The 119,377-nt window shown below is 66.4% G+C and overlaps 11 protein-coding genes across 18 annotated transcripts; 6 read left to right on the top strand and 5 right to left on the bottom strand.

The window, feature by feature from the left end:
* Positions 1-21,747: 21,747 nt before the first annotated feature.
* Positions 21,748-24,481, bottom strand: ACTG1 (actin gamma 1). The gene is made up of 5 exons (XM_084862048.1): positions 24,326-24,481; positions 23,596-23,964; positions 22,879-23,317; positions 22,618-22,799; positions 21,748-22,538 (listed from the first exon to the last, which is right to left on the bottom strand). The coding sequence occupies exons 2-5, from the start codon at positions 23,956-23,958 to the stop codon at positions 22,395-22,397; spliced, it is 1,128 nt and encodes a 375-aa protein (XP_084718174.1). The 5' UTR covers positions 23,959-23,964; positions 24,326-24,481; the 3' UTR covers positions 21,748-22,394.
* A 7,969-nt stretch (positions 24,482-32,450) lies between these two features.
* FSCN2 (fascin actin-bundling protein 2, retinal) lies at positions 32,451-39,619 on the top strand. The gene is made up of 5 exons (XM_084862009.1): positions 32,451-35,226; positions 37,702-37,858; positions 38,301-38,422; positions 38,715-38,882; positions 38,998-39,619. Exons 1-5 carry the CDS (start codon positions 34,401-34,403, stop codon positions 39,201-39,203), a joined length of 1,479 nt encoding a protein of 492 aa, XP_084718135.1. The 5' UTR covers positions 32,451-34,400; the 3' UTR covers positions 39,204-39,619.
* Positions 39,620-40,764: 1,145 nt separating this feature from the next.
* On the bottom strand, positions 40,765-46,251 carry FAAP100 (FA core complex associated protein 100). Of its 2 annotated transcripts, XM_084861929.1 has the most exons (9): positions 45,944-46,250; positions 45,692-45,810; positions 44,683-45,614; positions 43,808-43,964; positions 42,703-43,463; positions 42,458-42,594; positions 42,079-42,195; positions 41,790-41,876; positions 40,769-41,564 (listed from the first exon to the last, which is right to left on the bottom strand). In XM_084861929.1, exons 1-9 carry the CDS (start codon positions 46,103-46,105, stop codon positions 41,433-41,435), a joined length of 2,604 nt encoding a protein of 867 aa, XP_084718055.1. In that variant the 5' UTR covers positions 46,106-46,250; the 3' UTR covers positions 40,769-41,432. The 2 variants fall into 2 exon arrangements, with proteins under 2 accessions (XP_084718056.1, XP_084718055.1); XM_084861930.1 differs by lacking the exon at positions 41,790-41,876 and having other exon boundaries at positions 40,765-41,564; positions 45,944-46,251.
* Positions 46,252-48,841: 2,590 nt separating this feature from the next.
* On the bottom strand, positions 48,842-74,434 carry NPLOC4 (NPL4 homolog, ubiquitin recognition factor). Its single transcript, XM_084861973.1, has 17 exons — positions 74,223-74,434; positions 71,949-72,029; positions 70,244-70,356; positions 68,349-68,516; positions 66,858-66,906; positions 66,094-66,188; positions 64,064-64,187; positions 63,258-63,437; positions 60,740-60,826; positions 58,807-58,878; positions 58,463-58,589; positions 56,830-56,990; positions 53,332-53,403; positions 52,247-52,342; positions 51,956-52,072; positions 50,738-50,840; positions 48,842-50,526 (listed from the first exon to the last, which is right to left on the bottom strand). Exons 1-17 carry the CDS (start codon positions 74,235-74,237, stop codon positions 50,369-50,371), a joined length of 1,818 nt encoding a protein of 605 aa, XP_084718099.1. The 5' UTR covers positions 74,238-74,434; the 3' UTR covers positions 48,842-50,368.
* Positions 74,435-77,429: 2,995 nt separating this feature from the next.
* On the top strand, positions 77,430-79,344 carry TSPAN10 (tetraspanin 10; the record flags this gene model as incomplete). The annotated part of the gene is made up of 3 exons (XM_084862306.1): positions 77,430-77,465; positions 77,874-78,457; positions 78,923-79,344. The coding sequence occupies 3 exons, from the start codon at positions 77,430-77,432 to the stop codon at positions 79,275-79,277; spliced, it is 975 nt and encodes a 324-aa protein (XP_084718432.1). The 3' UTR covers positions 79,278-79,344.
* A 744-nt stretch (positions 79,345-80,088) lies between these two features.
* On the bottom strand, positions 80,089-85,390 carry LOC311610624 (retinal rod rhodopsin-sensitive cGMP 3',5'-cyclic phosphodiesterase subunit gamma). Of its 3 annotated transcripts, none has more exons than XM_084862106.1 (4): positions 83,914-84,399; positions 81,336-81,541; positions 80,652-80,692; positions 80,089-80,385 (listed from the first exon to the last, which is right to left on the bottom strand). In XM_084862106.1, the coding sequence occupies exons 2-4, from the start codon at positions 81,479-81,481 to the stop codon at positions 80,309-80,311; spliced, it is 264 nt and encodes an 87-aa protein (XP_084718232.1). In that variant the 5' UTR covers positions 81,482-81,541; positions 83,914-84,399; the 3' UTR covers positions 80,089-80,308. The 3 variants fall into 3 exon arrangements, with proteins under 3 accessions (XP_084718232.1, XP_084718233.1, XP_084718231.1); XM_084862107.1 differs by lacking the exon at positions 83,914-84,399 and adding an exon at positions 82,580-82,739; XM_084862105.1 differs by lacking the exons at positions 80,089-80,385; positions 80,652-80,692 and adding an exon at positions 85,268-85,390.
* A 67-nt stretch (positions 85,391-85,457) lies between these two features.
* Positions 85,458-88,831, top strand: CCDC137 (coiled-coil domain containing 137). Of its 3 annotated transcripts, none has more exons than XR_014792979.1 (7): positions 85,458-85,667; positions 86,004-86,137; positions 86,340-86,559; positions 87,265-87,347; positions 87,462-87,541; positions 87,662-88,397; positions 88,485-88,831. XR_014792979.1 is itself a non-coding variant. In XM_084862072.1 (6 exons), exons 1-6 carry the CDS (start codon positions 85,540-85,542, stop codon positions 87,869-87,871), a joined length of 855 nt encoding a protein of 284 aa, XP_084718198.1. In that variant the 5' UTR covers positions 85,458-85,539; the 3' UTR covers positions 87,872-88,831. The 3 variants fall into 3 exon arrangements, 1 of the variants encoding a protein (XP_084718198.1); XR_014792980.1 differs by having other exon boundaries at positions 87,662-88,430; positions 88,474-88,831; XM_084862072.1 differs by having other exon boundaries at positions 87,662-88,831.
* ARL16 (ARF like GTPase 16) lies at positions 88,788-91,854 on the bottom strand (the record flags this gene model as incomplete). The annotated part of the gene is made up of 5 exons (XM_084862123.1): positions 88,788-90,001; positions 90,124-90,239; positions 90,578-90,691; positions 91,195-91,251; positions 91,495-91,854. The coding sequence occupies 5 exons, from the start codon at positions 91,852-91,854 to the stop codon at positions 89,830-89,832; spliced, it is 819 nt and encodes a 272-aa protein (XP_084718249.1). The 3' UTR covers positions 88,788-89,829.
* HGS (hepatocyte growth factor-regulated tyrosine kinase substrate) lies at positions 91,768-102,198 on the top strand. Of its 3 annotated transcripts, none has more exons than XM_084861934.1 (22): positions 91,768-91,889; positions 93,597-93,681; positions 93,900-93,975; positions 94,209-94,301; positions 95,668-95,791; positions 96,126-96,178; positions 96,438-96,506; positions 96,639-96,763; positions 97,529-97,607; positions 97,778-97,876; positions 98,018-98,113; positions 98,587-98,625; positions 98,712-98,849; positions 98,925-98,984; positions 99,317-99,527; positions 99,664-99,836; positions 99,920-100,060; positions 100,138-100,315; positions 100,846-100,979; positions 101,061-101,129; positions 101,262-101,351; positions 101,678-102,198. In XM_084861934.1, the coding sequence occupies exons 1-22, from the start codon at positions 91,853-91,855 to the stop codon at positions 101,786-101,788; spliced, it is 2,280 nt and encodes a 759-aa protein (XP_084718060.1). In that variant the 5' UTR covers positions 91,768-91,852; the 3' UTR covers positions 101,789-102,198. The 3 variants fall into 3 exon arrangements, with proteins under 3 accessions (XP_084718060.1, XP_084718059.1, XP_084718058.1); XM_084861933.1 differs by having other exon boundaries at positions 98,712-98,855; XM_084861932.1 differs by having other exon boundaries at positions 98,712-98,855; positions 100,846-101,129.
* An 891-nt stretch (positions 102,199-103,089) lies between these two features.
* On the top strand, positions 103,090-106,083 carry MRPL12 (mitochondrial ribosomal protein L12). The gene is made up of 5 exons (XM_084862087.1): positions 103,090-103,272; positions 103,871-104,057; positions 104,259-104,342; positions 105,496-105,630; positions 105,707-106,083. The coding sequence occupies exons 1-5, from the start codon at positions 103,199-103,201 to the stop codon at positions 105,821-105,823; spliced, it is 597 nt and encodes a 198-aa protein (XP_084718213.1). The 5' UTR covers positions 103,090-103,198; the 3' UTR covers positions 105,824-106,083.
* A 3,127-nt stretch (positions 106,084-109,210) lies between these two features.
* On the top strand, positions 109,211-116,876 carry SLC25A10 (solute carrier family 25 member 10). The gene is given in 12 exon segments (XM_084862071.1): positions 109,211-109,434; positions 111,266-111,385; positions 111,679-111,793; positions 111,867-111,915; positions 111,998-112,039; positions 112,611-112,654; positions 113,106-113,176; positions 113,400-113,441; positions 113,443-113,493; positions 113,643-113,720; positions 115,322-115,378; positions 116,141-116,876. Coding segments are annotated over 12 exon segments (864 nt in total). The 5' UTR covers positions 109,211-109,341; the 3' UTR covers positions 116,243-116,876.
* The last annotated feature ends 2,501 nt before the right edge of the window (positions 116,877-119,377 follow it).

Raw genomic sequence — 119,377 nt, 5'->3', positions numbered from 1 at the left:
AGAACGGGGGGGGGGGGGGGTCCCCTCCCGAGGGGGAGTACAGCCCAGCCCCCCTCCTCCTCGCGCCCACCCCCCGGGTGGCCATAGACACATGTATCTTACCTCTGTTTCAACGAAACAAAAATGAACAAACGTTTCCGAGTGTTGGATGACGGCGATGTGTGGTTTCAGTTCCTGAATATTCCCGTCACTTCTGATCCCGCCGCGGCCTCTGCCTGGAAGAGGGCACCAGCCTCAGCCCTCGGGGTCCCGGCCTGTCCCCGAGCCGCTGGGCAGGGCCGACGGCGTTGGGGGGCTGGGCGCTCGCTCCAGGCCACACCGGCCACCTGGTCCCCGCTCCTGAGGCCGACCTTGGCCCAGGGCGCGCCCTGGAGGTGCTCTGAGGGCCACACATCCCCACCAAGAGCCCCAGGAAAGCCCCCCAAGTTCGCCCTGGCTCCTCGGGAGGCACCACAGACACAGCCCAGGTTCCCGGGAAACGGGGTGCTGGCGGGTGCCCGGCACCCCAACCCCGGCCCCTCTGTCTTTGACCAGGAAACCCTGCGGCGGCCTGCGGGGCCCTCCTCGCCCTCCCGGCGGCTCTGTGGGAAGCGCAGGGACGGGGGGGGGGGGGGGGGGGTCCCCACGAGTGCAATATTCATTCCCGGTGGCGTCTGCGTGGGTGATGGCAGCCCCGAGTCCGAGCCCGCGGTGCGGCCAGGCACCCTGTCCGTGCTGACCGCCCTCGGGCGCCTGCCCCCCCCCCCCCCCCCCCCGCGCTCTCCCCTCCCCCGTCTGCGTGCGTGTGACGCCCCGCCCGGCGGGGCCGGCTGCTGTAAATGTGTAAACTAGGAGGGTGGGTTTTTCAATGTAAACACTAAAAACAAACAAAAACAGAGGTTTTATGAGCAGCAGACTCTATGTAAATGCATTTTAGTATTAAATTTTTTATGGATAACTTGCTTAAGAATAAATATATGAGCTATTGTTCCGGAATCTTCCGGGACCCGAACTGTGCCTCCGTGTCCCTGTGTGTCCCACAGGGATCGGAGGCCCCGGAGGGCGGGCCGGCACGAAGCCCCTCGGCCGTGTGACCAGACGGACGTGCGGCACCTGGGCCTGCGAGACCCCGGGAGAGGCCCCTCGCCTGGAGGGGACCTGAGTGAGGAGGTGCGGGCAGTGGGCGCCCCGGCGTGGAGGGGGTCAGCCCACGGGGAGGGAGGCCCCGGCGTGCTGCGGCCTCGGGACAGGTCGGGTGCCGTCCCTGCTGCCAGGGCTGGGGCTGAGTCCCCGCCCCCCCTTCAGCCGGCAGGGCAGCCAGGGCCTCTGACAAGGCAGCGCCCCGAGAGGCCGAGGGCCAGGCAAGGACGGCCTCACCGCCGAGACCTGGTGGCTCTGGCGCGGGGCTCCCTGCTGCAGGCAGTACGGCAGCCCCAGGTGGTCCCGGAGGGCTCCCTGGAGGAGGTGGTGCGGGAGGCGCAGGGCCGGCGAGGAACATGGGCTGCCAGGGAGGATGGGCCGACACTGCTGTGGCGCGCGGCAGGGCCCGGTCCGAGCCCCCGGGCGGGGGGGGGGGGTCGTGGGGCCGCCTGCCTGTGGACAGCAGGACGCAGAGGCTCAGGCAGGGGGCAGCAGTCAGGCCCCTCATCCTGCAGCCCTGGGGGAGGAACGGCTCCCAGAGAAAGGCCCTAAGCCGAGCGCAGAGGCGGGGGCACGGCTGGGCTGAGGGTGGGCAGGAAGGAGAGCCGCGGCTGAGGCTCGGGACAGCAGTGGGGCTGGCGCAGGGTTAGGTGCGTCCCCAGGATCCGTTCCCTGCCGGCCTCCTCCTCCCTGCCCCTCCCTCCCCCCACCCCCTCCCAGCTGCCATCTTAACGCGGTGAGCCCTCCCCTCCGGGGTAGGCCTGGGGGGCGGAGGCCGTGAGGCACTTTGACCAAGATGAACCAGCATTCTGGGAAATGCTGAAGCAGGACAAGGGGCCGGAGCGAGACCCATCGATCGAGTGATGTTCCATCAGGGGGAGTGACAGCCCGCCGATCGCAATTCGCGTTTAATGCCACAAACCAATTGGGGCCGTGGGTCTGCGGGGTCCAGGCCCCTGGCTGGGCGAGGAGGCTGGGCAGATGGGGAGTGGGGTCAGGCCCGGTGGGGGGGCCTCTGGTCGAGCCGGCGAGAGGTCACCTGGGCACTCGGTGGCCAAAGGCCAGTGGCCCGACTGTCCCCTGGAGGCCGCCTGAGCCTGAGACCAGGAAGGAGGGACCAGCTCAGAGGCCTGGTGCCAGCTGGGGAAGTGGGCACCGCGGACGGGACACTGGGGGCTCCCTCCCCTCCGGCCAGGAACCTGGGGTCTCACTCCCCACGGCATTGCCTGCTGCCGCCTGCCCGCTCCCGTGCTCTGGAAGCAGCTGGTCCCCCATAAACTGCCCAGCCAGGTGCTCGGAGGCTGAGCGCCCACCTAGGAACCAGGAGGTCACAGTGCGAGTCCCGGTCAGAACACAGGCCCGGGGTGTGGGCTCCAGCCCCAGTGCCGGGCGTGCAGGAGGCAGCTGATCTGTGAGTGATGCTCTCTTGTCATGGATGTTCCTCCCTCTCCCTCTCCTTTCCTCTCTGACATCAATAAACACAGGTTTTTAAAACAGTGACAAAAAGCAGCCTGTGGGCCTGTCCACCCGCCCCCCTCGGCATGGCCCCAGGGCGGCGGGTGCTGAGGCCGAATCAGATGGGGCTGGGGGGGGGGGCACACCCAGAGCCTCCGGGCGGTGGGGAACCAGGCCCCTAAGCCACCCTGTCTGGGTGGAGCTTTCCCCACATCTGAGACCTGCCCCCCCCCCCCCGGCCCCGCCCCGTCAGGAAATCTGTTTTCACTTACGAGACACAGGCTGCCTCGGGCCCGAGTGTCAGGGACGCCGCACTGACAGGCGGTTACTGTCACTGCGGCCGGCCAGCCCCTCTGACCTGGCACCGAGCCGGGGGCTCCGCTCCTGGGAGGCCTGTGGGTGCGGCCACGCCCAGGCACAGGGAGACACAGACACACACACAGACATACAGACACTGCACACCGTCTCCAGGCCTTCTCCTCCCTCAGTGACTGGCTTTGGGGCGTGCACGTGGCCCCAGGAGGCTGAGTGGCACAGCGCCCGCGTAGCCGGGTGAGGCGCCTGGACGGGGGCCGCCTCTGCCGGGCCCCAGCACCGGCCGCCCCGGAGGCGCAGGTAGGAGCGTCGTGTGCTCTGCGGTCGGCGCGGCAGGGACACGCTCCACACCAGCTCGCTGTTCACCAGAAATGCGTATCGAAGCCGACGTCCTGCTCCCTGGGGGACATCCGTCCGCCTGTCCGTTAGCACGCCCGGCAGCCGTCTGTCTATCACGCGGCCGGAGGAGGCACCCCTCGGAGAGGGCGGCAGCCCCCACCCCACCCTGCCCCACACACAGGGACCGGGGTTCGGACGGCTCAGTGCGGCCCCGTCCCAGGGGGCCAGGGCAGCTACGGACAGTGGCCTGGGCGTCTGAGCCCGAGGTCCACGGCGCCCTGGGCAGGGCCAGCCATCCGGCCGGACACGAGGGATTGGAAGGAGCCGGGGACAGGTCGTCGGGCGGGGCCGGAGCAGAGCGGGCCGACGGCGTGGACTGTGCCCAGAGGCTGAGCACCTGCCGGCCCGGGCGATGCCACCAGAGCTCCCCGCACGAAGCTCTTAATCACAAGGGCCCGGGCCCCGCCATCTCCCCTCCCCCCCACCGGCCACGGGCGCAGGCAGGGGGGGCGGGGTGGGAGGGAGAGGCAGGAGGGTGTGCCCAGGACCCAGGGGGAGCCTTCCTGCACGCTGCCCGGCCCGTGCTGAATCCCCGTCGTCAGCAGCAGCCGCGTGTCCCGTCAGCTGGACTCCGTGCCCCTGGGCCCTCCGTGCCAGCCTTTGCCCTCACCGGAGCAGATGCCCTCGGCCCAGAGGAGCCCTAACTGCTCTGGGGACCCCGCGGGCCCCTGCCACCCAAGGGCGCGCGTCTGAGCCCGGACAGCGGGAGCCACGTGACGCCTTCCTGCACAGCCCAGGGCCTCACAGCCTGGGGGGGGCACGGACCCCATTGGCTCTCCCGCCGCCCAGGCCCGGAGCCAGTAGCCTCTCGGGTGCCGCCAGGACCGGCACCAAAGGTGGGGGTTCCATTCCTGGTCAGGAGGCGTGCGGGCCATGATCGCTGTTTCTGTCTCGTTAACGTGTCGATGTTTCTCTCTCCCCCACTCCCCCTCCCCTCTCTCTAAAAATCAACCTGAGAAAACGTGTCCTGGACCCAGTGTTCTTTGAGGCCCGTTCTTCTCGGTCCCAAGGTCACGGCCAAGTCGGGGCAGGCTCACACAGCCCGGAGCCCGGAGCCCTCATCACAGCCGACACCGCATTTATTGTGGAATCCTGTGTGCTTCCCAGGACACCCAGCCTTCTGCTCCCACAGCCCCTGCCCCCCTTCCCCTCCCACTGTCCTGCCCCCCCACCTTCCCAGCTCCCCGAGTCCCCCCCAGCCCCGCTGCTGCCGTCCTCACTCTGCAGCTCTGGGCCAGGGCCCTCCCAGCTCTCGCACCCGCCACCTCTCAGCTGTGAGCTCTGGCTCAGTCCCAGGAGTCGGGGCTGGAGCCCCGCGGCTGCCCCGGCGCCGGCGCCCAGTGGCCTGGCTCCCAGGATGACACCCACAGGTGAGCATTCCACCCACAGGCCTCCGGGGTGGCGCAGGGCCCCAACCCCAAACGGCTGGCAGGAGGGACAGGAGGCTTAGGCTGTGCCTCCCGGCAGCCCCTGCAGCCCCGACCGCCAGGAGCTACAGGGCCCCACGTGCTCCTCAGCGGAGGCGCCGAGGGCCCTGTGTCCCCGCCGCCTGCTCGGCTCGGCAGACAGCCGGCCGCCGCGACGGCGGGGCTTACGTTCTATGTTTTTAATAATTCCTTTTCAGAGAGGGAGAGAGAAGGGTGGAGAGAGACATCCATGACGAGAGGGAGAGAGACGAGAGAGAACCATGGGTCGGCTGCCTCCCACACGCCTGCACTGGGGACGGAGCCCGAAGCCCAGGCCTGTGCCCTGACTGGGAGTTGAACTCTGACCCCCTGGTTCACAGGGCGATGCTCAGCCCCCGGACTGCCTCCGCCTCCGGGACGGCCCACCCGCTGGCTCCCCTGGCCTTGGGTGCTGGCTGCTCCCACAGTGAGGGGACCGCCAAGCCATCCCCTCGCCCTCCCCCTCGTAAACACCAGCCCCTCGCCCTCCCCCCTCCTAAGCACCACCCCCTCCGCCTTCCCGAGGGAAACGGGGCCGGGCCGGTGTGGGGTCTGGGCTCAGAGAGGCGGGTCTGGAGCTGGCACTTCGATTCCAGGCTGTCAGGATCCAGCTCCTGAGCCGGCCGAGTCGGGGTGGCACCTGGGGTGCGTGTGCCAGCTGTGGGGGAGCAGGCGCCCGGCAGGTGTGGAGGACTGAGGCCGCCTCGGCCCTGCAGGAAAAGGGACTAGTGGACGGAGGAGGAGGGGCAGCCTTGCTGTCCCTGAGAGCCCCCTCGCTCGCCCCCTTCCCCCACCAGGCTCCTCGAACCCCGCACTACCCCCCTGAATGTTATAACCACAGCTCCCTGTATGACTGAGCCCCGATTACCTGGTGCGACACCAGGCCAAGCAGGTCACGCCACCCTCTTACATACATACATACACACACACACACACACACACACACACACACACACCCTCCCCCGCAGGACAGGAGGGGCGGGGTGCCGGACGACGCCCCAAGGCCGCCGCCGGGGATCCGGATCTTGCCTTTCTTCGCCGTTTCCATGGCTCCAGCTCCTCCCGCCCTCCAAAGCCACCACGTGCCCCTTCCCGGCCCCTCTGCCACGTGCTCCCTCCCGAAGCCCCGCCGCTGAGCTGCTGACCGGGAGCCCCACCTTTGGGGCACATCCCTTCCTCTTCGGGCCGTGGGCTGAGCCCGCCAGGGAGGAAGCCCCGGCACAGCCTGCCCCCGCCCCCCGGAGAACTGCCGCCGCCCCGCGGGCGCCCCGCCCCTGGCCCTCCAGGGGGCCTGTGTGCCAGGCTGTGCCCGTGCCTTGTGCCCGGGGACAAGGCTGGTGAAATGGAGCATTCCAGAGGACCTCCTGGAGGCGGCGGCGCCTGAACTTGGTCAGCGAGGTGCAGACAGGCAGGCGGTTGACCCCCTGCTCTGCCTCGTGTGGACCCTTCATCAGCAGGGCATCTGTGGTCCCGGGGTGGGGGCTCTGCAGGAGTGAGGGCCCAGCCAAGGCCCCTCTCCCCCTGCAGGCAGCCTCTGCATGGGATGCACATTGTATGTCACCGCCCGCCAAACAGCAAGGTCTCCACATGCTTTGTTCACACTCAGGGCAGGTGCTGGGCCGCCGCCCTGCCCCCCGGGCTGACCCCTCCGCACAGGACCAACCCCCAGCCAACCAGGAGCCGGCAGAGGAGATGAGCAGGCGAGGAAGGCGAGGTCACCCAATCAATCACCGCCGGCCCTGCCAGGTCGCCGTGTCCCTCCCCAAGGTCACAGCTCCTGCTCGCCAGGCCTCTCCTGCAGCTGCCCTCCCTCCAGGCGGGGGGCGGTCACAGCTCGCCTGGCTGCTGGCCCTGCATCCTGCCCCCTCCCTCCTTAATGCATTCACCTTCCCCTTCCCCAGCTCTCCTCAGACACCGGTCCGAGGGCGCCATGACCGTGGAAGGCCATGTCCGTCACCCACACCCAAGAACATGCTGTACGTCTCCCTTGGAGCGGCCTGGGGAGGCTCCTGGAAACGGGGGGCAGGCTCCCCCGTGGCCCGCTGTGCGGACCCCAGGGCACTCAAGAGGAAAAGTCAATAATCCAATCAATGACTGGATCCAGCCCCCTAGAGTGAAGCCCGGCACCCAGACCCGGGGAGGCGGCACCCCGGCCCCGGCCCCGGCGGCCTCCACCCGCACAGGCTGGGCTTCGGGCTGTCATTTCCCTCCGCGTGGGCCGTGGAGGCGGCCACGACTCGGGCCCCAACACAGCCAGGACCCCGGCTTCGCAGCAGAGACCTTGGGGCGCAGAGGGGCCCGCAGGCCGGCGGGGTCCCCGCGGGGCAATGGAGCGGCTGGGAACGAGCGGCCCTCTGTCCCCGGGAGGAGGGCGCCCCGCCCGCCGCCGCCAGCGAGCGCCCCACGTGGGACCGCACAGGCTCGCGGCCCTGGCGCCCGATTGGCCTCCGCTCAGCCAATCAGAGGGCGCCGCGGGCGGCGGCGGCACGGATTGGCCGCAGCCGGCCTAGGGAGGGGGCGGGGCTCCCTTTTGTTCTTTGCTCCTCGAGGCCGCGGGCGCCCCGCCCCGGCCCTGCGCCCCGCACCCGGGTCCTGGCCTCCGGGGCGGCGGGGGCCGCGGGCTCCTTCCGGGCCGCTCCGGGCCGGCCCCCGCGGCCCACCCCGCTCCCACTCGGGGAAGACCGACCGGCCGGAGGGCGGCCCTGTGCCCGGCCCCTGACCCTGTCTCCCGCCGGAGGGTTGTGCGGGGAAGGCCGTGAAAACCGCTCTGTCCACAGCAGCCAGTCAGCCTCAGGGAGGCTGTTCTTCCGGAGAGGGCACGTGGGGGGTCGCCGGGAGGGGCTGGGGCCCGGATTCTGCTAACCAGAGGGAATCGATGCATAATGACAGCTTTTCTAATCACGGCTGGGGGCTGGGGGCTGTGCCCCAGACGGGGCGGTGGAGGGTGCTGAGCCCCTCCCTCCTCAGCCCCTCCTCTGGGGCCCCCTCTGGGTGGAAAGTGGTGGCCACAGGAACCAGGGGCCCTCAGGAAGGCAAGGGCCAGGGCTGGACTAGCGGCTCAGGTTGGTCTCCCCCCAGCCCCCCCCTTTCCCCTCCCCACCCCCCTCTCCTCCTGGAGGCATTGCCCAGTGAGCTGTGGCGCCCACACCCTCTGAAGGCGGAGGGGCTGCAGTGCTGCCCAGATGGTGACAGGCTGGGGCCTGAGGTCCCTTGGTGGCCACCAAGGAGACACTCAAACAAAGCCACCCAGATGGGGCATCAGACCCCAGGGAACCTGGGGCCCCCCCCAGACCCCAGGGACCTAGAACCCCAGCCAGTGCTGATGGAGAGGGTGTGGAGAGGGTGTGGAGGGGGAAGGTGAGCCTGGACACTGGCTGTAGGAGTCACCTCAGCCCAGACCTGGAGCGGGTCGAGAGGAAGTTCCGAGTCTAGATGGTCAGCATTCCGGGTGCCTCTCCGCGTGGAGTCCGGAGCGGACCCTCAGCCAGGGGTGGCGCCGGGGCCCCTGCACACGGCCGGCCGCCCATCCTGCTCCCACCCAGCACGGGGTCAGTCTGCCGCAGCCTGCGTGGTCCCGGGAAGGGCTCCCAGCGCCATCCTTGGCAGGTGTCTGCGGCTCCCTGGGGCGGGGAGCCGGAGGCTGACATCTGCGGAGTGTTTTTACTGTCCGACAAATTGAATCAATTAAACAGGCCCCATGGGGTGGCTGGGAGCCCAGTGAACAGGGAGGAGGAGGGGAGCAGAGACAAGGGGGGGTGTCTCCCCACGAGGGTCCAGGGTGAAGAGGCACAGGAGGGGGCAGGGACCCTCTGCTGACCGCCCGCGGGCCAGGTCCTGGGGTGGACGAGGAGGAAATGGGGGGGGCTGGTGCCCGCACCCCCTTGGCCACCGAAACTCTTCCGAGACGCAGCCAGGCTGCTCAGCCGCCCTGAGCTCCGGGCCGGAGCCCTGACACGGAGCCTGCTTTCACAGGCACTGGTGGCTCACACAGGAGGCTGACAGGAGCCGGGGGCTCCCAGGAGAGGACACTGCCCAGGCTGCGGGGAGGAACGCGGAAACAGGCCGAGGTGATGGCCAGGGCACCGGTCACCACCTGGGCAGAAGCCTCGCCTGGGCCAACCGTTGTGACTTAGGGGCCGGCTGCTCTGGGACCCAGGGACCCGGGGCGGCCACTTCTCAGGGGCCCAGCAGCCGCAGGAGCACCCTCTGCCCAAGATGCGGCCCGTCCCCAGCTCCGGCAAGGAAGCCCCTGCCCTGGGGACCTGGGGCTGCTGCAGGGTTTCGGGGAGTCAAGGCCAGCTCCCCGCCCAGCCACCTCCCTGGCCAGGAGCTCCCCAAGGGGCCCTTGCTCTTCACAGGCCACGCAGGAACAGTGCTGCCCTGTCCCTGGGCATCAGCTGTCCCTGGGCCACCCGGGGCAGACAGGTCTCCTCAGCAAGGCCCGGGGACACAGTGGTCAGCGGGGCCTCCATCTCAGGACCATGGGGCAGAGGCTGGGAAAGGCACTGGGGCCGGAGGGTGGAGGGTCACGGAGGCCCGTTGGGGCGGGGGGCAGGGAGTGACCCGCCCTCCCCTCGCTCTGGTTCCCATGTCACCTGCTGAGCCTGCCTGCCCTTGGGTCGCTCTGAGGCTCTTGGTGCTGGTGGACCGGATGCACTCAGGTCTCGGGTCTCCTCGTGCTGTGTCTTAGGGACCTGTGTGGCCAGGCCGGTCGCCAGCCTTCAGGAGGTAGGTGAGTCCGGGTGTGCTGAGCTCCAAGCCGGCAGCAGGAGGCCCAGGGCCCTGGGAGGAAGGAAGGGCAGCTGCTCCACCTGCTGAGCTCTGGCTGATGTTCGCCTGACGTCCTCAGCTGCGGTGCACGCAGCCTTGGGGCGGGAAGTCGCCCCCGATTGGCTTGGGGGACCAGCTAAAGCCGGCGCTGCAGCCTCCCGCGCCCATCCTGGGTCCACTGGGAGGCATGAACCAGGAGATCAACCTTTGGCTCCAGCACTGGCCCTCGGCATGGAGCCGGTGGCAGAGACGGTGCAGGGGCGCCCTCCAGCGGCCGTGGCTGGGAGGGCGGCCGAGTTGCAGGAGCCCGAAGCACGGGCGGTGCAGAGCGCGCACCAGCTGGGGGAGGGCTGGCCGCGCCCTTCCCCGGCCCGGAGTTCCTGATTGGATCGCTGGGAACTTGGAGCCAAAAAGGAGCTGCCCTTTGAGAATAAAAAGCAAGATGCCGCCCTGGCTGGTGTGGTTCAGGGGATAGAGCGTCGGCCTGCGGACTAAGGGGTCCCAGGTTCAATTCCAGTCAAGGGCACACGCCCAGGTTGAGGGCTCAATCCCCAGTGCGGGGCGTGCAGGAGACAGCCGATCAATAATTCTCTCTCATCATTGATGTTTCTCTCTTCCTCTCTGAAATCAATAAAAACATTTTTTTAAAAAGCAAGATGCCTCTTAGAGAGACCCTGCTGGGCACGGCCTCCAGCCTGGGACGCCTCCCCGCCTCCCAGCGCCGCCCCCAGGCGGAGGGAGGCGGGATGTCCTCAGGAGTAAGCCACGCCTCCCTCTACCGGAGCACCTGGGGTGCCCGCCAGCAGGGCCACGGGGACACACACACACACACACACACACACACACACAAGACAACACAGCTGGGGCCAGGGGGACGCTGGTCTGGTGGAGACAGCGCCGCGGCCTGCACGCCCAGTCTTTGTTTCATAGTCAGAGTGCACGAGGCACAGGAAGGGCCCGTCAGGATGTTCACAACGTTCCCAAGGGTTCCGAATTCACTCAGCTACAGGCACCTGGTCCAGCTTTGTTTCCTCGCTGCACCGCCCGCAGCCCGCATCACTCGGCCACACGGGCCCACAGGTTCGGACCACAAGGTCACGCTGGGCCGTGCACGTGGCTTTGCCACGAGAGGATCGGGCCCTCTCATTAGTCCCAGGCTTGAGCCTGTCCGAACGCTGTGGCCGCCCTCCACACCTGGGGAGCAGAGAGCACAGGCAGGTGCCATTGTCAGCCTTTTGGCTTTCAATGCGTTACCAGCTTTGCTGAGACATATTTCACATACCGTACAAGTATCCCAGTTAAAGTGCACAATTCCATGGCAATTTTTTTTTTGTGGCAAAATATATACAACAAACTTTGCCAATTTTTCCTAATCCTCCTAATCCCCAGGAGGACATTTTCATTATTTATTTATTTATTGAGAGAGAAGGGGTGGGGGGGAGAGAGAGAAACATCCATGTGAGAAACTGCAGGTTTGGTATCAGGAATCCAACCTGCAACCTAGGTGTGTGCCCTCACCCGGAACCGAACCTGCGACCTTCTGGTGTACGGATGATGCTCCCACCAACTGAGCCACACGCTGGGGCAAACCTGCCCCTTTAAAACCTTCCTCTGTGCAGGTCAGTGGCACCGAGAACAGTCACAAGGTTCTTCCAGCATCACCATCGTTTCCAGAACTTTTCACCCCAAAAGAAACCTCGTATCATCCAGCAACAATGTTGCACTCCTCTACCCCTCCACCCCCAGCCCGGCTCTTAGGAATCTCTGGTCCACGTCCTGTCTCTATTCCAGATACGTCTATCTATAGATATAAAAAGCCAGCGACCGGAACACGTAACACCAGAAGGACCAGAGGCCCGGACACCAGGCCTCTCGCCCAGGCGGCCCCGGCCCCAGGGTGCGAGCTGGACGGGGAAAGTCGAAGAAAGGGGGGAAGGTCTGAAGGGTCTGCGGGACCGGGGGGTCGGCCGGAGTGGGTTGGAGTGAGTGGGGAGGAGGAGGAAGACCCGGATGGAAACGGCTCGCACCTACCTTCCTCACGGCGGACCGGGCGTGGGCTGGGCGGGCGGCGGGCTCACGAGGGCGCCTGGACCGCCCTATTCACGGCAGATGCTCTGAAACCTCGCCGACTCCAGGCAGCAAACAGCCATCGACGCCAAAGAACAGAAAGTCCGCTCCAACCACAGGCCCTGGAGGCCCAAGGCCGCTGGCGGAAACGCGCGGACAGAGACGCTGGCGGAACCGGAAGTAGCGGCCAGAGGATTGTGGGACTGCGGAGGCCGCCTGGGCGCCCAGCTACTACTGCGCGTGCGCACAGCCAGCCCCATAGCCCCCGGTCTCGCGTGACTTCTGGCGGGAAATTGTTTCCGTTGAGGGTTGCGGGTCCCTGCAGCGAGGAAGATCGGAATGAAAGGTTTTGTTTGTTTCCTTGGTTTGAAACGAGGAAAATGGGATCGTGCCCTGGCCGGTTCAGCTCAGTGGATAGAGCGTCAGCCTGCGGACCGAGGGGTCCCAGGTTCGATTCTGGTCCCGGGCACAGGCCTGGGTTGTGAGCTCAATACCCAGTGGGGGGGCATGCAGAAGGCAGCCAATCCATGATTCTCTCATTATTGATATTTCGATCTCTTCCTCTCTGATTAAAAAAATAATATCAATAATTTGCCGAAGCCGGTTTGGCTCAGTGGTAGAGTGTCGGTCTGCGGACTGAAAGGTCCCAGGTTTGATTCCAGTCAAGGGCATGTACCTTGGTTACGAGCACATCCCCGGTAGGGGGTGTGCAAGAGGCAGCTGGTCAATGTTTCTCTCTCATCGACGTTTCTAGCTCTCTATCTCTCTCCCTTTCTCTCTGTTAAAAATCAATAAAATAGCCGAAGCTGGTTTGGCTCAGTGGTAGAGCGTCGGTCTGTGTTCTGAAGGTTCCCAGGTTCAATTCCGGTCAAGGGCATGTACACTGGTTGCGGGCACATCCCCGGTGGGGGATGTGCAGGAGGCAGCTGGTTGATGTTTCTCTCTCATCGATATTTCTAGCTCTCTATCCCTCTCTCTTCCTCTCTGTATAAAATCAATAAAATATATTTTTTTAAAAATAATAAATTTTTGGGGAAAAAGAAAAGAAAATAGGATCGTGATGAATAAAAAACTTTGGGGAAAATGAGGGCGGTTTGTCCAGACTGTTGAGAGCTCAGAGTCAGAGTTCAATTGGGATAGAAATCCTGCTAACAGCACTGGGTGCCTTACATCTGAGCACACTCTGCTTTTATGTGTTCCAGTTCCAGTTTCTGGAGACTGCCTATGAAAACAGGCCTGGCTGGAAAGTGCTTGTATATAAGCCGTAAGTATGAAGTATTTGCTGTGTTTGCCATGCTTAGCTCTCTACGGAATAGGGCATACTGTTAAACACCTCACCCTACCTGGTTTGGCTCAGTGGGTAGAGTGTCGGCCTAAGGACTGAAGGGTCCCAGGTTCAACTCCAGCCTGGGCACTTGCCTGGGTTTACAGGCTCCATCCCCAGTAGGGGGCAAGCAGGGGCAGCCAGTCAATGATTCCCTCTTATCATGGATATTTCTTTCTTTTTTAAAATATATATTTTATTGATATTTTACAGAGAGGAAGAGAGAGGGACAGAGAGCTAGAAACATCGATGAGAGAGAATCATCGATCAACTGCCTCCTGCACCACCCCCACTGGGATGTGACCACAACCAAGGTAAACGCCCTTGACCGGAATCAAACCCGGGACCCTTCAGTCTGCAGGCTGACGCTCTATCCACTGAGCCAAACCAGTCTCGGCATCATGGATATTTCTATCTCTCTTTCCCTCTCCCTTCCTCTCTGAAATCAATAAAAATATATATTTTTAAAAGCCTAATGTTCTTAAGAAGCTCGAATCTAAGATAAAAAATAAAGAATTATAAATATTAAAAATTAAAAAAAGAAGAAGCTCAAGTTTCAGGGGCCATCAGGCAGGCAGGTGAGAGGTTAGGAGCCAGCAGTCCCGGATTGCAAGAGGGATGTCCAACTGTTGATTTAGGCCTGACCCCTCAGTCAGACATCCCACAAAAGGTCTCGGATTGTAAGAGGATGCAGGCTGGACTGAGGGACCCCTCTGCACGAATTTTGTGCACTGAGCCTCTAGTTTCACGTAAGTGGAATCATACCATATGGGTCCTTTCGTGTCTGTCTGTGTCACTCAGCATGCAGTCTTCTGGGGCCCTACCCTGTCCCATGTGTCACGACCATCCCTTTTCGTGGCGAATTTTCCACTATCTGGACAGACCCCTGTGATCATCCAGCATCTGCTGTGGCCATGTGGGCTGTCTGCACCTTTGCCCTGTGCACAGTGTTAGATGAACACTGGCTTTGGAGCCAGCCCCTGCCCTCGACTCCTCTGGTGTATTCCTAGGAGGGAAGTCTTTCTATCCTTGGCTCTTTGAGAGGGGAGTGGACAAACTTTTCCACAATGGCGGCCCTGGCATTGCATGAGGGGTCCAAGTTCTCTACATCCTACCCAACACGTGTTACTTTCATTACAGTTATTTCACAGAACATTAATTTTTAAAAAGTCATATTTCCGTTACAAGCTATATAGTCGTTGGAAATGGTGTACCAACTACAGAGGAGAAAAACAGTTTCCCCGCAATCCCACCACCTGCAGGGCGGCGCTCTTCCCTGGCTTGGGTGATGCTGCGGGTTTCCACGGACGTCGGTTTGTTTGCTTCCCGAGCCTAAGTCTTGGAAAGGACACCAGCGGGGGACGGGGGGGGGGGGGGGGGGGGGGGGAGCAGGCGCGGACGCCAGGGAAACCTGCGAGGGTCGCCAGGGCAGCTCCCAGCCGCAAAGGGCGGGCACCACGTCGGGGCCTGCGGATCCGTGCGGGCGGCTCCCTCCCTCCCTCCCTGCAGGCTAACGGGGACCAGGCGGCGTCGGCGCAGGCGCCACCCTCGGAGCCGCGGCGCGGCGGCCAGGCGGGTCCCCCCGCGGCCAGGCCCTGAGCGCGGCCGCCGGGCCAATCACGGAGGGCGGAGGCCCAGCCACCAATGGGAGCGAGGCAGGCGCGCGTGCGCAATGGCCCGGAGCCGGCCCTGCGGGCAGCTGCGGGAGATGCGGGCGGGGGAGGGGGTCCCGGGGCCGGGCCTGCGGGGCGGCGCCCGCTCTGGCTCTGCGGTGGCTCCGGCCTCTGCGGGGAGTCAGGCCGCGGCCCCGGCCCCGGGCCCCTCCCTTCGCCCCCAGGGCGGGACGCCAGGCCTCGCGGGGACGGTCCTTTTGTAGGACAAATGCTCAGGACGAAGCAGGACGCGGTGTGCGCGGCGGCCCCGGGCCGGCGGCGCCTGGCGAGCGGGTCCCTTTAGCCCGAGACAAAGGCGCCGGCCCACGAGGCCCGCGAGGAGCAGCGGCGGGTCCCGGGGCCCCGGGGCGCTCGCTCCCCTGCCGCGCCCCCGCCCGCAGCCCTGCTGCCAGGTTAAGAGAAAAGGCCTTAAGCCCAGGCCGGTGTGGCTGAGTGGGTAGACCCTCAGCCTGCGGCCCCTTCCTGGTCTCTCCCAATGCAGCTCAATGTGATGCTTCCTGGCGGGCGGGTGCCCAGTTGCGTGTGGCTCCACTCGGGGCTCAGGGGCACGGGGCAGCGGGTGGGGGCAGCAGACGCAGCCCTACAAATGCCTATGGAAGAACCAGTGAGTCACAGCTCGCCCCTCCCCCCTCCACACTGCCTGATGCGTTAAATGGGCAGGACCGTGTGTGTATGTATGTGTGTGTGGTATATCGTGTGTATGTGTGTGGTGTGTGTAGGGGTGTGTGGTGTGGGTGTGGGTGTGTGTGTGGTATATCGTGTGTATGTGTGTGGGGGGGTGGGGGGGGTGGGTGTGTATATGTGTGTGGTGTGTCTATGGGGTAGTGTGTGTGTGTGTGTGTGTGCGCGCGCGCGCACGTGTGTGTGTGTGTGTGTGTGGTGTGGGTGTGAATGTGTGGGTGTGTGCCTGTATGTGTGTGTGGTGTGTCTGTGGGGTTATGTGTGTGTGTGTGGTGTGTCTGTGGGGTGATGTGTGTGGTGTGTATAGGGTGTGTGTGTGGGGGTTGGTGTGTGTGTATGGGTATGTGGTGTGGGTGTGTGAGTGGGTGTGGGTGTGAGTGTGAGTGTGGGGTGGTGTGTGTGGTATATCTGTGGGGGGGGTGTCTGTGTGGGGTGTGTTTGTGTGTGGTGTGGGTGTGGGTGTGGATGTACGTGTGTGCAGAGCGCGGAGGAAGTGTGCCTGGAGGGCTGGTGTGAACCCCACCCCCGCTGCAGGCCCCGTCCTGCCGCGCAGACGCCGGGCTGGGCTCGGGGCCACGCCGTGCGATGACATCAGAGCTGAGCTGTCCTTGGCGCTGGCTCCCTGGCCGGCGGCGGGACACCAGCAGTCCAGGCGCCGCAGTGACAGGCCTGGCCCCGGGCCCTTCTCGTGCCTCCGGACAGGAGGGCTGGGCAGGGCGGGTGGCGCCCAGCTCTCCTGGGCCCGGGCTGTGGACCAGCGAGGTTCCTTGGCTGCACTGCCCGTAGGGGCGAGCTCTGAGCCTGGTGCGGAGGCTTCTGTGCAGGGAAGGAGTCCAGCAAAAACACGGGAGCCCCGGCGGCGCCCCTCAGTGGGTAGAGCGTCGGCCTGCGGACCGAAGGGTCCCGGGTTTGATTCTGGTCGAGGGCATGTACCTTGGTTTCGGGCACATCCCCAGTGGGGAGGGTGCAGGAGGCAGCTGATCGATCTTTCTCTCTCATGGATGTTTCCCTCTCTCCCTCTCCCTCTCTATAAAACAAAACAAAACAAAACAATAAAATGTATTAAAATAAAGGACTCGAGGCGGCTTTTTCTGGCATAGAATTCTCTCTGCAGGGCCAGATCCTGGGAAGCGCTGGAGGCGAGAGAGAATGTCTTCTCCATGGAATGTGGTCAGAGCGGAAAGAGTGTCCTTGTGAAGGGGCGGGGCACCCAACCCAGCTGGGCCGGGCCCGGAGCTGGGGTTCCGGGAGCCCCAGCACATCAGCCCCTCCCTCCCCCCGTGTGGCCCCACCGGCTCCGGGTGGACCCGGGCCCTCAGTGACACATGGCCATCAGCTGGTAGGAGGAGCACAGCTGGGCAGACACACCACCATGCTGGGCGCCTCCGAGGGGCCCGGTCCCGTGCCCTGGGGTCCCCTCCCCCCACGTAGGGGCAGAGCTGGGCTCTCACTTCCTCACCCGCCCCGGGACCGGGGCCTCCAGAGCCCCCACGGGAGACACAGGCCCAGCCCACAAAGACCACGGCGCCTGGGAGACCCTGAGCCAGGCCCCCCAGCAGGCCGTGCGCGCAAGCAGGCGCCCCGAGAGGAAGCCGCAGGGCCCCTACGGAGAAAGGCGTCACTGCTGAGGTCACTGTGCCCAAGGCCGCGGAGGAACGCGCCTCAAGGCCGCCCCGAGCCCGCGGGGGGGGGGGGGGGGGGGCGTTCCCTCCACCCTTCAAGGTTCCGGGCGGAGGCGCTGAAATGAAGGGCAGAGCAACAGGGGAAAACAGCCGGGGCCGCTCAGTGGTTTTGAGTGTTGGCACATGGACCCAAAGGTCACGGGTTCAATTCCCTCGGTTGCAGGCTTGATCCCTGGGCCTGGGTCAGGGCACGTGCGGGAGGCAACCCATCGATGTGTGTCTCTCCCATCAGCGTTTCTCTCTCCCTCCTCTCTTCCACTCTCTCTCTAAAAAAAAATTAAGAATTAATGGAGCCCTAGTTGGTCTGGCTCAGTGGACAGAACATCAGTCTGCGGATGGAAGGATCCGGGTTTGATTCCCGGTCAGGGCACATGCCCGGGTTGTGGGCTCTATCCCCAATAGGGGGCGTACAGGAGGCAGCCAACCCATGATTCTCATCACTAATGTTTCTATCTCTCCCTCTCCCTCTCCCTTCCTCTCTGAAGTCAATAAAAAAAAAATTATTTAAATATATTTTATTGATTTTTTTACAGAGAGGGAGAGAGAGGGAGAGTTAGAAACATCGATGAGAGAGAATCATCCACCAGCTGCCTCCTGTACGCCCTCTACCGGGGATGTGCCCGCAACCAAAGTACATGCCCTTGCCCGGAATCGAACCTGGGATCTTCCAGTCAGGCCTACGCTCTATCCACTGAGCCACACCGGTTTCGGCTAAAAAAAAATATTTAAAAAAAAAATCAATGGAAACATATCCTCAGAGGAGGATTTTTTAAAAAGGAGAAAGAACAAAAGCTAAGTCACGCGTCCTCCTGAGGAGCTGGGAACAGCAAACAAACGGCCCGGACGGGGCTGGAGTCCCATCTCCCCCCCACCCCGCCCAGCCCCTTGGCAGACAGAGGGGGAGGGGAGCCAGGAGAAGCCCGTCCAGGCGGCCACCCTGCAGGTTCCGCTCCCCCTCAGCCTCCCTTCGGCCCCGAAGAGCCGGGTGAGCGTCCCTCCTCCTGCCCGGGCGGGCACCGCAGCCGGGCGTCCCCCACACGGACGGCCGCCCGGCGAGGAAGCCGTGCCCGGTGCTCGGAGCCGCTGCCCAGCATGGACCCTCGGCCGACCTTGGTGCCGAGGGGCGCGTCCTGGGCGTCCCCTCCGCTCCCGGGCGGCCCGGCAGCCCGTGCGGAGCCGGGAACCGCAGGCCCCGCCGGACGCGTCTCCCACGTGCACGCATCACTGCGTTACACGTCACGTGGCTCACGCGCACACGTCACTGCGTTACTGCGTCACGTGTTGTGACGTCACAGGCGGAAGGCGTGCTCCAGCTTCGTTACCGTCGGATGGCCCATCGCGTTGTGGGTGCCGTTTGTCATGGACCCAAATAGCACCCCGTGGCACGGGACTGACTGCATTCACGTGGAAATGTGTCACGAACGTGTTGGTTAAAACAATACCCACATCCCTCAGATCCTTTACGTGTAAACGCATGTCACCGCAGACACTGCACAGCGCGGAGGGACACGGAATGCCCGCCGCCATCGCAACCGGAAACGGAGGAAACGCCCGAAGCCGCTGTGCTCAGACTGCGGCCCCGAGGGGGAGCCCGGGACACGAGCCCCGCGGGCGCCCCGCTTTCTGTGGGGAGGCCCTTCCCGGGGGAGGCCCCGAGCGGAGCCGAGCGTCCACAGAGGGGCTCTGGCGGCTTCTGGCGACATTTATTTATTTTTATTCTTTCAATCCTCACCCGGGGATATTTTCCTTTGATCCTTTTCTAGAGAGAGTGGACGAGAGAGGGAAAGACAGAGAAACATCAGCGTGAGAGAAACACGTCGATGGGTCGCCTCCTGCACACGCCCGGGCCGGGGAGGAGCCTGCAACCGAGGTCCATGCCCTTGAACAGACTCGAACCTGGGACCCATCGGTCCACAAGCTGACGATCCATCCACTGAGCCACCCTCTCCCTTCCTCTCTATCTAAAAAAAAAAAAAAAAAAAAATCAATACAAACACATTTAGTAAAAATCAATTTAAAAAAAAGAAAAACACATGATCTCAATGACGCGGAGAAAAGACGTGACAAAATTTAACGCCCATTTATGATTTTTAAAAAACTCTTAGCAAAACAGAAACAGAAGGACACTCCCTGCGCTGATGCTGATAAGGAGTCGGGAACCCATCGCCCGCCAGCTGCAGGGCCGCCGCCCGGAGATTCCGGCCAGGCCAGCCGAGGCGGACACAGAAAGGAAGGTGAGCGTTCCCAGCTCGCAGGCATGACCCTGCGTGCGGGACACCTGCTTCTGGGAACTCTGCAGGAGGGGCACGGGGAGACACGCCTGAGCCCCGTGACACAGGGCGCGGCGCCTGAGTCACTTAGACACGACCCTTGGCCTGACTGCTGAGAAGGCCCTTTGCCTTCGTGGTTTCCCTCCATCAAGCCCAGGAGGGCAGATAACAGCTGGGAAGGTCACCGAACCCCAGCAGAGGGCGGCCCGCGCTCTGCCCAGCCCTCAGCCGGCAAGGCCACCCCACCAGGCAAGGCCACCCCACCAAGCAAGGCCGCCCCACCAGGCAAGGTCACCCCACCAGGCAAGGCCACCCCACCAGGCAAGGCCACCCCACCAGGCAAGGTCACCCCACCAGGCAAGGCCACCCCACCAGGCAAGGTCACCCCACCAGGCAAGGCCACCCCACCAGGCAAGGCCGCCCCACCAGGCGTTGGAGAGGCAGCCAGCTGAGGGGCCTGCGGAGCCAGAGGCTGAAGGCCCGGTGAGGTTCCGGGCAGAAGAGGAACCACAGGTTAAACACCGAGGAAATGGAGTTCGGGGCGCGGTGACCGCTCTGCGCCCCGATTGTCCCGGGAGCCGGAGCTGTGGTGCCCGCGCTGTGGGCGGCCGGGAGGCCCTGGAGCCGGCTCTGTGGGCTGAGTGCACCACCTGCAGCTTTCCCGGAACCCGTTCTGAAAGATTGAGAAGAGAAAGGATGCCGGCAGATGTGATGGGCATTGTGTGCTTTTTGTTTTTAATTATTTTTTATTTGAGAGAGAGAGAGAGAGAGAGACATCAGTGATGAGAGAATCATGGATCGGCTGCCTCCTGCACGCCCCCTACTGGGGAGCCCACAACCCAGGCCTGTGCCCCCACCGGAATCGAACCCTGACCTCCAGGTTCGTAGGTCAATGCTCAATCCGAGCCAGAGCCAGCGGCCAGACAGGACGTCCTTCTTGCTCAGGCCTGTCGCCCTGCTGCCCCGATGGCCCTCCTGAGCACTGGCCCCTGCGAGGAGGGAAGGCGTGGTCCCCTCCTACTTCGCGGTCTAAATCACATCCCGGGCCAACCTGCCGTGCCCCCTGGTGTCTCCCGGGAGGCCCAGAGGGTCCCAGCAGGAGCTGGAAGGGAGGGAAGCCCCAGGGAAGGAAGGGCAGCACTGAACACAATCCCCCCCACCGCCTGGGGCTCCAGCTGCTTTGGCGGGTGGAGCTGTTCTCACTCATCTCCACCTTTGGGGTGGCTGGTAGCCGTGGGGGAGGTAGAGACCCCAGTCCCCAGAGGCACGGCTTCCGGAAGCTTCCGTGGGCTAAGCTAAGTGATATTTGCCACCCTAGCAGCCTTTGAGGTCCCCTCTGTGTACGCTGTCCGTCTGCCTTCCTGTCACTTAGCCACAGAGTTTCCTACTTCTTGACCTTTGGTTTTGAGTCTGGGGCCCAAACGGCAGGAGGCCTGTGCCCCATCCTGTGGGCTGTGGGGCCGTGTGCCCGGGCCGAGGAGCGGCCACACGAGCCAGGCCTTGAGCAAGTTCACTTTCCAAGTCATGGTGGCTGCAGCTGGTCGTTTGCTTTTTTTTATGTTTTTATTGATTTCAGAGAGGAAGAGAAACATCCGTGATGAGAAAATTATGGTCACCTGCCTCCCGCACGCCCCACCCCAGCTCCTGGGTCCAGTCAGCATTTCTGAATGGGCTGAGCGGCTGGGAAGGGTGCGGTTCCCGCAGGCTGGGCTCAGGGGTCACTGCAGGGCTTCCCTCTGGCAGCAGAGCCTTTGGCAGCCACAGACCAGGGGCAAGGTGCCGCCCGTCCGGAGCAGCCCTGGCACAGCGCCCACAGGACTTCCGCCACCAAGGCTGCAGTGATTGGCTGTGGCATCCGCTTCCTGTCTCAGCAGCCACAGGAAGGGACAGTGTCTTCTAGCTCCCACCAAAGTGGGGGGAGGCGGAAACCGGTTTGGCTCTGTGGTAGAGCGTCGGTCTGCGGACTGAAGGGTCCCGGGTTCGATTCCAGTCAGGGGCATGTACCTGGGTTGTGGGTGCATCCCCAGTGGGGGTGTGTGCAGGAGGCAGCTGATCGATGCTTCTCTCTCATTGATGTTTCTAACTCTCTATTCCTCTCTCTTCCTCTCTAAAAAAAGCAATAAAACATATATTTAAAAAAAAAAAAAAGTGGGGGGAGGCTGTGACCCCCACACGTGCCGGCAGCACACAGGGGCCTGAGTCCAAGGTCCGTGTGGACACTCACCAGCCCCAATGCTGGATGGGTGGACAGGGCCCCAGACACCTGCATACACTCTGGCTCAGTCCACGTGGAGGCCAGGGATGGGCAGGGTCCACTTTTCCCGCTCCACACCCTCCTGTGCTCCTGACGCACCCTCATGGGGGAGGGGGGTGTGTGCGGCAGAAACCAGCCCAGCTGGGTGTTCCCCAACCACAGCCAGCTTTACCAGCCGCTAGCCACACCCACCCCCTGGGTGTTAAGGCAGAGCTGCACCTCTCCCACCGCTCCAGGGGGCCCACCCAGTGCACCCAGGACCCCAGGACTTGGGAGAAAGAAGGACCACTGTGGGCGGTTTTACTGCAGCACTTTTATTTCCTCACAATGATGTGTTGCTGGGGCCTAATGTTCTCACATGACAGTAGAAAACCAAAATTTGTCATTTCTTCAAGAATCGCGTACAAAAACCTTACATAAATTAAAAGGACTAAGATTTACAGGTGGAAATGCAAACCGTTTTCCAACTCAAGGCAAGTAACAGCCCAGGTGTCCTGGCAGGAACATCAACTAAGAAAGGAAAGTGGGCCCCAAGCTCGGACCCTCCCAGCCCCGCCCGTCGGAAGGCAGGGTGGAATGGTGGGGTAGAGGGGGCGTGCCCCACTCAGAGCCCCTGGGAGGGGCAGCTCCCCCGGCCAGCGCCCTGGGCTTCTCCTGCAGAAACATGTTCTGTCTCGGCCACCAAGTGACCGACCGACAGCGTGGACAGGGGCTAAACGAAAGGTATGTACAGGGCATTAAACGTGTACCAAGGGAACAGGTAACTCGAATACAGGTCAACGTCAGCAACCAGGCCTACAGTCCAGTGCTGAGCTCAGAGACAGGCTTCAAGGACGTTTCTTTTCGAAGGCGTTCCAGTTTCGGGCCGGCATGAGGTGTGCCTGTGCGGGCAAACGGAGACTCCGCTCATGCAGCAGGCGTACCGCTGCCCGCAGTCCGCTTAGAAGCACTTGCGGTGCACGATGGAGGGGCCCGACTCGTCGTACTCCTGCTTGCTGATCCACATCTGCTGGAAGGTGGACAGCGAGGCCAGGATGGAGCCGCCGATCCACACCGAGTACTTGCGCTCCGGCGGGGCGATGATCTGGAAGAGAAAGCGGCCTCAGCTCCTGCCATCTGCCCGAGGCCCGCCCAGGCCCAGCCGAGCCGGCCACCGGACTCACCTTGATCTTCATCGTGCTGGGGGCCAGGGCCGTGATCTCCTTCTGCATCCTGTCGGCGATGCCGGGGTACATGGTGGTCCCGCCAGACAGCACCGTGTTGGCGTAGAGGTCCTTCCGGATGTCCACGTCACACTTCATGATGGAGTTGAAGGTGGTCTCGTGGATGCCGCAGGACTCCATGCCTGTGGGACAAAGCTCTCTCAGCCCGGGCCTCCGGGTGGGGGTTCCGGGCCCCACCTCCGCCCGGCTGCGGCCACCTACCCAGGAAGGAGGGCTGGAAGAGGGCCTCGGGGCAGCGGAACCGCTCGTTGCCGATGGTGATGACCTGCCCGTCAGGCAGCTCGTAGCTCTTCTCCAGGGAGGAGCTGGAGGCCGCGGTGGCCATCTCCTGCTCGAAGTCCAGGGCGACGTAGCACAGCTTCTCCTTGATGTCGCGCACGATCTCCCGCTCGGCCGTGGTGGTGAAGCTGTAGCCACGCTCGGTGAGGATCTTCATGAGGTAGTCGGTCAGGTCCCGGCCCGCCAGGTCCAGACGCAGGATGGCGTGGGGGAGGGCGTAGCCCTCGTAGATGGGCACCGTGTGGGTGACCCCGTCCCCGGAGTCCATGACGATGCCCGTGGTGCGGCCGGAAGCGTACAGGGACAGCACGGCCTGGATGGCCACGTACATGGCGGGGGTGTTGAAGGTCTCGAACATGATCTGGACAAGAGTCAAGGGCTCCCCTCAGAAGCGGGCGGGGGACCCAGGGCCCCCCCATGCTCACACCCCGCATGCCGGCATGCCACAAATGTGATGTGTGGAGAAAGAAAAGAAAGCAGGCAAAAACACAACGAGAAACCTTGAGACTTCAGGGAGGAAATGCCAGGAGAGGAACAGAACCCTGGAAATACCGAAAGAAATACTTGAATTTCAGGAAACAAAGCTGAACAGAAAATGACTTGTGCAAGGTGGGGAGGGCGGAGGCGCCGGGCACTGACCTGGGTCATCTTCTCACGGTTGGCCTTGGGGTTCAGGGGCGCCTCGGTCAGCAGCACCGGGTGCTCCTCCGGGGCCACGCGCAGCTCGTTGTAGAAGGTGTGGTGCCAGATCTTCTCCATGTCGTCCCAGTTGGTGACGATGCCGTGCTCGATGGGGTACTTGAGGGTCAGGATGCCGCGCTTGCTCTGGGCCTCGTCGCCCACGTAGCTGTCCTTCTGCCCCATGCCCACCATGACGCCCTGGTGCCGGGGGCGCCCGACGATGGACGGGAACACGGCGCGGGGGGCGTCGTCCCCCGCGAAGCCGGCCTTGCACATGCCGGAGCCATTGTCGATGACCAGTGCGGCGATCTCCTCTTCCATGGCGATCTGCGTGCAGAGGCGACCGGCTCAGGCGGGCCCGGGGCCCCGACCGGCCTCAGCGTCCAGTCCCGCCCTCCCCGACCCCAGCCCGCCGCCGGCCGGAGCAACCGCCTGGAACCCCGCCGGGCTGGGCAGTAACGACCCCAGGCTCCCCCGCGGCGGCGCGTCCGGGCTCCCCGCACTGCGGCCGGCCCCGCCCTGCTCCCCTCCCCCACCTCGGCGCCGGCCCGGCCTCCGCCCGCCGCCCGCCCCGCAGCCCTTTGTTCCGGGGACGCCGCCCCGGGCTTCCCGCGCCGGGAGGGAGCGCTGGGCCTGCGGGAGGCGCGGGGCCTCGGAGCGGGGCCGGGCGCGCAGGGCGGCCGCTTACCTGGGAGGCGGCGGGGCGCAGAGAGCGAGAGCGAGCGGAGCGGAGCGGAAAGCCGGCGGCTGCAGCGACTGAGACCGAGTGCGGCCTCCCCCGCCGCTATTTAAGCCGCGCGGGGCGCGCGCGTGGGGCGGCAGCGCGCGCGGCCCCAGAACATGTCCATATATGGCGATCTTTCCGAACGCCGGGCGCCCATTGGCCGGCGCGGCAGGGGCACGTGGGGCTCCCGGCCGGGCCCCGCCCCCAGCCGCACCGCCCCCAACGGCCCCGCCCGCGCCCGCTCGGCTCCCGGGACCCCCGCGCCCGAGACCCCCGCGCCGCGCGCTGGGGTGGGGGCGGCGGGAGCCCCGGGGCTGCCGGGGGTGGGGGGTGGGGGGCGGAGGATCCCGAGGGGCCCACCGGCCGGCCCCGCCCCGGGACTGCCGCGCGCTGTGGGGGAGGGCCCGGCTGCACCCCGAAACTGCCTGGCCCGGGGCTGGGTCGCGCCCCAAGTCGCGGTGTGTCACCCCGGCCTGGCCCCGCGCGCCCCCGCGAGCCCCCGGTAGGCTGGGCCGCAATGGCGGCTCCGGAGCAGGTGCGGGCGGGGAGGTGGGTCCCCAGGGCGGCCGGGCACCTCGGGAGCCGGGGGCTCGCCCTGTCACAGGCCCTCCGCCGGGGAGGGCGCCTGCGGGCCCGGGGTGCAGGGCGGACAGCCCGGCTCCCCACAGACACATCCGCCTCTGACCGCAGCCCTGATTGTCCCCAATCGCGGCTCCGCTCCGGTCCGCCCCTCGCCGCTAGGGGGTGCGGGCTTTGTCCGTGGGCTTTACCGGGGCGCAGCGGGGAGGGCCTGACCGCCCCGGTGACCGCCCGGACCCGGCACCCTGCGCTCGGAGGCCGCGCTGGGGGGCCCGGGTTCGCCCCGGCCGGTGTCGGCGCGGGAGCCAGCGTGGGCCTGGCCGCACCCGCCGGAGCCGGGGCTCGGGAGCGGCCGGGGCCCCCTGCAGGCTGCTGTGTAACAGGGAGCCGCCGTTAGAACCGGGGGGCGGGGGGCCATTGTCCCCATATCAGCGGACAGGGGCAGGTGCCAGGGCGGGGGGACGCCCCGGGAACCCTGTGGGGCAGCTGGCGGCCACGGCTGCCTGCGGGGCGGCTCCCAGATGCCAGGCCTGGCCCCCCGCAGCCCCGCTAGGTCACCCCCCCAGACTTCCGAGGGGCAGGCAGGGCCGCTGTCCGCCAGGGCCGCCCCCTCACCCGTGGGGGCCCGGGGGAGGCCCCCACCCTGCGCCCAGGCCCTGCCTTGGGGCGGCCTGCCATACACTGCAGCCCCTCGGCCCTCCTTTGTCTGGCGGCCTCGGCCGGTGCTGGGGGCGCAGACGGAGGGGCCGCGGCGCCGCCCCCCGCCCCCCGCCGCCGGGAGCGCAGCCGGGCGCTGGGAGGGGGCCGGGGCCGGGGTCCCCTCCCGCCCGCAGGGCCGGGGTGCGGGGGGCAGTGCCCCGGGCGGGGCGGGCCCAGGTGCGGCCCAGGTGAGCGGCGGGCGGGGCCCTGGGGCCGCGGCTCGGCCATATTTGGCGATTTCGGCGCCGCCGGGAAGCCGCGTCCCGGCCCCGGCCCCCGCCGCCCGCCGCGGCCTGAGTCACCGGCGGGGGGGACGGAGGGACGGAAGGAACGGCCGGGCGCTCCTCGCCTTATTTAGTCACGGAGGCCGCCCATTGGCCGGCGGAGGGGGCGGCCGGCGGGGCGGGACCCGGGCTCCGGGCGGCCGAGGGCAGGAGCCGCTGACCCCCGGGCCCGGGGAGCACCGCGCGGGCCGGGAGGGGGCCGCGGGGCCGGGCCGGGGGAGGAGGCCTCGGAGGGGCGGGAGCGCCGCCCTCGGCACCGGGATTGCTCCGCCGGGCGGCGGGCGGCGGGCGGCGGCCTCGCCGGGACCGCGGAGGCTGGGGCCGGGCCGGGGTCCTGCGGGCGCGGGGCGGCCGCCCTCCGGAGCTGGAGGGGGCGGGGGCGGGGGGCTCGCGGCTCCCCCTGCCCGAGGCGGGTGTCCCTCCGCCCGGAGCACGGCCGCCCAGGCCGCCCGGTGGGCGGGTGGTGATCCCGGGCGTCTCCTCCGTCTCCATCCATTTAGAGGCGCAGGGAATTGGCGCCCCTGCCGGGAAGTCTGGGAGCTGGGCGCCGCCCCGCTACCCAACTCAGGTCCTGCCCTTCTTCCCCCCTCGGACACCCCGTCAGCACCCCGCTCCAGCCTCAGGGTGCTCCGGGTCTGGGTCACCTCTGCGCGGACACCCCTCCCTGGGGCGGAGACCCCCCTGGACTTTGCTTCTCTGATTCCACCTGCAGGAGTGCCCCCTGCCCGGTGGGTCCTGGGACAGAAAGCAGGCGGAGGACGAACAGGCCCCGTGTGGAGTCCATGGACACTGAGCACTGGGGTCCCCCAGTGGCCACTGCCGCCCCATGAGGTTGCGGGGCGGGGGGGGGCGGGGGGGGATGGGGAGCTGCAGGAATGCCACTGAGGTTGCACGCTGCAAGTCTAGAGTCATCTCATCATTGCCTGGCCGGTTCGTTCAGTGGATAGAGCATTGGCCTGCAGGCTGAAAAGTCCCGGGTTCGATTCCAGTCAAGGGCACATCCCTGGGTTTCGGGCACATCCCCCATAGAAGGCGTGCAGGAGGCAGCTGATCGATATTGCTCTCTCATCGATGTTTCTAACTCTCCCTCTCCCTTCCTCTCTGTAAAAAATCAATAAAATATATTTCAAAAAATAAAGTCACCTCACCATCAAGGCTTTACCTCAGAGAGGCCCCTGCCCTCAGCAAGCCGCCCTGTCTCCCGGATTTGGCAGGTCAGATGCCCCCTAAGCCCCTCCCGGGTGTGGGGTGGGCTCCGGGGGAGGGCAGCCCCTGGCTGGCTGGCTGCGGTGGTGACCCTGAGGGCCACCCCGGAGTCAAGGCCAGGCACCCCCCCCAGCACGGCCTGCTGCCTCAGGGTCAGGCCAGAGGCCAGGCCAGGCCACAGCCTCTGCCCCTGGCCTGGGGCCCAGGGGGACTTGTTCTCCAGCTCGGCTCAGCCTGGGCACAGGAGCCCACTGTCGGGCTGGCGCCGTGCGGAGGGAGGCGGTGCCTGTGTCCTGGGCCAGCGTGAAGGGGGCGGAATCTCGTGTTGTCCAGTCTCACTGCCCGGGAAGCCCCGGACCACACCACCTCACAGCAGGAACCAGAGGCTCGCTGTGCACCCCACGCAGAGTTTGGGGGTCAGGTGCACAGAGACACCAGACCCAGGGTCCCTGAGCCCCTCCCCTCCTGCCTTCCGCCCGGGCCACAGGGGCTCAGGCCTCTGTGAGGTTCCCACGACCGGACCGTGGGAAGCAGGACCAGGGAGGCCCTGGAAGAGCGCTGGCAGGGCGTCCGCCCCGCACCCCACCCCCATGCACAGCCCGCGTCCGCCCCGCACCCCACCCCCATGCACAGCCCGCGTCCGCCCCGCACCCCACCCCCATGCACAGCCCGCGTCCGCCCCCACCCCACCCCCATGCACAGCCCGCGTCCGCCCCGCACCCCACCCCCATGCACAGCCCGCGTCCGCCCCGCACCCCACCCCCATGCACAGCCCGCGTCCGCCCCCACCCCACCCCCATGCACAGCCCGCGTCCGCCCCGCACCCCACCCCCATGCACAGCCCGCGTCCGCCCCCACCCCACCCCCATGCACAGCCCGCGTCCGCCCCGCACCCCACCCCCATGCACAGCCCGCGTCCGCCCCCACCCCACCCCCGTGCACAGCCCGGTGAGGGCCCGGCCAGCAGAGGCTCTGAGGCTGGTGGCCCCGCACTGGACAGGAGGCCATGGCGGCCCAGCGACCTTTCCGCCCGCCTCGCCGAGCGGTCCGGCCTCTGGCCTCACTGCCCCAACTGCCCGGTGCTGGTGATGATTCGGAAGCACTGACCCAGCCCAGCCCGAGGGTCAGCCTCCTGGGAGGACTTCCGGGCCACGCCCCCTGGCAGCGTGACCTTCTGTCCCCGCCCCTCAGAGGTTCTGACTGGCCGGGAGCCTCGTCCACAGTCCTGGGCCTCCACCCGTGGCCAAAGTCAGAGCCAGGGTGCCCACCAGGCTTCAGCCCGCCCGGCGCACCCCTGCCTGCTGTGGGGTCCCCCCTCATCCACCCACCTCCTGCTTCCCCACAATTAACGTCACAAACCAGGCCACCGCTCCTGGTGCCACCCGGGGCCCCTTGCCTGGGCGGTGGGTCTGGCCTGACCCCCCTCTGCAGCCCCCGGCCTGTGGCCCTGCCTCCCCCCGCGGCCAGCACCCGGCGGCCCTCTGCCTGCAAAGCTGCCTCCTCCAGGAGGGGTTCCAAGCCCCCTCTTCCCCCCGACACTGTGGTCCCCGACCCTCAGGGCCGGTTCCCCAGCGAGACAGGGAGGCACGGAGCCTGGGCACGTCTGGGACCAGCACCCAGAGGGGGGGGGGGGGGGGGGCGCAGAGGGAGGAGCCTGCGCTGAGAGGCAGGAGGGCCGCTGCCACCCGGCCCTGACCCAGCCCCGTCACCCAGGCCCGTCACCCAGCCCCGTCACCCAGCCCCGTCACCCAGGCCCCGAGGGAGGGGCCCGTTGCCCAGGAACCTCACCGCCCGGCTGGAGGCTCCAGGACCTGAAAGGGAGGAGCTCGAGGGGCACCTGGAGGTGCCCGGTACCCGCCTGCGCCCCCCGGACTGTGGGGACCAGGTCTGCGGCTTGTGACCGTGACCGAGGCCCAGGTGAGGGCCAGAAGGCGGAGCTGAGAGGGATGCGGGTCCGAGAGGGAGAAGGCAGAGGCTGCTTCTGGGCGCTCAGTCCCGCCACTGCCCCCCCCGGGGGGTCCTGACCCGTCACCCGGCCTCAGCCGCCCGCCCTTCCCGGGGCGCAGACCCCGCGGGAAGGTCCCCGGGGCCTATGGGCGGGGCCTGTGTGTCTGTGGGCGGGGCTTGGGAACATATGGGCGTGGTCTCCATCGGCCCCGCCCCCAGCCGGTCCGGGAGGGGTGTGTGTGTGTGTGTGTGTGTGTGTGTGTGTGTGTGTGTGTGTGTCACCGGCCGGAGCACCTGACCGCGGGGCGCGGGGTGAAGCCGCGGGGCACCCGCTTCCCGGCCCCGGCAGCGCCCCCTCATTCGGTCCACACCCCGCGGCGCCCCTGCCCCGCCGGGCACGACCCCCGCCGCCCCACCTCTGCCCGCCGGGCGCGGCCAGGCGCCGGGACGGGACCGAGGCCAGGTGTCCGCCGGGCGGCACCGCTCCGCCCCCGGGCGGCGACCGCGGAGGCCGGGCCGGGAGGGGGCGCCCTGCGCCCGGCCAGGCCGTGTGGTGCCCGGCGGCCCCCAGGGGTGCCCTGTCCCGGCCCGGCGGGGAGGCCGCCGCACCTGCGGGCCCCTCGCCCCGAGCTCCGGGCGGGGGGGGGGGGGGGCCCTGGGGCCGCCGGTGAGTCACCCCCCCACCCCCCGTGACGCGGAGTCGCAGGGCGGGCCGTGACCTCGGGGCGCTGACGCAGGAGGGAGGGTGGGGCCCAGCGCACCGCCCGCAGGGCACCCCACGGTGTGGCCCCCAGGGTGTGGGCCCCCAGGGTGTGGGCCCCCTCCGTGCGGGGCGGACGGCCCCCAGGCCGGGCTGCCCCGGCGGCTGTGTGCTGGCCGGTACCCGCAGTGCCCAGTCACTCAGAGCAGGAGGGGTGAGAGGGGGCAGGCTCAGGTCACCGCAGGAAGGCGCAGCCAGCGGTGGGTGGACTGTGCAGACACCCCACCCCCGTGGGCACCCCCTGCTGCGGGGCGCAGTGGGGGACAGGGGGGCACCAGCAGGGTAGCTCAGGGTCCTCGGTGCTGGGCCAGGGGCGGGGCTCGGGAGGCCCTGGGGAGGTGGGGGAATGGGAGGAGCAGAGGCTGGAGCCACCAGGGTGGAGGGAGCCCGGGGTCGGGGCTGAGGGAGGACCGCAGACGCCCACGGGCAGGCGGCCAGGCTGGACTCCACCCGCCGGGTGACAGGTGAGGCGGCTCCACCCGTGTCCGCCGGGGACTGGGTGTGAGTCAGCACAGGGAGCACCCAGGAGCAGCCCCACCCACACCCACGGGAGGGGCGGACCCCCTTCCCCGGCCCCCAGCACCTCCCCGGGGCACCCAGCGGGGAAAGACAGGCCTGGACTGCCCGCAGGATTTTTAAATATACACACACTGCGTTCAGAGATCATATAATCTGGCCACTCCGTGTATAGATTATTGATCTCAGGGAGGAAGGGAGAGGGAGAGAGAGACTGAAACATCAGTGATGGGAGAGATTCACGGACCGGCTGCCTCCTGTACGCACCCACTGGGGATGTGCCCCAAGCCGGCCTGTGCGGAGGCGTTCTGTGTCCTCCGCACGTGCACAGGTCCTGGGGTTTGGTGCCCGCAGGGCCTCTGTGGCTCAGCTGCCTCAGGCCTGTCCTCGTGTCTTTCGGGCCTCTGGCCTCTGTCACCTGCCAGGTCCCCTCCCCCACCAGGCACAGCCCCCTGATGGCTCTACAGACAAAGCCTGGAGCCGGCCCAGCCCTCCCCCTGGCGGCCGGGCTGCCTCCCGGTCTAAGGCAGGAGCCAGCGTTTCAAGGGGCTGCCCTGCCCGAGGGGAGGGGGTGGGCCATGGGGTCCTGGGGAGGGGGCGGGTGGCCAGGCATAGGGTGGGGGAGGGGTCTCGGGGAGCAGGCGGGAGGGGCAGGCTGGCACGCCCGCCCGGGGTTTGGGCCCTCCCCACATGGCTCATCTCAGCACTGCCCCCCCCCCCCCAGGGAGCGTTACCCGAAACCGCCGCAGGCTCCCTCCGTAAACCACCCGCAGGCTGGAGTAGGAGCAGGCGCCCCGCCCGCCGCCCGCCACGGGTAAGCGGACCTGGGCGGCGAGCGCCATGAAAAAGTCATGAGGTAACCCAGCAGCCACAGGAACAATGCAGGGGCGGGGCCGGGCGCCCGCCAGGGGGGACCCGGAGCAGGGCCTGGCCCGGGACCCAGGACACCAGGGCGGAGGGGGGGCGGGGGCAGAGGCACTGGGGCTGTGGGCCAGGAAGCCTGGGGCACAGTGCCGGGCAGGGCGGCACAGGTGTCCGGAGGTGCCGGGCCAGGAATGGGCGAGGGGCTGGGGCACCCGGACCGGCCCCGAAGCTGTGGCCTGCGGGCCCCTCAGCCTGTGGTCCTGAGCTCCGTCCTGGGCCCCTTCCCAGCTTCCAGGGCCCCGGGCCAGCCGAGGCGGGGGCCCCCCACGCCCAGCCTGTGCCAGCTCACACCACCGCATCGGCGTTGCCCGGGCACCCAGCCCAGCGCACGCGCCGGTCGCCATGGCAGCAAGCGGCATGCTGGCAGGAGCCCAGGCTGGCGCTGGCGTCCAGGGCGGGTGGTCTAGACCGGCCCGGCAGGGGTCCTTTCTCTGGCGGCCGGAGGGGCCTGCCTGGGGGAGTGGAGGGGGGCCCTTTGGGGGCCAGGCCTGCCCACCCCCAGCCCCCGGGAAGGTAGCTGTTTCCCCAGAGCCCAGGATGCGGCCTGGGGCCGGGCACCCTCTGCTCCCGCCCGCTGGGTGCTCCCCGGGGGCCGGGGCCATGGCCAGCCCGGCCTTGTCCACTGAGAGCCCGCCTCCGGGGCCGTGTGGCCATGTGGGCCCGGCCGTGTCCATCCACCGGGGCCACTCCCGGGCAGGGGCCAGGGGGCTGCTCCCTCAGACGGCCTCGGGCCTCGGGGCCCAGCAGCTGAGGGTGGAGCGGGCAGTGGGCACTCGCGGGTCCACGTCTGGCCCCAGGAGGGGACTGTCCACTCAGAGGTCAGCGGGGCTGGTGAATGGGCTCCGGACGCGGGCGGCATGGGTGTGGCCGAGGGAGCGGCTATGTGGGCTCCTGGGTCAGAGCCAGGGGTTCGAGGGGTCCCACAGCAGATGCCCCACGTGGCCTCAGGGAGATGCCGAGGGGCAGGGCGCGGCCCCCGGCCTGGGAAGCTGTGTGCATCGGGGGCCCCGCAGCAGACCCCCCACTGCGGTGCACGGCCTGTCCGTGTGTGTTCACACACACACACACACACACGCACAGAGGGCCATCCTCGGGGACCTCACACAGAGCCCCCACCTCAGTCACAGGGACTCGCTGAGCACCTGCTGTGGCCAGAGCCTTGGCGTCCCCAGTGAGGGGTCCCAGGCCTCCGGGCCAGGGCCCGGGGTCCCGAGGGAGAGGCCCACCCCCCAGAGTCCCGGGCCCGAAAGGCCACCCGGGAGCCGCCCGCCTCGGCCGACGGGGGCCCAGGATGGAGAGCCCCAGCCTTGGCTCTGCCCCGGAGCGGCTGCCGGAGCCAGGCCGCTTAGCGCCTGGCGGCCCTCCCTCCCCGAGCACCTGCTGCCTCCGCACCTGCCAGTGCCCGTCACTGCCAGCGCCGGCACCCTAACGAGGCCCTCCCCCGTCAGGCGCCCCTCCCGGCCTGGCCCGGGTCCGGGTGCGAGGGCGGGCCGCGGGCCCGCGCACAGACAGACTGGGGTTCAGACAGCACCCCGGCTCGCACCCACGGCCAGGGGCCTTTCTCTGCGCGAGGCCTGGCTGGTCCCTGGCCTGCTCCTCAGTCTGCACGTGCCAGGCTTCATGGCTGCCAAGAGCTGGGGAAGGAGGGCTCCTGAGCCTGGTCCTCTCCTGTCTGTGCCCCCTGTGCCCCCTGCCCGCCCCCCGGGCTCACACATGCTCAGCCCAAGTCCATTCCAATCCGCTGGGCCTGTCGGGGGCCCTCGTGGCCGTGGAGGGTGCAGGCCTGCGCCCTGCGATGGAGGAGGTCGGAGGCTGTGGCTCGGGTGCCCGTGTTCCCGGGGGTCCTCGGGGAGCCCCAGGGTCCCGCACGGGGACGGGGAGAGGACGCGGGCTGGCCCCGGCCCAGGCTGGGCAGCTCCGGTTTCCCTCCTTGGCTCCCGGCCCCCAAGGCAGGTGCAGGAGACAGACAGGCAGGCCCTGCCGGTCCCCAAGGAGCCCGGGCTCCGCAGGGAGGGGGGTAGGGGAGGCCCGGCCGCTGGGCCTGGGAGGGGCCGTGTGGGGTGCCCTCCTGCAGCTGGCTCATCCCTGCCTGGCCCTCTCACCTGGGCCCATGAAGACCCCGCAGTCAGGCCTGTTTCTCTGGCCACGTGGACGGCAGCTCGGGGTCCCCCGGGCCGTCCAGCAAGGCTGACCTGACCAGAGCTCACCCACGGAGGAGGGACCAGGGGGAAGCCGGGGGCCGCTGCAGCACTCAGGGTGCAGAGTCAGCGGGGAGCTGAGCCCCTGACCCGGGTCCCGCCGGCCGCCTGTGCCACCCTCCCCCGCACAGCCTGTTAGCAGGAGTCACTGTCTCCTCACAGCCGCATCCCCGGGGCCCCACACAGCCAGCTGCCGGCCTCGGGGACAGTGAGCCGCCGCCTGGGCTCCGGTGCCTCAGGTGCTGGGACGGTGGGGGTGGGGGCGGGGGAGCTCATGGCACCAGCACCCCCCCTGCCACTCCCCAGCCCGGCCGCTCGGGCGGCACCAGGCTGCAGACCCCGCTGAGGGGCGGCTGGGGCACCTGACGGACGCCGCTGCGGGGCCCGGGCTGCCCAGTGGGAATCAGAGACGCGGTAACTGGATCTGCGGGCGCGGGCGTGTGATCGGGTTCCGTTTCCACCGTTTCCACGGCGGCCTGTGCGGCCGGAGCCAGCGTGCTGGGCGAGGCCGCCGGGGGTCGGGGCCTGAGGGGGCCGGCGGGGAGAGGCCACAGGCAGGACAGGCCGGAGCCTGGGCCCAGCAGTCTGGGGGGGCGCGGAGGTGGCCAGGCTTTGCCGGGGGCACCCCCAGCCCGGGGCCTCTCCGGCCCGTGCCGCCGCGAGTGGCTGAAATCCAAGCTGGGGAGCGACAGGCGGCCGCTGTCCCCGAGCCGGCCAGCGCTGATCCGCCTCCGCCCGCCCTCCGCCGCCCGCGGGCCATGTAAGAGCCGCCGGCCGCGGCCACCGGTCAGAGGCGGCGGGTCCATGACGCTGGCAGGGCCGCAGGGCCGCGGGCCAGCCCAGCCGTGCCGGGCGCCGGGGGGCCGTCCGGGGCCGTGAACACAGCGCGCTGCCCGGCCGTCCGTCCGGCCGTCCGCCCGTCCACGATGCCCACCAACGGGCTCCACCAGGTGCTCAAGATCCAGTTCGGCCTCCTCAACGACACCGACCGCTACCTGACGGCCGAGAGCTTCGGCTTCAAGGTCAACGCCTCGGCGCCCAGCCTCAAGCGCAAGCAGACGTGGGTGCTGGAGCCGGACCCGGGCCAGGGCGCGGCCGTGCTGTTCCGCAGCAGCCACCTGGGCCGCTACCTGTCGGCCGAGGAGGACGGGCGCGTGGCCTGCGAGGCGGAGCGGCCGGGCCGCGACTGCCGCTTCCTGGTGCTGCCGCAGCCGGACGGGCGCTGGGCACTGCAGTCTGAGCCGCACGGCCGCTTCTTCGGCGGCACCGAGGACCGGCTGTCCTGCTTCGCCACCGCGGTGTCGCCGGCCGAGCTGTGGACCGTGCACCTGGCCATCCACCCGCAGGCCCACCTGCTGAGCGTGAGCCGGCGGCGCTACGTGCACCTGTGCCCGCAGGAGGACGAGATGGCGGCCGACAGCAACGCGCCCTGGGGCGTGGACGCGCTGGTCACCCTGGTCTTCCAGGGCCGGCGCTACTGCCTCCGCTCCTGCGACAGCCGCTACCTGCGCAGCGACGGCCGGCTGGTGCGGGAGCCCGAGGCCCGCGCCCGCTACACGCTCGAGTTCAAGGCCGGCAAGCTGGCCTTCAAGGACTGCGACGGCCGCTACCTGGCGCCCGTGGGGCCGACGGGCACGCTCCGGGCGGGGCGCAGCACGCGGCCCGGCAAGGACGAGCTGTTCGACCTGGAGGAGAGCCACCCGCAGGTGGTGCTGCTGGCCGCCAACCGGCGCTACGTGTCCGTGCGGCAAGGTGGGTGAGGGCCGCCGAGGGGGTCGTGGCTGGTGGGGACACGTGTGCTGCTGCGGGGGCTGCGGGCCATGGGTGGGGTCCCCGTGGAGGGCTGCCGGCTGTGGGGTCAGAAGGAAGGGGCTCTGGCCCGGCTGGTGGGGCTCAGGGGTTGAGTGTCCACCTAGGAGCCAGGAGGTCAGGGTTCGATTCCTGGTCAGGGTGCAGGTCCGGGTTGTGAGCTCCATCCCCAGTGGGGGGCGTGCAGGAGGCAGCCGACCCATGATTCTCTCTCATCATGGATGTTTCTCTCCCTTTCTCTCTGAAATCAATAAAAATATGTAAAATATATATTTAAAAAAGCAGGAGGCTCTGTATCAGGATAGCTGGGCAGCTGCTGAGAGCCACGTGGGCAGTGCCCAGCGGGTGTCCACTCACCACTTTTCCTGAACTGTAGAGGAGGTCGGAGGGGCTGGGGCCGGGCAGGGGCCAGCAGGTCAGAGTGAAGCAGAGTAGTGTTCCCACGCCCGCGTGGCTGACGGCGGTCCTCGTCCTGCCCCAGGAGAGGGGAGAGCCGGGGGCCGGGGGCCTTCCAGTCTGGGGGACGCAGGGAGCAGCCTGAGCTCCTGGGGGGGAGGCCTGTCTTTGCCTGGTCGGTGTGGCTGGGCTCCCCGCCCTCAGGGTCATGTGACCAGTGGGCCCTTTCTCAGGCAGCACCAGCCTGTGGGTGACACGGCGGTGGAGGCCGAGGTCCCGCGGTCTCTGCTGCCTCCCAGTGGGTGGGGCTCTGGCTCTCTGCACCCTGAGTGCCGACACACCCTGACCTGGCATGAAGCCACCCTGTGTGGAGGGCAGAGGCCTGGCATGGGCGTCTGGGAGGGTGCCCTCCCCAGCTATCGGGCCCTGCCTGTAGTCAGGGTTCTCAGCCCACCCAGCGGGGTGGGGGGAGGGGGATCCCAACACCCTGAGCGTGGTCCTGGCGGGTCCGGCTCTGACGGAGGTGCCCAGCCCGCCCCTCCCACCTCAGGCCTGAGGTCCAGCTGCCCGGCATCCGGCCCGGGCCAGGCCCAGGGCCTTGCTTTGCCAGCGGAACGCAGGTTAGGATGCGAAAAAGCTGCCTCCGGCACAGCACCTGCTCGTGTCCAGCTGTGAGCCAGCTCCTGGGACGTGGGAGGTGAGGCGGCTGCTGGCGGTGAGGGTGGCCGCGGTGACAGAGATGGTGCTGGGCTCCTACCAGCAATGCCGGCGGTGATGATGGTGTTGGTAGTGTTGGTGTTGAAGATGGCGTTGGTGGTGTTAGTAGTGATGTTTGATGGTGTTGTTGGTGGTGGTGATGGTGGCATTGGCGGTGCTGGCAGTGATGGTGATGATGGCGTTGGTGGTGGTGGTGATGGTGGCAGTGATGGTGGTGTTGGTAGTGATGGTGATGATGGCGGTGGTGTTGGTGGTGATGTTTGATGGTGGTGGTGATGTTGGTAGTGACGGTAATGATGGCGTTGGTGGTGGTGGTGATGGTGGCAGTGGTGGTGGTGATGAGGTTGACAGTGGTGGTGGCTTGGAGATGGTGAAGACGATGGTGGTGAGGCAGGGGCCATTTTTCATTCCCTGGCCACCCTTGACCTGAACCCCAGGCTCTGCTTCAGGTAGCCTTGCCCCCCCCCCCCCAGGACTCCTTGGAGACCCCACATGGGAATGGGAGGCTGGGAGGTGAGGTGGGTTCAGCCCCAGCCCAGTGCCCAGTAGTAAAGCTCAGACCTTGGCTGTGGCACTGGGAAGGACGGGGACCCCACATAGCAGCTTAGGGCCGAGCTATAAATAGAGGCCAGTGTCAGTGCTGGCCGAGGGGAGCAGATTATCTGCTGATTAGCAAGGCTGGGATGTGCCAGCACGGAAGGGCCTAGCTACGGGCTGTGGTCGGTGTGGGGGTTCCACAGCCCCTGGGCTAGGGGTGTCGAACTCAATCAGAGAAGGGGCCAAAATCTAAAATCCAGCCTAAATCGCGGGCCGAATGGTTTACTGAACAGTCATAAACTGACAATGTCATAAACTGACAGTGGAGTACAGTGATGACAGCGCGATGCAGGCCACATTGCAAGGCCTGGCGGGCTGGATTTGGCCCGCGGGCCTTGTGTTTGACATATGTGCCCTGGGCAGAGCTCCTGGACCCTGGAGAGGTGCCTTAAACCCTCTCGGGTTCTTTTTAAAAAATATATTTTTTATTGATTTTTCACAGAGAGGAAGAGAGAGGGATAGAGTTAGAAACATCGATGAGAGAGAATCATTGATCAGCTGCCTCTTGAACACCCCCTAATGGGGATGTGCCCACAACCAAGGTACATGCCCTTGACCGGAATCGAACCCAGGACCTCTCAGTCCGCAGGCCGATGCTCTATCTACTGAGCCACACCGGTTTGGCCCCTCTCGGGTTCTCGAGGAGCCGCTCTGGCCTCCCACCCGCCCAGGGAGAGGCGTGAGGGGCTTCCTGTCTCCTCCCTCCAGGGGTCAACGTCTCAGCCAACCAAGACGAAGAGCTGGACCACGAGACCTTCCTAATGCAAATCGACCGGGAGACAAAGAAGTGCACCTTCTACGCCTGCATCGGGGGCTACTGGGCCCTGGTCACCCACGGGGGCATCCAGGCCACCGCCACCCAAGTGTGAGGGCACCATCCCCACCCCCACGTCCACCAGCACCTTCACTTCCACCTCCTCCACCTTATCACCACAACCACCACCACCCCCATCACCTCCACCTCCATCACCACCTCCTCCACCTCCACCACCACCTCCACCTCCACCCCCACCTCCACCTCCACCCCCATCACCTCCACTACCACCTCCAACTTCACCACCACCTTCATCTCCACCTCCTCCTCTACCTCCACCACCACCTCCATCACCACCTCCTCCACCTCCACCACAGGATATTGTTAGCAGCCCAGCCAGGGAGAATGCCCACTGGGGTGAGGGACAGCTTAGTGGAATGGGGTGGGCATATTAGTGGAAGGCAAGTGCCAGTCCCTCCCCTGGGGGTGGTAGTGACTTAAGGGGTGGGGAGCCCCAGCCCTGAGCTCTGAAGGGCCCTTGTCCTGCCCTCAGCTCGGCCAGCACCATGTTTGAGGTGGAGTGGCGTGGCCGGCGGGTGGCCCTCAAGGCCCACAACGGGCGCTACGTGTGCATGAAGAAGAACGGCCAGCTGGCGGCCACCAGCGACTTCGTGGGTGAGGCTCCGGCCCCCTCCCGCGGCGGAGCTGCCCTGGCACTGCCCCGGGCCCACATCCTGGCGGGCGGGCGGCACCTCGCAGGGGCACCGGGAGGCAGATCTGGGCGGGGGATGGAATCGCCAAGCGGCCCCCTCCCGCGGCAGAGCTGCCAGGCACTGCCCCGGGCCCACACCCTAGCGGGCGGGCGGGCGGGCGGGCGGCACCTCGCAGGGTCACCGGGGTGGGGGCAGATCCGGGCGGCAGATGGAATCGCCGAGCGGCCGGGCCGACGCGGCTCTCACGCCCGCAGGCCCGGACGAGGAGTTCGTGCTCAAGCTCATCAACCGGCCGCTGCTGGTGCTGCGCGGCCTGGACGGCTTCGTGTGCCAGCGGCGCGGCTCCAGCCAGCTGGACGCCAACCGCTCCGCCTACGACGTCTTCCACCTGAGCTTCAGCGACGGCGCCTACCACATCCGAGGTGCGGCCGGGCCGGGCCGGGGCCGGGCGGGCGGGGGCGCGGGAGGCCGGGGCCGGGAGCCGGGAGGGGAGAGGGGGCGCCGGCCTGAGTGCCTGCCCACTTGCCCTCCCCGCAGGCCGCGGCGGCGGGTTCTGGCACACGGGCAGCCACGGCAGCGTGTGCAGCGACGGTGAGCGACCAGAGGACTTCCTCTTCGAGTTCCGTGAGCGCGGCCGCCTGGCCATCCGCGCCCGGAGCGGCAAGTACCTGCGCGGCGGCGCCTCGGGGCTGCTGCGCGCCGACGGGGACGTGCCCGCGGGGTTCGCACTCTGGGAGTACTGAGCTCGAGGGGTGCTGAGCTCAGGGGTACTGAGCTCTGGGAGAACTAAGCTTGGGGGGTGCTGAGCTCTGGGAGTACTGAGCTCAGGGAGTACTGAGTTTGGGGTGCTGAGCTCTGGGAGAACTGAGCTGAGAGTACTAAGCTCGGGGAGTACTGAATCGGGGTGCTGAGCACACCCGTGTCCCCATTAAACCATCTGTCCAGCAGCTGGTGGCTCGAGGCAGCGGCTGGGATGGGGGAGGGTCTGCCCGGCCGGCCCTCCTGGTCGCTGTGCGCGGGCCGTACCGTCGCTCCGGAAACAGTGTCACCCACCACCCTGCACAACCGCGCCCTGGGCCTCTGCTGGTCCCGCTCCCCCCCCAACTTCCTCCCAAAACCCGGGAGAAGGCGCCCTCGGGGCTGAGTAGCTGGGGGCCTCAACAGGCAGCGGTGAGGGGTCCGGGGTGAGGTGTCCCCAGAGCATCCCTGCTCCCAGGCCGGGTGGGGTTAGGGACCCGGAAACTTGGACAAGTGACACCCACCCACCCTCCCCAACGTGCTGTGGATGGAGGGCCCCTCGGTTCCAGAGGCTCCCTCATCGCCACCCAGTCACCCCCAGTCCAGGAAAGAGGCTCCCAGCCAAGCCCATCCCAGCCTGCAGAACCCCCACCTGCCTTACCCTGCAGCCACCCATGTGCCCCCACAGCAGCTGTCACCCAGAGCCCCAGCTCACACGGACCCCCCCCCCCGCGCATCGGCTGGGTGACCTGGGACTGCAAGGTGGGAGGCTTGCCTCCGGGGTTGGTCAGGACCTTGAGGACGGGCGATAGGGGGCTGGGGGGGGAGACAGCCTGAGGCAGGCCCAGAGCCCAGAGGGAGGACCAATGGACCCAGAAGGGGGTGCAGAGTGGGTGCCAGGGCGAGGGGAAGGGCAGGGCAGGCTGGGAAGAGTCCGGGGACAGAGGACTTGCTAGGTCACCCCCAGACCCCCTATCCCAGGACCCTCTGGGCCTACTTCCCTCTTGTTAGGGACAAAGCAGGGCCATTAACTGAGGGAGGGACAGACTGCCCAGCGGACAAGGACGGAGCTGCCCAGCCACAGCCTTTGCTGCCCCCTGGTGGCCTGGAAGATGGCGCTAGGCCCGGATCCCAGAGTGCTGCCCGCCTTGGCCCTCGGCCAGTGTGCTTGGCCCCGCGGCCTGGGGCAGCTGCCGGGGGGGGGGGGGGGAGGCAGAAAGAGGGGGCTGAGGGGGGCAGTGAGGAAGGCCCTGCTTCTCTGGGATGAGGCTGGGAGTGGGCAGAAGGATGCTGGGGCTGGGGTGAGAGCTGGGCAGGGACATCACTGTGTGGCCATCCAGGGCCTCACAGCCACTCCGTCTGGAGGCCCCAGTGGCCCAGGGAGCTGAGGGCACAGACGGGGGGGGGGGGGGGGGCACACCTCGGTCCGGTGGCTCCTGAGTGTCACCTCTGGCTGTGCGGCCGCACCCACCCTGCGCCTGCCCCGGCCTGTGCCTTCTGGTGTCCGACCGGCAGGTCTTATGCTCACGCTCCTGTGTCACGGCCGGCTGAGCCCCCCGCCCGTGTGTCCCGCCTCCTCCGACGTTTGTCTCTCCCCTTTATCCCACGTGCAGCTTGACCTCAGCCCACACAAAGAGCCCCACCCGAGGTCGGGGGCGGCACAAAGGGGCGGAGTCGAGGTGGCTCACAGGAAGGCCTGTTGTGGCAGCACGGGCTCAGCCAGAGAAGCACCAAGTGACCCCGGGGTCCCTCCCCCGACACCGGGGCAGAGCGGGCGCTGGGCGGCCCAGCACGGCACAGGTGCCAGGTGTCCAGGCCCTGGCAGCACCCAAGTCTTTGTGCTTTGGTCACAGGGAGCCCCCCCCCCCCGGGGACTCCAATGGTGCAGGGCAGGGCCAAGGCCCCGGGCAGGCGACGAGGCAGGTGGACGGGCAGTGGAGGGGGAGGAGGGACGGCCAAGGCCCTGAACCAGGACAGGGGAGAGGGCGGCCAGCGTCCACTCGGCTGCCCGGAGAAGTCGCTCTACGTCCCGGCCCCGAGCACGTCCAGAGGCCAGGTGGCCGTCGGGCCAGGGGTCTGTGGCCTGCGGTGGGCAGCCAGCTCACCCTGACCTCCCACCGCCATGCGCAGGCGGCCCTGCCCCACTCCGGGGCTGGAAGTAGCCCTTGGAGTGCTGATCCTTCGTGAGAGCAGCACGGCGGCCGGGGGGCGGGGCGGGGCCGGGGGCCGGCCCCTCACAGCAGCAGGAGGCGGGGGCTGCGGAGCTGCTGGTACACCTGCAGGAGGCGCTCGGCCGTGGCCTGGGAGCTGGCCTCGTCCTCCGTGCACAGCCGGTCCCGCAGGGCCTGCACCTCCCGCAGCAGCGCCTGGGGGGGGGGGACAACAGCTAGGTCCCCACCCTCCCCCTGCACGCCCCAAGTCACTCACAAACCCCACTGACGGACGTGAGGGGCAGCCCAGGAAGATCTTTCCTCTGGCCTCTCAGTGGGACAGCGGCCTCAGGACAGGCGGGCCGGGGCAGGGGAAGGGCCGGGTGTGAGCTGCAGGGCCCCTGGGGCGAGGCGCGGGGAGACGGGGCTGGGCGGGCTCACCTCGTGGTTGGCCTGGATCTGGTGGAGGTACTGCACACGGAGGTCGGGGGGGCTGGAGCCCCGGGCGGCCTGCTCCACCACCAGCCTCTGGGGGACACGAGGGTAAGGAACCAGCTGCCCCGGCGGGATCAGCAGGGTCGCCTCCCCTTAACTCTCGGCCAGGTGGGTCCTGCGGCCCGAGGGTCAGCAGCAAGCCCGGCCCCCCCTCCCACTCCCACGCAGAGAGGAGGTGGGACTGGCCCGCACCCCATAGGGAGCCCCAGGCCCAGGGCGCACCCAGCGGCCGTACCTGCATGCGCCCGACGACGGCGTGGTGGGCCCGGCACAGGTTGGCCAGCGAGCAGCTCTCCACCTGGACCTCCATGGCCTGGACGGGCCCCGCCGGGCACAGGCCGGCCACCGCCACCTGCAGCCCAGGAGAGCCTCGTGCCAGCCCGGGCCCGGCTGCCCCTCTCCCTCCCCTTCCCTCCCGGACAAAGCTGGGTCTCTGCCCACCGGCAACTCCCCCCAAGACCGGCACCGGCCACCGTGTGTGCTCCCGTGGGGAAAGAGCCCGCTCCGGGCCCTCGCTCTAGAACGAGGGGCGGCCGCGGCCCACACGGCTGGGACAACCCAGGACCAGGCCCGCCGCGAGGGGCTCAGGGAGACAGGAGAGCCGCTCTGCTTGCCTCCTGGACGATGAGGCGGACCTCGCCGCCGTCCGGGGCCAGGGCCTGCACAGAGGTCAGGGCTCGGGCCCGCACGGCGTCCACGGCGGCGTTCTGGGCCAGCAGCCACTGCAGGGTGGCGCAGCAGAGGGACACGCCTGAGGGACGAGGCGCCGGCCGTGAGCGTGGGCGGGCCCCGGGCCCCCAGCGCCCACCGCCTTGGGGAGTCCACAAGGCCCCGAGGCCGGGCAATGCCCTCCACCAACCTGAGTCACCGCCCCCCAGGGCAGCTCTGAGCAGCTCTGCCGACACGCGGATGGCGGCCACGGACGGCGGCAGGTACTTGGCGCGCAGGGACTCGGGCCCGGCCGGCTCGCCGCCCGGCCGCCCGCAGGCTCCCAGGAAGGTGCTGACGGGGTCGCCGGGAGGGGGGCAGAGCGCGGGGGGCGCGGCCAGGCCCGGGAAGCGCAGGCCCTGCAGCATGTCCACCGTGTGCTCGCCCAGGGGCAGGCAGATGCCCTCCTGCTCTGGCAGGACGCCGGGGAGGCACCCGCCCAAGGAGGGGCCCCGGAGCGGGTCCGAGGGGGCCAGGGCCCCGCCCACCACCTCCCGCAGGCTGAGGAAGAGCGCGCAGGACACGGTCAGGGGCAGGTCCAGAGCGCCGTCCGCGCCGGGGCCCAGCAGCAGCGTCACCTCCCGCCGCTCGCCCGGGCCCAGCTGGTCCACGGGGACTGTGTAGGTCGCGGCCGGGCCGCCGGGGTCGGGGTCCGCGGCCTGGGAGCCGGGCAGCACCTGGACGCACAGGGCCCAGCCGCGGTCCAGGCGGAAGCCGCTGCTGTTCTCCAGCAGGCAGGTGGCCGTCAGCACGTCCCGCGGCTCCCGGCGGCTCCAGGCCGTGGTGGTGGTGCAGGAGACGGGCCGGGCGCCCTCCCGGCTGGCCAGCAGCGCACAGCTCACGTTCATGGCCTCGTGCAGACACGTCAGGGCCCTGTTGCGCTGGTCCACGGCCTTCTTCAGGGAGGACACTCTGGGCGGCGGGCGGCACCGGGGGGAGCGGGGAGCGGGGTCAGGAGGGACCGGACTCTGTTCCCACAACAACCGCGGAGCCGCTCTGCCCGTCCCGCAACGCAGCCCCGTGGTCCGGCCTCGCCCACCAGGCCAGGGAGCCCGGCGCTCCAGAGAGGCCGCAGCCTGGGGACGCTCCGGGGGCACGGCGGGCAGCGAGGGGGCCAGAGGAGGGGGCTGCGGCGTCCCTGAGCAGAGCAGAGGAGCCTCTGAGGAGTCTCCCCCATCCCCTCCGGGGGGGGGGGGGCAGCCTGGGCTCCGCTGGGGACCCGGCGCGCCCGGCCGCCTCCGGACACAGCCTCTCACCTCTCCGAGGCCGTGCCGATCCCGCAGAGCAGGTCCTTGATCTTCCGGCCCGAGTCCGCCGTGGCGCCCCTGGCGCGCAGAGGGGGCGCGGGGCTCGGGTCCAGGCGGCAGGTCAGCAGGCGGCCCTTGGCGGACAGGGCCAGGAGCTCGGTGCCCCCTGCAGACGGACACGGCCGGGCCCAGTGGGCGGGAGGAGGGCGGCGGCGGGGCGGCTCCCCCAGACTCCAGGCCAGCGCGGGCAGGAAGCCGGCACCGGAGGAGGACCGGGACGGCTGGAGAGCCGGGCACGCGCCAGGGGCTGCCGGAGGTGCCCGTGTTCGAGCCCACACGTCCCCCAGGGCCCTCCCTGGGAGGGAATGGGGCCTGGACTGGAAGGGGCCAGACCAGGACCCCCGTGGGCCACCGCGTCTGTCGGGCTCCTGCGTGCTACCCCACGGGCCCTGCCCCCACCGTGGCCCTCTTTCCCGGCGGAGACAGGGAGACAGTGGCCTTTCCCCGTCACAGCGCCTCTTTCACGCTGGAACACTGCGTGGCCTAGGCCGCCGCGTGGGCCACCAAACAGGAGCATGCCCCGGGCAGACTGCTGACCCCAGCACGGGACAGACACACAGACACAGGTTCAGAGCTCAGGAAGTTGCCGCCTCCCCTGAAGCCAAGGCCAACTCTCCCCACTGCCCTCGAGGCAGGACCTGCCCACCGAGCGCAGACCCCCGCCCCCACCCCTAACCCCACCCGGACACCCAGAAAGGCCCGTCCACCAGGAGGCTGCCCGCGGGCCGCTGCCCTGCAGGGCTACAGCAGCCGGGGACAGGCCGGAGGAGGCCAGCTCACAGGGAGAAGCCTGCCGAGGGGGTCCGCCACCCCCAGGCTCATACCTTCAGGCGACCTGGTCTCGGCCGTGAGGGTGACGACGCTGCAGACGCCCAGGCTGGCGGGACACAGCAGAGCGGGCAGGCCTCCCGGGCCGTCGGGTGGCACGGGGTCCCCGGGGGTGCCTCCTGGCGCCAGGTCCACCGCGCAGAGGCCGGCCGGGGTGCTGTGGTAGAGGCGGCTGTCCCCGCCGCCGGCCGCGCAGAGCACCGGCCCCGGCAGGCAGTACTCCCGCAGCTCTGGCACCAGACTCCCCGCCTCGTCCCAGCCGGCCCTGATGGCCAGGGTCCGGCCGTGGCGGCCGAGCGCCACCAGGCAGTCCAAGTCTGCGCCCTCGGGGCCCGCGGCCGAGGGCTCCGTCTTCAAGGCCCCGATGAAGGCGATGGGCTCCTCCAGGTGGTGGAGGATCCTGACCAGGGCCTTGGGGTCGCCAGGGGCCAAGCCGGAGGTGACCAGGGTCTGCAGCACCACAGAGCAGAGCTGGCCGTCCGGGAGGCCACAGAGGATCACGGGCGACTGCAGGAGGGCGGCGTCGGCTCCGAAGAGGAGCCCGAAGAGGGACCCCTCCAGCGTGAGGGCCCTGGGGCCCTGCGGGGGGCCGAGCGGGGCCCCGGGGCTGGGCAGGGACACGCAGCACAGCACCGGGAGGAGGTGGGGGGCCTGGGCTTCCCCCGGGCTCTCCGCTGGGGGCGTGTGGGTGGACAGCTCCACCTCCCCGATCTGGCCTCTGGGCCCGCCGTCCTCCCCGGGACACGGACACTCAAACAGCCGCACCTTCCACTGGGCGGGGCCCTGCGCCAGCGCCACCAGCAGGTCGCCCAGCACCGTGAAGGCGCACAGCGAGGCGTCGGGGAGCACGCAGGTGTCCGGGTCCACAGGGGTCACGGGGAACGGGCACTCGCCGTCCTCGTCGGCCCCATCGCTCTGGCTCACAGACCTTCGGGAACAGGGGAGGTGTCACTGCCGGGAGGCACCTGCTGTCTCCATGGCAACCTGCCCGGCGACCCTCCTTACCTGCGGGCCTGGTCCAAAGACAGGCAGTAGATGCCCCTGCGGGCGCACAGGGCGAGCAGCGCCCGGCGGGGGGCCAGGACCTCCAGGTGCCACACCTGCGCGGGAAACCTGTACGCCGCCTGGCGGCCGCGGGTGGGGGGGGGCGGCGGAGGCTCGGGTCCGAACACGCTCCTCGGACGCAACCCCGCCCCCGCTGACCCGGGCCCCGGGCCCGCCCCCGGGCCGCGCCCCTCGCCCGGACCCCGCGCTCACTGTCAGCTGCCGCGCCTCCCGGTCGTAGACGTAGACCAGCTCCCGCCCGGCGGCCAGGAGGACCTCGGCGCCCAGCGGCAGCACGCGGGGCCCCGCCGCCAGGCCCCCGACCGGGCAGCTGAAGCCCGCCAGGTAGTGCACGCGCGGCGCCGGCGCGGCCATGGTGCGGGCGGCCGCCGGGAAGCGCGGGGCGCGGGGCAGGCCGCTCGGCGGGGAGCCGCTGAGGAGGCGGCTGAGGAGGCGGCGGGGGCGCCGTACGGCCGCCCACGCTGCGGCGCGGCCTCCGCCGTAAAACCGCGCGGCGGGGCGGGGCCAACACAGGAACCGGGCGTGGCCAATGCAAGAAAGGGGCGTGGCCAACGCAGGAACGAGGCGGGGGCAGTGCAGGAACGGGGCGTGGCCTGGATGAGCAGGGGCGGGGCAGGGGCCTGAAGTCTGGGCTGCAGGCCTGCTCAGGGGCGCGGCGGGGACGGGGCTGCAGTAAAGATGGGGGACGCCGAGCAGTTTAGCAAACGCGGGAAACCCGGTTGTCTGTCCTCGCCCACCCCGTCCGTCCTCTGCGCGGCCCGAGGCGCTTCTTAGGGTCCGCAGCATCTCCCTCGCCCGCGCAGGCCCATAAGGCCCCGCACCAAGTCCCGCTCCCCTCGTGCGCCCTGGAGCCAGGCCAGCACCCTCCGGGGCTCCCCTCGAGCAGGCGGGCGCTCCCACGGCGATTGCTATGGTTCAGGAGCTCCTGGATGCTGCGGGTCCAGGGCGGGCTGGCTGTGTCACAGCCAGAGACTCTGGGCCTAGTGATGGGTTCCCTCCCTCTGACCCGCTGAGCCAAGTGGACAGCCAGCACCCTCCGTGCCTGGACACGAACCAGTGTGGGTGTGTTGGTTTGCATGGACAGTGGGGTAAGCCAGAGGAATTCTGGGTTGGGGGCAGGGCCGGGAAGAAAATGAGGGGGATCACCAGCAATCATCCTGGGGGTGAGTGGACAGGGCTGCCCTCATCCCTCCAGGGCTGGAGAAGTGCTGACCAGAGAGGGGCCCCTCTGGGTGCAGAGCACCCTGAAAGGTGTCTGCAGACATCAACTACACCCCTCTCCTTTAAGCAAATGGGCCCAGCCAGCATGGCTCAGTGCTTGAGCACCGACCTATGAACCAGGTCAGGGCTTGATTCCCGGTCAGGGCACAGGCCCAGGTTGTGGGCTCGATCCCCAGTGTGGGATGTGCAGGAGGCAGCCAATCAATGACTCCCTCTCATCATTGATGTTTCTCCCCCTCTCTCCCTTTCTCTCTGAAATAAAACTTTTTTTTTTTTAAAGCGAGTGGGACTATCTCCAAGGCCACCCATGAGAGGCAGATGGGGGGCACTGCAGGCATGGCACGCTGACGGGGCCCAGCTGCCACGTGTTCTTTGGCTTGGAAGTTAAGCTGGCACCAGGGAGACTGGTGATCCTGCCAAAACAGAGCCAGCACCGAAAGTTCTCCCTGCCCTTGAGGTGTGGGCGGGCACGCAGCCCCGGCAGCAGCCAGCCAGTCCTCCTGTCGGTGTTGGTGGACGGTGGGAGCTGGTGTTTACAATGCTGGCCCCCCTCTGCTCCCTGCTGTCCTGGACGCTGGGAGGGCAGCCACAGGGCACGAGACCAGCTCTCCTCGGCCTTCTAATTGTGCCATGCTCCTTTCTAGCACCCACACACACCCCCACACATGAGTGCTCGGAGCTGCTCTGCTCAGCCAGCCTGTGAGTTTTCCAACCCTTACATGGGCGGCCCCTCCTGCCCACAACCTTCTGCTTGGCTAGCAGGCTCCTGGCCCCAAGCCCAGGCCGGCCCACACCGGTGACTCGAGGATTCACGAGCCTCACCTGCCCATCCAGACGCCAACGGGGCTGGAGCGCTGACCGTGGGGGTCAAGCACGGGCAGAGCGCTCTAGCCGGCTCAGACCGAGGGGCACGCTGAGGGCCTTCCGTGCTCCGGGCCGGAAGCCTGGAGCAGCCAGTGGTCTCTACGCCACACCTGCAGGCAGCGTCACCTTCACCTTCCGAAGGACGGATCACAGCCCCAGACTCGGGGCGGGGTGTGGGGGGTTCCGGTTCAGGCCGTGCCAGGCGCTGCTCACAGGCAGCACAGCCAGATGGGGCACATGTGCCAGGGTAGGAGGGCGGCCAAGATGGCGAGGCCACAAACCCTCTCACTTCCAGAACCAAGTTCAGCGGCCTCAGGCGCCTACACTGCGGCCACACCTGGACGTGGGAGCGGTCAGCTGTGCGAGCCACTGCCGGTGATAGCTTGTCTGGGGGGCCTGGCGGCCTGAGGCCTGCCCACCAGCCGTGGGTCTCACGTGCCTGTTCTGGGAGCAGTCACGGGAGGAGCGTGCTGAACGGTGCATGAAGGCTGGCACCGCACCAGAGGGGCGGTCCCTCTAGCCCACCCCCTGCAGCCGAGGGGCTCCTGACCCCCTCCTCCACCTGCTGCCGGCGCATGCACCTGTCCCAGCACGCAGGCCCAGGAGTGGCACCTGGTGGCGGTCAGGAAGGGCACCCTGGGAGGCCAGGCTCCCCTCTCAGCTCCCCCACCTCCCCCACGCTGGGAGCAGAGCCCAGGAGCCCGGGCAGGGGTCCCTCGGCTCCTGTGGTCCCCACCTGACCGGGGCCGTGTGAACTGGCCCTGCGGGAGAGCGCGCTGCGGGCCGGCAGAGTTCACGCAGTCACCCCTGCGCTGGGGCCTGTAGCAGACGCTGTGCTCACACGAGGGCAGGTGGGACGCAGGGCAGGGGCCCTCCCTGTGCAGGAGGTGGCTGAGCTGCCTGGATCAAGCCCACCACGGCGCCTCGCACCCTGACATTGAGCTCTGACTCTCTTTGGACAATAAAATGAAGTGCATTACTGAACAAAGAGCGACTCAAAACCAGTAGCAGAGAATCACAATGCTTTTTCTTTAGCTAAAAGACACAGGAACATGGGAATTCCGTGATGCCGACGGGAGTGAGAATGCTGGTGAGAAGCTAGCGGGGCAGATCGAGAGCCTGGGGCCGCGAGGTCTGAGCAGGTCTGAGTGAGGTCCGGCGTGGGCTCCCCTGCAGCCCCCATCTGGCCGCAGGGACCAGAGGCCAGGGCCCCGGCAGGACTGCTGGGAGGGCGACCGCGGTCCATGCCGGTGGCTGTGCTCTGCCCTCCTGCCCCAGACCAGCCCTCCATCCCCATCCGCCGACAAGCAGACAACGTGCTGCGCACTGGAGGTGCCAGACGGGGCCGTGCCCACTGCAGCCAACACCAAGCGCCTCCTTGCACTGGGCAGGTGGGGAGGAGCCCACAGGCCGGCCCCCCAGGGCAGATGTGGGGCTCCTAAGCAGGTGCAGAGCAGCTCAGTGGCTCTCATTAAGGCAAAGAGGCATCAGAGTGCCCGCAGTTTCCTGGGGCAGGGTGCCACCGAGGACGTGCGGGGACCCAGAGCACACGTGGGGTGGCCCAGACTTGCACCATCAGCACAGCAGCAACCTTCCAACGCCCTGGCAGACCCACGTGGTTCACACTGGCCAGGCCCCCTCTCCCTGCAGGCCAGTCTCAACGGCCACGTCACTGTCAGAGGCCAGAGCTGGGCGAGGCACCCACAACTGTATGGGGGCTAAGGGGGCCAGAGCTTCCAGTCCTGGGCAACCTCGTTCACCCCAGCAGCCTGGCCAGCTGCCTCGGCGGCTGGAGGGCCTGCCTGGAGGGAGCCAGGCTGTGCCCTGCTCAGACGGCCTGGGCTTCGGCGGCCGAAGCCGTGCACCCGGCAGAAGTCTCAGGCACTGAGGTTACTTCCAAGGAGAAGGGACTGTGGCTCCCCGTCTGCTCGCACCGCCCTGCACTCCCCCAGGGACTCCCTGGAGGGAAGGAAGCGGAAGCTAGTCCCTCTCACTCCCCTTTTCTGCAGTTTTTATCTTTAGAAAAATAAATAAGTCTTTGGGGCAGGAATTACTGATAACTGTTATTACAACCAATGCCAACTTTAAAATCCCACCTGGAGGCCTGTGAGAGCGGGAGAAGGGCGGGCAGCAAAGTGACCTGCAGGCCAAGCAGATGGAGGCCGCGAGCCCATGGCCACTTGGTTCCCACCAGACCATGGCCACTGGGCGGGGAAGCGGCCCCACAGCAGGGTCTGCCCAGAGAACAGGCTACAGAGGCCAGCAAGAGCGAACAGCGTCCAGAGGACGGAGGAGGCTGGGGCAGCAGCAAGCACCCCCTGCAGGCGGAGATGTCGAGGCGCCAGTCCTCCCCCCGAGAGGCGTCCGCGGCCACCTGCCCTCCGCTGGGACGGCTCCATCCTCCAGGGGAGCCTGGTGTGAGAGGCTTCGGGGCCGGAGACCACAGGGCAGCCCCGGCTCCACAACGAGCGGCCGGCTCCACGTCGCTGGCTTCAGAGCGGGCGGGCCCAGTCCTGCCAGCGGGCCGAAGCCCTAGGTCCTGGGGAGGCTGCACATCTCGCAGTGGCCAGTGCCCGGCTGGTTCATGAAGGTGCAGTGCTCACAGGCCCACATGGCGGCCGTGGTGGCATGCGAGGAGCCCCCGACGGCTCCGTACTCCTGGAGGCCTGGAAGCTGCACCCCAACTGTGCCTGCGGAGGGGAGAGAGGACGCCGCGGCTGAGCTCGGCATCACCGCCATCGGCGTCCAAGTGCACCCCGAGCACCTGCTCCCGGCCGAGCAGCCGAGCCGGTCCTCAGCGTGCCTGCAGCCTGAGCCCGGGTCCTGGCAGAGGCGCCTGCGCCGGGCGGCCGCTGGGCCTGAGGAGCCCGGGGTGTCCTGGTGTGAGGAGGGAGCACTTACTGCAGAGCTGCTCGATGGTGGCCCACTGCTCCGACTTCTTCCAGGTCTGCGCGAGCCCCTCGTTCCGGGTCCGCACGGCCTCCAGCAGCAGGCTGATGCTGTCCTGCGGGCAGACGGGGGTCCGTGCGCGCCTGCGGTGACGGCTCCTGCCTGACACCTCTCCCTCCGCGCACGCACCCAGAGGGGACGCGGGAACGCACACTGCCACAGCTCCCGTGCAGACACAGAACACCGAGCCAGCACTCACTCCTCCCCGCCCATAACTGCCACGGAGCCATCTGCCGGCACCCGCGTGACAGGCTCCCGGGCTGAGATGGACGGGCAGGAGTCATGGTCCTGCGTCCCCCACTCCCCCGGGTTCCGGACCTTCTCAGTCCCACCCTCCAATACGCACTCTACGGCCCAGGCCCGGGGCACACACAGCCCCACAGGGGTGAGGTCCGGCCGTGACTACAGATGGTCCCTGCTGCCCAGAAGGAGCCCTGACGGGGAGGGCCGCCCCGCACCACCCCTCCCCCCGACGGCGGCAGCGGCACCTGGGCCCGGAGCTGCACCTCTGGGCGTGGCGGTGCTGGTGTGGGATGGCAGGCAGAGCCAGTGAAATGCAAGAGCAGCCACGGGCCAGCTGACAGGAAAGCCTGGGCTCCCTGGGGCCCCTCTGCTCCATCCACCGTTTCCGGGGACACGCTGAGCCAGCATCAGAGGCCCCGGAGAAACCGCCCCTTCCTCTCATGCTTCCTGGGGTCCTGGACAGAAAGGCCACCCACACCTGGTGCCTGCGGGGCCTATGGCTGGGCGCTGCCCACACCCAGGCCCGCACGGCTCAGAAAGCAACTGCCGCCGTGCACCTGCCCTCTGCCCCCTCCGTGTGCCTCTGCAGCTGCGTGGGGCTTGGGCACCCGCCCGCCGACGGCCACAGCAGCTGGCTCAGGGGGAAAGACAGGGAAAGAGCAGCTGTGGTTCTGGAGCTGCTGGGACAGGGCTCAGCCGGGGACCGAGCTAACTGCCCTGCGTCCCTCGTGGTTCACTCAACAAAGCAGACCAGCCCAGCACAGGGCCCCCCGTCACTGTCTGTATGCAGACGCTGAGGGTGAAAGAGTGAGCTCTCCATCAACAAGCCCGCAGGACACGGGACGGCCCGTCTCTCCAGAGGAAGAGGAGAGGACACCCCGCGCCCAGCCCCCGGCACCCCGCTGGCTCGAGGCACACGCTCCCCACCTGCAGAGGCATGACTTCGTTGGTGACCAGGAAGAGCAGGAGGTGGAAATCCGAGATGATGTCCAAGAACATGGCGGAGGTATTCTGCGACAGGTAGGTGGCCAAACTATGGAAGTCCTGGGCCAGCGTCGGAAGGAAGACAAACGGATGGTTCCAGGCCCCAGGAGCCTCCTCCTGAGGGCTTCGCGGCCGACAGGCATCCCTCCCCCCGCCTGCCCCCGACGGGACGGACCTGGCCCGGACAGACCGGCAGCAGGGACCGCGGGTTCGGTCGCTAAAGGAAGAGCTTACCTGCGTCTCCCCTAACACGTCGCGGTTCTCGATAGGAAACGGGTTTTGTGAGATAGAAAAGGTGTAAACTGGATCCTTGGGGAACGTGGTTGTGATCTAAGGACAAAGAGACAAATCGTCAACCACAGAATGAGCGGGTTGGGCGGCCCTCAAGGGCAGAGCAGCCGAGCCTCGAGCACGCAGAGCCAGAGGCCTCGCTGCCCAAGGGGCTGGCACCACCGGGCACCTGAGCGAAATGCCACACGTGACCCGGGGAAGCGTGCTGAGAACCGCTTCCTGTCGCTTCCGAGACAGCCCCGCCCCCAGGCAGCTGCTGTCTGCCGTCTCTAGGATACAACTCAGCCCCACTGGTCAGCCGAGGGGGGGCTTCCATCTGATGAGCCCCCAGCTGCTCTCTGTGGCCTGGATGACCTCCAGGGTGACCCCCGGGCACAGCAGAGGCCAAGGAGGCACTTCAGGAGCGGACTCTGTCCCACCGCTGGGCCTGAGGGCCCTGCAGAGCAGCCGAGGGTCGGAGAGCCGCAGTGAGTCCTTCAGTCCAGGGGCCTGCTCCAGATCAGGGAGTCGGGCGGGAAGGGAGGTGCATCCCCGCAATCGGCCTGCCTCTCCAGCACACCCCGTGTTCTCGGGAGTTGTCCCCTGGAGGCAGCAGCGAGGGCTCGATCCTGGGCCCGCCCCTCCAATGCAGGCCGGCCTCACATGCCGTCCCGAGCCCAGCGCAGCCCCCAGGTCCCGGCCGGCAGAGCACGGCCTGCTGCCCACTGTCGGGCTGTCATCAGCTAACAGTCACCGCCTTGGCCTGTGGCCTCATCTGTGACCGGAGCCTGAGGCCAGAGCAGAGCTGAGACCCTGGGCAGAGGCAGGGGAGCAGGTGCCCTCTCGGCTCCTGGAGCTCCACCCAGCAAACCCCACTGCCCCCCACTCAAGGCCATGAAGCTGGGTCCCCGAGGACCGACCGTGGCAGCACCTGCACTCGCCACACGTGGACCGGCTGGCGGTCCTCTGCCGCACTTTGGTTCGGGAGACGCTAACACCTAATTGTTTCTAAGGGAAGCGCTCCCCGGGGACGCCAGGCGCACACTCACGTCTATGATCAGATACTCCACGGGCAGCGGGCGGGCCAGCTGGGTGATCTCGTTGCCAAACTTGTCTATGTCCTGAAAGGGAAACACGGTGAGTGGAGGGAGGTCTGCTGACCAGCGGCCGTTCTCCCTGCATGCCGCCTCCCGGGAAATGGTGACGGCTCCTCCTGAGGCGTGAAGCAGGAGGGAAGCGAGCCTTTTCCGGCAGGACCCCGCCTTCCGCCTCCCACCTTCCTCCAGGAGCTCGGCGCCACCTCAGCAGGGAAACAGCCTCCGCTGGAGCCCCGCCCCCGGCTGCCCCGCCGGCTGAGTCCTCCATCCCCACGCTCACACCGCAGAGCCCCACCTGACGGGCCTGAGCACCCACACGCTCCGAAGAAAACGCACAGCAGAACCACCGCTCATCGGCCCCGTCACACTGCTGGCTTTGTCAGCACAGTACGTGAAGTTTGATTATGGGGAAGATGGCCAGCACACGGCCATCCATCATCAAGTGACAATTAAACCCCATTCATGTCCAACACGCCGCGTTCCACCAGAGCCTGACACATGAGCTCATGAGAACGGAGGGACTCCTCTTTCCTGTGGAAATCCCCACTGAACACGGCAGACGTCACCCACAGACTCACGGACCACACGTAAGTTATACGTCCGTACGTTCCAGCTGCGGGCTCTTACACAGAAGCTTCCGTTTATTAAGCTCGTACACTGGCCTGGGTGGAGCATGGCACCCGGTACACCCACCCTCCCAGGATGCAGAGCCCATCAAACCCAGCCCCTGCCCTCTGCCCTCTGGCCTCTGGCCTTGCTCCTGGTTTAGAAATGGAAGTTCGTGGCTGCAACACATGGCACCTGCATCCACCCCGTCCTCCCCTCCTCTGTCCACACCTGCCAACAGCACGTGTCCTGGTTCCACCCAACAGCTCCCACATGCAGCCACCTACACCGCATCGGTGTCAGAGGACACCTGCTGGAGAGCCACACAGTCTGCCTGTCTGACTGCACCATGAAGCCAACGCCTCTCCCCTCGGCCTGGAGGGACAGAGTGTCCTGCGCGGGGTTCCCTGGTGGCCAGGTGGGCCAGCTCCCCGGCTTCCGCAGGCAGCCAGAGGTGGGGCCTGCGGAGGGGCCCGGGCCCCCGAAGCGGCAGTTTCTCGATGGAGGAGACTAGGAGGCAGGAGTCCAATCCAATCCAGCTGAAGCACCATTTCCAAAAGGCGCTCGCCCCTCAGACCTAACCTGCAGCCGCTCCGCTCACGGGCGCCTGGAACTCATCCACATCTCACTGGGCGCCGGCCCAGCAGCACTGCTCGCTGCACCCTCCGGGGCTCTTGTTAACGCCACGCTGAGTCTTGCTATTCTCTCTCAAACTTAGCCGCCCACCCACACCTGTGCTCCCCCAGCGGACAAAGTGCCGCACCCCTGCCCCTGCCGCACGCCTTCCCTCATTGTTCTGCCGGGGCCGAGCCACCACCATCTCCACGGCGTCAGCACCTTCGGTGCAGCAGCCGGAGGAGAGCCTTCCCTCAAAGTCAGGCAGCTGCCCAAGAGCCGGCCGTTCTGTCTCCTCCTTGGCAAGACAGGGAGTCAAAGATCGTGTCCCTACTGCCTCCCTCCCTGCCACGGCCACCTCTGGACGCAGGGCACCAGCTCGGAGACAGCGGAGAAGCCCAGGGCCTCTGCCTGCGTGAGCGTCGGGGCACCGGCCTGGTGCTGGGACAGCAGCACCCCCCAACCCCAATCGGTGGCACCCCCTGCTCTGGAAAAGGCAGGCGAACCCTGAATGAACAGACAAGCAGCAGCAAATGGCAGGAGCAGCTCCACCTGCGACTTCCCAGGCTGCAGCAGGACGTCTCTCAGGGCCCTCAGACCAACGCTGCCACGTCCGCCCACGAGCAGGCGCTAACCTGACCCGCCCTGACAGTGGCTGCCTCCTCGGCCTCCGCCCTCCGGGCTGCTCCGCTCCCAGGCCTAACAGCCACGGGAACCAACCGGGCGGGACACAGAGGGCGCACAGCCGGCCGGGAAAGCACTTCGCCCGCGCCCGTCCCCTGGCCGGCACCGGTGTGGCTCAGTAGATAGAGCATGGGCCTGGGAACTGAAAGGTCCCGGGTTCGATTCCAGTCAAGGGCATGTACCTTGGTTGCGGGCACATCCCCAGTAGAGGGTATGCAAGAGGCAGCTGGTCGATGATTCTCTCTCATCGATGTTTCTAACTCTCTATCCCTCTCTTCCTCTCTGTGAAAAATCAATAAAATATATTTAAAAAGAAAAAGTTAGCAACACTGCAGCCGGCTCACAGTTCACAGGGAGATCCTGACCCCCGTCCTTTACGGTGGAACAGGACAAGGGAGTGAGCACGGGTGCTGCCCCTGGAAACCCGACAGGACCCTCACGGGATTACAGGGCAGGAACAGCAAAGGGGCTCGATACGGAAGCGTACCCGCCTCCAACAGCCGGTCTGGAACCTGCCTTCGCAGGTGTCCTTTGTAACGCGGAGAAGCTGTGACACGGACATGCAGACCCCACAAGTGAAGGTTACTGCCCCGCTGCCCTCACCATCAGGAGGTGACCTGTGGTCACCCGGACGCCCAGTGGACGACAGGAGCCCCTCAAGGCCGCGCTGGCCTCTGAGGCAGAGGCTCCTGCGGGCCAGGCTGGGAGCCGCCCGCGGGCACCGGGAGCCATGCTGCCACCTCAGGTGAGGCAGACGAGACCCACACCGGGGACAGGGCGCGGCTTGGCACAGAGCCTCGCCCGCAGCATCAGGGAGTCACAGGTGCCGTGCGTTACACCACCAGCTGTGGTGTGTGAGGGCAGCAACAGAAATCAACACAAGGGCCCAAACACCACATTAACCCACAGACCAGCAGCTCAACACACCCAGCCGGGACCCTCGTGCCAGGGCCCAGGCACATCCCGATCAGACCGCCAAGACCCTGACCCGGGCGGACGCTCAGCGCGGGAGGAGCCTCACTCTGGACAGAGGGACACGGGAGGGTGGCAGCGCCTCAGCCTCCAGTCCACCCAGGGGAACAGCCTGAAAGGTGAAGGCCGAGCGCCGTCAGACAGAGGCGCCCAATGCCAGGTGAGCCCTCGGCGGCCCGGAGGGGGGAGGGCAGGGCCTGGGCGTCAGGGGTCTGCCCCGCTCCTCACGGGCGACACCTCTCAATGCCAAGGGTTACGGCTCCCGGGAAGCCCAGGCCTGGAGGGACCGCTGTTCGCCTCAAGAGAGCCCGCACTGAGCACGCTCCAGGGCCATCGGGGAGGCCCCGACGCGCGTCTTGTTTTCAGAGACCGAGCTGTTCGCGTTGCCTGGTTTGATTTGGTGCCTAAAGGCCAGACCCAGGGAAGCCACGCCCACTTCGTTACAGGCCCACCTCGCCCGGAATCGCCGGGACGCCTTCATCCACAGCCGAGACTAAGCCAGGCCGCTGACCAATGGCCACGTTGGAAGGAAGCACCAGAACAGCGGGGCCGCCGGCCAGGGCCCCCGTTTACCTTGTAGAACACGTCGGGCGCGTACTGCTCGCTGCTGGACTCCTTGGCGTAGCCGAGCTCGGGCGCGTCCTTGCAGGGCAGCAGGCACTCGTCCCGCACCAGCGCCATGCACTGGTTGGACACCTGGTAGCCTTCGAAGTGCACCTGGTTGTCCGGGCCGCCTGCGAGAGAGACGCCGTGAGTGCCAGGCACAGGCAGCAGCCATCCGCTCCGCCAGACCCCAGAGCCGGCAGCCGGCAGGCCCTGCTGTACCGGACTTCCCAGCGGCCCGAGCACCTGAACGCAGGGCACGGAGCCGCCGCCGCAGCGCCTCCAGCAGCCCAACCCAGGGCTCTCGCTCTCAGAGCCAGAGCCTGGGCTATCGGTATAGCTTTCATTCCGGGGTGTGTGTGTGTGGGGGGGGGGGGTGGGTGTTCAGCTGGAGGCGGGAGGTGCAAAGTGGGAGAGAGAAGAGCAGGCCAGAGCGTCGCAGCCAGAGCATCGGCCGCACTTGCATCACCCGCCGCAGTCTGCCTTCAGGAAGCCTGCACGGCCCAGGGCACCACCTCCTGCACCTGCTCCCCCACACACAGCGCTCTCCGCCCCCCAATCCCACAAGCCTCCAGGGAGAGCCCGTGAAGGCTGAGGCCGAGGGCAAACAGCTGCTGAGCGGGAGTGAGGGGGCCAGTGCGGCCACGAGGAGCCGCGTTCTAAATGTGCCTTTGGCCCCCGAGTACCGGTAAGTCCCTGTAGAAACAGGCGTTAATGGGCAGGCGGCCTCGAAGCCCAGGGGAGCCTAAAAGAGCACGGGGGGTGGGTGTGTGTGTGTGTGTGTGTGTGTGTGTGTGTGCTCTGAACACCAGGAAGGCGCTGGCGGCTCAGCAGCGGGAAGGGCTGGAGGCTCGGCAGCGGGAAGGGCTGGCGGCTCGGCAGCGGGAAGGCGCTGGCGGCTCGGCAGCGGGAAGGGCTGGAGGCTCGGCAGCGGGAAGGGCTGGCGGCTCGGCAGCGGGAAGGGCTGGCGGCTCGGCAGCGGGAAGGGCTGGAGGCTCGGCAGCGGGAAGGGCTGGAGGCTCGGCAGCGGGAAGGGCTGGCGGCTCGGCAGTGGGGAAGGGCTGGGGCTGTAGGCAGATGCAGTGAAAGACGCAGACATTGCTGGTTCAGGAGAGGCCGCCCCCCAGCTATGCACAGCCAGCACACTCGGGCACACAAAGCCCAAGGATACTGTTCCATTGGTTTTTAGAGAAAGTGGAAGGGAGGGAGAAGGAGGGAGAGAGAGGGAGGAGAGGGGGAGTAGAAAGGGAGAGGGAGGGAGGGAGGAGAGGGAGAGGATGGGGAGAAGAGGGAGTGGGGGTAGAAAGAGGCACATCAATTAGTTGCCTCCCCCACAGGCCCTGACCAGGACCCAGGGATTGATGCTCCAACAGAGGCACGTGCCCTTGACAGAATCAAACCCGGGACCCTTCAGTCCGCGGTCGACACTCTGTCCACTGAGCCACACCAGCCAGGGTGACAACCCCGTTCTGATGATGAGATTCGGGTGGAGCCGAGGGAGGGTCCCCTCAGCTCAGAGCTTCACGCAGCCTCTTCGCCTCAGGAAACTGTCCGTGAGGGTGACGGGGAACAAGCGGGTGCACAGCGTCATGGTCCTGACTACCTGTGGCCACAGCAGTGACGAACTTGGAGCCGAAGTGCCGGTCCGGAGAGAGCCGGCACAGGTTGGGGTGCTTGTTCTGGAAGTCCCCGGCGGTGATGCACTCCTCCGCACTCAGGAAGTAGGTGTCCTGGGGAGACAGCAGGTCAGCTGGGCCCCACGCCCTGAGACCCGAGGCCTGGGCGGCAGCACGCCAGGAGCTGGGGCGGGACCCATGCTCACAGCGCCTGGCCTCAGGACCCTCCTGAGACCAGCGGCCCCAGCTGCCTCCGAAGGCTGGTCTGGGGGGGGAGGGGTGCTCTATGAGAGACTGAGTGGACCCCGCTGCGGTCAGCGAGCCGCCTCACCTTGTTCCGACTGTACCGGACGGTGCCCTTGCGGGTGTCTTCCGAGACGAGGTCTGTGAATATCCAGCCGACCTGCCAACAAGGACAGGGCCTGAGCCTCTCCCCGAGCAGCCAGGCCACACCTGGGCTCCCAGCCGGCTCCACTCCAGGTGGCCACCCTCCTGGTGAACAAGCCAAACACACTGACCCGCCAGCCAAAGGCAGGCCCAGCACTGTGCCAGGCGCGGGGACCCACGGTCAGCAAAAGGGACAGACCGTCCCTGGACACAAGCACATGGCGTGTCGCGGTGCTGGCAGGAACCCGGGCCTGGAGCAGCACCCCTGGAACTGAGACTGAAGGGAGCACCAGAGGGTGCAGGGTGAGACCCTCCCAGCACCTAGGCGCCCCCACCGAGTCCCCGGGTCCTCGCCGGGGTGGCCCCGAGGTGTGTCCTGCTACCGTGATGGTCTGTGCCCGCCCCTGCCCGCGAGCCTCCAGCCTTCATGAAGCCGATTGGCTGGGAGTCCACGGGCTGGGTCCGGGCTCACACCCACTCCCGGGCCTGGAGGAGCGAGCTGGTGCCCAGGCCGCTCGCCTGCACAGCCTGACCCAGAGCTCTTCACACCGCTGCGGCACACACGACCAGGCAGACTTGGAAACTGCTTCCCTTTAAAATGCCCGAACGCACGAAGAACCGGGGTGGCCATGAGGAGAAGGAGCCTGCAGGGGCAGCTGTGAGGAGGCAGCAAAGGGGCAGACCCACCAGCCCGAGGTGAGGAGGCTGGGGAGGCAGTGTCTGCAAAAAGGCATTTAGGTAACTCCAGGTCCTCCCTGTAGTCACGGTTACCATGAACTACATGCGTGTAACCAACACCGGTCAAAAAGTCATCACGAGAAAAACTCCCAGGACTAGAACAGAAACGTGGCCCTACACGGAGCTGCTGAGCCGTCAGAAACCCAGGGACATCTTTCCTACAACACATTCGCCTGCCACAGCCGGGTGAGAGCATGGAGGAAGTGTTTTCACTGTCCACACGGATCTGCCAGGAAAGGGACTAACAGTGAGCCTCTAAGCTGTGTTCAGACTCAGCTCAACATGGAGCTGTCGATCCCATCTGCAAGTTTCTGGCCACCTCACAAGAAGTGATGAGACAAGTTAGGTCCGTGGTCGGCAAACTGCGGCTCTTTTGCCCCTTGAGTGTGGCTCTTCCACAAAATACCACGGCCTGGGCGAGTCTATTTCGAAGAAGTGGCGTTAGAAGAAGTTTAAAAGATTTGGCTCTCCATGCCAAGACCTGTTTGGCTCAGTGGATAGAGCATCAGCCTGCGGACTGAAAGGTCCCAGGTTCGATTCCGGTCAAGGGTATGTACCTTGGTTGTGGTCACATCCCCAGTAGGGGGTGTGCAAGAGGCAGCTGATTGATGACTCTCATCGATGTTTCTAACTCTCTATCCCTCTCTCTTCCTCTCTAAAAAAATCAAAAAAATATATTAAAAAAAAAGAAAAAGATTTGGCTCTCCAAAGATGTCAATCGTTGTACTGTTGATATTTGGCTCTGTTGACCAATGAGTTTGCCGACCACTGAGCTAGGTCAACAGGCTCAGCGAGCAGCTCCGTGTCCTAAGGGCCTCCTGCCCCCCGTGATCAGGGCTCAGTGACAGAGGTCACACCTGCTCCAGCCGAGTGGAGCGTGAGCACGTGGTGGGCCTTGGCCAGAGGCGCCACCTGAGGTGTGGCAGCTAAAGGTCACGGCCCTGCGCTGGGTCGTTCCTTCTATGCTCGGGACATGTCCGCATCGCGCTGAGTCAGAAAAACACAAAGCGATCGGCACCCAGTAACACAGCGAGGCATCAGACCGCGGGCCGCCGGCGGTGAGCAGCCGAGGGTTCAGTCCGGCCCGGGGCTGGCACGCTCCCTCCTGGAGGACCCCCCGAGCCCAGCTCCACCAGTACCTTCCTCAGGCCCAGCTTGGCAGCGATTTCGTCCACCACCTCGGCTTTGGGGTCTTCGAGAAGCTCCAGGCTGTTCTGTGTGCCAATCTGTGGGCATTGAAGGGAGGGATTAGAGGAGTGGCTCAGAGGAGCACGGGCCCCACTCCCCCGGCGTCACTGACACACAGGAGTGCCGGGCGCCCTGGCCTGGAGGAGGGCAACAGCAGTGGAGAGCACTCCATGCCGCCAGAGAACACACAGCCCACGCCGTTCCACGTGTCCCTCGCTGCGTGTGCTTCCAGTCCAGACGCGGACACGGAGAGCCGATGTCGCAGCGGCACCGCCAGCGTGGCTGCCGAGTACAGAAGGCTCTCCGCGGCTCAGGGTCCTTTGTGGGGACGAGGCTGGTTGCACAGTGCCCTCGATCAACAGTTTCACTCTGGCTGGCTCACGCCCAGCAGTAGGTGATGCTCGTGTGGCCTTGAACCCGCACTGGCAGGCAGCTGCAGTCAGCAGGGAGAAGTGTGCTGAGCAGAAGCACGGCTGCAGAGCCAGGACAGCCAGCAAGCCCAGCTCCCTGCCTGCACCTGCCCACCAGCCACCCTGGGGAGCCACAGAGCTGCCTGTTGTGGTGTCCCCGTCTGGGACCACTAATCCTTCAGAGCAGAAGCCAAGTCACACTCGGGACAGACTCTGGGACCCTGTTCGCGATACATGCAGCCTGAGCTTCAGCCCCCAATGAGCGGAAGGTGCACCTCCAGGCCCCGGTGGGGCTGAGGGGGCCATGGGCAGTCTGGGCGCCAGAGGTTCCTGCCCCGATCTCTTGCTCAGCCTCACACTGAACTGAGCCCAGTGCCTGGGGAAGCGGGGAAACACCAGGCTTTTAGAGGGCTCTCTGCTGCCACCTAGTGTCCCCTCGTCAGGGCACCACAAAAAGGAACCTCGTGGTAGCTCAGTAAACACTGCAAATGCCCACAGGAGGGAGAAGACTGCACTCCAACCTACTACTCAGACACAGAGGGAGGCCCTGGCCCTGGCAGGCAGCCCAGGCCCGCACACAGCCTCGGCCACGCGCCTCCTCAGACGGGTTTGTTATAAAGCAGGTGGTCGTGGCGCGCTCCCCTGGGCAGGTAGACCCACGGGACCGAGGCCGGGAACAGTGAGGGCCCGTGGTGTCTGCGTAACTAACACAGTCAGCCTTTGGCACCTAGACTGGGAACCGCTGCGGGTGGCACTGCCTGCAGGGTGGGCACAGAGGAGGAAACGCCTTGAGTCTGACTTTAGAAATGGGCCATTTCCCCCAAACACGGAGCAAAGTCACCGGAAGGTCCACAGAACCCCGTGGGCAGCGCCTCACTCAGCTGCCAGCGTGCTGTGCTCTTCCACCCCGCGCCTAGCCCCCCACCCATCCCATGATCAAGTGCCGACACGAGCACACCTCCCGTGGCGGCGGGCACTGCTCCCTGGAACTCACATCCACGATGTGTACAAGCAACCCTTCAGCTCAACATAAAACCACCAATGAGCATGAGCTGTAACTGACTGGTCGCCTCGTCATAAGGAAGGATGCTCCCAGTAGCTTTACTTTTCCTTTTTAATTTTATTATTTACTTCTTAAACCTCACCCAAAGACAGCTCACTGATGTTAGAGGGGAAGGGAGAGAACACCCACCAGTTTCCTTCCCACAGGCACCCGGACCGGGGATCACACCACAGCCTCGGTATGTGGTCCGACAGGGACCAAGCCTTTCGGTGTATGGGTCAGCACCCCGAGGAACTCGGTCACACCGCGAGGGCCCACGTGACTTTACAGCAGTGACAGCCCTGGCCAGTGTGGCTGTTAGCTGAGCATCATCCCTACTCCAAAAGATGGCTAGTTCGATTCCTGGTCAGGGCACGTGCTTGGTTTGGGGGCTCCATCCCCAACAGGGGGCGTGCAGGAGGCACCAACTGAGGTCTCTCTCATATCGATATTTTTGCTCTCTAAAAATCAACATCGTAAAAAGCAAACACACACAGTAACAGAGGTACCCTGAGGACCCTCACCCCCACCAAAGCCTTCTACTGTTTTCAGTCCAACACCAGCGGCAATGCCGGCCGTGCTCTGAGCTGGGTGGGGGGCGGGGGGTGAAGACCGCGTGACCCTGCTTCCGCTATGCCTGAGAGCGGAGCCAGGGGAGAGGGAAGGACTGCGGACACTGGGCGCAGCTGAGGCAAGTGGACGGCCGATGGCAGGAGAGAGAGAAGAACACTGCCGGCGTCCAGTTTACTGACGTTGACAAATGTACCTGTCCCGTGAGAGGACATCCTGGTGCTCTCATGTCCTTCAGGGAAACACACACTGAAGTACTCAGGAGCCATGACCTTCCTCTCCGATAATCCAGGAAATAGGCATCGTGTGTGTGTGTGTGTGTGTGTGTGTGAGAGAGAGAGAGAGAGAGAGAGAGAGAGAGAGAGAGAGAGAGCAGACACAGGGCAAAGGACGAAACAAAAGCAGCCACAACCTGAAGCCGCTCAGCCTCGGGAAACGCAGACCCACCTGCGGAGGCTCGTAGATGGCGGCCACCTCGGCCCGGATGCCCAGCGGGATGTCCTTGTGCTCCGTGTACCGCCCGTACAGGTACCCGAAATGCTGGTTCCCCGTCTTCCTCCAGAAGTCGAGGAAGCGGTCAGCGACCGTGTGGTTCTCGAACATGATGTTGTCCACGTGTCTGTATTTCTGTAGAATTAACAACATTGGGCTAAGTAAAAAAAATCCATAAAAATAAGTAGCCTTTTTAAAATTAAATAACAATTAAAAATAAATAGCTTTGATCTGGCTCTCCTCTCTCTCTCTCTCTCTCTCTCTCTCTCTCTCTCTCTCTCTCACACACACACACACACACACACACACACACGCTTTAGAACAGCGGCCGCCAACCTTCCAGACCTCTCGGACCACCGGTGGCGAACACCTCTTTACAATGTGCCACTTCAGAGCGTGCCTCAGGACCACCTCTGGGTAAGTGGGTACACGGGGAGAGGGGTTCCTCGATAAGTTAATTCAAATGAACCAAACTGGGATTTCAACTAAAATGGAGGTGTTCAGAGTCTCTAGAGGAAAGGATAGTTCTCGGAAAGAAAGAACGAGGGGAGAGCGGGAAGGGGAAGGGGGGGAGGGGGAGGAGGAGGAGGAGGAGGGGGGGGAAGGGATACGCCTCACAGGCATATCTTCGGGTGCTGGTGCCCACGGGTCCTCCTCGGCCAGCACGCTGGGATCTGCCTCGCGGGACGCTCTGCGAGCGGCAGCTCCCCTCCAGGCCATGTGCACCCTCAGCCACGAAACCCGCTCCCGCCGTCACTCACCTGTCTGTTCAGCGTGATGGCGCTGGGCTGGCACTTGGTGCAGATCCCATTGGGCCACGGGAGGTGTCCCTCACACCCCGACTTAATCTTGCAACTGATGTTCTCCAGGGCAACAAACTTCCCCCTGACAAGAGCCAATGTATTAGCCGTGACAGTAAGGGAACCGGCAGGAGACTGGCAACAATATTCAAACACTGTCCGCTCTGAACAGAGCTCTGCGCGCCCCGGAGGAGCAGCAGGGAGTGGCCCGGCCTCCCACACACTGGACGCCAGGACCGCCCCGCTGTTCCCACAGAAACCATTCGACTGCCCGTCAGCCCCAATGGCCGTGGAGGCTTCCAGAAGACTGCGGGCCCTGGCTGGTGCGGCCCGGCTGGCTGAGCGTCATCCGTGCACAGGAAGGTGCAGGCTCGGTCCCCAGTGGGGGCATGCAGGAGGCAGTCAATCAATGACTCTCTTATCCCTGAAGTTTTTATTTCTCTTTCCCTCTCCCTTCCTCTCTGAAATCAATTAAAATATGTATTTTTAAAAAGGGTACTAGTAGCCGAAACCGGTTTGGCTCAGTGGATAGAGCATCAGTCTGCAAACTGAAGGGTCCCAGGTTCAATTCCGGTCAAGGACATGTACATTGGTTGCGGGCACATCCCTGGTAGGGGTGTGCAAGAGGCAGCTGGTCGATGTTTCTCTCTCAACGACGCTTCTAACTCTCTCTCCCTTCCTCCCTGTAAAAAAATCAATAAAATATATTTTAAAAAAAGGGGGGGGGGTACTAGTGAGAATCTGTTGATCTAACCTGTGCCCCTGAAGGGAAATGCAGTGCTTTTTAAATTTCATTAATTCACAGCGACACTCACACCGTGAGACGCAAATCTTGAGGTTTATAAAAATTGCTTTTTCTCAGGAAAAAACTGATTAGGATGTACAACAATGGCAGCTTCACTCTGCTTTTGACCAAAAGCAAAAACTGGCTAGCAGCCTGCCAGCGAGGAAGCACTGGCCCTGCTCTGGACTGGGGCGAGCCTCTGCCTGTGTCCTCCCCACAAAGCGGCCCAAACACTCGGCCTCGTCTCCCAGGCCACGGGCCTCTGCTCGGAGGGTGTGGGGAGTGGCTGCCGCCACGGCGGTCACAGGTTGGTGACAGCGATAAATGTGTCCCCAGGCCCCAAGGGCCTTGACTCAGACGGAAGAAAGGCTGACACAGTCATGCCCCTGGTCCAGAAAGTTCCATAGCTCATCCCACTGGCAGGCAAAAATGGGTTTCTGGTGGGATTTTTTCTCCTGGCCAAACATTTTTAAAAGTCATTTTAGGATGTCAGCGGGCTGTCAGCGAAAAACGACCGTCAGGCCACAGGCTGCTGCTGACGCAGGTTCACCATCTCTTGCTGAAGGGCAGGAATGAGGCATCACAGCAGGAAGTCTATCCCTCTCTGGCAAGTGACTGGTCAACAGAAGGCTCACAGGCAAGGACTTGACATGGTTTGAAAGACATCAAAATGGTCGGTCTCTGGCCACCATCTCGGCCTGCACTCCAAGGAAGAGCCGCCTGCTGCCGCCGCCCATGCCCGCCGGGCTGAGCCTGCAGACACGGCAGCCGTGCCAGCGCCGCTGCTCCAGACCCACCGGGCTGCTGCACACCAGGCTCTGGGCAGGGGCTGACGGAGGCGGTCCGACATGACCATGGGGTGGTTCTGTTTTTCCAGAAAGCAGGGCAAAATCTCAGACACCGCCGCAACTGGCCCCGATCACCTTATCTCACCCACCTGCACAGACCATGGTTTGAAGTGGCCAGGGCACTGCACACCCAGGATAGCCTGGGAAGTCCCTGGGGCCTCCACAGTGGCATCGCCAGCCTGGCACCTGCCCAACACCCCAGGCATCAGCATCCCCGTTTCTTTTCCACAATCGGGAAAATGGAGTCCAAGTGGTAGGGGCTCCGATGCCCGTCTTTGCTTCTTATTTACCTGCCCAGTGGCTTCAAGCCGCACCTACCCACACTCACAGCACACCTTCCGACCCACGCAGGCACTCACTTGTCAGCGCCCCCGGTCAGCTTGCGGATGTAGGCGTGGAAGGACATGTGCTTCACGGGCGGCTCCAGGTGGTTTAGGTAGTCCTCGTCGAACGGCTGCCGAGACACAGTCAGCATCACCACCTGCTGCTCCCGCCGGCCGGGCCGCAGGCTGGCGCGGGAGGACGGGTGCGGCAGGAGGGCCAGGCCACGGGCAAGGGGGGCTGGGATTGGCGCTCTCTACCGCTCTGGGTCAGGACCCACCTTTTCTCTGGGTCCCTATCTTTTCAAGATGAAAATGGAAATGGAACCCTATTAAATATAAATCGCCCCAAATCAAATAAGTATTGGGAACATTTTCCCCCCAAAAAGTCACAAGATGAAGAAAGAGAAGCCTCGTGGCGAGGGGCTGCCTCTGCCGTAACTCAGCCCGGCCAGTCGCCGTCAGCACGCCCACGGTGGCTCTCCATCTCACCAGACGGAGCAGCAGACGTGGGACTGGGGGCGAAGCAGATCTAAAAGACGAGGAGCACAAAGTCCTGGCGCAGCTGTGTGTCAGGCTAACGGATGGGCTGGGAGCCCGTGAGCATGGCCCTTCATCACAGAAACACATGCTGAGCCGGCCACAACCCGCCCCAAGGTCACCGCCATAAATAAGGGCTGCCTCCGCGCAGCCTGCATGGAGGGAGGACAAGGCCAGGGCAGTAAAGAGACACGTCCTCTAACCCAGCGCAGGCAGGGCCCAGGGAGAGCTGAGACGGCCGGGAAGCAGGAGTCTGCACTCACCTCCAGCGGAACGCAGTGCACGCACTTGCCCAGCGGCCCGTGGCGGCACCTGAGGAGAGCAGAGCACACACACACCGGTTACGTGCCTGTTCTACTGCTGCCACCAACAAAGTGAACGTGAAGGGACTTAGTTATTTAAACAAATAAAAATCTTAAGCAAGTACTAGCAAAGGCTCCCTGATACAGCAGAACCCCACAGAGGGAGGTAAACAACTGAGTTTGGAAAAAGCCTGGCTCAGGTCCGTCACTTCGGGCAGAGAAACCTTGGGAGCTCTGTGCACAAGCCACGTGGACACACACAAGCCACGGGGATACACACAAGCCACGTGGACACACACAAGCCATGTGGACACACAAGCCACGTGGACACACACAAGCTACGAGGATACACACAAGCCACGTGGGCACGATGGGGGTTAGGCTGGTGGGAAAGCCGAGCAGTCCCTCAGGCTCAAACAGAATCCTTTTTTGTTGTTGTTAATCCTTACCTGAGGACACTGCGCACTGCTTTTTCAGAGACAATGGGAGGGAGGGAGGGAGAGGGAGACATCCATGAGAGACACATGGATTACTTGGCTCCTGTGCGCCAGGCAGGGTGCCCATGAAAGCTAACCACGAGGTTTCCCCTTTAAAAGAGAGAGAACCCTTCTCCAGCCTCGCCCGCTGCCAGTGCAGAGAGGTCGGCGGCACTGTCTCTGCAGCGGCGCTGTCTGCCGCCTGAGACTGGCGTGCTGGTGACGCTCTGAGCGCTGAGCCGTGCATGGCCAGAGCACCGTCAGAGCCCGTTCTAAACGGCCCTCGCTTAGGTGCCCGAGTCCTCCGTTCCTGAGAGAGGCTGCTCTCCAACAGGCAGGCTCCACGGCCAGACGAGGGGTCAGCTTGCACACGCACACGCACACGCTGCGCAGGAAGCTCAGGGCACTGCCGGGAGCAGGCAGTGGAGCCAGGAGGAGAGGTGCCAGGGCGCTCTGTGCTGACGGCTCTTGGACCCGAGACCGACAAGCCGCAAAAGCAGCATCTGGAGCCCCGAGTCTGGGTGTTGGCACCTCCACCCCAGAGAGGACGCCGTTAGCAAGACTCCGCCGCAGGCAGGACCTTCACCCAGACAGCTCTGCTCCCGGGCGCAGATCAGGTGTCGTAACTGCTGTCCTTAAAGGACTGACGTCCACACGGACACACACACCCAGGCGTCTGTGTGACCCAGAAAGCCAGCGCTCCAAGGGCAGCGTCTCCACAACGCGGTGCTCACTGAGGAGCAGGAGCAGGAGCGAGTGCGTGCGCGACGCCGAAGCCGCTCCCCCTGCACACACGAGGCGGCAGGGACCAGCACCCTGCACACGCCGGCACCCAGCTGTCACCCTCCTCCCGCCCTCCTCCCGCCGTCACACTGCCTCACCCCCGGCCACAGAGCACCCAGGTCTCTGGGCAGTCAGGGACAGCCAGGTCCCTCCTCGGTCCGCCTTCGCTACAAGCAGACGCTTGTGGACTCACAGCTGCGGGTCGCGGCTCCGGTAGATCTTCCCGTCCTGCCGGCTCAGGTACTGGTCGATCTCGTCTTCCACCACGTTGGGAGCCTTCAAGTTCATCGAGGTCGAAGTCTCCATTTCCGACGAGGGTCCCGGCAGGCTCGAGGGAAACAGGAACAAGAGGTCGCCATGCCTGTTCAACGGCAAACATCAGTCCAGGCCATCTTCCTGCAGCTCTCGGCTGCGCGCGCGCACACACACACACACACACACACACACACACACACACCCCAGCGTGAGGACCAGGCCGGCCGGGCTGAGCTCAGCCCGAGGCTTCTGCTCCGCACAGAGGCCCGGGCGCTCCGCCGCCTCCCCTGCCGCCTCCCCTGCCGTCTCCGCTCCCGTCTCCCCTCCGGGTCCCCTCCCGGTCCCCTCCCGGCACCCTCCGCTCCAGCTCCGAGGCCAGCAGCAGGCTCTCTGCACGGTGCCTTCCCTGCCACGGCACGTGAGCACCGGGCCTCTCGCCCACACGCCTATCCAGCCCGCACAGAGGACACCCAGCAGACGCGGGAACGGGGCACTAGGACCGCCTCCTTAGGATGTTCTGATCACAGACGACCCTCCACCCCCTCGACTTCCGGCTGACGGCTAAGAAACTGCTTTCATCTGCGGTTGGGGAGCCACGTGTTTACTGGGGAATGCCTGCCTGTGAGTGGACCTGCGCAGCAGACCCTCCTCGGTCAGGGTCAGTGTAGTCACAACACAGAGCGGGGCCGGCAGCTTCTCTCTCCCTCTCCTGCTCGGCCCGGCCCCCACTTTCCTTCATTCGCTCCTAAGCCCCCTGTCCAGCTCCCCATCCCATCGCTTTGGACACATCCTTCCGTTCCTTCCTCCTTGTTCCTCACACGCACGGGTGCGCACACACGTCACTGCTAGGCAAACACGAATCTCAAAGACATACTGTCTGTATTTGTTTTTTTTAATCCTCACCTGAGGATATTTTTCCATTGCTTTTTAGAGAGAGTGGAAGAGGAAAAAACAGAAATATCTGTGAGAGAAACACATTGGCTGGTTGCCTCCTGCGTGAGCCTGCAACCTAGGCACGTGCCCTTGACTAGAATCGAACCCGGGACCCTTTGTTCACAAGCCGAAACTCTATCCACTGAGCCAAATGGGCCAGGGCATGCTTTTTTTTTTTTTTTTGGGGGGGGGGGGGTGTCAGGAATTTCTGCCCAGGTCCCAGGTTTTCTTTTTTTCAATATATTTTTATTGATTTCAGAGAGAGAAAAGGAAAGGGAGAAAGACATCAACGATGAGAAAGAATCATTGATCAGCTACCTCCTGCACAACCCCGACTAAGAATCAACCTGAGCCAAAACTGGTTTGGCTCAGCGGTAAAGTGCCGGTCTGCGGACTGAAAGGTCCCGGGTTCAATTCCAGTCAGGGGCATGTACATTGGTTGCGGGCACATCCCCGGTTGGGGGTGTGCAAGAGGCAGCTGGTCGATGTATCTCTCTCATCGACGTTTCTATTGTAGCTCTCTATCTCTCTCCCTTCCTCTCTGTAAAAAAATCAATAAAATATTTTTTTTTTAAATTAATAAAATATATTAAATAAAAAATTTAAAAAAAGAATCAACCTGAGGTCTGGTCCACCGGTGGCGCTCAGCCCCTCAGCCACACGCGGGCTGCATGTGCTGTTCTCACGGGACAACACGGCACAAACCGCCCCACAGTCTCTCTGACGGCACCTCTGGTGGCTGCACGCGCTCCTTGGGGAAGCCGCCTCAGAACACATCTGTGGCGCCCACACTGACAGCGTGCCCATGGCCCTGCCACCAAGAACATTTCCAGAGGAAAATGCTCACACAAGCAGACACGTGCGCGCGCGCACACACCCCCGCCCCCTCAGGGTGCTCACTTGATCTTCAGCAGGTTGAGGGACTTGTTGGAGGACGCTGTGATCTCTCCGGTCTTGTTTCTGTTGACGTACACCGAGAAGCCGTTATTCTGGAAGCCGAACTCCTTGGCGACCTGAAAGGACCCAGACAGAGATTTACTGATGCGGCTCCGCAGTCCTCCGGCTTCTCTCTCATCGATGTTTCTAACTCTCTATCCCTCTTCCTTCCTCTCTGTAAAAAATCAATAAAATATAATACATAAATAAAATACCAACAAGGGAGACAAAGTCAGCAAAGATGGAGACCCCAGAGCGGGAAGGAAGAGGAGCCCCGAGCACAGGCTGGGCAGAGCCGCACAGGCAGAGCGGGAAGAGCGGCAGCAGGCCTCCTCCACCATGCTCTGTACAGGAGCCGGCAGCGGGGAGCCACTGGAGGGCGTCACCAGGAGGGGCCGGTTAACATGGAAGCAGGCTAACAGAAGCTACACAGGGGCGTGAACAGCCGAGGAACCCTCAGGAAGAGAGAACAGAACTGAGACACATCCTGAAGGAAATGGCTGGAAACCTCCACTTTGGTGAAAACCACGGAATGACGAGCCGGGAGCCCAGCAGCCCTACAGAGCGGCGGGAAGGAAGCTGTCCCGGCACAGGCGGGCCTGCGCTGAACGGGGCCCGAGAACCGAGGACACTGCAAGCACAGCCGAAGGCAACGAGAGAGGACGCAGCATGACTCCGCCAATAAACTCAGGCCAGGGAGGCACGCTGAGGAGGTGGCACACAAAAGGGTCAGGAGAGGGGTGCCGGGGTGAGGAGCTTCCTGAATGCTGGCACCACCCCCACTGTGACCTGGGCCTTTGGGTCACCATTTTCCAAGCATTTCTCAGTCTGTATTTCATGGTTTTAATAAGCTTCCAAGTGTTAAAAGAAGGGACTGCGTTACATGCTGCTGAGCGGCCAATTATGACCGGACCAGGAACCGCCCCCGAGGAAGAACAGGTCGGACCTGGGTGACTCGATAGGAGCCGTCTCAGGAGGCAGCAAAAGGCAGAGAGCGCGCGGGCCTGGCGGGAGGTGGCCTGAGAAACTGCCCTGCCGGCCGAGACGCAGAGGGACTGGGAGGAGCTGAGGGAGGGGCAGCAAGAACCAGCACTGAGTTCTGTGAGGCATTTGCAACAACAGGATGTCAGCACGCCTGCCCACCTCCGCTCCCTCACAGGGTGTGAGGCCACGTGTCAACAGGGCCAAGGCCACTGGCTGCGGGCAGCAGCTGGAGCAGCCGGCCGTGCCAGAGGAGGACACGCCCTCCCCAGGCGATGTGCCCATAGGGCACACGTGTACAGCCAATTACCCGGTAAAAACGGATACAGCCTCTGCCTGGCCAGTGGCTCAGTGGTTGGAGCACTGGCCCATGTGCCACACGGTCTCAGGTTCAACTTCTGGTCGAGGCCAAAGACCTGGACTGTAGGTTCAATCCCAGCCCTGGCTGGGACGTGTCTCTGGGAGCAACCAATCAATGTGTCTCTCTCACGTCAATGTTCCCCCCTCTGTCTCTAAATCCTTGGGACTTTGGTCCTACAACTGTACGCTGTGCCACAACCTGATCCTCTATCAACCCAGCAATCACAACAGGAAAAAAGCAGAGGAGATGGCGGGGGGAGGGGTGGGGGTGGGGGGAGCGGCAGGGAGTCCGCGGGGAGCAGCGCCGCGGCGGGAAGCGCGCAGGCACCTTTTTCAGGAACGCCGCGGCCGTCTCCCTCTTCGTCGCCGTGATGCGCTTCACCCCGTCCGGGGACTGAACACGGATGATCTGTTGTAAACGAAACAGGACCGTCACTACAGGAAGTGGGAAGGCCTGGCTCGATCCCCAGAAGCAGGTGCAGCCTCTCGGAGCCCCTCCCCCTGGCAGTGCCCACCATGGGCCCAGGTGACGCAGAGGGCTGACGCACAGCTTACTGCTCCACTCAGAAGCACACCACCTCAGCTCTCAGCCGTCACTCAGAGAGGATCTGAACACTGACATGTTCATCTTCAGGTTCCAAAAAGAGGGAAGGAAAAAAGCCCATGAATCATGAAGGACTGGGCTCCTCAAAAATGACCAAACTTTGTTCCAGGATCAGACACACTCATTAGACTGATTTAAAAGCACCAGTCCTGGCTGGTTTGGCTCAGTGGATAGAGCATCGGCCTGCGGGCTTGATGTTTCTCTCTCTCTCTCTCTCTCCCCCTCTCCATTCCTCTAAAATCACTGGCTTGTGGTGAAGATTAAAAGAAATGTGTGTGACGTGGTGTGACACTTAGCAGGATTGTAAGAAAGTGTAAAAAATAAGACATCCCCTGAAAATAAGACCTAGCGCATCTTTGGGAGCAAAAATTAATATAAGACACTGTCTTATTTTCTGGGAAACAAGGTAGCTTTCACTTCACTGAAGAGGCTTTGCTCCATATTCTCCTCAATTTTTACGATGTTTTCAATACTCTCTACCTTTCTGCTGGCTTTCTGTGCAGCTCCTCCCCTGTCTGTGTGGAGTACACACAGAGGCTCTGGCTTTGGCTTCGAGCTGCCGCCACCGATTCCACACCTGGGAACGCGCTGGGGGCTGAGGCCGCGCCTGCCTTTGACCCTCCACAGCGCTGAGCCCAGCATTTAACTTGCCCCCAACTTCTAACATGGCCCCCAATAAAACAGCACACCCAAAACACACACACACACACACACACACACACACACACAGGCAGAGGCAAACCTGCCACAGGGACGCAGCCCTGCTCGCTCAGCTTTCCCTATTTCTAAGTGAATGAGTTCAGAAAGCTTCTTGGGGAAGGCTAGGAATGGACAAGATGAAGGTCAGTTATACCTACAGAAGTTCTTAGAAGACCTCTCCCCCAACTTTAAAAACCTGGCCGGCTGGCACAGCTCAGGGGCTGACCATCGACCCAGGAACCAGGAGGCCACCGTTCGATTCCCGGTCAGGGCACAGGCCCAGGCTGCGGGCTCCATCTCCAGCGTGGGGCGTGCGGGAGGCAGCCAGTCCGTGATTCTCTCTCATCATGGATGTTTTTCCCTCTCCCTTCCGCTCTGAAATCAATAAAAGTATTAAAAAACAAAACAAAAAACCTGTGGATCGATTCCGGAAGGAGGAAGACACCTGTGGTCCCCCACAATCTGGGGGACGGAACGGGCCGGGACTGCCCCTCGGGTGAGGGTGCTGAGGGTGCGGCTGTCAGGAGGCAGCTGGGAAGCGGGTCTGAGCTCTCAGCCTGTGTCTAGAAGAAGCCACCACCCATGGGTGAGCTCTATTTCCCCAGGGGGGGCCTTTCCCTGGGTCCCCTCCGGGCTGGGCCCCTGCCGGGCGCAGGGAGGCCCTGGCCTGGCCCGGAGCCTGCGGACCAGGCCGCTCCCCGCCCCGCCCCCGCGCCGCCCGGCCGGCCGCCGGGGGATGCCCAGTCCCTGCCGGCCCCCGGCCCCCGGGCCTCGGTCCACCGGGTCTGGTGACTTTGCTCCCGCCCTGTTGACTTTGGAGGGAAAACTTTCCACGAGTTAACGCGGCCGGTTTTCTATTTTCGGGCACTTTTTTTTTTTGTCCCGTAAGGGGCACAGCGAGGAGGGTGGCGAGTCCTAACTTCAGGAAAGAACTTCCGCGGGGCCCCTGCCGGACAGGAGCTGTCACCCTCCCCGGCCCCGGGGCCGCCGCCCGGGGAGGGGCCTCCAGGGCCCGCGGGAGGCCGCGCCGGCCCCGGGGCCGTGACACCGCTCCGTCTGGGGCGGGGGCGGCCGGAGGGCGGCGGGGCGAGCCCAGCACGGCGCCCGCCCGGCGCCCCGGCAGCCGCCGCGGAGGCCCGCGGTGAGGGCGAGGGCGGCCCCGGAGGGCCCGGGGGGAGGCCGGGCCCCGCAGCCGGCCCGGGGCGGAGGGCGGCGGGCCGCGGGGGCCGCCACAGGCCGCGCCGGCAAATCTGCTGCCTCATCCCGGCGCCGCGCCCGCCCGCCGGGCGCCCCACTCACCATGCTCTCGGCCATGGCGGCCGCTCCCGCCTCCGGGCTCGCCGCCCGGGCCGCCGCCTGCCGCCCCGCGGGCCTCGCGGTCCCTGCCCCGGCCTCAGCCCCGGCCCCGGCCTCCCGCCGCCGCCGCCACCGCCGCTCCAGCTTCGCCGCCGCCGGACAGCCTCAGCCGCGACGTCCGGTGCCTCGCGCAACGCGCTCCGCCGGCCGCGCAGCCCCGAACCCGGGTTCCGGCCGCACCAACGGCCGCGCATGCGCGCGGCGGCCCGCGCGCGCCCCGCCCCGCCCCTTAGGGGACCCGGCCCCGCCCCTTAGGGCCCGGCGCGGCCCTGAGCCAGGACCCAGCCCCGCGGGAAACCCAGGGGGTGGTGGGTGGGGGTGCACCTGGAGCTAGCGGAAAGGACTAGTGAGCTGCAATTCAAAAATTTATATATTTGCCGATACCGGTGTGTCTCAGTGGGTAGAGCGTCGGCCAGCGGACTGAAGGGTCCCAGGTTCATTCAGGTCAAGGGCATGTATCTTGGTTGCAGGCGCATCCCCAGTAGGGGGCGTGCAGGAGGCAGCTGATCAGTGTTTCTCACTGTTGTTTCTAACTCTCCCTTCCTCTGTAAAAAAAATCAGTAAAATATATCTTACATAATATAAAATGTATATATTTTTCTTGATTTCAGAGGAGAAGGGAGAGGAAAACATCGATGACGAGAGCGCTTCAGGATGGGCTGCGCCCTGCCCTGGGGATGAGCCGAGGGCGTGTGCCCTGACCAGGCGGCGAAGCGGGCCCTTCAGTCCCAGGCTGACGCTCGGTCCCCTGAGCGCGCCGGCTGGGCTCAGCTGCATTTATTTTTGTTTTGTTTTCTTTCTTTTTTTTCCTTCGGCTGCAGTTCAGTGAATGTCTCTCTGCCTACACGTCCGGAATTCCGCGTGCCTGGGCGCCGCCTCCCCACCTTGGACTGTCAAGGCCCCAAGCTCCGCCCAACGCTCTGTCTTAAAATTGTTAATTTTGAACAAGGAGCCTCAGGTTTGCATGTTGCACTGGGCCCTGCAAATGTAGCTGACCTGGCCCTTGACTGTAAAAGAAATTATGAAAACATCCAAGAGTTCGCCTATGTGTGGTTGTTGTTTTTTTTTTTTTACAGAAGGGAAAGAAGAGAGAGTTGGAAACATCAATGAGAGGGACACATCAATCAGCTGCCTCCTGCACACTCCCGACTGGGGATGTGCCCATGACCAAGGCACATGCCCTTGACCGGAATCAAACCCAAGACTTTTCAGTCCGTAGGCCGATGCTCTATCCACTGAGCCAAACTGGTCGGGGCGAAAATCTATGTTTTTTAAAGCCTGCAGTTCACTTTCAAATTGTATTTATTTAACTGCTGCGCTGGAAAGAGTCAGGAACTTGCTCCTGCCCCTCCATCTGATTTTGTTGTTACTGTTACAATGTCAGTGGTTGGGACACATTCTGTGCCATTGACTTATTTCATTACCAATTTTTTTTTTAAGGATTGGTTCCATCTCTCATGTTTTTATTGATTTCAGAGAGAAAGGGGGAGGGAGAGACAGAGAGAAACATCGATGTGAGGAAAATATTGATTTGCTGCCTCCGTAAGTGCCCCAACCAGGATCAAACCCACAACCGCACCGGCCAGGGCTACACTGGTATTTCTTTTTTTTCTTTTTCTTTTAAATGTGTTTTACTGTTGTTGTTTTTTTACAGAGAGGAAGGGAGAGAGAGTTAGAAACAACGATGAGAGAGAAACATCCATCAGCTGCCTCCTGCACACCCCCCACTGGGGATGTGCCTGCAACCAAGGTACATGCCCTTGATGGGAATCGAACCTGGGAACCTTGAGTCCGCAGGCCGATGCTCTATCCACTGAGCCAAACCACCCAAGGCACACTGGTTTTTCTTTCTTTCTTTCTTTCTTCCTTTCTTTCTTTCTTTCTTTTTAATGTATTTTATTGATTTTTTTACAGAGAGGAAGAGAGAGGGATAGAAAGTTAGAAACATCATTGAGAGAGAATCATTGACCAGCTGCCTCCTGCACACCCCCCACTAGGGATGTGCCTGCAAGCAAGGTACATGCCCTTGACCGGAATCGAACCTGGGATCTATCCACTGAGCCAAACTGGTTTCAGCAACACTGGTCTTTCTTAAGGTATATTAGGCACTAGGCACAATGGTGACCATGACAAAGTCCTACCCCTTTGAGTTTTTGTGTGTGTTCTTTTTTAATAAACACTAGATGTACCGGTTAATAATGCCGATTTTTTTCAATAGATGGAGTTACACATATGTTGATATATACACGATGTGATATGTGTGCTATTTCGTGATGTTGTTTCTTCAGATGACCACTTGTTCCGATCGAGGGCACACGTACTTTCTGAGCAGCACTTAAAAACGTACAAAGTGGAAAATTGGGTCTCTGAACGGTCTGCCTCAAAACAAGAAAAGTTCTATTGGGCACACTGGTTTTCCACAAATTACCTGGAAGATGGGGGAAATGTGTAGCTAGCGATGGACATTACTTTGACTAAAGCACTTTTGATATTTCTCTTGAAATTACCCTGTTTTCTTTGGATTACAAAATCCGTATTATTAACCGGTTAATAGTCAATCCACACTATTAACCGGTTAATAATCAGCCTGAAACATTAACCGGTTAATAGTTAATCTGACCATTCAGAGACCCAATTTTCCACTTTATACGTTTTGAATGGTGCGGTGAAAGGGGTTTCCACACTCGTAACCAGGAAGGACGTGGCCTGTCTCATTTTTTCAGGGAGTAGATGAGGGTAAACAGGCATTCAGCCGTGGGCGAGTGGCCTGAGACTGTCACTGTGACCAGTTCTCAGGGCTCCCTGTCCCTGGGGGGGCAGGCGGAGCTGCCGTGGACACTGCCAGGCCGAGGCCCACACGGGGCCCCACCGCGATGGCCGTGGGCCGCCCACCAGTGCGGTGCCACAGAGGGAGGCTGGGAACCGGCACAGGAAGAAGGCGGCTGCAACAAGCAGAGGCTGCCCTGAGCCCTAAAATGTGACTCCTCACATGATCCCATCGTGACTGGGGCATCCCGGTGGGGCTCCGGCTCACCGGCCCAGACAGAGCTCCCGGCTTCCAGAGTGGCGGCACACGGCAGCCCAGCCCCCGTGTCCGTGTCCCCGCCAGAGAGGCCGCAGGGACCAGCACTCCTGTCCTGGAGCAGGGGGATGGAGGAGGGGGAGAAGAGCCCCCTGCTGCCCCAGGTAAGTCAGTGCCCTGGAGCTGTGCCCCCCTCCCCCCCAGGCCCCAGAGGAGCTGCTAGGATTGGGGTGGGCTGATCCCAGTCGGGCATCAGGCACTTCCCCGCACCACACACCCGTTTGGCCTCTGGAGTGCGGGGCAGCCTTGCCCTTGCATTTGACCCGACACGGGGTGCATTCAGGCCCCCAGGCAGGCCCAGGCCCAGGAGACGGTGCCCACGGGGCCTCAGGCCCCCCTCAGGGCCTCCCCACCCCCCTCCACCACCCGACTCCTAGCCCCCTCACCTCCCCAGCGCCCCGTGTCCAGGCTCATGTCCCTTTCTGTCTATGGTCTCTGAACTGCCCCCTCCATCCGCCGGCTCCCTCGCCCTGCCCTGCAGGCTCTGACCCCTGTCCCTCCTCCCTCTGCAGGATGCTGGGGGCCAGGAGCCGCCCGGCCCTGCCAGCTGCCTGGGTTCCAAGAGCCAGGAAGGATGGGCCTGGGGGGCAGGCCTGGGGGGAAGTGGGGCCCCCTCCCGGCTCTCTCTCCCACTGGGGAGCCGCTGCCTCCAGTGCCTGATCTTTCTGTGCAACTTCCTCTCCTCTCTGCTGGGCCTGCTGGCCCTGGCCGCCGGGCTCTGGGGCCTGGCTGTCAGGAGCTCCCTGGGGAGCAGCTGGGGGGGCCCCCTGCCCGCAGACCCCATGCTGGGGCTGGTGCTGGGCGGGCTGGCGGTCAGCGCGGTCAGCCTGGCGGGCTGCCTGGGCGCCCTCTGTGAGAGCGCCTGCCTGCTGCGCTGCTTCTCGGGGGGCCTCCTGGCCTTCCTGGTGCTGGAGGCCCTGGTGGGGGCCCTGGTGGCGGCCCTCTGGGGCCCCCTGCAGGACGGCCTGGAGCGCGCCCTTCGGGTGGCCATCACCCGCTACCAGGAGGACCCTGACCTGCGCTTCCTCATGGACCAAGTCCAGCTCGGCCTGCAGTGCTGTGGGGCAGCCTCCTACCAGAACTGGCAGCAAAACCTGTGAGTCCTGATGCACACACTTGTACACACCCAGGTGCACACACTCCCACCCACCCAGGTGCACACACTCATCCACACACCCAGGTGCACACTCACTTCCTCACAGGCCCACACGAACTCACTCCCACCCACCCAGGTGCACACACTCGTACGCACGCCCACGTGCAGTCAGGTGGCCATGCAGAGCTCAGCCAGCAGACTTGGGAGGTCGCTTGTGGGAGTTTTTCAGAGAGGGCGGCACACGGAACAGCTCAGGGTCAAATGAAAATGGCTTTTAGGTTAATTCCGGCTGCTCTCCCGCCGCCACTGCGTGCGTGTCTGTGTCTGTGTGGACTCACCCCAGTGCCTCCTGCGTGTGCATTCGGGCCTGAGTGTGGCCTGGGACGGTGTGGAGGTGAGGGGGGGGCGGTCCGTGCAGGGAGGGGGTTCCCCTCGCACCCTGACCATCTCCCCCCCCCCCCGCAGGTACTTTAACTGCAGCGCCCCCGGCATCCAGGCCTGCAGCCTGCCCGCCTCCTGCTGCCTGGACCCCCGCGAGGGCGGGGCCTCCGTCAACCAGCAGTGCGGCCTCGGGGCGCTGCGCCTGGCGGAGGCGGCGGCCCGGGCGCGGGTGCACGTGCAGGGTTGCGCCGTGCCGCTCGGCCGGTGGCTGCGCGGGGCGGTGCGGGCGGCGGGCGGCGTGGCCATCGCCGCGGCGCTGGCGCAGGGCGCGGAGCTGCTGGCGGCCGCGCACCTGCTGCGGGCCCTGGGCGGCCGCAAGGGGGCGCCGGGGAGCTGCGGGCCGCGCGCCTGGGACCTGTCCGCGACGGGCTCCCGCTGACCCGGGCTGCAGCCTGGACACCGCCTCCTCCACCTGCTGCGCCTCCGCCCGGGCTCCCCGCCCTCCGTGCTCGCCTGGAACTGCTGGCACCCGAAGGTGAAGCCCGACCGCAGCCTGATTTCTTCCTTAGAGGCTTTTGCCCCTGGGATCCCCCCCCAGGACCCCCCCCCCCCCCCACACCGTAGCGCCCCCTCCCTATAGCCTGCTCTGATCAGAGGCCAGTCTGGCCCCAAGGTCATCACCCCGAGGGGCAGGGGCTGAATGAGATCCTGCTGCCCACCTCTGACACAGACCTTCTGTCTGACACCCCGAGGGCATCCTCAGACCCTCACCCCAGCACCCCGACCCCAGCCTCTTCCTCCGGAGGGCTTGTTTGGGGAGGGTCCATTCTCACACAGTAAACGGCTCCGATCTCAAATGGGCAGTGTGAGGAGTTCTTATCCCCGGACACGCCCTCAGGCCCAGCTCCAGCCCCCAGGCTCCCGACCGCCTGCGGCCACCCCTGCATGGCTCACCCCCCCCCCCTGGGGTGGTCTTTTCTGTGGGCCCCAGCGGGCCGTTCGCAGAGTCGTGGTCTGGCCACGTGGACGTGCACTATCCGTTGGCACATGTCCCCGTGGGCACCTGCGTCTCCCGGGGGTGGAGTCAGGGGCGGCACCACTGGGTCCCAGGCGCCAGCCCACCACCTCCGCGGGGAGAGGAGTTCCCTCCTACGGGGCGTCTGGGCCGCCACCAGCCCTGGCCAGGCCGCTGCTGCCCCACCGCCCTGTGCCTTCACCCATTCGCTCCTGTGGAGGCGACCTACACCCTCCAACACCCCAGACGAGCCAGCGATGAGGATGGTTTATTTTGAAACAGTGCTGACGTCAGCACCAGCCCTGGCTTCCAGCTGAGGGAGGGGGTGTGGGCCCGGCTCCGGAGGTCAGGCAGGGGGCTGCCCTCGCTGCCCTCTGAAGGTCTTCAGCCGCGATCTCGCAGTCCTGACGCCTGGCTGCGGTGGGGGTGGGAGCCGCGGGCCGGACACGGAGCGGCTAGATGATGCCGTACTGAGCCAGCTCGTGCAGCTCCAGGTGGTTGAAGGCCTCCCACGGGCAGATGACGGTGATGTCTGCGGAGAAGGGGCCCGCAGTCCCCTCAGCGCCCGCCGTCCACACCGCCAACGGGGACGACGGTGGGTGCTGCAGGCACAGGGAGGGGCAGCAAGGGTTCCTCCTCCCCCAGCCCCTCCAGGGGCCTCACCTGTGATGTTGGGGAAAAGGAAGGACAGGCTGGGCGTCCCTAAGGGAGTCCTGGCCTGGGGAAGCCAGAGGCCGGGACGTGCCTGCTGAGGGCAGGTGAGGGGGGAGAACTCGGGGGGGACCCACATGGTCATACCTGTCCCCAGGCCTTCCATTCCAGGGATGTCGTCCCCAAACCTGCAAGCACACAGCCGTCAGGACGGCGGCTATGATGAATGGAAGGGGGTGGGGGTGTCTGCCCTCGAATGCAGGTGTGTGTGCAGAGTGTGAGTGTGTGCAGGTGTGTGTGCGCAGAGTGTGAGTGTGAGCAGGTGTGTGTGCAGAGTGTGAGTGTGAGCAGGTGTGTGTGCAGAGTGTGTGAGCAAGTGTGAGTGCAGAGTGTGAGGGTGAGCAGGTGTGTGTGCAGTGTGAGGGTGAGCAGGTGTGTGTGCAGAGTGTGAGTGTGTGCAGGTGTGAGTGCGGAGTGTGAGGGTGAGCAGGTGTGTGTGCAGAATGTGTGTGCAGGTGTGAGTGCGGAGTATGAGTGTGAGCAGGTGTGAGTGCGGAGTGTGAGGGTGAGCAGGTGTGTGTGCAGTGTGTGAGAGTGAGCAGGTGTGAGTGCAGAGTGTGAGGGTGAGCAGGTGTGAGTGTGGAGTGTCTGAATGTGCGCAGGTGCCCGAGTGTGGAGCAGGATGTGCCTTGCGTGTGCACCTGTGGGCTGTGCGTGTGCGTGTGCGTGCAGGGCCCCATGCCGGTGGCCGTGATGGAGTCTGGAGGACAGTGAGCCTCCCTGCTGGGCCCTCCATCCCCTTGAAGAGGCACCCTCCCCAGCTCTGCTTACCCTTGGACACCTTTCTTGGGGGGCTTGCTTTTGAACTGCCTGGTTTGCCGCTGCTTAAATTTGGGGGGCCCTTTCCTGGGCGTGACGGGGCCCCCCGTCACCCTGGTGGCTGAGCGGACCTCGGCCTTGGGTGGCTCCAGGTTCATGGCCAGGCTGGCAGAGCCCCTGTGGCGACCTTGGGCTTCTCGACTCCCTCAGGCTGGGCGCTGGGGGCAGACCAGGTGTGGATCGTCAGCCTCCTGCCCCCCCCCCCCAGGGAACCCCGGAGAGACCCGGGGCCTCGGCATGGCCCAGCCGGCAGCCAGACCCCTCCACTGGGGCCCCCCGGGCGCCCCTCCTCCGAGGCTGGGACACAGTCTCATCCACCCAGCAGTGCCGATGGGGGGCCCATGGTGGGGGCGGGGCGCCGGCAGGAAGGGCGTCTCACAGGAGTCTCCCCTCTGCTCACTCACTGCACTTGGAGTCCCCTCTGGGCCTAGTGTCTGCTGCTGTCCCCACAACACTGACCAGGTGACCTCCTCCCCGCCCCTCCCCCATGGCCACTCCCCAGATGCCCTAAGCCGTGACCTTGGCCATGAACAAGGGCAGCTCGGCTTCCTCTAAGCCTATTGGCAGCGGAGGAGCCTAATCCCCGGGCACCGGGGCCGAGGGTTCTGGGGTCAGCATGACAGACAGGAGTGCTGTGCCCACATCACAGGCCCAGGCGCCCCTCCGCTTTGTCCCCGTCTGGTGGGCTGCAATGCAAGGACAGGTGGTCCCACTGGCTAGGAAGGCTCAGTGGAGTGCTGGGTGCCTGGGATTGGGGTGGCCCCGCCCTGGACCTTCCTCCCTAAGATTCAGCCTCTGTGCTGGGATCAGAACCACCCAGGAGGATCCAAGGTGGACGGCAGCAGGCCTGGCGGGTCCTTTCCTGTCCTGGGCCCCGGGCCTGGCGTGGACAGCTGTGCCCCGAGGGAGCTCCAGCGGCAGGTGCCGTCCCCGTGGAAACCGCTGCCTGAGCCGCCCCAGCCCCAGCCAGGCTCTGGCTGGGGAGCGCCGAGGGGTGACTGGGCGTGGGACTCCCGGGGCCTTGCTGGCCTGGGGACGGCCTGCACTGTCTGCCTCGGGGAGCAGAGGATCAGCTGTGCGTCCTCAGACCAGGCCTCTGCTGGAGGTGAAACGCCGCCCGCTCCCCACCCTGCGTGGACGCCCGAACACCCTTGGTGAGTGGCTGCCAGAAAGACAGCGGGGCGGTCACTACTCACCGGCACCGGGCAGCCTCAGGGCATCGGTGACTGCGGCCTCCCTCACCAGGGGTCGGCCAGCATTTATCCTGCCCAGGTAAGCGGATTAGCACGGCCCCGACGCCACACTAATGGGCTTGACGGGGCCGCTGGGCGGGCACCACCCAGGATTCCAGGGGACGGGAAGGGGCTCGGGTGCGGTCAGGGCTGGGAGGGAGGGAGGGTGAGCTCAGGAGCTCGGGACTGGCCAGGACTTGGGGGGGGGGAGGTGAGCGTGGTCAGGCACAGCGAGCCGGGCAGGGCTCCCCTGAAGCTGCTCTTCTGAGACAGAGACGAGACTCTGCTGTCTGGGCCTCCCCACCTCAGTCCGGTTCTGACCGACTTCCAGAAAACCCTGCATGCCCGGACACACTGCGGCCTGCAGGCAGCCCACACAGCAGTCAGACTGGGGTCCCTGTGGGCTGTGCCCAGGCGGCCCTGGCCCTGGGGCCTGTCTGGCCTTGGTGTGCGTCCGGAGTTCCCTGCTGGTGCCCACAGCACCTCACAGGTCCCACCGGTCCCGGGCGGGCCTGCACCCCGCACCTCACAGGTCCCGCCGGTCCCAGCAGGAACTAGCATTCCCTGTTTTTAGCTTGACATCAAAGGGGAGGCCGGTTTGTCAGCTCAAACATGAAGTCGTGTTACCACCTCAGCTTTTCCCTCAAACGAGGAAATAAACCGGCACAGGTTATTTCACTCCCGCCAGCCCAGGCCACTGGCATCGGAGCTGGGATTGCCGGGGTGGGGGGCCAGGTGGGGAATTTCCACGGACGAGGATGAGGAAAGACAGGGAGGGGCAGCGAGGGCCTGAGATAAAGTCCCACTTGGGCCCATGGTCCCGTGGCCAGGTCTGCAGCCAAGGACGAGGCCGGAGTGGGACGCTGGTTCTAGGGTAAATGCCTGAGGCCTCCCAGGCCCCCTGGCCAGCACCCACGCGGGCTGGAAGGACGGGTGGCTCCCAGGGCTCAGGCCCCTGCAGGCTGACGGGCAGCGGCTCCTTGGCCGGCAGATGGGAGTCTCCTCAGGGACAAACGGGGAACGTCCCAGGCTGCCAAGGGCTTTGCCAAGGGCAACTTCCTGGGACAGACAGGCCTCCCTCTGCCCCACTGCGGAGTGACCACAGCTGACCTCCCGCAGGACTCCGGGGTGCTGGGATGTGGAGGGGGGCCCTGGGGTCAGTGCCGTTTGAATGTTTAAGGAAAGGAGCCTATTTCACCCCCCGGCTGGTGCAGTGCAGGGGCTCGGTGACCGTCTGAGACACCTGCTCTCTGACCACAGCACGGAGGCTCTGTCTCCCCAGCAGAGAGTTTATTTACTTTCAGGTGAAGTCGATTCCCAGCCTCACGCAGCGCCCCGGCCGAGGGGGCTCCCGGGCCGGGCGCTCAGCCTCGGCTCCGCATGCGCAGCTGGATCTCCATCCGCAGGAAGGCCTTGATGTTCTCGTCGGTCACGTGCTCCTCCAGGGCGGCCAGCGCCCGCTCCCCGCCATCCTGGTAGTGCTGCAGCAGCGCGTCCGCGTAGTCCACCCACACGCAGTTGGGGCAGCCGCTCATGCAGCAGTTTGTGGGGGGCTGCAGCTCAGGTGGCGGCGGGTACGGGGCCTCAGAGGTGCTCCCGCCAGGCGGGGAGGACTTCGGGTGCCGGGTGCCGTCTGCACCTGCTGGCGAGCTGCCCTCCTCTCCATGGTGCTTCCCCAGCTCTCTGCGGCCTTCCCAGACCGGGATCCAGGCGCGGCATCTGTGCAGAGCGCCGCCTCCAGGAAGCCCGAGGCACCACTCCCAGCTGGCGAGGCGGCCTGGCCCCTAAGAACAAAACAGGCCTCTGAGTCTCCAGGAAGCTGGTCAGGCCCGGCCCCGCCCGCCCCCAGCTCCACGGGAATCTCAGCCTCGGGGCAATGGCAGAGGCTCCGCAGCCCCCCACCTTCCTCACTCCCATGGGACCTTAGACAAGTCTAGACTCGGTTTCCCTCTGTAACCGGATGTGATGGTTGGTCTGAGGATGACATGATGCAACTGAAGACAAGTGCCAGTGCCAGGGCCTGTCACTGGGGACGCATTCCAGCAGGTGGAGGGTGGCGGGAAGCTTGGCACCCCCAGCCACGCCACCTCGCCCTCTAGCCCGTACAGAGGGCCCGTCCCCTCTGCCCATCTCACTGACCGCTTCATCCCTTCCTCCTGTTTCAGTCCAGGAGAAGCCCAGGCGGCCCGGGTCCCCGCATAGCCCGCGGGCAGCCTCTCTGCCTCCTCCTCCACCCCCGGCCTAGCCCTGGGGCCCCTTCCCAGCTCCAGGTGTCTCCAGGGCGCGGAAAACCGACTCACGCAGCCCCAACTCATGTCTCCAGCTCCGGGGAGCACCGGCGCCCTGTTCACTGCGGCCTCCCCAAAGGGCGCCATGCAGCAGGCGCTGCTGGTTATGGCCGGACGGGTGGAGGAGCCAGAACCCGCCGGCCCAACTCCGGGGCTCGGCCCAGAAGCAAAGCAGCCCTCCCCGCAGACCGGGAGCGGGCCTAGCGGGGGCAGCACGGACAAGCGGCGACCAAGGCTGCCCTGCCCGCCGGCGGCGCGGGCTGCAGCCGCGGCCCCCGGGAAACGGGGAGGCCGGGACTTTCCCGGTGCAAGCCGCCCAAGCCCCCCGGCCAACCCCACCGCGCCGTCCCCGCCAGGGACTCACCGAGCACCCGGAGGCTGAGGCCGCCGCCCGTCCGCCCGCGGCTACGCTCCGCAGCAGCATCGCCCGCGGCCCGACCCATTGCGCAAGCGGGCTCCAGTCTCCGCCCCTTCCGGGGCGTGAGCGGCGGCCACCTTAGCCAATCGTGATACAGTTGGGAGTTGCACCGCCCCAATGAGCGTGGGGCTCGGTGCAGAAAGCGGAAGTGGCGGTCGTAGGGGCGGGACCGCCCATGAGAGAGGAAGTGGCTTCACCCCGAGACCCGGCGCGTGCAAATGCCGGGAGCCAGGCTCGGAGCAGCGGGCCCCCCGCAGACAGGGGGGCCTACGGGCCCGGAGCGGCCGCAGGGGCGGCGGCAGCAGCTGCTGGGGAAGCAGCCGGCGCCGAGGCCCAGGCTGCGCAGGTGGGTCTCACCCCCTGACGCCTCTGCCCCGCCCGGCCTCTCCCTTTGCCGGGCCCCTCGCGTTCTGCCCTGTCCGTGCCGCGCTTGGAGCGCGAAGGAGGGACACTTGCCGCCTCCAGGGGGCGTCTTGGCCATCCTGGGGGAGGTCAGGGAGCGGCGGCCCCTGGGGCGCTCGGAGCGTTCAGCGAGCACCCGGGTGAGGGACAGCCTCCGGGAGAGGATGCTGCCTCGACCCGCATGCCCCACCGCAGCTAGGGCGGCCTGCAAAACTTGGTTTTCTCCGACCCTGCTCTGCTGGAGGTAGGACACAGCTCACCCCCGTGTTCTCCTTCTCAGCCAAGAAAAGAAGAAAGTGAATTGCAAGCCCAAGAACCAGGATGAACAGGAAATCCCTTTCCGCCTCCGGGAGATCATGAGGAGCCGCCAGGAGATGAAAAACGCCGTCAGTAACAAGAAGAGGAAGAAAGAGGGTAACGTGCGTGCCGTGTGGGTGGCAGTAGAGCGAAGTGTCCAAATACCCAAGGGTGTGCCGGTGCTCCTAGGGGGCGGGGCGAGGACTGACCCAGGGCCGGGTCTGCAGGGACACAGCCGCCTCTGGTTTCGGAAGAGGCTCCAGGGGAGCCCGGGGCCGCCACCCCTCCCGGCCCCTCGTCCTCATGTGTTTACCCGCAGCCCAGGCGGCCTTCAGAAGGACGCTGGAGAAGGAGGCCAGGGGAGTGGGGCCAGACATCCCGGTCCCCAAGTTCAAGCGGAGGAAGTGGGAGTCTGACGGGGCCTACATCCAGCGCATGGAGCAGGAGGCCCAGCACGTGCTGTTCCTCAGCAAAAACCAGGCCGACCAGCAGCCCGAGGCGGAGGTGGCTCCCAAGAAGAAGTCGGAGGGGAAGAAAGCGTGAGTGGGGGCTGGCGGGGCTTGGGGTCCCATGATGGTCTTCTCTTGCCAGGGGCAACCCCACCCCACCCCGTGATTCAGGAAAGAGGTTGAAAACCCTGGTCACCTGGTGGGAGGGGGGAGGGAGGGGGTCAGGGAGGCTCTGACCCAGGAACTCTGGGGGCCTAGCTCTCTCTCTGTTTCTGTGGAAAGTCGTCACGGGGCCAAGAGCCAGCGCAGGTTGGGGCCAGTGGTCCAGCCAGGCTGGTAGCTGTCGGGAGGTGGAGAAAGGATGAGGCTCAGTGTCCTCCCCTCCCCCCAGGAGGCTAGCTGACTGCCAGGGACCATGCCCACCCTGTGGGAGTCAGGACTGTGGGTGGGGGTCTGGGTGAGGCTGACAGGCAGCCCTGGGTTCCCCCTCTGGTGAGCGGGTGCCCGTCTCTCCCTGGACCAGGACTGGGGGTGTTCCCAGCGTCACCTTTCCTTCCAGAGGGGCGTGCGAGCCCTGAGCAGTGACCCCGTCAGCCTCCTTGTGAAGAGGGGCCGCAGGTGTCCCCCTCTTACAGCGGTTGGCTGGCGGGGTTCAGACGCTCTGGTGGAGAGCTGTGGGGTGGTGAGGGGTGGGGGCTGGAGGCAGCCGCCGGGCGCCCCTGAGGGCAGGGTGACCCTCGGGCCTCGGAGCCCGGGGGAATGAGAGCCGGGACCACAGAGCTGGCTCCTCCTCAGGTTCCAGAAGCGGCGGCGGGACCGAGTCCGGAGGAAGAGGGAGGAAAAGGCCGCGGAGAGGCTGGAGCGGGAGCTGCTCCGAGGTGGGTCGCCCTGCGGGGACTGTCGGCCCGGGTGGGGGTGGGGCCGGCGGCCCGGATGTGCCCCGGGTCGGTGGTGGGCACCCAGCGGCTCAGGCGTGCTCCTCTGCCCTCCAGACACGGTGAAGTTTGGTGAGGTCGCCCTGCAGCCCCCCGAGCTGACCGCCCAGCCCAGGAAGAGCGGGAGCGCGGGCCAGGTGAGGGGCGGGCTGCCCTGCGCCCCGGGAGGGCGGTTCTCACGGGGCCTAGCAGCTGTGGGGCCAGGCTTTGTCACCTCCCCCCTGCTGACCCCGGGCCCCCTTCTGTCTGGCCCTCAGCCTGGCAAGAAGTCGCTGATGCTGGCGAGGCTTCTGGGCCCCGGCGGTGTGGCCCGGCCCCCGCCTGCCTCCATGGCCCGGCAGCGCATCGTGGCGGAGGAGAGAGCGCGGGCAGTGCAGGCCTACCGGGCGGTGAAGGCGCAGCGGCAGGCGCAGGGGCCCCCGTCAGCCCACCTCCCGCCCAGGAAGAAGCCAGAGACCCGCCTTTGAGAGACGAGGGTTCCTGCACCGGGTGGGGCGAAGGGCAGGGGTCCCCAGATCTGAGCCCTTTCCCTGGCACACCCCCGACACAGCCTGGAGCAACGGCTCAAGTTCAGGAAAAGGCTCCAGTCTCTCAAGCAAGACCATCCGCCAGGCCCGGGCCAGGACATCACCTGTGCCCAGCCCCCAGGGCAGGGCCAGCGCCTGGCTGTCAGCCCCTCACACCTGTCCCGAGCCCAGCATCGCCCTCAGCTGTTCTCACACACAGGCCCATCCCGATCCCATCCCTCTGTAGAAGCTGTGACTCGGGTGAACCGAATCCCTCACAGGCTCCAGATTCACGGGAGCAGCATGACTGGGCTGGAGGCGGGCCAGCAGTGCGGGGAGGGTGGGGGCAGGACCCACGGGGTGGTCGGCACCTACAACACCGGCTCCCAGTGCCAGTTAAGTCCCCACAGAGGCAGCTGGAGTCGGTGCACGCCTTAGTCCTGGTGTGGAGAGCGATGACCGCACCAGTGAGGGGCGGGCACAGGAAGCATTTCTCACGGGGCGGTCCTTGGGGAGAGCTGTGGCACAGGAAGCATTTCTCACGGGGCGGTCCTTGGGGAGAGCTGTGGCACAGGAAGCATTTCTCACGGGGCGGTCCTTGGAGGGCTGCCTGGCAGTTGTCAGTCCTCCAAACAAGACCTGGTGCTTGACACTGAGCCGTCGGGGTTCCCAGCCCTCTGTGCAGGTGCCCCCTCCCTGCCTGCCACACGGAGTCACTTCTGTCCGGGACCAGGTCCCCCACGGGGCTGTGGCGGAGACCATCTGGGTTCTAGGAATGCTCACTGATGCTGAGATGTCATTGTTTCTAGACCGTTTTTTGCAGACAGGCCTTAGGAGCATAATTTCTAAAACATGTTTATGTAACTACAGTTCTCAATTTGTATTGAGATTAGCTATTAAATTTTAATATTTTACACTTTCTATCTTTGTGTCTTACACTGAGAATGTTTCACAAATATGCTTTATCCTCCAACAAACATAAAATGGCTCTAATTCGAACAGTATTAACATAAACGTACAGGACGAGGGTTAAGATTTCGGCTTTCTCGGCAGTGGTGTTGGGCTGTCACCTCAGGTTCTTCTCTCTGGCTGTGGTACCGATTGGATGTACAGTTGAGATCTTTTGTGTTTTCAGGCTTTAAGTTGCTGTTTTAATTCATTTTTGAACGGAGAACATAGTTTACCTAACTCAGGTTCCCAGAGAAAAGGGGCTGCCCGCCTGCTGTGCCCGGAGCTCACGTGCTGCCCGGCCGGTGGGAGGCGCACTCTTGGCTGAAGGAGGGATGACGTAGAGCCCAGAGTTCTAACCTTTCTCGCCTTTACTCGGGCTTTGCCGGAGTGCTCTGAAACTGGGGGGTGTCTGAACGCCCTCCGGGTCTCACACTGTCTGTGAAATCAACGGGGACCCCACGGAGTGGAGACGGCCCGTGTCCAGGGCTGCTCGGTGGCGCCCAGCAGTGCCACGGGCCGTGCACAGCAAAGAGCTGGAAGCACCGCGTGCCTGAGGGGTCACACACTCTGCGGACGGCTCCTTACCTATCACAGGAGGTGGAATAGTGGTCCAAAGAGATACGTTCAAGCGTAGCCTCGGGACGTGCCAATGTGAACGGGCTTCACCGATGTCGTCATGAGCTCAGCGGCACCGAGCTCCACCAGGCCCTCCCGCCTGCCCTGCCTGCCTGCTGCCCGGGTGCTCAGGGCCAGCCGGCGCCGCTCCCCAGCCCGGGACCGTCTTCGTTCCATCAGCCGTCAGGGCTTGCACCTGGGTGCCTCGGCTTACCGACCACTGCACCCAGCACACAGCCCCCTTCAAGGTTCACGCCGGGTCCTCCTCTTCCTAAGCACAGACCTCCGGGGCCCGAGCAGGGCCGCCCGCTGCCTCCTCCCCATAGGGCGGTCCAGCCACGCCCCCCACGGTGTCACCGGCCGGCTCCGTGCGTGTCCTGGAGCCATTGCAGCACCGTGGCCAAGCCCGTGCCCGTCCGGGCACTGACGTCTGCCACGGTGATGGTCTGCGTGGCACACGCAATGATGTCTGGGAGCCTGATTAACGACTTCATCTCCTCCACGGTCATGTAACAGGACAGGTCACTGGAGCGAAAGGGGTGCTTTGTTAAAGTGGCCCCGCAAGCCCACCCGACGCCCACTGCACCCCTCCCTTAGAGGCCACCCTTCCCCGGGCCTCTGTGCTCCCGAGGCCCACGGACCCGTACGTTTTATTGAAGAGGATCAGGACCTGTGCGTCCGCCAGCGGCTCTGCGGAGAGGAGGCCCAGGAGCTGCGTGCAGGACGCGGAGAGCTGGGTGGGGTTGGAGGCATCCACCATGAACTGGGGAGAAGGACAAACTTCAGGGCCGCTCTGATGGAGGCAGCCCCTGCCAAACACACACACACACACACACCCGGCACCACAGCCCTGGCCGAGACAAGCCAAGCAAGATGACTTTGCAGCCAAGGGCTGTGCAGAGCAGGCACACCCCTCAGCAGGCCTTCTGGGCCTTTCCGAGAGCTGCCAGGGGGACCGCCAGGGCAGACCGAGTTCCCAGAGGGAAACAGCACAGTCGCTCAGGAACCCAAACTCCATCCCACACACAGGCAGGTCCGGGACCAGACAATACCCATTCGGGGGCAAACTTCCCCTAAAGGAGTTCCCGGCCTGGGACCCACCAGGAGGGCACGGCAGTCTCCATAGTAACTGGACCAGATGGGGCCCATGCACCCGCCCAGCTCCCGGATGGTGATCTTCCTGTGGGCCACGATGTCCGTGAGGTTGGTGCCCACCTGCGGGGAGAAGCAGGGTGCAGAGACCAGCACGGCTCCTTCCCACGGGGACCCCGCAGAGCACCGTGCGGGGCCCTTTACACCGTGACCCAAATTCAAAAGCAGAACCGTAGGGAAGGGGGGATTCCCGTCTGGGCCCGCCCCCTCCCGCTGCCTGTGGCCAGAGTCAGCGTCCACCGGGGGTCTTGCTTCCCCCGGCGTGTACTGAGCTCATCGACCGGCTGGATTCCAGGTCCCCTCCCTGTAAGAAGCCAAAGCACTTGGCAAAACACAAGAATGCCCTTAACCGGTGTGGCTCAGTGAACAGAGCATCGGACTGCAGACTGAAGGATCCCGGGTTCGATTCCGGTCAAGGGCATGTACCTTGGTTGCAGGCACATCCTCAGGAGGGGGTGTGCAAGAGGCAGCTGATCGATGTTTCTGACTCTCTGTCCCTCTCCCTTCCTATTTGTAAAAAGTCAACAAAATATATATACTTAAACGTGCGGGAGCGCGCTGCCTACCGTGGGTCGCGTCGAAGGAGGATCGCCCAGGTCGCCCTTCCCATCCTGAGAGCTCAGCTGTGCGAGGCGGTCAAGGACCACAGCGGGCAGCGGGGCAGCGGGCAGAGGAGGCGGACTCCGCCCAGGCCGCCCCCGACCCCCGGGCTCCCTCTCCAGCCCCCAGGGCGACCCTGACCCCGACCTAGACCCGACCCCGACCGCCTCCGGAGAGTCCCGCGTCGCCCACCCCGGGTGCCCCCCAAACCGCGCCCACCCCCAGGCGCCCCCGCCGCCCCGGGGCCCTCGCCCGGCCGGAAGGATAGTCTGCAGCCTCTTCACCAGCAGCGACTTGCCCACGCCGGCGGCCCCGAGCAGCAGACACATCCCCACCACTCGCGCCGGCTCGGCCCCCGTAGCTCCGCCCCGCGGGGACGCAAGGCCCGCCCCCGGCCCCGCTGCCATTGGACGAGCCTCGCCTCCTGGGCTGCTCATTGGTCTTCCCGCAGCCGCGGCCAATCGGCGCGCAGAGTCTGGAGCGAGGGGAAAGGCCGCCCCCTCGCGGACGGAGGAGGGCGACGTGTGCGTGCGCGCGCCCGCGAGGGGAAGGCGGAAGCGGAAGTCGGGGACGCGCTGGCTCGCGGCAAAGGAGGCCTCGGCGTCGGGTCGGGTCCGGGTCGCCATGGGGCGCGGCAGCGGCACCTTCGAGCGTCTCCTAGGTAACGCGGCCCCTGCCCCTCCCCGCCGGCCCGCGGCCCCGAGCGGATCCGAGCGGAGCGGCCGCCGCGCGGCCCGGGCCTGGGTGGGCGCGCCGCGAGCGGGGGTTGGCAGTGCCAGGCGCGGGCGCTGGCCGGGCGGTGAGGGTCCGCGGAGGAGCCGGGCCCGGAGCCGGCGGGTCTCCCGGCGCGGACCGCGGGCGCCGGACCGAGCGAGCTCGAGACTCTGAGTCATCAAGATGGGTGACTCGACCGAATAGCAAACCTCAGCGGACGTCCTCCCGCAAAGAGCCCAGGGTCCGTGCGGTTAGGGCTCTTGACCCAAACATTGGCACCCCAAAAGAGGACCCCTTTCTGGGACTGCCAGGCTCCCCTAGGCCTGCTTCCCTGCGGACCAGGCCGGCCCCCGGCCCCCACTGGCTTGGTGGCTGGGGAAGGCGTTTCCCCGTCCGTCGGGGGCTATGGCCCATCCTTTCCGAGCCTCCTGGAGGTCACACGTTTTAGGAAGGAAAAGGAATTCTCCTGGGCAATCACACACACACACACACACCCCGCCATGAAACGGCCTGTGCGGGCTGGGGACAGGTGCCCTGGGTCGCCCACCCCCAGGCCAGGCATCGTTCTTGGTCTTGGGAGGTGCAGGCGAGGGACCCAGCCACCTGGGGCGGCTCAGCCTTGCGAGGATAATCCAGAAGTTACCAGCGGACCCGGGTGGAGGTGGCCAGGCCTTGCCAGGTTATTTGCAGCCTCCAGGGAAGAGGGTGCCGGCAGGGCTGGAGCCTCGCACGTGATGGGGAGAGGGAGGGATTCATTGGAGAATCCTCGGAGGTCAGGTCAGTCCCTTGAAGCAGAGGACAGGCGTCCAGGGGCCTCTCCGAAGCCTGGCCCCAGTGCAAATCCCTCCCAGAGGTCAAACTTCCAAACACCCAGGGCTCAGGGACGCTCAGGAGTCCTGGCTGTGTCCCCAGCAAGCTGTGTGACCCCGCAGTGAGCTCCCTCTCTGCGGCGGTTTGTCTGCGGGTGTGTGTGTATGTGTGTGAAGGTAGGACCTCACTCGTGAGGCTGTGCTAGAAGCTGCTTCATGGAGAGTGTTGGGAAGAGGCTGTTACCCAGCACACTGCAGGGTTTCTCTGTTCTTATGTTGTTGTTGTTTTTAACATTTTTATTGTTCTCAGAGAGGAAGGAAAAGGGGGAGAGAGAAACATCAATGAGAGAAAAATCATTTCCCTGCTGCCCAGGTTGTGGGATTGAGCCCTGACCTCCTAGTTTGTGGTCGGCAAACGGCTGCTCACGAGCCACATGCGGCTCTTTGGCCCCTTGAGTGTGGCTCTTCCACAAAATACCACGGCCTGGGCGAGTCTATTTTGAAGAAGTGGTGTCAGAAGAAGTTTAAATTTTAAAAATGTGGCTCTCCAAAGAAACTTCAATCGTTATCCTGTTGGTATTTGGCTCTGTGGACCGAAGAGTTTGCCGACCACGGGCCTCGTTCATAGGTCAGCGTTGAACCACTGAGCCAGGCTGGCCGGGCCCGCTGTTCTTTTCCGGGCCGTTTGCCTCGTTGGGTCAGGCCGGCACTCCCACGGCCACAGCTGGGGTTTCCGTGGCGGCGAGTGTTTAGAACGGGATGGAGCAGCTCCTCCCCGGTGCTGAGCTGGGGGTCCCCTGGCACCCCGGCAGGAGGAGCCCCATAACGGTACGCTTCTGCCTTAGACAAAGCGACCAGCCAGCTGCTGCTGGAGACCGACTGGGAGTCCATCCTGCAGATCTGCGACCTGATCCGCCAGGGGGACACGCAGTGAGTGAGGGGACGCCCGTGCCCACTGCCCGCGGGCGCGGCCTTGGCGGAGCCGCGGGGTCTGGCGCTGGGGGTTTGGATCTGGGCGCAGCCAGAGGACTCTCCGTCCAGCTGGGGACCTCGGGGGCCAGCCGGCAGCTGGGCTTCTCGTCTTAGTTGCTGAGACGGTTTTCTTTCTCCTGTCTCTTTGCACTTCTACGTACATCCTTTCTTTTCAGGGCAAAATATGCTGTGAGTTCCATCAAGAAGAAAGTCAGTGACAAGAACCCGCACGTGGCCCTGTACGCCCTAGAGGTGACTGGACGCCCGCACCCCCCCCCTCAGGGCCCGTCCCGAGCTGTCAGGGTGGCAGAGTGGCCTGTGGCCTGTGGCCTTCCCACCGCCTGGGGCAGCGCCAGCACAGTGCGGGCATCGGCGGGAGGCGGGTGTGAGCAGCCCTGTGGAGAGCGGCCTTCTGCGGGAGGTGGGCCATCCAGGAGGGGTCTCTGCGCTGACCAGCAGCTGTCCCTCCCCTCCTCGGTCTGCAGGTCATGGAGTCCGTGGTGAAGAACTGTGGCCAGACCGTCCACGACGAGGTGGCCAACAAGCAGACCATGGAGGAGCTGAAGGAGCTGCTGAAGGTGAGCGCTTCTCGGCAGCCGGGGCCCGGGGGGCAGGAGGGGTCGCCCGCCGCCAGGCCTTTGCTGTCCGGGTGCTGCTGGCACCTTGGCAGGAGCAGCTTCCGGTGTGGCAGAGGCCACGGTGCCTGTGGGCGGTCCCTGCGCCAGACCAGTCTCAGCGGTGGTGTCTGGGCGCAGGGGGCCTCGCCTGCCCCACCTGACACTGACACACGGGCTGCTGGGGAGCCCGAGGGCAGCTGGGCGCCCGGCGCTCTGAGCGGGGTGCGCGTGGGCTACTGTGTTTTGGAGGTGGGGGGGCGGTGCCTCCTTTGGCAGAGGAGGGTAAGTCCCTCTAAGCCGGAAACGGGGTCCGGGCCGGCCCGCAGCCCCCGGCCTGCGCTGCCCCTGCAGGGATTGTGACGTGGGCAGTGACCCCGAGGCTGTGACGCAGAGCTGGGTGGGGCAGACATTCTTTGGGTGCAAGGGCACCCCTCGGAGTGAGGCTGCCTGGGTGCTCCGAGGGGCACAGCCCCAGGCCCCGACGGTGTCCTGGGCCTGCTGGTGCCTTGGGCCTGTGGGCCGAGAGCCCATGGGAAGAGGGGGGAGTCCGACAGATCATGCCTAAAGCCGTCAGGCCCCATGGAGATAAGAGGGCCTCCACCGCAGCAGTTGTTTGGCTCAGTGGATAGAGCGTCCGTCTGCGGACTGAAGGGTCCCAGGTTCAGGTCAGGGGCATGTACATTGGTTGCGGGCACATCCCCAGTAGGGGGTGTGCAGGAGGCAGCTGTTTGATGTTTCTCTCATCATCGATGTTTCTAGCTCTCTATCTCTCTCCCTTCCTCTCTGTAAAAAATCAATAAAAAATACTAAAAAAAAAAAAAAAAAAAAAAAAAAGAGGGCCTCCACCGAGCGCTCACAGACACCGGAAAGGCCCAGAAGCCAGCGCCGAGCGTGGCTGCCCCGCTGAGGCCGCCTGCTCTGCCCGCACCGTCCTGGGCGGCCTGGGTGGGTGGCGCCCGAGGTGCCAGAAGTGTAGTGGGTGCTCCAGGCTGGGGGAGAGGGTGCTCTGTGGGCCTGGCTGTGACAAGGCGGGCCCGGCGTCAGGCAGGTTACAGGCTGAGGGGGTCCCGGGCCGGTCTTGTTACGGGACCTGGGGTTACTGTGGGGCCCTGTGGGCAGACAGATGCAGGGCTTCTCCTCGGGGGTTCTCCATGGAGGGCAGCTGCCCTGAGGCGGGGGTGGCTCCTGCGCTTCACCGGGGACCTGCCCGCCCCTGCCCGAGCGGCGGGTCCTCCCGCCCCTTGGCCACGCTGACACCCCTTGCGCCCGCGTGTGCGTGTGCGTGCGCCCGCGTGTGCGTCCCTCCTCACGCCTCCCTCCTCTGCAGAGGCAGGTGGAAGTCAACGTGCGGAACAAGATCCTGTACCTGATCCAGGCCTGGGCGCACGCCTTCCGCAACGAGCCCAAGTACAAGGTGGTCCAGGACACCTACCAGATCATGAAGGTGGAGGGTGAGTGGGGCCTGAGGGCTCATTCTGGGCTGAGGGACAGCACCGCCAGGACCAGCAGCGGCACACGAGCGGCTGTCCCCAGGGTGGTGCGTGGGTCAGCCCAGCGCCGGGCACGCGAGCCCCGCCTTTCCAGCCTTCACCCCATTGGGGCCGGGGCGGGGCCCACAGCTCACACGGGCACGGAAACGGGGGGCGGCCCGGTGGTGCCCCCGGAGGCCGTGGAGACGGTGCTGAGCCTCGGTCGGGTCCTGAGGGGCAGGGCAGGCTGGGGCACAGGTGAGCCTGGGGCCTCGCGCACCGGCGGCCGGTGGTGACCGCAGCCTTCCTCCTCCAGGACACGTCTTCCCGGAGTTCAAGGAGAGCGATGCCATGTTCGCTGCGGAGAGGGTGAGTCTCTGGTGCCGGGCGAGGGGTGGGCTGCTCTGGGGCGGGGGAGGGGGGGAAGAGGGGGGAGGAGGGGGAGGAGGGGGGAGACAGGCCTGCTGGAGCCTGGGCGCCGGGAGCTGCGGTCTGCGGTGGAAGTGAGGCGCCCCGCGTTGCCCATGGAGTGAGCGGCTGTGGCTGTCCCCGAGGCCCTGGGCCTGGTGTCGGCCTCTGCGGGCGGGAGCAGACGGAGGGCTGGCCGTCCTGACTCTGCCGCCCACAGGCCCCCGACTGGGTGGACGCCGAGGAGTGCCACCGCTGCAGGGTGCAGTTTGGGGTGGTGACCCGCAAGGTGAGTGAGTGCGCTTCCCCCGCCCTGGCCCCCCCACCCCCCGGAGGCCAGCCTGGCAGCTCCCGGCGGTGCTGCTGGTGGAGTGGCCGGCGGGTCAGTGGCCGTCCTCAGCCGCCTCGCCCTGTGTCACAGCACCACTGCCGGGCCTGCGGCCAGATCTTCTGCGGCAAGTGCTCCTCCCGGTACTCCACCATCCCCAAGTTCGGCATCGAGAAGGAGGTGCGCGTGTGCGAGCCCTGCTACGAGCAGCTCAACAAGTGAGTCCCGGCCGGCGCTCCCCGCTCCTCGGCCGCCTCTGTCCCGCGCGAGGCCGGCAGAGGCGGCCCTGCCCCTTCCCGCCTCCGCGCCCAGACCCGGCGGGGCCAGGCGGCACCAGGGCCTGCGGCTGCCTCTTAACTGCCTAGTTTGGAAGCAAAACTTCCAGGGAGAACACGGTGTGACGAGGTGAGGGGTGCCCTCTGCCTGGTCCCTGGTGTTGACCTTGACGGGGGCTCCCCCTGCACGTGTGTTCACACACGTGTTTGGTCCTGGGCCTTCGTGTGCGTGCCCAGAAAAGGAGTGCTCTGCGGAGCCCACACGTGGCGCTGGCATGTCCTCCGCACCATGTTGGCCCCGCGCGCCCCAGTGAGGTCAGGGCCTGTTCGTCCGTCTCATCCCTGGGGTCCCCGCTCTTTCCCGACGTGCCCAGGCCCTTGTCGCGTGGCCTCAGGTTGGACTTGAGGTCCCTCGTGGTCGGGTCGGGGCCTGTGCTCCTGGTGGGACCAGGCGGAGGCCGTGTCCACAGTGTGTGGGTGCAGAGGCCCTGCTGTCCGTCTGTCTGGCCCGGGCGGTGTCCGAGCCTCACTTCCTGGACACAGGCTCTCCTCGGGCCGGAGACTCACCAGGGTCCCCCCGGAAGCGCCTGCACATCTGAGGCTGTTTTCTCTGGGGTGCGGCTGTGGCCACGTGATTGCTGTGGTGACGCTGGGGGTGCTTGGGGGCCAGGTGGGGTGCTGGGTCCCCCACAGCATCCTGTCGTCTAGGAAAGCGGATGGCAAGGCCCCCCCCACGACGGAGCTGCCCCCGGAGTACCTGACCAGCCCCCTGTCGCAGCAGTCCCAGGTACGCCCGCTCCGGCCCCCTCCCCGGCCCCTCTCCCCCACCCCCTCCCCCCGGCCCCCTTCCCCGGCCCCTCCCCCACTCCCTCCCCCCGACCCCCTTCCCCGGCCCCCTTTCCCGGCCCCTCTCCCCCACCCCCTCCCCTGCCCGCTCACCAGCCCGTCTGCCCCCAGCTGCCCCCCAAGCGGGACGAGACGGCCCTGCAGGAGGAGGAGGAGCTGCAGCTGGCCCTGGCGCTGTCCCAGTCGGAGGCAGAGGAGAAGGAGAGGATGGTGAGTGGGGAGGGGGAACCCAGGCTGCTCCGAGCTGGGGTGCTGGGGAGCACCCCTAGATGTTGGGGGAGGGCTGAGTGTGGAGGCTGGGCCCACTATGCCCGCGCTCCCTGCGGGACCCTCTTCCTGGTTCTCCCGCAGAGACAGAAGTCGGGGTACACAGCGTACCCCAAGGCGGAGCCCACGCCCGTGACCTCGTCCGCACCCCCCGCCAGCAGCCTGTACGCGTCACCCGTGGTGAGTCCCCTGCGCGCCCGTGCCCCCTGGCCGGACTGCTCCCCCTGGAGGGCGGGAGGGCTGCCCAGGAAGGACGGCGCCTTGCCCCCTGGCCTGCCCCGCACCCGCTCCCCTCCCTGCTCTCAGCTCCCGGCCCGGTCCCTGAGGGGGAGGCCCGGCCTTCCACCCTCAGCCTGGGCCTGAAGTGCCCGCTGTGCGGCGCCGAGGCCGTGCTGCCGCCGTCTGTCCCGGCGGGAGCAGGCCGAGCTCACCGGCCAGCGGGGCCGACTCTGGGCTCAGCCTCGCCCCTCGGTGAAGGGGTGGGGCTGAGAGTAGCCCTGCCGCCTGCCCATCGGGGCCATGCGCATGGTTGATGGGAGGGCGGGCAGGGGCCCTGGCATGTTGTCAGCCCTGACGGAGCCCCTTGGCTCATCGGGCCCTGAGTGCGGGCTGTGGGCGTGTGCTGTGCTGTGACCTCGGCCCCTCCCCCCCAGAACTCGTCGGCGCCGCTGGCTGAGGACATGGACCCCGAGGTGAGTGTCCTGTGCACGGGCTCCCCTCCTGAGCCCTGGCCCCTGGGTGACCTCTGGCCCCTGCATGACCTCCCGTTGCCCCCCAGCTCGCCCGGTACCTCAACCGGAACTACTGGGAGAAGAAGCAGGAGGAGGCCCGGAAGAGCCCAACGCCCTCGGCCCCTGCGCCCCAGGCGGAGCCCGCCGCCCAGCCCGTGGAGGCCCACGCCGCCCCCGCGGCCGCGGTGGAGGTGAGCCTCGCTCCGGGCCTGGGCGGGCCCCGGGGCCCGGCCGGCCCCTCACCCTGCGGTGTCTTCCAGACCTCCCTCCCGGAGACGGACCCGCAGCCCCTCGCCTCCTCCGGGGGCCTCTTCAGCGAGGTAAGCGCCCTCCTCGGCCTCGATGCAGCCTTGGCACTGTGCCCAGTGACCGGAGGCGGCTGGGCCCCCTGCCCGCCCAGCAGACCTGTGCCCAGCGCCGCCCGCTGCCGTTCCTGGGCTCCGGCCTTGCTGCCGCGGGAGCAGATGCCAGGCCTTGGCAGGGGAGGCTGTCGGTGTCACCTGAGGGGGGCGTGTGTGCGCCCCGGGGCCGCCGCTCTGCCCTCATTGACGGAGCCTGAGGTGCTCGCCCCGGGCCGGGGGCTGGTGCGGGCGGGCTGCCCGGGGGCAGATCCTGACTCGGGAGCGGGGACCCCCCGTGTGCCGTCCCACAGCAGTTCCAGAACGGGGAGTCGGAGGAGAGCCATGCGCAGTTCCTGAAGGCCCTGCAGAACGCCGTCAGCACCTTCGTCAACCGCATGAAGAGCAACCACGTGCGCGGCCGCAGCATCACCAACGACTCGGCCGTGCTGTCCCTCTTCCAGTCCATCAACAGCATGCACCCCCAGCTGCTGGAGCTGCTCAACCAGCTGGACGAGCGCCGGCGTGCGTGTTCCCGGCTGCGGCGGGCGGGCGCGGGGCGGCCCCGGGCTCGGGGTGGTCCCACCGCGCACGGGGGGGGGGAGGGGGGGGGGGCCGGCCGCTGAAGGAGGGGTCCCCAGCCACGCCCTCTGCCCTGCAGTGTACTACGAGGGGCTGCAGGACAAGCTGGCGCAGATCCGGGACGCGCGGGGGGCGCTGAGCGCCCTGCGGGAGGAGCACCGGGAGAAGCTGCGCCGGGCGGCCGAGGAGGCGGAGCGCCAGCGCCAGATCCAGCTGGCCCAGAAGCTGGAGATCATGCGGCAGAAGAAGCAGGTGCGGGGCCGCCCGGCGCGGGGCCGCCCGGCGCCGGGCTGCGGGTACCGGCACGGCGGGCGCTGACGGCTCTGTGCCCGCAGGAGTACCTGGAGGTGCAGAGGCAGCTGGCCATCCAGCGCCTGCAGGAGCAGGAGAAGGAGCGGCAGCTGCGCCTGGAGCAGCAGAAGCAGACCATCCAGATGCGCGCCCAGATGCCCGCCTTCTCCCTTCCCTACGCCCAGGCAGGCGCCCTGCCCCTCCCGCTCCTGCTGCCCCGCAGCCGCCCGGAGCCCCGCGACAGCCGTGTCTCTGTCCCCAGCTCCAGGCCGTGCCCGCGGCGGGCGGCGTGCTGTACCAGCCCTCGGGCCCCACAAGCTACCCAGGGACCTACAGCCCCGCAAGCTCGGTGGAGGGCTCCCCCATGCACACCGTGTACATGAGCCAGCCGGCCGCGGCCGCCGGCAGCCCCTACCCCAGCGTGCCCGGGGCCGGAGCAGGTAACCAGCCGACATGAGCCCCAGACCATTACTTTTTGTTTCGTTTTATTTTTGCTTGTTTGACAGAAAAGCTAAGAGAATGAATGGTGCAAAGAGATTCCCCAAATGTTAACGTTCTACCTCGTCTGCTCTCCGTGCACACGCACACACACGCACACTCAAGTGCGTTCACTCTGACACCTTCCGGTCTGGAGGCTCTGGCTGCCATCCCTCATCCCTCGCCCCCCGTCCCCTGTGGTGACTGACTTGGGTCCCAGGATCCAGAACGGAGCTCAGCAATGCCGGGCCTGTGGCAGCTGTTTGCTGTCCTGACCCGGCTCCGGGTTCAAGGGTATGGGCGGAGGTACCGCCCCGCAGTGTCCTTCCTCCGCTGGACACAGTGGGGTGCATTCCTGACCACTCCTCGCTGGGGTCCCCTCCCCTCTGTGTATGTCCTACTCCCGTTGGTGAGACGGCCAAAATGAACCAAAAGGAAAATTCGGAGAAATGCTCCCAACGCTGGGCTCTCCCCCTCACTCCTCTCCCTCCAGATCCCAGCGTGGTGAGCACTTACATGTACTCAGCAGCGGTCACTGGCGCGCAGACGGCCCCCCAGGGCCCGGCGGGACCCGCCGCCAGCCCTGCCTACTCCTCCTACCAGCCCACCCCCACCCAGGGCTACCAGGTAGGCGAGGCCACTCCCTCCCCAGAGCCCGGGAGGCGCCAGCCAGCCCCTCCCAGCTCCTCACAGGCCTTCCCTCCACAGACGGTGCCCTCGCAGCCCCCGCAGCCCGCCAGCGTGGCCTACATGGGCTACCAGCCCTACGGCATGCAGGTGAGACCGCGGGCATCCAGAGGGCAGGTCCCGGGGGGAGGCTGGGGCACACGGGCAGGCTCAGCCCTTCTGTCCCCCACCCCCCATGGGTCCCCTGCCAGTCTGGGTACAGGCTCCTTTCCTTCCCCACAGAACCTCATGGCCGCCCTCCCCAGCCAGGACGCCTCGCTGCAGCCCCAGCCGCAGCCCTACATCGCGGGGCAGCAGCCCATGTACCAGCAGGTGAGCCCCTCCCAGGCCCCTGGGCCCCGGCCCCCGCAGGGGGCTGTCCTGGGAGGAGAGGCGGTCCAGCTGGGGATGCCGCTGGACCCACAGACCCTGGTGCCTGCAGCATCCGGGGGAGCGAACCACGGCGACGCGCAGCTCAGCTGCGGGGGTTCCAGGGGTGGGCCCTGCTGGGCGTGAAGCTCAGAGCCCATGACAAGCCGGGGGAGGAGGGGGAGCACCCTGGGCTGGGGGACCAGGGACAAGGCCGGTGGGTGTTCTGGAGCGGCCAGTGGAGGGGAGCTAGGCCTGGGGAGGAGCACCCATGGCCTCTCGTCCCCCAGATGGCACCTGCTGGCGGCCCTCCCCAGCAGCCGCCGCCCGTGGCCCAGCAGCCGCCCGCGCAGGGGCTGCAGGTGCAGGGCAGCGAAGCCCAGCTCATCTCCTTCGACTGACCCGCCCGGCCCGCGCTGCCCAGAGGAACACTACACCCGAGACCGCCGCCTCCGTCTGACTAGCACCCTGTGCCTCCTGGCTCTCCCCTCCTCCATGTAGTGCCCGCCCCCAGCTCGCCTTTCTGTCCTCACCTGTGCTCACCCCCGGCTCCACCCTCCTGTCCCTGAGTTGGCCTCCGACCTGCTTCCCCATGGCCGGGCCTGGGGGCGGGGGAGCCCCAGCCTGGGTGTCAGGTCCCTCTGCCCCCGCAGCTCTCTAGGACCCCCCCCCCCCACAGCTGTCAGCAGGAGCTCCTGGCCCCCGCAGGAAGGGGGGCTAGTCTCCAGCTTCTCTGCTTCTGAGCTGTCATGTCACCCAGTGCCCCAGTAGACGGAATGGATCGGCCATAATAAAGTCTCTCCAACAAGAACCACGTGTCTGCTCGGGGGAAAGGTGCTGGGCAGGAGCGTGGGCGTCCCCGCAGGCCAGCCTGTCCCCGCCCTCACAGGGCCCGCGGCTCCGGGCCCACTGAACGCCAGGAGCTGTAGTTGGAGGGAAATGTCCAATGTCGGAGTCCGCAGCTTGCATCCAGAGTTCAGCCTCTGGAACACCCAAGCCGCCTAGTAACTGCGGCCCTGGCTCCTTTCTGCGGGGCCGGACTAGCTAACAGGCACAGAGGCTCCGGGGCGCAGGCCCAAGGCGGGGCCGGGACCAGGAGGTGCGGGGCGGAGGGGCAGCACCTGCTCCGTGACCAATCCGCTCTGCGCTGGCTCTGAGCACGAGCAGGAACCCCCTTCCTCCGGCTGCATCTACAGAGCAACGCCAAGGCCCTCGGGCAGGCGCTGCAGCCGGGGTCCGGGGGCTGGACCAGGAGGCGGGAGTCCGGTGTTCGGACGCGCGCTCGGACCCGCGGAAGGGGGTGTCCTCGCTCCCGGGGCGGCTGCCCCGCAGGACAGAACGTGCTCCTTCCCTCCGGGCCGGCGGGGGAGCAGCCGTGCGGCCAGAGCGCAGCGAGCACTCCGCGCGCGGCGCCCACGGACGCCGAGCAAACGGCGCGAGGCTCCCGAGGGCTCGCTGCGCTGCTCTGCACGGACCGGGCCCGCCCCCGACTCGGCCGGAGCCCGCGCTAAGCCTCGGCCTCCACTGGCCTCCCTTGGCCCCGGTCCCTTGTGGGTAATCTCGGCGAACGAGAGGAGGCGAGCGCGAGGTGCGGCTAGAGCGTCCGTCCCAACTCATATGCTCGGCGGCCTTGGCGGCTAGAGCGTCCTCCCCCAGCTCCTATGCTCGGCGGCCCGGACAGCTAGAGCGTCCGTCCCAACTCATATGCTCGGCGGCTAGAGCGTCCTCCCCAGCGCGTGTACTCGGCTGCTCCGGCAGCTAGAGCGTCCCTCCTCCGTGGAGCCTCGTGTGACCTTCCCGCCGGTGGAGCGATGCTGCCGGCGGCTGCTCGCCCCCTATGGGGGCCCTGTCTAGGGCTTAGGGGCGCCGCGCTCCGCTTCGCCAGGTACCGCGGGCTGCCGAGGGCCGGGCGGGCAGAGTGGGAGTCCTCAGCCGGCCACCGGTGGTTCAGGCTGGGGCAGAGGGCGGGAGGCCCGACGGGTCCCAAAAGGGAAGCGGAGACACCCTCCCCCCGTGCGGAGACACACACCCCCGTGCGGGCCGCAGAGAGTGCCGGGGTGGCCTCAGATCACACGGGAAGGGTTCCCGCCTTTGCCCGGGCCTCAGTTTCCCCCGCAGCCCAGGGACGTGTAGGACCCCCACCATTGCATCCGGCGCTCCGGGTTCTGAAAGCTTTGTGCAGCAGCATGCATTTACGTGATTCCATTTCCCCGTGAGCTGCTGCCGTTCATTCAAACCAGGAAGTTGTTAGGAGCAACATCCTGCAAGAATAACAACAATGATGATGATGATGTGGGATTCTAAGGCTTGTGAAGAGGATAACTAATATAAAGGAGCTGGGAAACCCCCTTGCTCTGCCGTGGGCCCTGGAGTCTGAGAACCTGGGTTGGGACCAAGGGGCTAGACCTGAGTTCATGGCAGCTACCTGCCTGGACGGCCGGTCACCACCGGTGCCGGCTGACAGCTCTGTGAACGGGGTCCAGGCAACAGGTCCCACGTGTCAGCGCCGTGCGGCTGATGCGATGCAGCAGCCATCGGAGGGGAGAGGCCCTTGCTGGTGCACCCCTAGACAACGCCCCCAAGGAGTACCCCCCCAAGATCCAGCAGCTGGTGCAGGACATTGCCAGCCTCACGCTCCTGGAGATCTCAGACCTCAATGAGCTCCTGAAGGTACCCCCGGCCGGGCCTGGTAGTGGGGTCGGGCCTGTGTCTTGCTCCTGGAGAGTTTTTTTGGGGGGGGGCGGGGGGGGGAGTTTGGTCTGTTGTGGAAAGTGTGCCTGCTCCCTGGGTGCAAGGCTGTGCCAGGCTGGTCCCTGCGTGTGTTTGGGGGTAACCACCGGCGTCTGAGGCTGCTCTCCTCTGTCCCCACAGAAAACGCTCAAGATCCAGGACGTGGGGCTCATGCCCATGGGGGGCGCCATGCCCGCTGCCGCCCCCGCCGCTGCCGCCCCCGAGGTGAGCCGGGCGCGCCTCCGCAGAGACCTGCTTCTCTGGCGCCCAGTTCCCAGCGTCCCTCACTTCCCGATTTCTCTCTGTCCCTCAACTCTGTCCTGTGCCACTCAACACCCCCCTACTTCTGTGTGTCTCCGGCCGAGGCTCTGGTCAGCCCCCTGGGCCTCTCCCTGCCCACTGGGGACCGTGTGTCCAGGGGAGGGGAACAGGGAGCCGATGGGAGGAACAGGACACGAGAAGTTGTGTTGACTCGCAGGGCTTCCTAAGTTCTTGTGGGGGAAGTAGGGAGGAAGCTTGGGGGAGGGGAGGGTTATAGGTTCAGGAAAGGCCGTGGTGAGAGGAGACGGGAGGAGTGGAAGGTCGTGGTGAGAGGAGACGGGAGGAGCTGAGGGAGAGAGCAAGGCATTCCCAGGCAGGAGGCCGCGAGCGTGTCCGGGCTGGAGAGGAGTGGGTGTCTGCGAGGAAACCCGCAGACAGGAGGCCACACGCTCACCTGTGGGGTTTTGTCCTTGCTTTTTTGTATGTGTGTGTTTTCCAGTATTTGTCATTTTTTAAATCTCGAGTTATCCGCAGAAGAAATCACACACCCTCCCCAGCCTGAGGAATAACGGTTTTGCCGCATTTGTGTCTCCTTCCCTCGTGCTGGAGGCAGGTTCTGGCCTGTGCTCTCCACGGGGCCCTGCCTGCCCCCCAAAAGCACGACCCCAACTCTTCCCATCTCGGGGGCTCCCCACCGGCCGCTGGTCGAGGGAGGGGCTGAGCTGGTGTCCTCGGTCTGAGACACGGCTCTGGCTTGGCCGGGGCTGGAAGCCACCGTTCCTCTGTAACGTCATTCCGCCCACAAAGCACTTTGGGGGCGCTCCGCCTTGTCTCCTAAGCTACAGTTGTAAAGGGATGAGTTTTGGGGGCCGGGGCGGGAGGCAGTCTTAGCACGGCCCCTGGAGAGCTGGGAAGAGCTCTGTGCTGTGGAACTCGGTCTGACCGAGGCGTGGACGAGGTGGGGGGCACCGAGTGGGAGGGCGGCCTGCTGGGCGTCCCTCCTGCCAGAATCGGGCGGGAATGGGGCGGGCTTGCCTCTGGGGTTGCAGGACCCGCAGCCCGGGAGCGAAGGGGCCTGCGCCCGCTCCGTGCTCACCCAGCCCCCCCCCCCCCCCAGGCGGTGGAGGAAGACATCCCCAAGCAGAAGGAGCAGACGCACTTCACCGTCCGCCTGACGGAGGCGAAGCCGGTGGACAAGGTGAAGCTCATCAAGGAGATCAAGAACTACGTCCAGGGCATCAACCTGGTGCAGGTGCGGGGGCGGCGGGGGGGGGTGGGGTGCCCGGCGGGCATGGGGCTGGGCGGCTGACTGGGCTCGCTCTCCGCAGGCCAAGAAGCTGGTGGAGTCGCTGCCCCAGGAGATCAAGGCCAACGTCGCCAAGGCCGAGGCGGAGAAGATCAAGGCGGCGCTGGAGGCGGTGGGCGGCACGGTGGTCCTGGAGTAGGCTCCCCGAGAACTGTGCACAGGGTCCCTGGGCCCGGAGAGGCCCGCCGCCCGCCCAGCACCAGGCTCCGCCGCCCGGCGCGCCTCCTCGGAGCAGAGGCCACACCCGCCCGCCACTGCGGCCGCCGGGCCCTGGGACAGGCATGGACCTATCGAGCGGGCAGCAGCAGGGGGCGGCTACCAGCACCGGCCTGGCTCTGGCCGCCCCGGTTCACCACGCGCCCCTGGTGGCCGCTGAGAAAATACATGGTTTGGGCCGTGCGCGCTGCCTCTGGTTCCTGGGCTGAGGGATGGGGGTCTGCAGGCGGTCGCTGGGTCCTGAGACCCCACAGCCGGCGGCGTTCACAGTCCTGCCCGCCAGCCGCCAGCCGCGTGGCTGATACCGGCTCTGCACCAGGAGCTGGGTGTGCAGCTCCCGCCCCGGCCGGCTGAGGGGGCTGTGGGGAGCGCCAGCCGCTGAGGGAAGACAGCGGCCTCGCTCCCAGGAGCCCCCTGGGCCTGGGCCAGAGTGGGAGGGAGGGGCTGCGGGGTGTCCCGAGTGCGGGATGAGGACCCCCCCCCCTCCCCCCCCTCCCCCCCCTCCCCCCCCCCCCCCGCTTTGCCTGTTGGAAGAATGACCTGCACGTTCTGTGGGACCAGAGGGGGCGCTGTGTCCGGGAGGCGGCCTCTGGTGGGACAGTTCCTGCCCCCCACGTGCTCCCACTGGACCCTGTGATCTAAGGAGGCGGGGAGGCTGCCCCCTGGGCGCCCACAGGGTTAATGATTGTCCATCAGCAGATCTCTGGGTGTGCCTTCCCCCCAACCCCCTCCCGGTGGCTGCTGGGCCACCTGAGGCCGGGCAGGGCCTGCTGAGCCGCCTGCTCTGGGGGCTGGGAAGGAAGTGGGCTGAGCTTGGGGACCTCGTCCTGCTTTCCCACGGAGCCAGGGGCAAGTGGGGTGATGGGGCCTCTGCTTCGTCCCATGGCAGCTGCTCCAAGGGAGGGGCCGCAGTGGGGTGCCCTGGCCAAGTGCCTTCTGTACCCGGGCGAGGCCAACACCTGTGTCTGCTCTGTGTCTACTCCGTGCCCTGCAGCCGGCTCAGTCAGGGCCCTGGGGGTCCTGCCCGCCACCCTGGCTCCCAGGACCGGCTGCAGGGCACCGGACAGGAGTGTCAGGCCTGGGGGCCCCTGAGGCCTGTGCCCCCGGGTGTGGCCCTGGCCCTGGGGCCACCTGGCCTTGGCCGTGGGCTCTGCACCGGGAGGGGCATCTGTGGGTCCCAGCTTCCCCGCTGGTGCCCACCAGCACCTTATGAGACCCCATGAGGTCCCGGTAGGAATTACTAGCATTCCTGCTGCCCGGCCTGGTGGGAAGGTCACGGGGCACCGCTGAGAGGGAGCTGCCTCCTGCTTCCTGCTCCACCGGCTGTTCCAGGACTCCGGTGTCTGCCTGGCCACCCCCGTGGCCCCTCCTCCCTGCCGGGCTCCGGGGAGAGTGTGGATGCTCCAGGACAGACCCCAGACACCCCCATTCTCCACCCCCCCGCCCCCCCAGCCCGGCCTGCAGGCAGCCCTTCCTCAGCCGTGCCTGTCGCTGCGTCAGCCCCGGGCTTGTGGCCGGGCTGGGATCCAGCCAAGAAGCCCGCTCGGCGTTCCATCCCTGACCCAGTGTCCCTGCGTGCCCACCTCCCGGATTCTGACCGCCTTTTCCAGGAACTCATTTCAGATGCTGCTCTTTGCATTTTTATTCTTAAAGTGTCCAGGCTGCTGAGCCTCCCGCCAGCTCTTCCCAATCCGAGGCCGGTCCCCAGAGTGCGAGCAGGTGGGGGGTCCCTGCCAGCAGGGCCCAGTCCCGCCTCACCCCGCGGCCGGCCCCTTGCTTCCTGGGCTGTCACGTGAGGGACCCCGGAGGTCTCGCACTTCCACGTCAGAGGCGCCTGCTCGTCAGGGCCCGAGCACCTCACCGGGCGGGTCCCAGGGCCAGTGGGGCAGTGTGGGCTCCGCCGGCCCCTCCGTTCCCTGGCATGCCTGCCAGGGCCACGCCCCCGCCTCCCAGCCGCCGGGCTGCTGGCTCTGGTGCTGTTTGCCAACAATTGATTTAGAGAGGAACACGGCAGCTCCCACCCCTGTGCATTCACTGGCTGACCCCGTGGGTGCGCTGACCGGCGTCCACCCACAGCCCTGGTGCCTGGGGAGGGCGCTCACCGGGCTCCGGCCAGGGCGGCTCCGGCTTATCTTGGAGCCTGAGGATTAGCTGTGAGAGCCGCTCCGCCTCCCTGCCTTCCCCTCTGGCTCCCTCCTCCCCCACCAGCCTCTGGGTGGTGGTCTTACCTGGTTTGCACCTGACACCCTTAAAATCAAGTCCACGCCCCAGGACGTGCTTAGAGAGAGGAAGGGAGAGAGAAGCATCCATGTGAGGACCCCACGGGCTGCCTTCCATACGCCCTGACCAGGAATCAAACCACAACCTCTGGGCAGGGAGCCGCCCCGCCAGCTGAGCCCCTCCTCCCGCTCCAGAGCAGGCAGCTGCCCCTCCCCCTGCCCCCCGGACCCCAACACTTCCCAGCCGGACACAGTCCGGCTCCTCACTGCCCAGCGGATGACCTCAGGGTCCGAGGCGCCTGAGTCATCCAATGGCCACTTCAGTCCCATAGAGGGCGGGTTTGCTCACGTCCGGAGACTGGCGGGTCCCCAGAGGCCGAGGCCAGGCTTTGTGGGTTCAGGGGACCTCCCCTTCTCCCTTGGGCTGGGGGTGCCGTGGTCGAGCCCCAGGTCCTTCCTGGGGAAGGGGTCTGGCTGTGCCCCCTCAGCCTGGGTCCCCAGGATCTGCCCGGAGGTGGCCCTGGTCACCGGGGCTTCCCTCTGGGCGAGGGGCCCGCCTGCACTTCCTACTGTTGGCTGGGGGTGGGGGTGGAGAGGGGGTGGGTGAGCCCGGGAGCCCACAGGCAGGTGGGTGCCTCCCGCTGGGCCCCGAAGGGGCAGGCGCCCTGCGGAGGTAGCCTGGGGGCCGGGGCCGGAGCTTGGCGTTGGGACCCGGGTCTGTCTCCCAGGACTCAGCCCGGGGGGGGGGGGGGGGGCCTGGTCAGAGGAGCCCTGAGGCCGCACTTGGCCGGGAAGCGCGGGTGGAGGCGGTGTCTGGTCTCGGGATTGCCTTTCGCCCCTGGTTTTACTGGAACCGCAGGCTGGTCCCTGGGGATCTGCTGCTTCTGCAGCTGCACGTGCCCGGGGAGGACCCCGATCTGCGGGGCGGGGCGGGCGTGGCAGAGCCACGTGCCCTCGGGCGGGGGGACCTGGGGGCATCGGGGCGGCCTGCAGAACTGGGAAGTGGAGCCCAATGCCCCGCGGCCCCTTTAAGACCCGGGGGCGTGGTCTGGCCGGCCCCGCCCCGGATGCGGTCCCGCCCCGAGCCGCGCGGGCGTATTGGCTGCGCGGGGCGCGGGTGGCAGACGCGCTTTGAACCCGGCGCTGGGGCGGCGCGGCGGTCCGGGTCGGCTCGGGGTCCGGGCGGGGGCGGGTGAGGCCGGCAACCGGCGCGGCCGCGGGCATGGCGGCCGAGGTGCGCGTGTCGCGCTGGTACTTCGGGGGCTTGGCCTCCTGCGGCGCCGCCTGCTGCACGCACCCGCTGGACCTGCTCAAGGTGAGGGCGCCGGGCGGGCCGGCTCCGCCGTCCCGGCTCCGCGCCATCCCGCCCCCGCGGCCCCGCCGGCCCGGCCCCGGGACCGCAGCCCACGGGCTCCTGCCCGCCCGCCGCCGCCGCCGCCCGGGATGGAGGGAGGTCCCAGGCCTGAGCGGGGGTGGGCGCCCCGGCCCCGGAGGCCTGTCCCTCCCAGCCCTGCGCCTCGCTGCCCGTGACCTTCGGCGGCCACTTGGCCCCCGCTCCTCGGAGAACGTTGTCCGCCCGGTGACAGTTGCGGCGGGGGGGGGCCGCGCACCCAGGGCTCGATCCCGGCGGAGGGAGGGGAAGGCGGATATGGCACCGGCGCCCCCGCTTTGGGCTGCTTCCTCCCGGACTGGCTGGTGCCTCCCGGCAGCCTCGGCCTCTGTGCACAGGGTGCTGCCCTGCTTACAGGGCAGAATGAGATAAAACTTCCTTGTCTCCAGGGCCAGCCCGGGGGTGGTTTTCTGCACTGCCTCCCCACAAAGAACAAAGGAGAAAGGGCCGGAGACCAACCACAGGCCGCCCAGGGCATGGCCCTGTGTCACGTGGGGCTGTGGGCAAGGGGCGGCCACCCACCACCCCTGCCTTGCCCCCGCCCCCCAGCTGTCTGTGCCCACGTGGCCTCCTGGGAGAACTGACCGGGCACCGCCCCCCGGGCGTCCCCTGCCTGTGGGCATGCTGCTTCTGCAGCCCTTCTCCTAATGGGAGGGGATTGCCTCTGATTAGTGAGTTAGATGCCACCTGGTGAATTCCAGGGCGAGTATCAGGTGAGCAGAAGTGAGGCTGGCAGCCAGCTGCGGCGGAGACCTGGCTGGCCTGGGAGTGGCCCGGGCCTGGAGGGTGCGCTGACCACCAGGGGCTCAGCGGTGAGCCGGAAGGGGCATTTGGTGGGTGAAGAGCCCTCCTTCACCCTTTCTGGATGCCCACGCAGGTCCCCACCCCCACACACGGGCCCCGAGGCTCAGGCTCTGGCCAGGAGCAGGCACAGCCTCCAGGGGCTGCAGAGTCCTCGCAGCCTGGCCTGGCCTTGCCCCCTGTCCATAGTCCAAGGCCCCTCCGGCGTCTCTGCCCCTTGCCCTTCCTGCCTGCCCCCAGGTGCTGTTTGCTGCCAGGGTGAGTCAGGGGAGGCAGGTGCCCGGGCACGTGGCCTGGTGCCAGGGGTGGAGCAGGCCTGGCCGGGGTTTTACCTCCGCGTGGCCATTGGGGAAATTATTTTAAAGCTCCTGGATCTTCCTGTCTCATGTCCTGACATGATCCTCAGCCTCTTCTTGCCGGGACGGGAGCTGCTGCCCGCGTGGCCGCCCTGACCACAGGCCCAGTGCCCGCTGTCCTGCCCAGCTGGCTCGGGCAGTGGGAGGACACAGCTGTGTCCCTGAGCTGGGCACAGGCCTCTCCATCCCCGGAGGCCAGGGAAGAGCCTGAAGGGGGGTTATCCACTGAGTCCCTCACCCTCACAGCACAAGGAGAGAAACTGAGGCACGGGTCAGCGACCCGCCCACGCCGGCCTCTCCCTTCTGCCCCGCCCCACCTGCCTCTCCTAGGCCCCGTGCTTCTGAGTCCCCATAATTCCGTCCCCTGAGAAGTGAGCAGGATGAACAGTGGGGCTCTGGAGCCACCCTGCCGGGTCCTGCCTCAGTCTCCTCATCTGTAAAATGGGGCTGCTGATCCCCACCCACAGCAGGTGTCGGTGCCTGGTGGGTGTGCCAGTCCCCTGGTGTTGTGGCTGGTAAAACAGTAGGTGGTGGCAGGCGCGGCCCTGGGGGGGCAGCGAGGGCTGGGAGGGGCCTCAGCGGTGTGCCCCCGCCCCCAGGTGCACCTGCAGACGCAGCAGGAGGCGAGGATGGGCATGACGGGTATGGCGCTGCAGGTGGTGCGCTCCGACGGCGTGCTGGCGCTCTACAACGGCCTGAGCGCCTCGCTGTGCCGACAGGTGCCCGCCGGGCCCCACGGGGCGGGGGAGGGACCCAGGGCCCCGGAGCTGGCGCCCCTGGGTGGGCGGGGACGTGGGACGTGGGGTGTGCCACTGACAGACGGGGAAACCGAGGCAGACGGGCTCAGCCACTGGTTGGCATGCGGCCTTGGGAGGGCTCCTCGTCCCCGTGGTCGGGGTGATGCCCGTGCGCCCAGCCAGCTGGGGGGGGCGCCCCAGGGGTCCATGTCCAGCCTGCCCTGTCCTGCCCTCCCCCCCCCCCCCCGCACGCTCTGAGCCGGCCCCTCCCCCAGATGACCTACTCCCTGACTCGGTTTGCCATCTACGAGACGGTGCGGGACCGCCTGGCCGAGGGCAGCGAGGGGCCCCTGCCCTTCTACAAGAAGGTGCTGCTGGGCGCCGTCAGCGGTGAGTGGGGCGCGGGGCGCGGGGCGGGGCGGCGGGGGCGCTGACGGGTCACAGCTGTCCGGTCTGTTGCCAGGTTTCATCGGAGGCTTTGTGGGGACCCCCGCCGACATGGTCAACGTCAGGTCAGTGGCCCCCGTGGTCAGGGTCCGGCCGAGCCCGGGGGGAGCCGGGGAGCCCGCCGCTGAGCCGCTCCTCGTGTTTCAGGATGCAGAACGACATGAAGCTGCCCCAGAACCAGCGCCGGAAGTGAGTCCGGGCCCTCTGCCCTCCGGGCGGCTGGGGGCACCGTGGGGCTCGGCCGGGACTGAGCGCCACGGGGAGCAGAGCGGGGCGGGACCAGGGTGGTGGCGGTCTGCTTCCGCCTCGCCCGCGTCTCCGTGGGGCCGGCCGAGGCCTGCGCTGGGCTCTTCAGGGGCAGGAGCTGGGTTTCCAGTGATAAAAGCACTGCTTCCTGTGACGTCCGAGCGCTGTCACTGAGGCTGTGTGCGCACAGACGCCCAGTGAGCCCCGTCCCGGCGTCAGCTCCGGGAGGTGGCTCTGAGCCGGCCCGCTGTGCACCCCCCTCCCGCCCCCCAGGCACAGCGTGCGGGAGGGCCCTCCTGTCCTGGTGTCAGCCAGGCCCGGCCCAGGGCGGGCGCCCCCTGTGGGTCTCTGGGATCTTGGGGCCGAGGCCCCCGAGGGAGGAGATGGCTCTGGCTCCGGAAGGCCTGGCTCCCGCTTCCCCCGTGCTTCCTGGAGGGTCTTGGGGCTCGTCCTGGGCACCCCCAGGGAGCCGTGGTCGGGGGGCCTCACGGGGGTCCGTTCTGTGTCCCGGCAGCTACGCCCACGCCCTGGACGGCCTGTATCGCGTGGCCCGTGAAGGTGAGGAGCAGGAGCCGGGCAGGGGCTGGGGCAGGAGCCGGGCAGGGGCTGGGAAAGGGGCAGGGGCTGGGTAGGAGCCAGGAAGGGGCTGGGCAGGGGCTGGGGCAGCAGCTGGGCAGGGGCTGGGGCAGGAGCCGGAGCAGGAGCCGGGAAGGGGCTGGGCAGGGGCTGGGGCAGGAGCCGGGGCAGGAGCCGGGAAGGGGCTGGGCAGGGGCTGGGGCAGGAGCCGGGAAGGGGCTGGGCAGGGGCTGGGGCAGGAGCCGGGAAGGGGCTGGGCAGGGGCTGGGGCAGCGGCTGGGCAGGGGCTGGGGCAGGAGCCGGGAAGGCGCTGGGCAGGGGGCTGGGGCGGCACCGGTGGAAGCCAGGCCCCCGCCGGGAGCCCAGAGCCCGGGAGCCGGGGGAAGGCAGCGTCCAGGGCAGCCGGTGATGTGGCGGTGCTGCTTCTCCCCAGAGGGTCCGAGGAAGCTGTTCTCCGGCGCGACCATGGCCTCCAGCCGGGGGATGCTGGTCACTGTGGGCCAGGTGGGCTCTGCGGGGGGGCCTCGGGGGCCCTGCCTGCGCGCCCCCAGACACCACGGGGGACGGGGGCCCCGGTGGGCACTGGGAGGTGGGCACAGGCGGCAGGGGTGGCGTGGGCAGCCCCTCGCGGCCTGGGTCTCACCTGCCCAGCAGCTCCAGTGGCGCGCGGTGACGCCCACGGGTGCCTGAGACCGGGTGCTGTTCCCTCACCTCCCTGCACCCACAGCTGTCCTGCTACGACCAGGCCAAGCAGCTGGTGCTGAGCACGGGGGTACCTGTCGGACGGCATCCTCACACACTTCATCGCCAGCTTCATCGCCGTGAGTCCGGGGCGGGCGGGCGGCGGGCGGGCTGACACCCCTCAGCCGGGGTGCCCGCCCGGCTGGAGTGGTCAGTGCCCTGCAGCCCTGGGTTACGCGCACAGGGTCTGGGCGGGCTGAGGGCTGAGGGTGACGACGTGCCCCCCCAGGGCGGGTGTGCCACGGTCCTGTGCCAGCCCCTGGACGTGCTCAAGACCCGCCTGATGAACTCCAAGGGCGAGTACCAGGTGAGCTCTGCCCTGCGCCCGGTCCTGCCCCGGGATGGCCGACAGCTGTTCCCCCCTCCCCGTCCCCTCCCCGTCCCCGTCCCCCTCCCCGTCCCCGTCCCCGTCCCCGTCCACATCCCTGTCCCCGTCCATATCCCTGTCCCCTTCCCCGTCCCCGTCCCCGTCCCCTCTCCCCGTCCCCGTCCCCGTCCCCGTCCCCCTCCCCCTCCCCGTCCCCGTCCCCGTCCCCCTCCCCCTCCCCGTCCCCGTCCCCGTCCCCCTCCCCGTCCCCCTCCCCCTCCCCGTCCCCGTCCCCCTCCCCCTCCCCGTCCCGTCTCCCGTCCCCGTCCCCGTCCCCGTCCCCGTCCCCCTCCCCGTCCCCGTCCCCGTCCCCGTCCCCCTCCCCCTCCCCGTCCCCGTCCCCGTCCCCGTCCCCCTCCCCGTCCCCCTCCCCCTCCCCGTCCCCGTCCCATGGGTCCCGCCCAGCGGCCGCCTCCGGGAGCCCTGGCCGGTGTGGCCCTGGGTCAGAGCCGCTGACGTACTGACAGCGGGGCCGGCCCGCCCGGGAGCACGGCCTGGGCGCCGGGCCCCGCGCCCTCAGCGTCCCCACGCGCCTGCGCCCCCCCTCCGGGCTCTGGTTCTGCCGCATCAGCAGGCAGCCGGGCAGCGGCCGCAGCGTGACCTTTTGGCTCACACCTCGTCCTGTTTGAGTGTCCGGCCGCGCTGTGTACTGGCTGCGGGTCACTGCTCGTTGGCCTGAGCTGGCTGTGGGAGGGGGTGCCCGGTGCGGGGGGGGGTGCTGGTGCGGGGGGTGGGGGGGGTGCCCGGTGCGGGAGGGGGTGCCCGGTGGGGGGTGCCCGGTGTGTGTGGGGAGTGCCTGGTGTGGGAGGGGGTTGGGAGGGGGTGCCCGGTGCGGGGGGGGTGCCCGGTGCGGGGGGGGTGCCCGGTGGGGGGTGCCCGGTGCGGGAGGGGGTTGGGAGGGGGTGCCCGGTGCGGGAGGGGGTGCCCGGTGCGGGGGGTGGGGGGGTGTCCGGTGCGGGAGGGGGTGCCCGGTGCGGGAGGGGGTGCCCGGTGTGGGAAGGGGTTGGGAGGGGATGCCCGGTGCAGGAGGGGGTGCCAGGGGTGGGGGGGTGCCCGGTGTGGGAGGGGGTTGGGAGGCGATGCCCGGTGCGGGAGGGGGTGCCCGGTGCGGGAGGGGGTGCCCGGTGGGGGGGTGCCCGGTGCGGGGAGGGGTGCCCGGTGGGGGGGTGCCCGGTGCGGGAGGGGGTTGGGAGGGGGTGCCCGGTGCGGGGGGGGTGCCCGGTGCGGGGGGTGGGGGGGTGCCCGGTGCGGGGGGTGGGGGGGTGTCCGGTGCGGGAGGGGGTGCCCGGTGCGGGAGGGGGTGCCTGGTGGGGGGGTGCCCGGTGCGGGAGGGGGTGCCCGGTGCGGGGGGTGGGGGGGTGTCCGGTGCGGGGGGGGTGCCCGGTGCGGGGGGTGGGGGGGTGTCCGGTGCGGGGGGGGTGCCCGGTGCGGGGGTGGGGGGGTGTCCGGTGCGGGGGGGGGTGCCCGGTGCGGGAGGGGGTGCCTGGTGGGGGGGTGCCCGGTGCGGGAGGGGCGCTCCATCCGCCTCCCTCGTCCTGCAGGGCGTGCTGCACTGCACCATGGAGACCGCGAGGCTCGGGCCGCTGGCCTTCTTCAAGGTTCGGGCGAGAGGGGGCGTGGTGGGAGGATGGTGGGGTCAGGGCGCACAGTGGGTGGGGGTGGGGTGGGGTCAGGGTGCACGGTGGGTGGGGGTGGGGTGGGGTCGGTGCACAGTGGGTGGGGGTGGGTGGTGGTCGGGCGCACGGTGGGTGGGGGTGGGGTGGGGTCAGGGTGCACAGTGGGTGGGGGTGGGGTGGGGTCAGGGTGCACGGTGGGTGGGGGTGGGGTGGGTCGGTGCACAGTGGGTGGGGGTGGGTGGTGGTCGGGCGCACGGTGGGTGGGGGTGGGGTGGGGTCAGGGTGCACGGTGGGTGGGGGTGGGGTGGGGTCGGTGCACAGTGGGTGGGGGTGGGTGGTGGTCGGGCGCACGGTGGGTGGGGGTGGGGTGGGGTCAGGGTGCACAGTGGGTGGGGGTGGGGTGGGGTCAGGGTGCACGGTGGGTGGGGGTGGGGTGGGGTCAGGGTGCACGGTGGGTGGGGGTGGGGTGGGGTCAGGGCGCACGGTGGGTGGGGGTGGGTGGGGTCAGGGTGCACAGTGGGTGGGGGTGGGGTGGGGTCAGGGCGTACGGTGGGTGGGGGTGGGTGGAGTCAGGGTGCACAGTGGGTGGGGGTGGGGTGGGGTCAGGGCGCACAGTGGGGCTGGGGTCAGGGGCACACAGTGGGTGGGGGGCTGGGGTCAGAGGCACCGTGAGTGGGGTTGGGGTTGGGGTCAGAGGCGCACAGTGGGTGGGGCTGGGTCCCTAGCTCTCGCTCCGTCCCCCAGGGCCTGGTGCCGGCCGGCATCCGCCTCATGCCGCACACCGTGCTCACCTTCGTGTTCCTGGAGCAGCTCCGCAAGTACTTCGGCGTCAAAGTGCCGTCCTGATGGGGCGCAGAGGCTGGCACCCCACCGGCCGCCCTCCCGCGGGCCTCCTACTCCTGCCTGCCAGCGCCCTCCAGCAGCTGGCCCCCGCCCCGTGGCTGCACCCCCACTGCCCCCCTTCCCCGCCCTGCACCGGCCACACGCAGGGCGGGCGTCCAGCGGGCAGTGAGCAGAGGCGGGCGCACTGGGCTGTCCGGTCTCCTGGGGCCCCTGCCCTCTGGCCCCGAGGGGCCCCCACCATGTCCCTCGGGCCTCGGGCCTCGGTGAGAAGCTGAGCCCACAGCTGAGGTCAGGACCACGCGGGGGTGCGGCCCCTCGCCCCTCCCCCGCCAGCCAGCCTCCAGTCCTTCAACAGTTAGTTTTGCCAAAACTCAGCGCCCGGAGGCCACTGCGTGCCCGGGCGGAGCCGTGTCCCACGTGGCCGCGCTGCGCCCCATCCCGGGAGAGGCGGCCTGTGGGCCCCGGCAGACGGCGCCCGAGGCCCAGAGCTGAGCAGCCGGAACCCTCAGGCTCTGCTATAGTGGGTTCTCCCACCGGGCCCCCACCGAGCAGGCCGAGCTGGCCGGCCTCTGCTCCGGCCTCGGCCTCAGGCTGTGCCCAGCGGGGGGCAGGCGGCAATAAAGGACACTGAGCTGCCCGGTGTGTCCTCCTGTGTCCAGGCTGCGGCTCCTCTGTGGTCGGCTGTTCAAGGGCAACGGGACCCCTGCTTCCTCCCAGGGGGGCCCAGAGCGGGAAGCCCAGCCCTGGCTGGTGCCATGAGGCCTGTGGGCTGAGGGGATGGGGGTGTGGGTGTGGGTGAGAGGTTGGGGGTGTGGATGAGGGTGGGCGGCCCAGCTCGCTCAGACCTCAGGACCCTGACCCCGGTCTGGAGCGTGGAGCAGGGAAGCAGGACGTAGAAGGTGGTGATGGTTGCACAGCGATGCCCACGCTGGAAGCCAGGGAACCTCAGTGAGGTGGCTGTTAAAGCCAGCCGCCCGCACCCGCCTCCCGCCCCAGCCTCTGCACCCGCTGGGCATGCAGTGCAAACCCGGGCGGTCGTTGGGGGGAACGCTTTGCAGCTGTGAGGGCTGGCGGGGGCGCCGCCCAGCAGCTCGGCCACCGGGCCCTCGGCTGCTCTGATGGAGCACCGGCCTGGCATCCGTCAGCTGCGAGCCGTGTGCCCGGGCGGCGGGCATCTCACCAGCCTCCCAGCCCAGCCCCATGATGCCACGCCTGCTGGGCCAGGGCTGAGGGAGAAAGTGCCCCGTCTGGTTAGGCGGTTGGGCCGGGCCGGCCTGGCCGGGGCCCAGTGCAGGGCAGAGAGCAGAGGGTGGGGTGGAGGATGAGGTTTCAGGGCACAGAGGAGGGCGTGGGCAGAGCTCTCGGGGCTCCTGGCACAGAGCACCCACACAGCAAAGGGCTGGGTGCACGTGGGGCCTCCCGGGGAGTTCTGGTTCAGGGCCCACAGCCTTGGTGCGCGGGGTCAGCACAGTCTGCAGTGTGAGGGGCCCGGCCGGACCCACGCCCCGGGATCCCTCTGCCCCTGCCTTGGGTCCTCTGGCCCCGCCTTCCCCATCATCCCAGGCCTTTTCCTTAAAGAGAGACTGTCTTATTTACAAAAAGCTACACAAAATGCCCTAGCTGGCCTTAGTAGAGGATAGAGCTCCAGCCTGCGGACTGAAGGGTCCCAGGTTTGATTCTGGTCAGGGCACATGCCCCGGTTGCAGGCTGGATCCCCAGTGGGGAGCGTGCTCTCATCATTGATGTTTCTCACTCCTTCTCCCTCTCTGAAATCAATAATATATATATATATATATATATATATATATATTTCAGTGAGGGCACCAGGCAGATTCAGCGGGAAAGCCGGGCTTGGCTTATTTTCAATATATTCTATTGATGACGGAGAGGAGGGGGGGAGAGGAGCATCGAGGATGAGAGGGAATCACTGGCTGCCTCCTGCACGTCCCACACTGGGGATGGGGAATCGCACTGAACCCTGACCTCCTGGTTCATAGGTCGGGGTGGACACAGGGTTTTCAACGAACATGCACCAGGCAACTGGGCCCTTCCCGCACACGCAGAGTGACCCGCAGCCAGAGGGCAGAGCTCACCGGACAGGGCGTGTGCGCGTGGGCAGAACACGGGGTGGGGGCAGCGGAGGCTGGGCACGGAGTTCGGGGAGGGCGGCCTCGCTGGCCCCATCCTCACCGTTTCCACGCGGGTCCAGGCCTGCCCGGTGTCACCGGGAGTGCGGCGGGTTCTGCCGTGTCCTGTTGGGGACAGCTTCCCCCTCAGGGTCACCGAGGTCACTCCGCGCCCCATGGGCGGAGGCCCAGGTGCGGGCTCCGGCCACAGCCTCCTGGGAGGACTGTCCGGTCCAGGGCGTCCTGCCTGGTGTCTGCACGGAGGAGAGGCCGCAGGAAGTGCCCCAGCGAGGGGAGCCCTGGCGGCAGGCCCTGCGGGAGCCGGAGCAGCCAGGCTTCCTGTGTGCCAGGCTGGTGCCTGCCGCATCCGCGCTGCAGCTACAGGCACGCACCGGGCAGGTGCCCAAATACTACCTCCCGGGCATGAGCCCTCACGGAGGACACAGCCCGGAGTCGGACCCTGGCTTCCCCTCCGGTGCCCCTTCCACTCTCTGCTGCTGCTGCTGCTTTGGTCGATCCTCACCCGAGGGTGTTCTTCCAGGGAAGCGAGGGGAGAGACGGACATCACGCGAGGGAGACAGATGGGGGCCTCACCAGGGCCAGGGATGGTGCCTGCACCCGGGTACATGCCCTTGACCGGAATCCAACCCTGCAGTCAGCAGGCCGACCCTCCCCTGAGACACACCGGCCAGGGCGGCCCTTTACAAACCGGGAAAGCAGCTGCGAATGCCTTCCCGGGAGCACCCGAGCCCTCCTCCCACCTGCGTGGCCGTTTGGCTCAGATAAGCACAGAACTCCCCAGTCTTCTCGGCCTCTCGTGGGCGAGTCATTGGCCGGTGGCTCCCATCCTCCTGCCAAAGGCCAGTGGGGTTTCGAGCCCCAGGCCTCAGTGACTTTAAAAATATATATATTTTAATTGATTTCAGAGAGGAAAGGAGAGAGAAACATCAATGCTGAGAGAGAATCATGGATCAGCTGCCTCCTGTATGCCCCCCCCCACCCCCCCACTGAG

This window comes from Pipistrellus hanaki, assembly GCF_964339955.1.
Source record: "Pipistrellus hanaki genome assembly, chromosome: 16".
NCBI lineage: Eukaryota > Metazoa > Chordata > Mammalia > Chiroptera > Vespertilionidae > Pipistrellus > Pipistrellus hanaki.
The sequence above is the reverse complement of the archived record's forward strand: the minus strand, read 5'-3'. Positions and strand labels throughout refer to the sequence as shown.

Coding starts and splice junctions, on each gene's coding strand:
- ACTG1 (XM_084862048.1), bottom strand. CDS start 23,958: ATGGAAGAGGAGATCGCCGCACTGGTCATCGACAATGGCTCCGGCATG. Junction 22,800..22,878: donor CTTCCAGCCCTCCTTCCTGG/GTAGGTGGCCGC, acceptor TTTGTCCCACAG/GCATGGAGTCCTGCGGCATC. Junction 22,539..22,617: donor CCAGCACGATGAAGATCAAG/GTGAGTCCGGTG, acceptor TTTCTCTTCCAG/ATCATCGCCCCGCCGGAGCG.
- FSCN2 (XM_084862009.1), top strand. CDS start 34,401: ATGCCCACCAACGGGCTCCACCAGGTGCTCAAGATCCAGTTCGGCCTC. Junction 35,227..37,701: donor CTACGTGTCCGTGCGGCAAG/GTGGGTGAGGGC, acceptor TCCTCCCTCCAG/GGGTCAACGTCTCAGCCAAC. Junction 37,859..38,300: donor CAGGCCACCGCCACCCAAGT/GTGAGGGCACCA, acceptor TCCTGCCCTCAG/CTCGGCCAGCACCATGTTTG.
- FAAP100 (XM_084861929.1), bottom strand. CDS start 46,105: ATGGCCGCGCCGGCGCCGCGCGTGCACTACCTGGCGGGCTTCAGCTGC. Junction 45,811..45,943: donor GGGAGGCGCGGCAGCTGACA/GTGAGCGCGGGG, acceptor CGCGGCCGCCAG/GCGGCGTACAGGTTTCCCGC. Junction 43,965..44,682: donor CGAGACCAGGTCGCCTGAAG/GTATGAGCCTGG, acceptor GTCCGTCTGCAG/GGGGCACCGAGCTCCTGGCC.
- NPLOC4 (XM_084861973.1), bottom strand. Junction 66,907..68,348: donor CGGAGCCGCGACCCGCAGCT/GTGAGTCCACAA, acceptor TGCTCTCCTCAG/GTGCCGCCACGGGCCGCTGG. Junction 58,590..58,806: donor TCCGGTACAGTCGGAACAAG/GTGAGGCGGCTC, acceptor CTGTCTCCCCAG/GACACCTACTTCCTGAGTGC.
- LOC311610624 (XM_084862105.1), bottom strand. CDS start 85,327: ATGCTGCTGCGGAGCGTAGCCGCGGGCGGACGGGCGGCGGCCTCAGCC. Junction 84,400..85,267: donor CCTCAGCCTCCGGGTGCTCG/GTGAGTCCCTGG, acceptor TTTTGTTCTTAG/GGGCCAGGCCGCCTCGCCAG.
- CCDC137 (XM_084862072.1), top strand. CDS start 85,540: ATGCCGGGAGCCAGGCTCGGAGCAGCGGGCCCCCCGCAGACAGGGGGG. Junction 85,668..86,003: donor CCGAGGCCCAGGCTGCGCAG/GTGGGTCTCACC, acceptor TCTCCTTCTCAG/CCAAGAAAAGAAGAAAGTGA. Junction 87,348..87,461: donor GGAGCGGGAGCTGCTCCGAG/GTGGGTCGCCCT, acceptor TCTGCCCTCCAG/ACACGGTGAAGTTTGGTGAG.
- HGS (XM_084861932.1), top strand. CDS start 91,853: ATGGGGCGCGGCAGCGGCACCTTCGAGCGTCTCCTAG. Junction 96,507..96,638: donor TTGGGGTGGTGACCCGCAAG/GTGAGTGAGTGC, acceptor CCTGTGTCACAG/CACCACTGCCGGGCCTGCGG. Junction 101,352..101,677: donor AGCAGCCCATGTACCAGCAG/GTGAGCCCCTCC, acceptor CTCGTCCCCCAG/ATGGCACCTGCTGGCGGCCC.
- MRPL12 (XM_084862087.1), top strand. CDS start 103,199: ATGCTGCCGGCGGCTGCTCGCCCCCTATGGGGGCCCTGTCTAGGGCTT. Junction 104,058..104,258: donor ACCTCAATGAGCTCCTGAAG/GTACCCCCGGCC, acceptor CTGTCCCCACAG/AAAACGCTCAAGATCCAGGA. Junction 105,631..105,706: donor AGGGCATCAACCTGGTGCAG/GTGCGGGGGCGG, acceptor CGCTCTCCGCAG/GCCAAGAAGCTGGTGGAGTC.